A 143,193-nucleotide genomic window follows, 5' to 3' on the forward strand; every position below is an offset into this window, starting at 1 on the left:
AAGTGGGAACGATCTGGGAAGAGTTGGGGAGGGAAAACAGTAATCAAAATATGAAGAGAAAAAAAAAACTTGTTTTGTTTTGTTTTGGAGACAGGGTTTCTCTATGCAGCTCTAGCTGTCCTGGAACTCACTCTATAGATAAGGCTGGCCTCAGAGTACCCCACCACTTCCCATCTTGGAAAAAGTATTTCAATTAAAAAAAATAAAACCTCATATTTCAAATAATAATAAAAAGGAACTAGGAAAATGCCACTCCCTACAAACGCAGACAAAAGCAAAAGTGATCACGTGTGGCGCGAGTGTTCAATTCTTACAGATCAACCAGATTGCACGGGGGTCAGCAGCTCATCCCAGGTTGGTCTCCACCTCCTGTAGCATGTGACAAACTCAAACTGGTGAGTGGTGCAGAGATCTGTACCCCCCGCCACGCGGCTTCCGGCGCTTCAGCCCCTAGCAGGCTAGCTAAGTACCTCGTGAAAGAACCATCCGTGCTACACATCTCAAAGCTCCAAAAGGCCCGCGCCAAGACTGAATGCCAGACCTAAGCCTAAGGGCACACAGCAGAAATCCAATGCTGCAAGCCTTAGAACTAGAAAGCGAAAGGAGCGCCACTCTGAAAGGGGCGGGACTTATAGGCGTGCTTCCCCCCCCCCCCCCCCCCAGAAAGAAGGCGATTACAAGGGGAAGAGATTGTGGACGTGAGTTAATAAATTGCTAAAGAGAGGCGTGGAATAAAAGTAGGGTCTTGGAAAGAGGAGTGATTGGAAGGCGGAGCTTCAAAGAGGTGCGCAAGCCGAAGGCGGAGCTTCTAGGGTTAAGCGAGTGGAGGGGGAGGTAGGCGGGGGGGGGGGGGGGGGAGCGGGAATTAAAAGACCAGCTGGAGGTGGCCAGGCGGTGTTAACGCACGCCTTTAATCCTAGCACTCGGGAGGCATTGGCAGGAGGATTTAAACGTGGCCAGCCTGGTTTACAGAGCGACTTCTAGGACAGCCAGGGCTACTCAGAGAATCCTTGTCTAGAAAAACCAAAAAAAAAAAAAAAAAAAAGAAAGAAAGAAAAAAGAAATTAAATGAATGAAAAGGAAAGAAGAAAGAAAGAAAGAAAGAAAGAAAGAAAGAAAGAAAGAAAGAAAGAAAGAAAGAAAGAAAGAAAGAAAGAAAGAAAGAAAGAAAGAAAGAAAGAAAAGACCGGCACGAATAATTGGTGGAATTTAGTATCGGGGAGGCGGGGCTTTGTAGCTCATTTCCTACAAACGTGTCCCTCTGCTCTTGCCGTACCGAGAAACCGGAAGTTCCTATGAGGCGTGCTTCAGAGTTCCGGGACAGATCCAGAACCATGTGGGAGCTGCTCTGAGGAGTTTATTTGCTGTCGAATCCTGCCGATAATTGTGAGTTCAGGGTGAAGGGGAGCACGGCGCGGCTAGTTGAGGCGGTGGTTTGGGACGGGCGGCCAGGATGGGTTTTGAGGTCATGGTCTCGGCTTGGGGAAAGCTCTCGCTGCCGAAGTGTAGTTAATGCTGTTGCTGTAGTGATTGAGCTTTGGCGGGTGTGTGCCTGAACAGCGGGTTTCTCTGTCCTGAAAGTACTGAGCGCGGTGTTGCCATTCCGTGAAGCCTGTGCTGCTATCAGCTAAACCGCTTGAAGTTTCGCAAAAAATTTTCACGATGTTTGTTTTTAGCCGGTGTTTTCAGACACCCGCCCTTGAGCAAGATGACGTCCTTAGCCCAGCAACTCCAGCGACTCGCCCTCCCTCAAACTGATCCCAGCCTCCTATCTAAACATGAAGTTGCCTCTCTGTTGTTTGACCCCAAGGAAGCGGCCACCATTGACAGGGACACCGCCTTTGCCATCGGTGAGCCCCCGTTCACTTAGCAAAGCTCCTGGAACAGTGATATTGGGGGCCTTTTCTGTGTTTTCTTCTCTTTTGCACTGTTTGCTTTCCGAGAAGTGTCGAACTTGATTTATCTTGTTTAAGGGGGGAGAAAACCGTTCTGACTAAATGTTGTCTCTGTTTATAAACAATAGTGTCTGAACTTTCACAAACCAACTAATATGTAAAAAGGAAGAAAAGTAAAGCGACTGAGACAATGACTGGGGTGTGAGGAGTCTTCTAGAACTGGATGTAGTTATAGTAAGAATTAAAAAGAGAGGTTGGGGTAGAGAGTCCTTGGCGTGAAGTACTTTGTTTTCTCCTAGTAAGTGGGGTCAGATTTATCCTGTGTCTTAACAACTAAAGCCAGTGTTTGAGAGTGCATTACACATTAAAATTAAATTCGTGAACTTGGGTGGGGGCCGGCAGGCCGTGTTGAGGGAAACTAGAATATCTGTTGAGTTTTCTTTCAAAGAAGTTGTAAGTGACTCTTTTCTTAGGATGCACTGGCCTGGAGGAGCTTCTTGGAATTGACCCTGCCTTTGAACAGTTTGAAGCACCATTGTTCAGCCAGCTAGCAAAAACCTTGGAGCGGAGTGTTCAGACCAAAGCAGTGAACAAACAGCTGGATGAAAACATTTCACTCTTCCTCATTCACTTGTCTCCTTATTTCCTGCTTAAGCCAGCACAGAAGTGTCTGGAGTGGTTGATTCACAGGTAGCGAACTATGTTAATCCTTTCAAAACTTAAATAGTTAGAAACATTTGTTAAAGCTGTATTGTTAACTTTAGCTGACTTAGAAGGTAATATGATGTCTAGATTGTGAAGTAAACATATAGTAAACATGCTGATCTTGAGTAAAATGTTATTAGTTCCTATTTAGTGTGTTTAGGGTTTTTGGGGGGTTTTGTGATTTGTTTCTTTTTTGAGATTGAGTATCACTGTGTATCTCTGGCTGACCTCAAACTCCACAGAAATCTGCCCCTTTCTTCCTCAGTGTCACGGTTTAAAGGTGTTTGTCATCTTTCGTCCTTGGCTAGTTTTGCTCTGGGGATAGAGACCACTCGATGTTTTTTGGTTTTTGGGAGGGTGGGGTGGGCTTGTGACTCGGTTTCTCTGTATAGCCCTGGCTGCCCTGGAGCTCATTATGTAAATCAGGCTGGCCTCAAACCCGGAGATCTGCTTGCCTCTTCCTCCCACGTGCTGGTTTTAGAGGTGTATGCTGCCACTGCCTAGCTTAAAATGGTTTTTAACTTTTTTGGTTTTGGTTTTGAGAAAGTGTCTTTCTATGTAGATTGGATCAGACTGACCTCAAACTCACAAATCTGCCTGCTTTTGCCTCCTAAGTCCTGAGATTAAGGCTTTGAAACTCTTGCTCCTGCCTCAGTCTTATGATTATAAGAATGTGCTACCAGACCAGACTTAACTTCATTAGTTCTAAGGAGCTAATATGCTTGCCATTGTAGATTCATTCACATGGGGCAAAACTATTAAATGTCTTTCTTACCACACTAGATACTAAAAATATCCTTTAAAATATCAACCCAAATTAAGTAGTAATATGATGTGTATTAAGCATTTACATCCGAGGACTTGTACTAAGTGCTGTGGGTGCTAGTAACCAAACCATTGTCCTCTGCAAGAGTAACAAGTTCCCTAAATGGCTGAGCCATTTCTTGGCCCTTCCTCACGTAACTTTTATTCACAAACAGTAAGTGTGATAAAAATATCTGTAGGTAGTCCTTGATTGCTGACTTTAAATATCTTAGTAAAGGTTTACACAAGATTCAGAGAGGTAGCTATGCCAGGATTTGTTGAGGAAAACTTCATCCAAGTAGTATCTTAGTTAACACTAAAGCCTGTATAAAATTAATAAAAGACCAGGTCTGCTGTTACTGAACGTACACATGGGGCTAAAGAGATGGCTCAGTGGTAAAGAGTGACTACTGTTCTTGAAGAGGGCCTACTTGGGGTTCTCAGCTCTCACACTAGGGGCTGCTTACAGCTATTTGTAACTCCGGTTTCAGGGGATCCCGTGCCCTCTGACCTTTGTGGGCAAGTGTATGTATGTGGCACACAGGCTCATGTGGGCACTATGCATAGTACATCTTTTTTAAGTACATGTAAAAAAATAGGAGAGAGTCAGGAAAAGCACTTGAAAGAGCTAGATTATATAGATTGGGAAAAAAATTGACAGAAATAATAAATCCTTCTTAACATTCTTAGCATAAAACAGCTTTTGAAGTTCATATACAAATTATATATGGTTGTCATTTTCTTTCTTCTATCTAAAGAAATTAATGTGATTTTATTAATCTTTTGGTTTTCACTGGGTGGTTGGGGCCATATACCTTTAGTCCTAGCACTTGGGAAAATAATGTTTTGGTTTTAGAAATATAGTACTTAGGAAATCTGTAAAAGTGACTGGAGCACAAGTAAATCCAGCAATTGTTTTCTTGTTAGCCTGTTAGCTTTCTGTGCTTTAATTATTATGATCCCACAGTTTTGTTAAACTTGAAAGAAAATGAATAGAGTATAATTTTTGTTTCATTTTTTGAGACAGGGTTTCTCTGTGTACTAACTCCGGCTGCCCTTAACTCAATTTGTAGACCAGGCTGGCCTCAAACTCACAGAGATCCTCCTGCCTCTGCCTCCTGAGCACTGAGATTAAAGGTGTATGCCACCATGGCCTGCTATACTGTATATTCAAAATGTTATTGCTCAATATCTTCAATGCAAATAGATGGCTTATTATCTAAGTACTCTTTATCTTGCTGTGATTGATACTTATTATAGGTCTTTGTACTTCTTTGAGACAGGATTTGGACCTTTTAGAAACATGTACCTTCCAGGCATGTTGATGCATTCTTGGGAAGCTGAGGCAGGTGGATCTCTGTAAGTTTGAGGCCATCCTGGTCTTGTCTGTATAGCAAGTTCCATGCCAGGCAGGGCTACACAGTGAAACTATGTCAAAAGAAAAGAAAAAGAAGAGAGAACGCATAAAAAACAAGGACCTATGAATTTTGTATAGATTTTAATTGTTTTATATTCTCCCTAGGTTCCACATCCATCTTTACAATCCAGATAGCCTCATTGCTTGTGTTCTGCCATACCATGAAACACGGATATTTGTGCGAGTGATACAGCTTCTAAAAATTAGTAATCCAAAACACAAATGGTTTTGGCTGTCTCCTGTTAAGGTAAGATTGTTAAATGACATATTCATTGATGTATATAATTATAAATCATGAGTAAGGTATTATGTTTTGGTTTGGTTTGAAACAGGGTCTCACTGTGAAGCCGTGGCAGCTTCAATTCACAGAGATCTACCCCTTTCCTCCTTAGTTGCTTAACTAGCTTTGTTTTGGGGGTAGGGTCTCATTTTACAAAAGCTGCTTATGAGCTTTCTTTTTTTTGAGAAAGGGTCTCTGTGTAGCCCTGTCTGGCCTAAAACTCACAATGTAGACCAAGCTGACCTCAGACTTACAGATGTGCCTGCACCTGGAGCTAATGACAGGTGTTAATGAAGCTAGGCAACAGAGCAGGAAAGGAATGGGGAGTTTGGGATTCCGTTTAATTTAATTTGGGAAAAGTAAATCCCTTAATGATCCTGGGGATAGTCCAGTATTACCTATACCATTAATTTCCTAGCTTCCTGCTGAAACTTTTTATCAATGATGTCTAGCATTTAGTTAGTGCCCAGCATTCGTCTAGGTGTCTTTCATCGTACTTTCATGGAGTCTCATAAACTCTTTATACAGGTGAGGACAGATTCAGAATATTTAAGCTACTTGCTAAAGTTCCTGTAATTAAATGGGGACAGTTACTGTATGAACCTTATTCTTTGCACTGTATGTACTACTCTGCATTTGTAATTTTGGTACCAAAGGAATTTTTTAGAAGATGGAGAGAATGGAACTCTTAAAATATTTACACAAATTAAAGGGATGAGGATAACTTGAAGAGCATCAGGAAATTGTTACAATTATATAAGGTGTTTGGAAGGAAAGGATGGTTATCTGAGAAGGCCTAGTAAGATCTCTCTGTAACAGATTGGAAGAAAGTAGGTGTGTATCATAGGCGGGAGCTTGCTCATGGGGCTGAGGGAAAAGCTGAAGAGGATGAAAGGAGACTTAACCGACTAGGGGCTTGCATCAGGAGCTGATGTCAGGTGGTGTGAACTTAGCAGTTGGAAGGAACCAGACAAAGGAATCCCCAGTTTTGGATTCAAAAGAAAATTTAAGAGTCTGGATGTAAATCAGTTGGACTAACTGGAGTTCAAAACATGCAACCTGTGATAAGCTGCCTTTCTCAGCACTCACGCTGCTCAGAACATCAAGACCATTTCGCCTGCTCTTCCACAGACTTCGCCATTATCTAGAAATCACCTCAGTCTCCCACTAAAGGTTACTTGCAGTCTTCATTTAATTGTTTTGTTAATGTTTAGTTATAGATCATATGCAGCAGTAGTGGGACTGGCAGTATAGATTGGCCAGGGTCTGTTTCTCCTCTTAGGATTTGTGAAGCAGAGACAGAACAATGTCGTGTTTACTCAAAAACCAGAACTATTGAGAGCTACAGAATTGAGATTAAATATGTACATAAATGGCCCATGGTGAATGTTTTCTACTTAAGAGTTTCTGTGTTGATGAGCTGCCACAATATACAGATGGTACTAGATAGATACTTGAGGTCAAGGTCAGTTGGCGATTGTCTCTAATAGCTTTGTTTCTAATAGCTTGTTCTTTTTATCAATAATAGCAGTCTGGAGTGCCTTTAGCTAGAGGAACTTTGGTCACCCATTGCTACAAAGACCTTGGATTCATGGATTTTATTTGCAGTCTAGTGACCAGATCTGTGAAGGTGAGCCATGAGTGTGTGGATTCATAAAGTGATTGTTTGCTGTGAGAAAGGAATCATATTTGGTGGAACTGGAAAGAAGTCCCTATGTTGAATGGTCTGCTCTAGGGTGCATGAACAGATGGAGAGTCAGTCTTCACCAAAGATGTTTTCTACAAAAAATAAGTTAGTCTACTGCTTATCAAGTTCCAGCTACAGTGATTATTAAATAGAAAGCATGTTAGGTCAGGCATTCTTGCTCAGTGTTGCATATGATACTTAGGGAGCCAGAGACTTCAGGAGAGCCTACGTGTGCATTGTGTTCCCTGTTTTAGGCTTTCGCTGACTATCCGGGAAGTTCAGCACAGTTAAGAGTGCTCTTGGCCTTCTATGCTTCCACCATTGTGTCTGCTCTAATGGCTGCTGAGAACCTATCAGACAGCGTCGTCGCTAAACTGTTCCCATACATCCAAAAGGTTGGTCAAGTGAATCATTTTATGCATAAAGGAATTGGCTTGCTTTTGAAATTTTCATGGAGAAATAAGTGTTTTTAAATTGATAGTTTATTTTGAATGGTTGATAAAATTCAATCTTTAGTTTAACAAGTCTTCAGTTCTTTAATAGGTGTCTAGTGATAAACATTAGCTCTCACTGTGTCCTAGATGTAATTTCTTAGTCATATTTTTGTCTTACAGGAAAGGGAAGAGAGCAGACTGTCCTCTAAGCACAGGCTGTCTCTTAGCACTGGTGTCTTTCCAGACACCTGACAGAGCCTCTGCTTTCACTTCTAGGCCCTGAATACTTCTGTCTTTAATACAGTACAGTTTTTACTCTCCTGAGTCATGAGATGGCCATCTCCCTTCCAACGACATGAGCTCACAGCAGAGCTGTGCCCCTTGTTGGTGTGTCTGAGTTAGGCTTTTCTGAGGTCCCTCCCTTCTCATCCTATAGACTTGTCTCATCCCACTTCTGAAGTCATTGTACATTAGATTTTATTGACCTTTTAAACTTTACAGTGTATCTATTTGTTTGGTGTTTTTAAAATCATATTTTGCTTCAAGGGCTTAGCCATTTCATTTCTTTGTTTGTGCATGTGTATGCTGGTGTAGAAACCAGAGGACAACTCATGTGAACCTGTTCTATTCTCTTACCATGTGAGCCCTGAGGATGATACCAAGTACCCATACCCACTGAAACATCTTGCCAGCCTTAGTTTTTGTTTTTTGCTGTGTGAGCCACACTGGTTTTGAACTCATGTTTGTCCTGCCTCTGCTCACTGAATGCTGTGACAGCTGTCTTATAGTTTGTTTTTTTATCTTAACCATGGAAGCATAAGGATTGTACATAACCATGTGATACTTCAAAATGTGTTTTACTATGTTTAACATTTAAGTCAGGGCAAGCATTGACATTTCTAATCTGTTGTATTTAAAAAGAAAAACATAATTCTATATTTTGTCATTTTCCTTATATTTTAAAACTATTTAGGGGTTGAAATCATCTGTACCAGATTATAGAGCTGCCACATACATGATAATCTGTCAAATTTCTGTGAAAGTAATGATGGAAGATACCTTTGTGAACTCACTGGCATCCCAGCTCATCAGAACACTGACCAAGGTTCCTTCTCAGGTCAAGGATGGATTAGGTTGCCTGATAATTCTCTTACAGCGACAGAAGCCAGAGTCCCTTGGGAAAAAGTATGTATTATTGTATAGTTAGAGGCCAGTGAGTTGAAGTTTTGGTAAGATGTACTGCTTTTTAAACTGCTACTTGTCTAATTTATTGGTATTATGTATGCTTGCTTCTTTAAAGGCCGTTTCCTCACTTGTGTAGTGTTCCAGATCTCATAGCACTGCTTCACAGCATCTCTGAAAGCTATGATGTGAGTCCTCTTCTGCGCTACATGCTTCCCCATCTGGTTGCCTCTGTTGTGCAGCACATTGCAGGTCTGTGGCTTACATTTGAGTCTAAAAGCTTCCTAAGTTCCAGTGATCTTCAAGTAGGACTGGCACTTGGTGGACAGTTTAGAACTGTTTAAGAAGTTCTTATAATTCAGTTGTTTCTGTGTAACTTGTCTTCGAAGTGAAAAATCTTTAGGGTTGTTGGTGGGCTCACTGAAGGGAGAACCTGTCATTCTGAGAAATTTCTCAGGATTCTGTTATTTAAATAGGCTCTGCTGGAACAAAAGAGTTTGTCCAAATAAACTTTTGCTTCCCTTCTAGATAATTAATGATCTCTAGTGTTTCCTTCACAGTAAATATCCGCCTGCCAGGAAGTAAGCCAAAAAGATTTCATACATAAAAATCCAAATTATGAAAGAAAATGATAAATTTGTACTATTTCCCTTTACTTCGATAACCAGAAAAGAAAGTAAATAATTGGTCCTATTGCTGCTTAGAGAATACTAACAAAAACATCTCAAAATTATGTTAAATCTGATGAATACTAAAAAAAGCATCTCTAAAATTATGTTGAGTCGAATGTAAAAAAGATTTGCACAACCCAGTCTTAGCTTAAAGCTTTCATTTCAGTAAAACCTAGAAGATGGCAACCTTGATTTAGTCAGGAGGCATTGGAGGAAAGCTTAGCTTGTCTCAGAGATCTAGGTTATAGCCCAGCTTCACTAACTTTTAGTGTGATCTGGGGAAACAATATATAATTTTTGCACTTCTGTTTTGTTATTGAGACCTGTATCATGGCTATACTTATAAAAGTATGGAGAATTTCAGGCGAAAGGTAAATGAGAATAATGTATACAGAAGTGGTTTGTAAATTATTCGGTACACAAAATATACCTTTGAATATAAGAGGAGGGGCCTGGGGAGATGACTCAGTAGTCAAGAATGCTTACTGTCTTGTACAGACCCCAGGTAAAGTACCTAGTAGCACCGTATTGGGCAGTTCATAGCTGTCTATGACTCCAGGGGGTCTGGTGCCCTCTGGCCTCTGCAGGCACCTACATACATCTGGTGCACATGGGCTCAATGCAGGCACCCAGTCATATACATATATAAAAACACAACTTAAAAAGAAAGACAGGTAAAAAGCTGGAGATTAGTATATATGTTTTTAAGTAATTACTGGAAAAGTTTTCCACTGTAACTTTAATCGTGAGCATGACCAAAAGAATATCCCTAACTTAGTTTTCATGTGTTACATATTAAGGAGAAGACACTGAAGGGATTGATGGTCAGATCTACAAGAAGCATTTAGAAGCCATACTTACGCACCTACCACTGACGAGCAACCTGGACCACCTGCTGGCTAGGTAAGGTTGTTTTCCACATGCTTCTGCTCTTGCATGTGTATGGCTAAGTGTGCACTTCAGGATTCATGAGGAACTTTTTAGAATGCTTTTTAATGTATTTTGCACTGTCGATAGCATTTCACTAATTACGGTATAGGGTATAAAAACTGACAGCGTAAAATGTAAAAGTAAGTTTCCCTTAATTGTCTTTAATGTTTATATAAGAAAATGAAAAGGTAGGAGCCCAGCTAAATTTGAGTTGTAACTAAGTTTACAAGTGTTTAAATTCTATTAATAAATGGATAAATGGGCCATAGTACCTGAAGTAGCATATCAAAGCTGATACTCAGTAAATGTCACCTAGAATCTTACTATTAAGGTTGGGTATGCAGTGGAAATTATTTCCTCCTTTTCTCTGAAAGGCAGTTCTGTCTCCCCTTTTCATTTCCTGTTTAATGGACAGTTCAATGTGAAGAATACAATGTCCAGGTGCTGTAGTAAACCTGGGTTGGAAATCTGGTTAATAGCACTTCAGTTGAAGTAGTCGTTTTGGAAGCCAGTCCTCCTGAGTATGTTTTCGCTGTTACGTTAGGTGAAGGCAGGGAACTGCTTGTAGGTGTGCCTCATTTGTAATCTGGGAGGCTTGGTTTACAGTCCGGAATCAGAATGACCTTTAAAACGTAAAGCCCCTCTCTGTTCTTCCTGGCACAGGAAGGGTCACTACACATTTGACCTCTGTTGCTGTTTTATTTGACCTCAGGCAAATTTGAAGGCTTCCTATACCCTAGTTTTTTTCATCAATATAATGTCTTTCCTATGGAGGTGTGATTAGAGATCTGTAAAAGGATTCCATGATTGGTGTTCCGTTTTCTTTTGCAGCCTTCTTTTTGAAGAGTATATTTCATACAGTTCCCAGGAGGAGACCAATGCTAATGGAGTGGCTTTGCTCAATAAGCAGTTTCTTCCGCTCATCAGACTTTTAGAAAGCAAGTAAGTTGAGTGTGTGTGGGTGTCATCTTCAGTGTTGATCAGCTGTCTGGAGAGAAATAACTTGCAGGTTGTGTCTTAAAGCAATGGGTTGTAGATGCTTTTTCTTATATTTTCCTTTTCAGAAAGGAACAGTATATTTAGAATGAGATATCTTGAAAGAAAAAAGGAGGGTCTGGACAGTATAAATTTTTTTTAAACTAGAGACTTTTTTATTGTCTTCATAGTGACAGACTTGATCAATATTAGCATTTATGTATAGAATGTGTTAAATTACGTTTCACTCTGAGTAACTTTTAAAATGTCATGTGTGAAAAAAATAAAAATAAAAGAATAAAAAATAATTTAAAAATAATAATTAATTAATTAATTAAAATGTCGTGTGTGTTGTACATGTGGGTGAATGTGGTTAACAGCATTATCAAGAATACTAAATGAAGTGTAATTCCTTCTTAGATACCCAAGAGCATTGGATGTTGTATTGGAGGAACACCTGAAAGAAATTACAGGCCTAAAAAAGCAGGAGCTTTTCCACCAGTTTATTTCTCTTTCTACAAGTGGAGGAAAGTATCAGGTGGGTTTTTCTTCCCCAGCACAACTAAGACAAGAATTGATGGTGTGGCTATTTGAAGAGCTCCACACAGTAATTTCCTGCTTTTTTCTTTGAATGCACACCTTCAGAAAAGCTGAGAATTTATACACTTTGTGTAGTTACTAGAAGTAGACCTCTGGGGCACGAATTATAACAGGAGATTCAAGCCTAAATTCTAAAAATTTGATAGGTTGAGGCAAACGTTCTTATAATTAGCCTTGGAAACAAATAGTATGAAGAGAAATGCACTTTTTTCCCTGAAGCTAGGCTATTAGTTTTAGTGCTGTGGTCTGATTTCCATGTGTCAGCAAAGCTCTTGGCAGTTGCAGCATCTTTGTTATTTAGCTGGGCCGTGTTCTGTCTCAGTGAGGTACCCGTTCAGTACTTTGACTTGGAATTATCACCCATGACAGTGCTGAGTTACTTCATAATGCTTTCACTTAACCCACACATCCAAGCGCACAAGTACACAGAACACCACGCACAGCAAGCATGTTTCCTGACTGTAATTCATGCTGTCTTCTAGAGAAAAATGTCTGGGTCTATATGTAGATGGTTGCTGCACAATATATTGGGCAATGTAGAGTGTTTTGTTCTTGTTTTTTCGTTATATGTTACTCATTTAAGTAAATTACTCTGTTGGATCTGCAGTTTTTAGAAGATTCTGACACCTCTTTGATGCTCAGTTTGAATCATCCACTGGCTCCTGTGAGACTGCTGGCCATTGGTCACCTGAAGCGTATCATGAAAACATCACAGGTTTGTGTCAGACAGCTTTTACTTTTGATTTTCCCCCCTTACAATGACTAGTCTCATTCTAGAATAAGAAGTTGGAGTTTCCATCAAGATTTATAGTGTATAATTGCAAATAAGTCAAACTTTACTATCTTTTTTTAGTTTTTTCAAAATAATCTGCCTAGTTGACTTTTTTGGGGGGGTTGTTTTGTTTTTACATTTTAAGGGTTATAGTTAATATTTAAAGTTATATTTATTTATTTATTTTGTGCCTCTGCATGTAGACACAAGTACTTGTACAGAGGTCAGAGGAAACCTTGTGGGTAAGAAGGCCACAATGTCGGTATGGGAGTTTGAGCTCAAGTTGCCAGGCTTGGTAGCAAGGGCTTTCACCCACAGAGCTATCTCCTATCTCAAGGGCCCGTCATCTCTCTCTGGGCTATCTCTTAGCAAGGTCAATCAACCTTAGGCGGGGTGTGGTGGCACATGCCTTTAATCCCAGCGCTCAGGAGGCAGAGGCAGGTGGATCGCTGTGAGTTCGATGCCAGCCTGGTCTACAAAGCAAGTCCAGGACAGCCAAGACTACACAGAGAAACCCTGTCTCGAAAAACCAAAAAAAAAAAAAAAAAAAAAAAGGAGATGGTATTTAGATTGTATATACACAATGTATGTATGCTCAGCAAGACTGGGAGAGCATTGTAGCTGTTACCAATCCCAGAAGGCCTATTGGACCTGAGTCTGATTTGCTATGCTTGCAGAACTGGTCCTGGTCTCTGTGCTGGTATTCTGAGGTGTCACTTCCAGTGTGAAAGCCTATGAGCTTTGTTGCAGTTAATTTGCTTTTCTCTTGTTTAGGAGGGCATTGATGAGACTTTCATTAAAGAAGCTATTCTAACCCGATTAGGCGATGATAATCTGGACGTTGTTTTGTCGGCTCTCAGTGCTTTTGAGGTGAGGAAATGTGTTCTAGGGATGTGCACATTTTGTTTGTAAATACTCTTATTTTTCTCATGTGCTCATTGGCTCTGGACAGGAAACTGTTTGGAAGTTAGTTCACTGAGTGTAGACATAAGTCTGGTGATGAGTCTTGGAGGAGTAGCTAGACTGCACAGCTTGTTGGATAAAGAAGTACTACAAAAAAAGAACCTGCTTTGTGAGTGTTTATATTGTAAGAGCTTTGTGTCACAGCGGGTGTCCCAAGACATGGCAAATTGGGTCATGAATGCAACTTTTGAGAAATTGTTCTCGTAAGTGAAAAGAAAAGTTCTTATAGAAAAAGTTCTACTGAAATTCTATGGAGAAATGTTTATAATTAATCCCTTTATCCCATTTTTTCAATTTCATTTAGAAACACCTTACATATTTGGCAAATAAATATCTACTTCTGATTTTTTTTTCCCCTTTTAGATTTTTCAGCAACACTTCAGTGTAGAAGAGACGGTTTCAAATCTTCTGAATCTCTTTCAAAAAGCAGACCTTTCAAAGAATAAGGGGTGGTATGTGTTCTCATCTCCTGTGGCCAAGCTCTTGTTAATCAGTGACGCTCTCATCAAGTTCACACGGCTTCTCTCCCATTTTGACTAATGACTTTAAAAACCTAGTGATTCGCCTTTTACACATGATTGCAGAACAGCTTTTTAAAGTTTCTTATTATTTGTTAGTGTGTGTGTGTGTCTTTGTACATGTGTGTGCACATGCCACTGCGTACACTTGGAGGTCAGACGACAATTTTATAGAGTGAGTTCTCTGTTTTCACCTTCCCATGGGTCTGGGAATTGAATTCAGCTGTCAAGGCCTATGGAGCAAACTGCTTTGACTCCATGAGCTGTCTCCACAGTGCTGGTAGAACAGGTCTCAGTGGAGGACTCTCTTGAACTGTAAGGCATCTACTTGATTTTCTGGTATTTGAATGCTATTTTATGCTTGAATTTCTAAAAAATAAAATAGTATGTAACGTAGGATATAATATTAGAGCTGGGCATAGTGGTGTATGCCTTTAATTCCCACACTCAGGAGGCAGAGGCAGGCAGGCAGATCTCTTGACTTCAAGGCCATCCTGGTTTACAGATTGAGTTTCAAGACAGCCAGAGCTAAAATAGAGAAACACTGTCCCAGAAAAGAAAAAGAAAAAAAGAGATGATACTAAATTTTGAGACGTAGGATGGAGTTTCTAATTCTCTTAAGTAAGAGAATTAATTAATTAATATATTAGTTAAAAGGATTAATTGAATAAATGCAAATAAATAAGCTCAAAAGCTTGTAACACATTAAGTATATAATGAGCTGTGAGCATTTCATTTTAAGTTCCTACCATTTTTGTTTGCTTATCTTTTGTTTTGCAGGAAAAAGTGATAGGTTTGGAGAATATGAGAGGATTCTTGTGGAGTTTTCTGTTTGTCCTGTCAGTTGTTGATACATAGTAGCATTTAGATTTGATCATATAGGAGAGGTTGAGAATTTCATACATGGGTACAATGTATTTTGATCACATTTACCCCAACTCCTAAATCCACCTTTCTTCTCACCTCCCAATTTTGTGGTTTCACCTCCTTCCTTTATAACCCTCTAAGTCCAATTTGTGCTGCCCATATAAGTGAGGGTGTAGGACCATGCAATGGAGCATGGCTGATCTCCCAGGGGCCAAACCCTTAGTGACAACCGGCTCTCTCTTTCCCAGAAAGGAGCTGCTTCTTGCTTTATTTATGTGATATGATGTGTAGGGGCGTTTTGTCTGCATATATTTGTATGCACCTCATAAATGCTAGTGCCTGTGGAGGCCAGAAAAGACTCAGATTCTCCAGAAGTGGTGTTAACACTGGTTGTTAAATTGCCATGTGGGTGCTGGGAATCCAGATCCTCCAGGGGAGGAGCCAGTGTTCTTCCTGCGGAGCATCTCTTCAGCCCCGGGGTATCCTTTTTTTTCATGCATGAGTAAATCTTTACTGTCTAATGGAGCTGAGGTATCAAAGTATTCTTTGATACAGTTGGAGGATTTTTTTTTTTTTAAATATTTGACAGGACAAAATTATTGGGTAGATAACTCCTTTATTGGCACGGATCTGAGGTTGTGTCTTGGTGCTCTCTGAGCAGTATTTTTGTCTAGGAGACCAGGTAAGCTATTGCCAGTTGAGGTAGAACATTGCAATAATGAGTTCTGCTGACTTGTCTTTAACATGTCTCTGAACCAAATGTGCTTTCCTGTCTTCCAGGTACAGGGTGCTTGAGTTAGCAGCAAACATACTAATTAAAGAAGAGATACTGAGTAAAAATGACCAGTTGTCAAATCAGGTGGTTGTCCAGTTGCTGCCTTTTATGGTCATTATTACTGATAATATAGAGTCTCTTGACATGAAAATTGCTGTACATTTGTCAAAATCAGGAATTTGCTCTCTGCATCCTCTATTAAGAGGCTGGAAAGAAGGTGAGAAAGTTGGTTGTTAGGTAAAATATACATACCTCTTTTTTGTTTGGTGTGGGTTTTTTTGTTTTGTTTTTTGTTTTTTGTTTTTGAGAGTTTCTCTTGTGAGCCTTGGCTGTCCTAGACTCGCTTTGTAGACCAGCCTGGCCTCAAACTCACAGACATCTGCCTGCCTCTGCCTCCTGAGTCCTGGGATTAAAGGCCTGTGCCACCATGCCCGGCAACATCTCTATTTTATAAAGAAAACAAGTCAGATAAAATTTGGCTGTCTTTGCTGTTTTCAGTTGTATATGTCATTCCTCAACAAAAAAATTTTTTTTTACCAAGACATGCTTGATTCAGACAAATTCAGAACTATATTAAAAAGAAAAAGAAAAGGCAAGCCTTTGAAGAGAACTAGTAAAAATTTTATCTAAATGTGTCACTTTTACCTAATTCTTTATGTGGATGCCAGTAATACAGGGCTGCCTGTATTCAAATTTTTTTACAGCTCTTGAAAATGTTATGAAAAACAGAAAGTTGAAAGGAATAATTGGCGTAGGAAATCAGAAGATGGTTCAGTTGCTGGCCGGCAATTTGAGTGCAGGAGTCCACTCGTCTTTGTTGAAGCTGGTAGGTGTGCCGCCCGCCTCTCCTCTGAGCGCTCCTCTTGCTTACAGGCACCCACTTCTGCTCTACAGAACTTCTTCTCTGCCTTGTCGTTGTTTCATTCTTAAACACTGTTTTGCTTTAAACAAATACAAAGGTAGTTTTGTGTAGCCCAAGCTGACCTGGGATTCATGTTCTTCCTGCCTCAGTTTGTACAACCACCTGTGGCTAACTTAGCATATCCTACAGATTGTCTGAAGTCTTCACTATTTTATGTCAGTTTCTTGACTAATGAAAATACTTTGTTCTTTTTAATCTTCATATTACATTTTTCCTAATTTACTTTTAAAAGGTTCTTTTTGTTATTAACCTAGTAAGGTGAAATTAAAAGAAAATAGTAAACTAAAATGGTGTTAGGTGTCTGATTTACTGGATTTTGTTACAGTTTGTATTTTTTAGGTGTATGGTTTAAAAGCATTAACTTGTCAAATGTATTTATGTAGATTGTAATTTCTAGAAGTTTGTACAATTACTTGTAATAACTGTTTATTGCCTTTTAAAAGGATTTGTTTGTCTTCTTCCCTTCTGCGTGATGCATAGATAGGCCTGAGGTAGAAAAGCATGTCCTGTGAAGATCATGACTAACCAGTAACAGAATATGCTTATTTCTCAAGGTGGAAGACTTAATACATGCTGGGGAAAAGGAGGCCTACAATGTGAAGCAGAAAGTAGCGTTTCACGTGATTGTGTCTGTGCTCATCTCTTGCTGTTCATCCTTCAGAGAAACCTGCTTCCCGTTTGCTATAAGGGTGTTCAGCTTATTGCAGAAAAAAATAAAGAAGCTCAAAAGCATCATCACTGCTGTGGTAAGCGGTACAGTGTCTGCAGAAAGTTGAATGTTGAGTAAATAACAAAACGGCAACCCAAATGCTGAGCATCCAGCTGGGGAGTGAGGAGCAGTTGGTTTCACACAGAGCATCGCATGCTTTTGCAGGAAGTTACTCAAATTACAGGTCCCAAGGTTGGAATGTGTTATGTCATAACTGACTCTGCTCCTCACTGTTTCCGTCAGGTCGTCATCCAGGTTTCACTCATAACTACTCTGATAGAGACAAACTCACTTCCAGAGTTAGTGCTTGAACAGAACTTGTTCTAGTGTTGATTGAAAGAATATCCTGAATATTTAATATTTAGATATTTAAAATACTCCAATTGGTCTGGATGTCTCTGGCCCACTATTGTCTCAGACAGTGTTACTAAAGGTCAAATCTCCATTTAAAACTAGTGCCTCATTTTGCGATAATAAGATTATTTTAATACCTGCTGTTTGCTGCAATATTGTTCTTTTGTTTATTTTCTAAACTTCAAAGGGTTGGTCATTACAGAATTGGCTAAGTGAGTTATACTTTCTCATATATACATATACTCTCAGGACTTTTATAGATTCTGGTTGTAGCTAAAATAATGTGAACTTTATACTTTATTTATTTATTTATTTTTGTTTTTCGAGATGGGGTTTCTCTTGTGGCCCTGGCTGCCCTGTCCTGTGCTCATTTTGTAGATGAAGCTGGCCTCGAACTCACAGAGATTGGCCTACCTCTGCCTCCTGAGTGCTAGGATTAAAGGCATATGCCACCTCACCAGCTGAACTTTATTTAAAAAGTGGCGCAAAATGAACCCCTCTTAATGTCTGCCTGTCTTTTGTGAGATGCAGTAACTGGAGCTTTACTTGTCCTCAGTGCTAGCAGTATAGAGCAACTGTGTTTTAGTCAGTGTTGGCAGCAGGTTGTTTGACATTCCTCTGTTAATGCCCTTTCTGAGGGTTGTGTCTTTCCAGCTGTGGTAGCGTGACCGTTCACACACCCAACAGTCTGTGTGAAGTCGTTAGTTGATTCCTTACTGGAGTGTGCACTTCTGTGACAGTCTCCTGATAGAGCACATGTTTGGAGCGACTTTCGGGATGTACTAGTTTCTGTTTCCGTTGATGTTTCAGGAAATCCCCTCAGAGTGGCACCTGGAATTGATGTTGAACAGAGGATTGCCAGAGGAGCTGTGGGTGCACTATGTACAGCAGCTCCACAGTGCCCAGAGGGTTGCTATGGAGGACTCCGTTTTACTTGTGTTTTCCCTGAAATGTTTTATTTTTGCACTGAAGGCTCCAAAATCTTTTCCTACAGGTAAGGCATGGTCATGAATTTTTAAATGTAATGCAACACTGAGTTCTTAACTCCATAGTTCACCTTCACTTGAATGAAAAGCTGCCCAGCATGCTTCCGTAGGTGTACCCATTGCTTCTCTTTGTCACATGTCCCAACAGGTGCTACCTGGTGGAATCCTGAGCAGATGGATGGCGATAGCAGACACTACCTGCACTTGCTCATTGGCCTCTTTGAAATGCTGCTTGAGGTTTCTGATACCATGCATTTCAGGGTTCTGATGAGGCTTATAATAAAGGTACCTGGCTCGCTCCTCATAGGCACTTCTGCTGTAGGTAGTGTAGGTTACTTGACTACTGCAGTTCTATTAATACAGTATGTTTTGCAGCAATGAAGAGTGTGTACTGATAAACACAGCCTCTATAGCAGTGTAGTAATCATGGCCAGGCAGCATCCCTGCTGATGGGCTATTGTGTTTAAGAATCAAAACAGCCGGTGTGTGTTTGAAAAGTCATTTATAGATGAGAAAACTGGCTGAATGTTCAAAGATGATATTCAGGAAATAGAGTCTCTTGTGAAACCTCTCTGGGTTTTATTGCACTCGTGCTGCAAGCAATGTGCTCTTGTCCGTGTCTGACTTCTCTCTCCATGGCAGTCAGCATTGTTGCTATTGCTACTCCTCAAGGGCTCTCAGTGATGCACCCCAGTCCCACTCTTGCCTTGGTTTTTAGTTATGTCCCTCCCTGTCTTTCTTTGTTCATTATTTTCTTAAGTGCAGAATTATAGTAAGGCTTCTTGAATCTCATTCTTCAGTGACATCCTTCCTAAGTGGTTAAAGTTCCAAGTATTAAAAGAGTGATTCAATATGGCGTGTGTCCTTAACTCTCTCCTGTGTCATTAATGAAAAGATGTGGCACAACTTGTCTGAGAAAGTACTAGACTTCACTTTGTTTCGCTTTCTTTTGATTAGGTACATCTACAAGATGTTCTTCAGCTGTTCAAATTCTTTTGTGTTTTGTGGACCTATGGTTCTAGCCTTTCGAATTCACTAAACTGCACTGTGAAGTCCCAGCTGCAGACTCAAGCTCTTTACATAGGCGCTGTGATGCTTGCTTCTCAGAATACACAGGATAAACAAAAGCTGGCATCCACTGCATCTCCAGGTATGACAGGTCACATTTAATATCTTAAATAGTACATTAGAGACATCTTACTATATGAGGAAGTGTAACACATAATCTTGCATTGATTGTATAGAGAACATAACTTCAAGCACCATGATGACTTAAATTCAATCCTGGGCCCCTCGTAATGGGAAGAGAGAACTGGCTCCTGAAAGTGGTTCTGACTTCTGCACTCACCACATCACAGTAGGGACTGCACCTCCACCACATACACATACAGAAAAATATCTTCATTTTTATTTATTTCTAAAAATGTAATTTAAAAATTAGCAACAACAAAAAGCCAAGTGTGGTGGTGCATGCCCTTAATTCTAGCACTTGGGAGGCAGTGGCAGATGGATCTCTGAGTTGAAGGCCATCAAGGTCTATATGGTAAGTTCAAGGGTAGCCAGGGCTACCCAGAGAAGGCATTTATACTTTGTCTTGTTTCTTTTTTGGATTTTCGAGACAGGGTTTCTCTGTGTAGCCTTGGCTGTCTTGGACTCTCTTTGTAGACCAGGCTGGCCTCTGAACTCACAGCAATCCGCCTGCCTCTCCCAAGTGCTGGGATTAAAGGCGTGCGCCACCACGCCCGGCGTTATACTTTGTCTATAAATTAGTATTTCAGCTGTGCAGTTTGCCATTACCTTTCCATCCACAGAGGCAGTATATTGCAATGTAGGTCACTCTCCACAATCAGCAGGAGTAAGGAACTTCACTTTTCCCTGATGTTGCTATACAACAGGCATCCTGCTGCTCTCACTCACGTGTGATCAGTCTCTTCCCTGCATAAGTACTTCCGAACAAACGTCTGCTGTCTAGGCCTGTCCCAGAGCTTCATAGAGTTCTGGGGAAATGGACTTGTTTCATTTCAAAGCTTAATTACTGACAGTAGAGTCTTGGATCCTCAGGAAAAGGCTTCTTAGGAATGCACCAGTCCTCAAAGGTCCACACTGGGTCTGTGGTGTGCTGGTAGATGTGTCTGTCTATGACAAGTCCAGGGAAATGCTGGCAACTTTTTGTTTTATCCTTTGTTTGAAACAAGCTCTGTATCACTCGGGCTGTCATAGAACTCACCATGTGGCCCAGGCTTGTCTCATACCCACCCACAACAGTGTTCCCGTGTCTTGGCCTCCTAAGAGCAAAGATGATAGGTTGTGAGTGACCACAACCAGCCTGGTTTTAGCATAGTTATAAAAGTTTTCCCCAGCATGTAACATGAAAGAAATTAAGATAACTTTTTATCCCAAATACATGTTTGTTTATTGAAACAGAGTTCCACTGTATAGCCCTGGCTGGCCTGGCACTTGATGTGGTAGAGGAAGCTGGCCTTGAAACTCACTACAGTCTTCCTGCCTTCAGCATGAGAACGTTAGGATCAGGGGCTGAGCCAGTGCCTGACTGATGCATCTCTTGTAAACCCATTGTGGTTGGTCTCACAAAGAGATGCATCTAATAGACCTCTGAAGCCCTCCTGTCCATGCTGTTGAATAGGACAGGAGGTAAAGTGCGTAGTGTCCAGATTTGTTCTTGAAACCCAGCACAGCACCAGAAGTTTACAAAGCTTACATGTGGGGCAACAAAAGCATGAGCCCTCACAGTCTGAAGGATGCTCTGTAAGAACCCTGCATATAGGAGACGTCTGCCAGATAGCATTTATATTAAAATACAACATTGGCTTAATAAATAAAACTGTGTTGAATGAGAAATCTCATATAATGTCCAAAAATCCGAAAAAGTATTAGACAAAACCAAGACATGCTTCTTGTTCAAGAGGCAACAAAATGAAAGTAATGCAAAAACATTCCTCAAATCAAAGCTAGTAGTTTCGCTGCATAAATGAGGTGAGGGACCGCTCTTACTATATTCACTACTGTGAAATTGCTGGTAAATTGCAGATGTGTACAGAATGAGTGGATGGAGCCGATATCCTCCGGGTCTGGAGTGCTTTTGTGGGTGTTAAATAGGAGAGTAGGCTAACCATTAGAAAATCTAATCCTATTTTTATTCCTTGTACAAAAATTCCACCTAAAACGCAGGCATAACACAAAACTTAGCTGGTGTTAGAAGAAGACAGAATACATATGATCTCTCTATAAATACAGAGATTGACATTTTCTTTTTTGGGGGGGTATAAAATTGTTTATTGGCTGTTTTTTCCCTGATCCAAAATGTCTTGTTTCTAACATGGTTTTACTAATTCTTTTTTTTTTTTAATTAATTTATTCATATTACATCCCGATTGTTAGCCCTTCCCCTGTTTCCTCCCATTCTTCCCTCCCTCCCATTTCTCCCCTTCTCCCCTCCCCTATGTCTGTGACTGAGGGAGACCTCCTCCCCCTATATATGCTCTCAGAATATCAAGTCTCTTCTTGGTAACTAGCTATCCTTCCTCTGAGTGCCACCAGGTCTCCCCATCCGGGGGACATGGTCAGAAAAGGGACACCAGAGTTCGTATGAGAGTCAGATCTCACTCTCCACTCATCGGTGGAGAGTATCATGTTCGTTGGCTAGGTCTAAATGAGTTTTCAGGGTAGGCAGTATCTTACCCAACTGAAGATAGTAACCTGGGTTATTTTGCAACTTTATTTCAAAAAAAGGAAACAACAAAAACCCAAACCAACAACACTAGAAGAAAAAAAAAGAGATTATAAGATTTCTGCACTAAAAATAAAATCAAGTGTCAGTCAGGGAGCCAGGTTTGATTGGCTAATGCCTGTAATCCTGGCACCTATGAAGTAGAGACAGAAGGAATCAGGGCTAGCCCAGGCTACATGGTGAGATGGTCTCAAAACAATTCCACACCAGTGAGTGGTGAAACATGTGCAGAGCACCCATAGTGAATTCAGCAGATACCTTCCCAGTGCTCCTAGTGCAGGAATGGATCTGAGAACTGATGCAGCATTGATCTGATGTCACATAGCCTTCGCTAGCACAAGTTAGGATGCATGTGTACCTGCTGAAGAACATGCAGCTGAAGGTGGATGTCAGTTGACAGAGAGTAGATGTTCTGGGCTCATTTTGAGGAACCATGGCCCACATTTTTCAGGCGTGATTAAACAGTGAACAGTTTTCAGAAGAGGGAGTCTGCGAGGGAACACTTTGTGTGTGTGATGGGGGAGGTTAGTGCCTGGGTGTTGGTCAGGTCAGATGCATGCTCTGTGACTGAGCTGAGCTCCCAGCCCCAGAAGGAAGCCTGTCTCTGTGTACCTGTGACACTAACTTGGGCTCACTGATGTCGTTTCCCCTTTGGTTTCAGTGGTGATATCTCTGCTCATCAATCTGGGAAGCCCTATCAAGGAAGTCCGCAGAGCTGCTGTTCAGGGTCTGCAGGTCCTCAGCAGAGTGGCCTCCAAGTTTCAGCTGCTGATAGCCCACCTGGTCCCTAAGGCAGAGGAGATCACGTCAGATGCTACCTATGTGGTTCAGGTAGACTGCTGTCAAAGAAGGTTGAGATGGGAGAGCCTGTGGAGCAGGGGCAGTTTTCTCCCTTCCTATCCTTGTAGGGCTTGTGGTGAACCAGGTGTATTGTGTCGGCATCTGCCATTTTTTAAAGGTCATATTCCATGTTTCAATTCTGCATGAAAGAGTAATGTCCAACCTTCCATTGTGAGCTAACTGTTGGATACTGATAGTCTTTCCAGTTGAGACTTTATTTGAAGAGAAATTAAAAAGTGTAAGAAATGTCGTCATTTGGAAAAGAATCTTCCATAATTAGAACATTTAGTAATAAAAGTTCCTTTTCCCCTTCATAATACAATTTTCTTTCTTTCTGGTAATCTAGGATTTGGCCATGTTGTTTGAGGAACTACAGAGAGAAGAGAAACAGAAATCGCATCCGAAGCTGTCTGAAACCCTGAGAAGCCTTCTTCACTGCTTGTATGGCTGCCCATCTCACATTGCAAAAGACTTGATGAAAGTGCTTCAAGATGTGAACAGTGAGGTATGGCCGATGCCACAGAAGGTGGTGCACTCTGTCCCATATGACTTTCCTGAGGAGAAGCTTTCATGTGTGTGAAGGAGCAGCTGTGTGCTCTCAATTTGGAAGGAAAGAAGGAAACAGGATGCAAAAAGCACACATCACAAATGTCCATTCATTTTCTTTGTTTTCTTTGGTTTTTTTTTTTTTTTTTTAATCAGATCTAAAGTTTATTCAATTTTGTGAACTTATTTACAACCAGAAATGACACTCAAAATGGATGCTGTGCAGCTTCACATTCATTAAATATTACTTTTAGTGTCGAATATAAGTCCATTCATTTTCAAATTATGTTCTTTCCCGTTAACTGGATTTTACATAGGTTTGATTTGTGCCCATTTTTCTTTCGTTGTTGTTGTTTTGTTTTTTTTTTCTAGACAGGGCTTCTCTGTTGTAGCCCTGGCTGTCCTGGACTCACTTTGTAGACCAGGCTGGCCTCAAACTCACAGAGATCTGCCTGCCTTAGCCTCCTTGAGTGCTGGGATTACAGACATGCGCCACTGCACCTGGCTTTGTGTGCATTTTTCAAAGAGAAATCCTCTACATAGAAATATATTTGAAGTCTCTGGAATTGGATTTTTTTTTTTTCATTTATAAAATATTTGGGTTCATGTATTTTTCTGGAGTGAAGCCCATGATGCAGAGGAAATGTCTGCTCCAACTAGCAGTGTTTTCAGTCCCTTTCTCCCACTGCCTTGAATGCCCATGTTCCCCATTGCTCTTCACTTACTTCAGACTCAGAAAATTAAATGGGTAAAATGGAATAAAAATTAATTGATTATATTTTTTCAGTTATTATCCCTGAGTTATCATTGGTGTCATTTACAAGTTGACAAACTTCATATATAAAAGAGTAGATAGTGAATATGGTCCATATTGTGGTCCGTACTCCTGTCTGTGAAGTTCATGTCTTCTGGAAATGTTCGACAGAAAATTATGTCTCCAGTAAACAGGCAGGGTTTTTTTCCTGGTCCGTATTTCCTAAAAAAGTACAGCATTATTATAATAATTAACTGTTAAGAGGTGATTTTTGGAAAGCTGAGGCTAGATTATATGCACACATGCCATGTTATATGAGGGCTTGAGTATAGGCAATACTCTGCAAATACCAAGCAACAACTCTTGGGCTGCGTGGACCATCTGTCTTTGCAGCTGCTCACATCTGCCACCCTTAGGAAAGCAGCCTCAGAGGTTATGTAAAAAGATAATTACAATTGTCGTCAATGGACAAGTGAAAAATATAGGACATCACTAGATTTGTCAAATAAGCCATGATTTACTGACCTATGGCTCAATTACTAAAGCTTTCACATACCTCATTTGAATTAATATTAATTATCATACCAAATTTGAAACGGTGGTTGAGGAAAATGCAGTGGTTTAGCAAATGCTAAACTATTGCTATACTCACATCTTAGTTTGTATTTTCTGTTCTCAGAATATCTTCAGCTTCTGTAGAGAATTTAGGGCACTGTCAGGTGATGAGTGTCAGTTGCTGCCAGTAACCCTCTCTGTCTTCAGGCGGTGCTTGCCCAGCTGTTGCCTATGGTAGACCAACTCCTAGAGAAGGTGGAGAAGGAGCCCACAGCTGTCCTGAAAGATGAGGCCATTGTTCTGCATCTCACACTAGGAAAGTACAATGAGCATTCAGCTTCCCTCTTACAGAAAGACCCGAAGAGTCTAGACCTCTTTATAAAAGCCATGCACACAACAAAGGAGCTTCACCCAGGAATGCCAACCACTCAGATCACTGCTCTTGAAAAGGTCAGTGGCTTCCTGCAAAACCCAACCCTCATCAAGCCTGTAAAGTTGTACGTTATTAATGGGTGAATGTGCTTTTAAAGGACAGATACATTTTACCTGCTATACAAAAAGAATTGCATTTAAAAGTTGGTGAGATGGCTCCACAGGTAAAGGTGCTTGCCGCACAAACCTGACACTTTGAGTGTGATCCCACAACCCATAGTGAAAGTTGTTCTTTCCCTAAAGTTCTTCTCTAACCTGCATGTGTGTGCATACATGCATCCCACACACAATAAATAATAAGTACCCCTCCCTCCCCTTTTTTAAATGGGAAAAGTAAAGCAGAGTTGTCTCGTGGTGAGGGAAGGTGTGGGTGAAGCACATGTGCTGATCCTGGGCTTTTTGCTCCTAGATTACAAAGCCATTCTTTGCAGCTATATCAGATGGGAAGGTTCAGCAGAAGCTTCTGTGTGTGTTGTTCGACTTGTTGGTAAACTGCAAAAGCTCACATTGTGTTCAGACAGTGGGCAGTGTTTTTAAAGGGGTAAGTTGCAAACTTCGTAATTTGTAAATGTTCAGTCTTTTCCAGTTGACAAAGTAATAACTACCCTACATTTTACTCTGTTCCTTTGTGGTCAGATTTCACTATTAACAAGACTCAGAAAACTATGTACTAGAGAGGTACAAAAACCCCAATTGTATATCTTCAGCAATTTTTATTTTGCATTTTTGAATTAATTCTTTAATTTCATACATTATATACAATGCATCTTAATTATGTCTACCTACTTCTCTTGCCTCCACCCACCTCCTGCAAGTATATCTTCTTTCTAGCTTCAAGCTCTAATTTTAAAAAGAAACATTCCAGTAAGTCCAAATAGTGTTACCCATATGTAAATGAGTGTGGGTTCATACACTGAGGGGCATAGGCTGCCTTCCAGTTATACCCCTGGCTCACAAACCATCAGCTGTCAATAGCTCCTCAGCCAGGAATGGGACCTCAGGAGCCCCTTCCCCATGCTGAAATTTTTGGTTTTTTAAGGTAGGGTTTCTCTGTTTAACATAGCCCTACCTGCAGTCTGTAGACCAGGCTGGCCTCAGACTCGCAGCAATTTGCCTGCCTCTCTGCCACCCCACCCCAACCCCCAGTGCTGGGATTACAGGCGTGGACTACCACACCTGGCACATGCTGAAAGCATAGTGTGCAGACAACCGCAGCTGCTGTGAGTTCATGTGTGTAACAGCCTTGCCATGTCAAGAGGACAGCATTTCATAGCATTCTTCTCCATCTTTCTGGTCTTAGATTATTTCTGCCCACTCTACCACAATGTTCCCTGAGCCTTGTTTGGTATAGGGCAGGTCAGTTATAGATGTCCCATCTGTGGCTGGACATTCACAGTCACTTACTTATTCTTAGTATTTTGAATGGTTAGTAGTCCTACATAATGCCTAAGACATCGTTAGTGGTGTTTGTATTTGGGGATCGGCCAGGCTTCCAGTGGCATAATGACATGAAAGTGGGCTGAAATGTTTTCATTGACCTGTGTGACCCTGTTTACGGCAATAATGCTTTTATCTTATTTTAAAGTTGATAATTACATTACAGCCCTCTGAAATGTTTTCATTGACCTGTGTGACCCTGTTTACGGCAGTAATGCTTTTATCTTATTTTAAAGTTGATAATTACATTACAGCCATTGCTGTTATCAGTGAATTACATCACTAGCCATTCTCTCGATATTTCAGATTTCTGTCGATGCTGAACAAATCAGAATAGAACTGGAACCACGAGATAAAGCCAAGTCTTTGGGTACAGTTCAGCAAACAAGAAGGCAGAAAATGCAACAGAAGTAAGAGTTACGAACACACCATGGAGCCTGCTCTCATTCCTCAGGCTCTGACTGCTATGGTTGTAGTTTCTAGATACCCACCAGTTTTGCATAAGCAGGCATAATGGTGTTTGCATTTTCGTCTTTTTGTCCTCTCTGTTTTCCAGAAAATCACAAGATGTAGAATCTGTCCAAGAAGCTGAGGGCTCTTACTGGCAGAGAGTCACCCTCATCCTGGAGTTACTGCAGCACAAAAAGAAGCTCAGAGGCCCTCAGATCCTGATTCCAACTCTCTTCACCTTGCTGTCAAGGTAATGTCACTTGCATTTGGCCGGTGAGATAATAGGGGGTTAAAAAGTTGCCTGTGCTGATTTGAGGGTACCCCTCCTGTTCAGGTCATCTGTCCAATGAAGGAAGTACTGTAGTTGAAGTACTAAAGAATGGTTTCTGACTCCCACTGCCAGTGTCCTAAGCTGACTTCCTCCTGTCTTGTGTAGTAGCTGACCCCATTGCTCTGCTTTCCTACTTAACTTTCAGTGACATATCTGAGCCACCAGCATTGCACTTTAGGGGTGCTGTGTGACACCTGCTATATTTAGTAAATTATTAGAAAGCATAGCTGTAGAGTTTGCCATTGCATTGAGGAGTGTTCTGTCATTAGAAAAGTAAAGTAGTTTTCTACATTGTTAGAACATTTCAAGCAGGTTAGTGGAAAATCCATAGAGAGGAAAAAACTAGAGTTAGAAATCTCATAAACTATGTTTAACAATAGTATATTCTTTATTCCTTATTGAATAAGTTCCTGACAGTAGTTATCAATGTGAGTGGATTAACATAGACATTCCAATTCTCTTCTGGGTTCCTGAAGGTGTTTAGAACCTTTGTCATCGGAGCAGGGGAATATGGAATATACTAAGCAATTAATTCTGAGTTGTTTGCTCAACATCTGCCAAAAGCTCTCCCCAGATGGAGGCAGAATACCTAAAGGTACGTGCTTGGTGGAAAGAAAGGGCAGAAGATCTACAGCTTTGCACATGAGAATATCATCTACTTAGACTTTCCCCTTCCCCACTGTAGATGTTGTAGATGAAGAGAAGTTCAATGTAGAACTTATAGTGCAGTGTATCCGCCTCTCAGAGATGCCGCAGACTCACCACCATGCCCTTCTGCTTTTGGGTACTGTTGCTGGAATATTTCCGGTAAGTGAAAGACGTGAGTGGCTATTTCAGGTCTTTTTGTCTGTGGAAATGCATTAGTATGTACTAATCTAAATTCATTAGGCACTGGGTTGGGGCTCAGTGGTAGAGCCAGCCTAGCAGATGCAATACCCTGCAATTGATTCCAGTGTTGGGGGAGGAGGAGAAGCAGCTCAAGTTAGTAAAGTAAAGTAATGTAACTCTCTAAGTGAGACAATGTGTGGTTAGCCCTTCATACAGTATCTGGCGCCTGGCAACTATCCAGGAAGGTCAGCCTGCCAATCCCCAGAAGATCCTAAACACACAAGACCAAAAAGAAAAGAAATTGAGTGTAATTATCATTCATGGGAGTGGCATCCATCCCAGAGCTTCTAGCCACTGTAGTGGATACAGTCTTGTCATCTTGATGCCACAGCCTCCCAGTCACGGGTGGTGCTGCTTATCTCCTTGTGTTTTTCTGCCATTTGGCCATTTGTAGATTTGGAAACTTATCTGCCCATTGTTGTTTATTTTCACTTCTGGTGGTATAGGACCTTAACCTTAAGGCCTTGTGTGTTGTAAGCAGGGGCTCACTCCACTGTTTTGCTGTAGCCCTAGCCTGAGCCCCTTGCCTGTTCTTGAAGAATGAATATTGTTTTTTATTAGTAATTTTAAAATAAATCTTTAATATTTGAAATAGAAAAATTGGTGACAATTTTACTTTTTTTCAGGATAAAGTTCTTCACAATATCATGTCTATTTTTACATTCATGGGAGCCAATGTCATGCGCCTGGATGATGCTTACAGTTTTCAAGTTATTAGCAAGACAGTGAAGATGGTCATCCCAGCACTTACTCAGGTAAGCTATTCGGAGGCCACCATCATTGTCACTCCTTTTCATTTTTACAGTTTTCATGTAAATGCCAGTTTGGAAACACTCAGATTCTCCATTGTCCTGAATTTTACAGTTTTGAAGCCAGCAAATGGGTTTACAAATTAATTACATTTTCATATTGACTATCTGTTTCACAATTTGATAATGAACTTTTTAAATTAGGAATACAATAAAGAAAAATAAGAGAAAGGAACTTTTAAAGCTACAATGTCAGATTCACTAGCATGCAATTTAACACAAGTTTTCTGAGCATGGTATGTATCAATGGGAAACAAATATAGGAAGTGAAAAGTAGCTGCAAGCATAAAAGGCTGGTTACCTGTAATCCCCACTTGTGGATATTATTTGTCATGTTTTGTCTGTTCTGGGAAATATATTCACACTGTCTCCTTTTAATTCTGAGGGTTAAGTTGGTGTTTCCTGAGTTTAATAAATTAGTGGCTATAGGACGTTTGCCTAAAGTATGTTTCTGTTTGTGTGCATACATTATGTGCCAAAGGAATAAGTAAATACCAAAGAGATGAGGATAAGGAGACACTTACATGATCTAGCATAACCAGAAAAATTCCTAAGAAACAGGTTTGAGCCAATAAAAGGGAGGGCATGATTTGTACAGACATGTGACAAAGCCATCTGTAGCATGGGAAAGAACATGTGCACAGTGTGAGTGAAGAGGACGATGCAGGTCACCAGGATTAGAGAGCATTGGGAGCAAGTCTTTCGGTTCTTTAACCCATTCCAGAGTGTAATGAGCTGAGCTTTGCTCTAGAAGCAGCAGGGAGCTATTGGCTTTCTCTCTGCTGTTCTTGCTTAGATTCTGCCCAGATGAGGACATTTGTGCATCTGTTTGCCATTCCCTACCTCCTGTTGTTGTCCTTTATGTGTGCACCTTGTTTCTTATAGGCAGTAACTCCAGGAGACAAGGCTAGCACCTTAATGCTGTATTTGCCTGAGAGCCATGTAGCACCTTAGATAAAATAGATACTGAGTTTTCATTGAGAGGGCTAATCCCTCTGCAAGCTGGTATTGAAGATTATTTGTGCTTATTCGAGTTCCTGCTTGATCTTTTGCAGTCTGATAATGGAGACTCTGTAGAAGTCACTAGAAATGTTGAAGAGATTGTGGTGAAAATCATTGGTGTATTCGTGGATGCACTTCCACACGTGCCAGAGCATAGGCGCCTGCCCATCCTTGTTCAGCTTGTTGACACATTAGGTGCAGAAAAATTCCTATGGATCCTCCTCATCTTGCTTTTTGAACAGTATGTCACTAAAACAGTGGTGATGGCTGCCTATGGAGAAAAGGTCAGAATATCGGGTGGGCTGGTAAGAAGGAATGGAGTGATGCCATACGGGTTTTGAGATGCCTTTCAGCTTAAGCTCTGCTTAGTGTGCATTATCTGACAGTGCTTGCCCAGCAGCTTTTTCAAGGTTTTCTGGGGTTTTTTTGTTTTTGTTTTTTAAGCTTTCAGAATGTGTAGACCCAGAACATCTTTAAATAGCAACAAAACATCTTCTAAGGGCCCTTGACCTTTCCTAACCAAAAAAAAAAAAGAAAGAAAGAAAGAAAGAAATGAATCTGAAGCCCCACCAGTGGTTCTGGGTTAAGCCCAGCAGAGGTGGGCATTGAAACAGGGCCTCTAGGAACTGCCTGTGGAGACTGTACGAGGGAGGACTGGCCATTTGTTTGGATGGGCCAGAGCTTACCAACAAAAGCTGACAGGGCCTGGGAGCAGACAGATACCTCTTGTACCTCAGTCATGCAGTGAAGTTCCTCTGATGGCTTGCTACATGGTGTCCTAGGCCCCTGGCTCCATTCTTTGAATAGCTGTTTCACTGAAGAAATTCACAAATTTCATGTCTGGTGACAGCTGTAGAGAGAAGCATGTATTGCTGAAGGATGTGTTCTGGGTGTGCCCTTAGTTTATGCTTACTAATGTGCTTGCTGGGCAGTTTTGTCACCTTTCCCCTTCTTCCCAAACAGGATGCAATTTTAGAGGCAGATACTGAGTTCTGGATTTCAGTCTGCTGTGAATTCAGTGTCCAGCATCAGACCCAGAGCTTGATAAATATCCTCCAGTACCTGCAAAGGCTGCCAGAGGAAAAGGAAGGTAAGCCTAGGCTAGCTGAGAGTCACCATCCAGTCTGAAAGCCGAGGCGGAGCAGAAGTGGGCAAAGCAGTTCTCGGAGCTCTAGTGCATCCATAGAAGAGGAGCCATGGATTTTAGGTGTTCCCAGAGACCCCTGACCGCTGTACCTCTTAATACTCTGTTAGCTGTATCTGGGCTTCAGCCCGCAGGAACTCAGTCCAGAGCTAGGTTGTCTGATTGTCTCAACTTTCTCATTTTGTTGTATTTTCTGCTTTGACTGACCTACTCTTCTCAGGCCTGTGGGGCGTAGAAAGGTTTGGGTCCTAGCTGAGCACAGTTCTGAGATGCATCCTGCTCACATGCTCTTCCTGAAAATTCACTGTGCAAATCATTTGTTCAAGATGAATAAACTTGTCTGTTTTGTTACTGTTTTTCAGAAGCCATTCCCAAGACAGTGTCTAGTAAGAGTGAAGTTCAAGATGAAATTTTGGCAGTTTTTAAGGTGGACACTCACACAAGCAAGGAGCTTCGGCATTTTAAGTATTTGTCAGTGTCCTTCATGGCCCAACTCCTTGCTTCTAATCATTTCCTCAAAAAGGTGATGTGTTCTTTAAGTGTGTTTATGATAAAAGGGGATCTTGCTTTTGCTGAAAACAGTGTTTTAGACTCACAAAAAAATAGCTTGGCAAATGTCTTGTGAAAATGTCAGACATGCTTTGAAAGATAATGAAACCAGCAGTACAGTCCACCATGCGGACCTGCTGGGACACTATCCACCAGAGTGAGCCCCAGTAACCTCATTCTCAGGCATATAGACCCAGTGGAGGCACGTGCACATGCACACCACCAGTCATTTCCAGGCAAATGGAAGATAGCATTACTCATGCCAGCCCCAAAGGGCTAACAAACCAAGTGTCTGCCTGCCAAGTGGATAAATGACCTGGTTTGCAGGGAATATGATGAACAACACAGCCACCTGATGAATCTGTCATAGGAAACTGGCTTATGTCATGGATAAAGTGTTGGCACCTCTCCAAAAGAGAGAGCAGAGGGGCCTTCTGTCCCCACTTCTATGCAAGAAAAGAATGAAGAGTGAGAATCAGGGAAAAAAGAGGACCAGCAGTCTCAGAGCTATCATTTGCTCTGCAGCTCCCTGGTTATCTCAGTACACTAGCTGTCTTACTGTTATAAATGTTACTATTATTTTTCAATTGTGTGGAATTTTTTTATCAACAATACAACACAAATAAGGTACTGAAAGAGAATTTATGAGACAATTTTCAGGGCTTCTTTGTGTGCCCCTGACTCCCTTGGAACTTGCTTTGTAGACCAGGCTGGCCTTGAACTCAGAGATCACCTGCCTCTGCCTCCCGAGTACTAGGATTAAAGGTTTATACCACCACCACCCCACTAATTTCCAGGACCTTAAAAGGGGGACAGAAGAATACTTGAAAAACAAATACAGCGTTCATTCATGTGAAGACACACTGTTGGGTTGTTTTCATGATGCTTGGCTTTCATGCCCTGTAGGAGCTCACAGATCGGGCTTTCATAAAAGCAGGACTGCTCACCGCTCTCTCTCTCTGAGTCTTGCTGTGCTGTACTCGTACTGTAAACCCTGTTAAGTGGCTGCAGCCAGTGAGGGTGATCTCAGCCTAACTAAACTGTAATGTCAGAGAAGTTTCAGGAGCAGGATTGTGGGAATAGTCTTGTTTCTTTAACCCACATTAGATGACTCATCATCAGTGTCCATACTATTCTCATAGAGCTTCTTTAATTTGTAGGTAGTTGAAAGTGGTGGTCCTAAGGTCTTACACGGCCTTGAACAGAGGTATGTTTGTTCTTTTTTTTTACTTTTTGGGAATAATTCCAACTTTGAAAGGAGCTGGAAAAATGTAACATACACACAGTCTGGCTACATTCCCTGCTGCTTTGTCATTCTCACTGCAGACATTTTTATTTCAACTTGAAAATAAATCTGTCAAGTGTGTTTCTTTGCCCTGAGTACTTTGCTCCAGGCCAGATGAAGATTCTCTGGACTGGTTATCCAAGCAGAGGATAAGCAGCAATGCTCCCTCCTCTCCTTTCTCTCCTATAACTTCTGAAGTAACTCTGAAATAATTCACTAAGTTGACTTTTCTGAGTGTGTCTCTGTTTAAGGTTGCTTGAAACAGTTCTCGGCTACATTAACACAGTTGCACAGTCCATGGAAAAGAATGCAGACAAACTGACTGCGAAGTTTTGGCGAGCCCTGCTCAGCAAAGCTTACGACATGCTAGATAAGGTAGGCTTTCATTTTCACTTTAATTACCATGTTTGGTATTAGTTTTATGCCACTGTAAAATTGTTTCACTTTAACAATACACCTAGCAATTTTTTGTAATATGAGAAAGGTCAAGTTTGTCTTGTTCAATCAAGTCTCTTAATGTGTAGAAACAAACTTGTCGGGGGGGAAAGTGTTTGCTTACCAAAGATGAGAATGTGTGCCTCAGTAAATCTGGTGAGCCTACTAGTTGGCCGTGTCTATATAGTGTTCTGCTTCGTTGGAATGGATAGTATAAAGGCCGCTTAGATGTTGCAGACGCATGAGTGGCCTTGAAATGTGGCCTGAAATAGCTCCCTTCCTTCAGGGTTGGGGTTTTGCTTTTAATTGTGATTAGTAGCAACTACCTGAGAGCCTTTGTAAGAATTATGTGAGAGAGCATGTATGAAAAAGTCTGGTATCTCAGGGTTATAATAAACAGGAGTCTGAGCTTGCCATGGTAATTTGTGGTTCATACCTATAGTTGCAGCACTCAAATCTGAGTTCAAGGCCAACCTGGGCTACATAGCTATGCTTTCTGCCAAAATAATAAGTCTATCTTATGGAGTTGATTCTTTTCGTTTTTTCCCTTTTGTGTTAAATGCTCCCTTCTTTCGGGGCAGAGGCAGGCAGATCACTGTGAGTTCGAGGACAGCCAAGGCTATACAGAGAAACTTTTTCTGAAAAAAACAAAACGAAACAAAAAAAAAAAAAAAAACCAAACAACTGTTCATTTCTTTATATATAGGTCAATGCCTTGCTGCCCACAGAAACATTCATCTCTGTGATTAGAGGGCTGGTGGGCAACCCCCTGCCATCTGTCCGTAGGAAAGCTCTGGATCTTTTGAATAACAAGCTACAGCATAACACATTCTGGAAGAAGAAAATGGTAAGTGAGGACCCTCTTGCAAACCCATATGTCTCCCTTTGCTTGCTACAGAGCTGCTTTAGCTCCCCAGCAGTTCTCAGGTACACTGTCTCCAGCAGAGGGATTATTATCTGTGTTGGCGTGCTGTGGGTGTATGAGAGACAGGTGGTTGGTTCTTATGCTATAGATGTGTATAGAATTCACCTGAGGATAAATTCGGCCCAATGTACTGCTTGCTGTGGCCCATGCAGCCCTTAGCTAAAGGGTATTTGGTCTCTCCTCACTGGGATACTATGTGGATCAGAAGTTGATCATATGCATTTGCTTATGTAGAGAAGGTAGATGGGCTAGGTGTGGTGGCCCTTAGGAGACCACAACAAGAAGTTCTCAAGTACAAGCCATGTCCAGACTGCATAGTGAGCTGGAGGTCAGTCTGGACAGCTTAGTGAGACCCTATCTCAAAAGTCAAAATCATGGGCTGGGGCTACAGCTCCATGGTAGAACACTTGTTTAACATGATCAAGGCCCTACCCAACTTCTCTACACTAGGGACTAGGAAGAAACAGTTACTTGAAAGTAGTTGTGTGGCTTGAGACTCAGCCTGCATTTTCGATTAGATCAGACAGACCCAAGCAGAGGAGATGGGAATGGAGACTGACCCTCTTTATAGCTCTGATCATTGGTCATTTGGGCTGCCTTTTCTTCAGGTTCAGCGCTTTCTAAAACTGGTTCCAGTCCTTCTGGCCATTGTGCAACATAAGAAAAAGGAGGCAGAAAATGAGCAAGCCATTAACAGACAGACAGCGCTGTACACCCTAAAACTCCTATGCAAGAATTTTGGAGCACAGAACCGAGAGCCTTTCATACCAGTTCTGAGCACTGCAGTAAAGCTGATAGCACCAGAGAAAAAGGAGGAGAAAAACGTCCTGGGAAGCGCCCTACTATGCATAGCAGAGGTGACCTCCACTCTGGAAGCACTGGCCATTCCTCAGCTACCCAGGTACCTTGGAACAAGAGCCACTACAGCAAGAGAAGGAAACTGCCTTGGGGACTTTTGGCTTCTTGAATAGAAAGTAAATGAAAGAAGTGTGAAAGAATTGATCTTTTCCTTGTACTGGAAAATACACCATTGCTGTGACCTTCAGATATGGTATAATTGCCAATTGAGAAGCATGACCAGAGCAGCCTTCTGCCACCGCAGAGGGAAGGAGGCTGGGTGCTCCCGACTCTGATGTTGGCTTTGACCATAACCAAGTTGCTTACCTTAAAGCCCTGCCACCTGTAATCTGGGGATATACCCTACATCTCTTTTCACAGTTACCGTGTGTCAGCACTGTTCTACCAAGGACTTCTTGGTCCAAGTAATGTAAAGTGTGCAGACAGCATTCTTCACATTGTGGGTTACAGTGCTGTGGCAAGCACACCTCGCTGAGAGTTCTTCCTGCCCCTGCTCCTCCCTTCTTCAGTGTTTGTCTGAGGCTTGCAGCCATTCTTAACATACTTGTTCCCTCTTGCCAGCCTGATGCCATCACTGCTGTCAGCCATGAAGAGCACCAGTGAGTTGGTTCACAGTGAGGTCTGCCTGCTCAGTGCCCTAGCCGCCCTGCACAAAGTTGTTGAGACTCTTCCACACTTCATCAGTCCCTATCTGGAAGGACTTGTGACACAGGTGGGCTTTGGTCAACTATGACTTGCTACCCGGGGTGTGAAGGGAAACAGTTTTACCCATTCAATCCTCTTACTGGCTCTTGATTTATTATTGTTTCACAGACATGATTCTTGTTTCTGAACAGAGGTGTTTTTGTTTGTTAAACATGCTTTTTTTTTTTTTCTTTCGTTGTCCCTTCTGCTTCATTGTGGAACTAGCAGGCAAGGATTCCTTTTTTAGTAGTATGGCTCTGTTTTTCAGCTGTATAGCATTTACTGCTTTATTTTCTTTAGATTTGGGGGTGGGCAGGTAGAGTTGGCTATAGTTGCTTTGCTTTTGGAAACTAGTGTAGCTGTGGTTTTGATAGGAACACTTCCTTAACTGTGAGGTGTTGCATATAGAGGACTCCCTCACTTTCAGGCTGCCTGTCAGCACACTGTAGGCAAGTGGCATTTTGACCATGAATGTCAGCCCCTTGTTGACAAGGTTACTGCTATCTGGCATGTGAATGCTTGCCATTATTGGAGCTGAATCTTGACTGCCATGGTGCTGGTGACATCCCCTGACTGCAGCTAGCCAGCTAGGGGCTAGGCTGATAGAATCTTCAACTGTTTTTAGCTACGAAGCACCTGAGCTGTAGGAAAATCATCAGGCAGAGAGCCTTTTGTGTTTCTACACTCGTTCGCCCTCTTCATTGGCTTCCAGTTAGGAGAAGCATCTACCCAGTTTTATCTGCAGTTAGTCAATTTACTCTAAAGAGTTCTGTGCTCTGGCATTTGAGCTGACTGCATGCCTTCACCAAGCCTTCTATGCGTGTGGTTGTCAGCACAGTCGGCACCCTCAGTCACTGTTTTTCATGTACCTGCAGGTGATTCACCTAGAGAAAATTACTAGAGAAATGGGTTCTGCCTCACAAGCTAACATCCGCCTGATGTCTCTTAAAAAGACCCTGGCCACCGGGCTGTCACCTCGAGTCCTACTACCAGCCATAAGCAAGACTTTCAAGCAGATCCAAAAGAACTGGAAGGTGAGGTCATGTTGGCTGTGGACTTTGGAGAAGGAAGGTGGTACTGAAATGTGGAGTGAGAATAGCATCATTCACTTCCTGTGAGGATGCTTGAGCTCCAGAACAAAGCAAACTGATATTCTCTGCTTCATTCATGGTAGAATCACATGGGCCCATTTATGAGCATCTTGCAAGAGCACATCGGGGTGATAAAGAAGGAAGAGCTCTTGTCTCACCAATCTCAGCTGACAACCTTTTTCCTGGAAGCCCTGGACTTCCGGGCACAGCACTCAGAGGTGAGCTGGTCCCCACTCCCCATGCCCTAAAGCTGTCATCTCCCTTTCTTTGCAAGATCCAGATTTTAAAAATAGCTGTGTGGCATTTGTCCTTGCCTAAGCATTTAATCCATGCTGTCTAATTAGTTCCTTCATTTTCAGGATGATCTAGAGGAAGTTGGGAAAACAGAAAATCAGATCATTGACTGTCTAGTGGCCATGGTAGTAAAGCTCTCTGAGGTCACATTCAGACCTCTCTTCTTCAAGGTGAGGCTTCCTTCCTGCATCTGCTCACTGTAAGTGGCAGGATGAGTAGATGATGTCACTGTTCTCTTGTGATTGTAGCTGTTTGATTGGGCCAAGACAGAAGATGCTCCGAAGGACAGGCTGTTGACATTTTACAATCTAGCCAACTGCATTGCTGAGAAGTTGAAAGGCCTTTTTACTCTGTTTGCTGGCCACTTGGTGAAACCTTTTGCAGATACCTTGAACCAAGTAAACATCTCCAAAACAGGTTGGTAGCTCCTTTGGGCCAGTCCACTGACACAACAATTAGTATGGGGCCTAGAGCTCAGGAAAGACTTCCACGATCCTGGGCTTTTCTACTAAGGATGATGAATTTTTACTTCGCTATATCTTCTGTTAGAACAAGGAATAATCAGTTGACACAGGAGAAAGGATAGAGTGGGCATTGTTACCCATTAGTAGAGTGCTTCCCTGATATAGGAGAGGCAGTGGGTTCAATTCCCGGGTTTAGATTGGTCTATCCTCTGCTAGTAAGCAGCTGAAGTGACTGAATTTGCCTAACTAAGCACCACAGTCTTAGCTCTGAAGGCAAGCCACATCTCAGAGAAATCATTGTTCGGTGTTCCACTGCTTACAGTTTCCAGGTCAGACCCGCAGTCTCTTCTGGTGTAATTGTGGCAGTCTATACGCCCAGGACTTAGTGTTTGCCACTTGTACTCTTTCCCTGCATACAGATGAAGCATTTTTTGACTCCGAACATGATCCTGAAAAGTGCTGCTTGTTGTTGCAGTTTATCTTGAACTGCTTATACAAGATCTTCCTTTTTGACACCCAGAACTTCTTGAGTAGAGAAAGAGCAGAAGCCTTGATGATGCCCCTGGTGGATCAGGTAACCCACTGGATGGCCTTCTGCTTCTGAAGCCTCCTGGATCAGTCTTTGCATTTCTTATGTGTGCTGCATGGTAGCTTGCAAGGCTTTTGGATAAGTTGTTTTTTAGGGGAGGGGTCCTTCATTAAAAAGCTATTCAAAAATTGATTTTTTTTCCCCACGGGTATGACTTGCCTTCATTGTGGAGTTCATTGAGTTTTACTTGGGATTTATTCAAAAGGAAAGAGAATAGATCTTACTGTCAGTTTATCCATTGAAAAGAAAGAGTGTTAACTAACTATTGTCAACTAAGCCCAGTGGGCATGGTACCCCCACAGGAAAGTTCGTACACACACATACACACACACACACCAGGTCTTCTGGCAGGAAAGCTTGATTCTAAAAACTTTTGCAGCTACTTGAACTCCAGGGGGAAGAAATTGCCCTAGAGACAAGATTAGGGTGGGAAGACCCTACTTTTTGAGCCCGCTGATGTTATGAAAGATGATAAAACACACATTAGGGATGTGCTCAGGCACAAAGAAAATGTGCCTGTTGCTGACAGCCCATGTGCCTCTCTTCCTAGCTGGAAAATAGGCTTGGAGGAGAAGAGTGGTTTCAAGAACGGGTGATAAAGCACCTAGTGCCCTGCATCGCACAGTTCTCCGTGGCCATGGCAGATGACACCATGTGGAAACCCCTCAACTACCAGATTCTGCTAAAGACAAGAGACTCCTCCCCTAAGGTAAAGCTGCATTCCCCTTGGCTGTGGCCTGAATGCCTACCTATAGTCAGGATGTCAGCCCTGGGGCACTGATGGGAGAGCCTGGCCCTGGGTCTGCACTACTAGAGGTCTGGTCTACTGTATAATATAGAATTCTAGCCTTTCTAAAGAATTCCTGGGCTAGGGAGATGGCTCAGTCAATGAAGTGCTTGTGCAAGCACATGACCAAAGTTTGATCCCCAAAACCCACATAAAAAGCCAGCATGCTGGGCACTGGAGAGGTAGCTCAGCAGTTGGGAGCATTGGCTGCTCTTCCAGAGGACTGAGGATAGATTCCCAGCAGCGACGTAACGGCTCACAGCTGATTATGGCTCCAGTTGCAGTGGATCCAACAACCTTACCCAGACATACATGCAGGCAAAACACCACTGCACATAAATGTAAATAAATTATTTTAACCAGCATTCTGGGGTATATCTGTAAAAATAAAAGACTAGCTGAAAAATTTAAGGTGGTGGCACCCAAGGAACAACACTTGAAATTAGCCTTTGGCCTTCAGATACATATGCACACAAATCTACCACGCACAAATACAATAAAAGAATTCCTTATTTCTTCTGCAGGCTTTTATAAATAGTTCTATTTCCCAGTCCCATCAGTATGGTAGGCAAAAGCATTGAAATACTTTTCCTCTAAGTCTCAAATAGTAAAAACTCCAGATCACTCCTTGATTTTCAAGGTCATTGTGCCCTGGAGTGGTTCTGGTGTGCACAGAACACTGCTTTAGTTAGAGCAGAAATGAGTGCTGTGGTACCTTGAATGACATTAACATTCCTTACCTAGAACTTTGTAGCAGTTTTATTCATAAATCATTACCTCATATGAGAGCTGTCATATGAGAGCTTCACTGTCATATGAGAGCTTCACTGGGTAAACAGCCCAAAGCAGACTTCAGTAGGACCATTCAATTGATTATATTTATTAGTTGAAAGCAATAAAGCTGTCTGTCATAGGTTTTTGTTTTGTTTTACATTTATGTATTAGGTCGGGCATGTGCCTGCTGTGGTGCATGTGTGGAGGTTAGAGGACAACTCGGAAGAGTCACTTCTCTCCTTCCCCCAACATGTGCATCCTGAGGATTGAACTCAGGCCACTAGGCTTGGTGGCAGCACCTTTACTTATTGGCTCTTGCTTTGTTTGTTTGTTTGTTTGTCTTGTAAAGAAAATACCATAATTTTTCTCTTCACATTTTAAAGAGCTGCAGTGCTAGAACAGTTTGAAAATCACTGATTTGTAGACAATCCTTATTTAAATGGCTACAAAATGTGTTAATCTGTGGAGGACCTTGAGTGAACACAGCGAGGGTGTAAAATAGCACTCAGTGTGAAAAGAGCCATGTCCAGTCAGGTCAGGTCTTCAGACATGAACAGCATGAGGGACAATGAACCAGTTTAATTCTTGATGTCTGCTCCTTCCAGGTGCGATTTGCAGCCTTGGTTGCTGTCTTAGCACTGGCTGAGAAGCTGAGGGAGAATTACATTGTTCTTCTTCCAGAGTCCATTCCTTTTCTAGCAGAATTGATGGAAGGTAAGTCTGAAGCTAACACAGTGATGCAGAATCCCGTGGCCATGGGCTCTCTGAGACAGGTTTGCATATTGAGTCCTTTCTCTTCATGCTTAGTTCTAGTAGGCTGGGCACAAGTCAGGAAGCTGTCACCTCAGTCACCAAGAGCAGCCTGCAGTGTGTTGCTGGCATCTCCCCAGCAGTTGGACTGCTCATGGGCCACAGTATTGTTTATGTCAGATATCTACGTAAGTAGATATCTGTGGCCATTAAGAGCACTTAAGTAGAGTCTGTGGCCATTAAGAGCACATCAGTTGTCCACTTGCGTGACGAGCTATTCTCGTTGGTGCTGACACAATCTCACTCAGTACTCACAGTGGGCTCAACATACCTCTGTCAAAACACCTAAGAAACAAGAGGCTTGATAACAGCACTGAGCAGCAGGTGGGGCTGGCTTAAATGAGAACACAGCTCTTCATTGGCATGCCTTTACATTATACCACCCAACACCCTTCATATTAATTGGGGATGGTGAGGAAGGAGAGGTACTTTTGTATCTAACTGGCTGTGTGCATCTGGCCAGAAGCACATGGTCTCTTATGCCCAGTGTCTGGTAAGGACTGGGACAGCTCCTGGAGCAGAGGGTCCCTCTGGAGCTTGGATTTGAATGTATGATCCCTTTCTTATGGCTTGGTCCTCTTTAGCAGCCAAGAAAAGACTATGCCTGGGGGTGGAGGGGGGGCAGTGAGAGAACGCCTCAGGTCACAGCCTGCTAGGTGCTTCCTGTACCTGTCAGAGTGGTGGGAATTAAGCTGTCAGGTCCACTTGTGATTCTGGTTTTTGTTGTTAGACGAATGTGAAGAAGTGGAGCATCAGTGCCAGAAGACCATCCAGCAACTGGAGGCCCTGCTGGGGGAGCCACTGCAGAGCTACTTTTGAAGCAGAAAGCGAATCCACCCACTGCCTTATTCTCTGTTAAGAGTTCAGACTTATGTTTTAATTGGGGGTGTGGTGCCATGTTACTTTTGGTGCTTTCACATCCGCCGATATGTATGTTTTTATAAAATTCCTGCCTGTCTGGGCTGCCACAGAGGCCTCTGTCTCCTGCCTTTTGTACAGAGTTGCTCAGAAGTAAATAGATGGTGTTTTTATACAAATCGTCTGGTATTTGTCTTTGAGACAGGCAAGTTCAATTTCAGTACCTGAGGCCTAGTGGTTCCCTGAAACACAAGCTGTCACTGTTCCTTGTGTCTCCTCATGGTGTGGTGTGTGGAGGAAGTACTTCTACCCACAGGAGTGAGTGGTCTCAAGAAAATGGCACCATGTGACAGCAGTCAAGAAGGTTTTTGGCAACAGCCACTTGGGCTTTTGCTTTTTTTCTAGGGTAGACTGACAGTTCCTTGATGCACCTGGACTCAGGGCTGTGCTTGTCTCTGTTCCTCTTTCCTGTGTGAAGGGGGAGGGATATGCTGCTTGGGAAATAGCCCACACCAGACTGACAGACAGCAGGTAGGCAGGATAGCAATGCTAGTGATGGTTTTGAAGTTCTGTTACAGTGAGCTGAAAATGAAAACTCAAACAGAATCAAACCCGTTTGCCTTCAGTATCTACAACATGGAAAAACTATTACATAGAATATTCATTCTAATTTAATAAAAAGAAAAATTTAATGCACAATTAGGGCAAGCAAAAAGGCCATTTGCAGTTTAGAGATAAAACTTAGAAATAAACAATGAAATGTCTCACAACTTAATAAATCTTTTTTAAAAGACCAGAATCTAAGAAGTAAGACTGATTCTATTCAATACCACTCTTAACTGCTTTGTGTAAAATAGAAGTGAAAATAAGCTTTCATATGAATAGACTTTTATATTTTCCTGAATGCCTTTTAGCCTCCAACATCAGTTAGAAAAAAAGTAACTCTGGGGGATTCTCGAGCCTCCTAACCTCCCGGCAGGTTGCCCAGTTCCACCCACCAACCCCATATCTTGAGTTTTTGAAATTTGCAGGAACACAAAATGAAGGACTAGCCATTGCTGCATTCAATACTCCCTAAAAAGTAAGCTTGGTGGTTGTATTATTTCCCATGTATGAATACATGTATGGGCAACGTGGCTAAAAATACTTCTAAGCCCTGGCAGAATTCTGTCCTGTGGTTTAATATAATAAAATGACTTGATGAAATGAGCTATTCCCCCTCTCCACACCCAAACCTTTGGGATCTATAGCAAGATCAGAGCTGTGAAGAAAGACTCTCTACCTAGAGCTTCTCCTAGTTTTAGTCAAATAATAGACATTATAGGAGTACAGCAGCTGAACTTGCTGATGCAAGTTGACTTAGCAGACAGCAGCATCTGACCTTACTGCTGATGTAGACCCAAGGGGCAAGGGCTGGTTACACACCAGCTCAACTTTTTGACATGACCCTCCTATGTAGGTTTGCTTTGAATAGTGCCTGTTTAATATAGTCACTGTCTCATCTTAATGTTAGTTACCAAGTGGGTTTTACAAACTGCATTTATCCAATCTCTATCTCCCTTTGCCAGACACACACACAGACCTTGGACTTGAGTGCCAAAAAGCAAAAATTCTGCTTGGAACAGAATACTTGTTCTACTTAGATTTTTTTTTTTTTTTTTTTTTTTTTTTTTTTTTTTTTTGCCTCAATTTTTCTGCTGTGTTCAGCATCATACTAATTATTTTATAAAGCTGAAAGCGATGATAGCTAAGTAAATCCTATATTGTGAGACATGATAGAATGTTGATTATGAAAAGGATCACAAGGGAAGTAGTGTTTTCCATCCATTAGTCTATTTTTCTGACTTTAACTGCAGAAGCCCCCACTGGGGTTAATGCAGTGCCAGCAGGAAGACACAGCAGTAGGAGACTGTGGGCTTGAGAGTGCCCGAGAACAGGGACCGCACTAGTTCAGGTCACTGCTGTGTCTATACCCAGCTCAGAATATACACAGGAAATATATTAGAGTAGGCACTTAAATATTTGTTGAGTATGGTTTTACAAGAGGGGGCCCAGTGTGCAGAGCCTCGCTGGCCGTCAGCTGTGATTGCCCCAGATTTGTTCTTCTGAATGTAGACGTAGCCATGCTGCATGGCCAGGCTTGAGAACACCAGTAGGACTTGATGTTGTATGAGCTTAATTTAACAATATGAAGAGTGTGATAAAAGCAAAATGCATTTGACATGGCCAGTACCATATAAGCCATTTTGCTGTATTTCGGGATTTTTAGCAATCGTGGTAGCTACCAGCTCCTTACATCCAGCAAACGGATATCACCATCAACTGCTAGTGTGTCAATACTGCTGAGCTCTTTAAATCTGTGTTTGTACTCCACGCTGTGCACACCGTTTACCGCGACCTTGAATTCTAGGACATCACAGTAAATTATCATCTGAAAAGAAAGGAGATGTACCATTAGTTGACACCTTTGGTTTAAGTTTCATGCTGTTTCTATACTAACAGAGGGTCAAAAGGAAAACCATTTAGTTTGCTTTGAGCTTGGAGAAATGTCCCCAGCCTTCTACCATTGACTTCCTTCTGAGTAATTCCAAAGAAGACCCAAATCCCCAGTACATCATGGTGGCATCTTTGTTTGAGCCTCCGTGTGTCTTATCAGGTCCTTCCTTCAGTAGTTTCCTACCCCCATTCTGCTCCTGGTTCTCAGAAGACTGGCAAGTATCTCTCCTCATTCTTGAGAATTACAGAAAGCTGCTGGTCGCTGCCCCCTGCCCGTTGATTGAGAAGTTGAGCCTTGGACCCTGACTATCCTGCCTCAATGCCAGCGTCCTGGCCATGTCATCTGATGAGTTTCCAGCAGCTTGGGACACTTGGTAAAGAGAAAAGTTACTTAGTAATCTTAAACCCTGTCCTTGCTCGGAGCATATTGGCCTCTACCTTTTTGGAAAGAGCTTTTCAGGGCCAAGTCCCAGGCTCTGTACAGTAATTGGCATCCAGGCAGATTCATCACTATCGCCTATCCTTCAGAGCACTGGCCTAATAGAAAACCTGCTGGAACACCTAATCCTGCACCTTGCTGCACACTCAAGGCCAGCAGGGCCGTTGATTGTACCACTCATTAAAAAGGACAGTTTGATGGCCCTGCACAGGAAATCAGAATGGGGGTGGGGGTGGGGGGAAGGTTGTTGAGCATGTAATACAACTGACCACACAGGGAATCAGGAAAATATCTTTTACTTGAGCTGTCTCCCCAAGAATGGGGAAATTCCAAGTTCAACCAGCTAGAAGGGATCTTGGGTGAGGTATATTTAACAAATCCCAAATCATGATACACAGCCTCCTGTTGAAAGGCTCAGCAGGAAAAAGAAGGTTTAGAGGCAGGGCAAGAAGTCAGCTGTAATCCTGACAGGTTCCTGTTGTATCAAATAAATGCAAAAAGCAGCAAGTAAGAACCAAACACAGGCAAACCAAAAACAGGAAGCTGCATAACCCAGAGTCTAGGCACCTGCCTAGAAGGAGAAATGTCAAAAAGCAGAGACCCTCCTTAAGTGACAGCTGGAAAGACTGAAGTTTTGCTGGCTACATTTTGACAGCCCTGGACTTGTGCCTTCAGACTGGGGATAGCCACACTGTGTGGCCTAACAGCGTCCAGTAGAGTGAAGTTGATGGCTTTGTGAGCTCCACTTGATGCAGGGACAGTGAGATGTTTTGGCACAGCCAATGTAACTTAGTGGCTCAGTGTGCTTGCCTGTGAGGCCCTGGGCTCTGCCTGCATGACTGGTTTTAAGAGTGGAGCTGGAGAGATGGCTCAGTGGATAAGAGCACTTGCTGTAGAAGCAAATGTGAGAACCTGACTTTGGATCCTAACACCCAAGTGAAATGCTGGGCCGCCCAAGCACCTGTCACCTACAGCAGGAGCGGGTGTGCAGTCAAGATTGCTGGGGCTTGCTGGCTGCCAACATAAGCTCCAGGTTCAGTACGAAACCTTGCCTTAAAGAATAAAGCACTGAATCATAGTGCAGCCTGTGCACACACAGAATCAGGGTAAGGAAATTTGAAGTGCAAGCTCCTGTTTAATTGAAAGGAATAGCATCATGGAAAGATCTGCAGGAACCTCAGGACAACATACTGAAAAGTCACAAGTTTGAGGGTAATCACTGCTGGAGCTCGAGAGCTCGCAAGGGAAGCGAGTCCAAGTACTGTGGGAGCATGGATTTTTTATTTTTCAAGACAAGGTTTCTCCGTGTAGCCCTAGCTGTCCTGGACTTGCTCTGTAAACCAGGCTGGCCTCAAACTCATAGAGATCCGCATGCCCCTGACTCCCAAGTGCTGGAATTACAGGCGTGCACCACCATGCCTGGCTTTGGGGAGTATGGAGTTGAAGTGTCCCAACAGAAAAATGTCTGGAATGGTATCCACCTAATTATTTTAAATATTTGTGTTAGTTTTAATTATGTGTATGGGAGTATGTGCACATGAGTACAGATACCCACCCTAGCTGAGGAATCTGATCCCGTGGAGCTACAGTTAGAGGTAATTGTGAACCTCCCACTGTGAGTGCTGACTGGAAGCTGAATTTAGGTCCTCTGAAAGAGCGTATACACTCTTAACTACTGAGCCATCTCTAGCCTGGCTTCATCTAGTCTTAATAGCATATTCTAAATTATGAGTCAGATTGGAGGTAAATATTTTAATTTTCACTTTTCTGAAAATTATTACCTTTTTATTTCAGCATCATAGATTGAAACCAAGTTATATACTGGTTTCTTCTCCACCACAAGGACCAACTTCCTTCTAGAGGTACCCTGTCTCCCTCTTGTGCACGCCGGGTCATCCCATATACACTGTCCCTTGCCAACTACAAACCCTGAGCCATACTTCACACTTCTAGTGATTTGTTCAAACTGCTCTAAACCAGGCCCTTCCAGCTCTTGCTCAGCCTTCTGAATTCACAACTAATGCCTATACCTTCAAGGAACCTTCCATGTCAAGTCCGCATCCGCCCATTCTCCAAGCACTAGGGTACTTCCTTACCCTCGAACTTGGAAATAATGTACTGTCAAGTTGCCACCTTCTGGTCTCCTTGATTGTTTGTGCTTTAAAAATGAGTTTGATGAGTCCTTGAGAACTCATTAGTTTAGAGCACTGGTTCTCAACCGGTGGGGCATGACCTCACAAATGATCCATTCACAGGGTTGCCCAAGACCATTGGAAAAACACAGATATTTATGATTCCTAACCATAGCAAAATTACAGTTATGAAATAAGAACAAAAACAATTTTATGGTTGTGGGTCACCAAAAAAAAAACATGAGGACCCTGGATTACTGGGTCGCAGCATAGGAAGGTTGAGAACCACTGGTTTAAAGTGAGTTTAAAATGTAAAGCATGACCTAAACTAATGATTCTAAGAAACCAGGAGAGGTAGTCACCTAAGCCAGAAGTCTAGCCAGCTGCCCAGCATCCACATCCCAAGGAGACAGGAGTCTAGAAACTGCATGCCTTCTGGTGCCAAGGGTCTTGTATGCTAGCCCTTGACTACGTACCAACAGGACCAGCTCTCAGAAATCCTGCCCTCTGGAACTGTGGAGGCCATGGACAGTGCAAGCACACAAAAAATGGGGAGAGTCACAGACAGGAAGATGCCTAACAACAACCTCTGGCCTGGACATGTGCAGGACTGCGCACGCGGCAAAATAATAGTCTAACTGTAGTTCCAGCACTTGGGGCTACACAGCCATTAAAACTACAACAAATGTCAAGTATTCTGCTCTGCCCAGCGTACTGGCACTGTGTTCAAATTACAACCTCCATGGTCAGTGAACAACAGCATACAACCCCAACACAGGGGTTGGATTTGATTTAATAAGTTACTTTACTGTGTTCTCAGGATTCTTTTTCCTGTCCCATTTCAAACCAAACCATAAGCTTACCTCAAAGTACATCCCAGAACTAAATGGGAAGCAGGTGATATTTTTCTCCTCTTCTCCCCAGGCATCCTGAAGAAAGGAGTTTCTTACAAATGCTTTCATGTTGAGGCGTGGGTTCAAGTGTAGAGCAATATCCTTTGATTTTCCTGCCACTAGGTCAACATTAAAGCTTAAAGAGAAAGGGGAAAAAGCTAAGATTTGAACTACATGCACATGGGAACATGGGGAGGGGGGACTCTCATCTCCAAACCTGCATGCCACGGATCAGTGCTAAAGCTGAGACCCAGCTGAGCAACAATTGGTGGTTCAGAACAAGTGAATCCCGTGAGCACTTTGGGGTGCAGGACTCCAGGACCCCTCAATGCAGGCATTCTCCAATCAGCTCCACACACACCCGTTTTAAAAGCATGCTACTACCAAGGAAAAGCTTTCAAGAATATGGACTTCTTGGAAAAAGTGTGTGTGTGTGTGAGAGAGAGAGAGAGAGACATGGGGGTGGCTCTGCACACAGAAACCAGAAGTTGACATTGGATCATATCTTCCATTACCTTTCTAACTTAACTCATTTTTTAAAGATTCATTTGACTATTTTTAACTATGCATACATGCATAGCTATGCACAGGTGCCTGTGGAAGCCAGAAGAGGGTGCCAGATCCCCTGGAGCAGAAGTTACTGGAGACTGTGAACTCCTAGGCATTGGTGCAGCACACATTTTAAATCACTGAGCCAAATCTCTGGCCCCTCTACCTTATTTTTTGAGATAGGGTCTTCCCTGGGAACCTTCTGTCTCTGCCTCCTAGTGCTGGGGTTATAGCTATGTATCACTATACGCAGCTTTTTCACATGGGTACTGGTAACCCTGACTACCTCCTGAGCCATCCCCCAGCCCCACCCCTGGAATCATTTTGTGTGTGTGTGTCTCAAGAGTTGGCCTCACAGAGTCACCTGCCTCTGCCTCCCGCATGCTGGGATTAGATTACCATGCCTGACCCAGCAAAGATTCTTAAAGCACAATGTTCCACAACACAGAAAGGAAACCTAACCTGGAACAACTGGCCTGGCACAAATGAAGATATTGTAAAGAGAGACATGTGTGCCCCCTCTATCAGACTGTCGAAACAATGGACCCCAAGAAAAGGGGATTTCCCAGGATTCTCGAGCTAGAAGGAAACAACACCAATCAGAAAGAGAACTCGTTGCCTGCAAAATATTTGCAACTTGTCAGAGCACTTAACCAGATGAGACTGACATCTAGTGGGGCCACATCTTGGCTGGGACTGCTTAGATGCACAGACCCCTGGCCCTCTAAACTGTAGTCTTGCTACAGGATCCTGAAGATGGACTTGAGGGGATCACTGGATCTTTGTCTCTCTCTGTCTCTCTGTCTGTCTCTTGTCTCTGTCTCTCTCTGTCTCTTTCTGTCTCTCTGTCTCTCTGTGTCTGTCTGTCTCTCTCTGTCTCTCTGTCTCTCTCTCTGTCTCTCTGTCTCTCTCTCCCCCACCCCACCCCACCCCGGTGGCCACACTTGAGTAGATCCTTTTTCTGCTGTTCACTATTAATTTGGCTGTTTTCATTGGCTCCTTAAGGATGGATAGCTGAACCTGGCTTCTTGGGGTATGGCCCCCAAATTTGGTAACACTGAGGCTATCCTAAGCAAGAGGGGCCTCATGCACAAAAATGTCACCTACCTGGCCAGAAGAGGCCTCAGCCAGAACTTGCCCTCAATACCAACTTGGCCAACAGCTCCTTAGTGGGACCTTGTGCTGTCATGTTCTCTCCATTCAGGAAAGCAACACCAGCTCCACCAACACACCCCAAGCCCATAAGGCACTGATACAGCCATACTGACCTTTTGGCATTTGTATTCACTTCTCCTTTAATGACAACAGTTCGTCCAGGGCCCATGGGGGCATTCAACCTTGCTTCAAATGGCAGGCTCTGAAAAGGGGCCACAGTCAAAATGAGGCATCTTCAGAAAGGACCTTGTGGGAAAATTCTCAACAACTCGAAGGCAGGGTTAAGAGTCTGTGAACCCTAGGAGGGGGACGGACCTTTGCTTTCATCTCATCTGGGTCCCCCTGAAAAGCACAGCCTGGCTTGCAACAGACACTCGGTGATTGTTGTGCACTACAGAACAGGATGGTGACATGGGTGTCACCTGACCCTTTCTGCATGTGACATGCCAGTAGAGCTATCAGTGCATTAGGCCTAAGGTCATTCTGTCTAATGGGACCAGCAATCCACATGAGTGGTTTGGTTCAGGCACATGCTAAGGACATGTCTGTCCAGGGAAAGTACAATGAGAGGGGCTGCCTTGAGCTTCTACTAGGAGCAGAGGTGACATGTAGCAGCTAATTTAAAATGTCCATACAGAGTTAAACTGTTGGCTCTTCGAACTTTAGACAAAGATCTGGGAGATGGGATTTTGGCGTGAGTGAGTGACAGTTGGCCTATGTTCTTGGTGTCAAATGTTCTGTATACAATTTTAGAAATGTCTCCTTTATTACAAGGCTACAGGAAACAGCTCTACAGTAAAATGTGGAAGGAATGCAGCTGCCTTCAAGGTGCAGCTGTTCATGCTCTGGGTCATGTACAAAGCCCACGTGTAATACAAGCAAAAATACTCACCAGCTGGGACTTGCCAGAGTTTTGTATCTGGTGGAAGAGAAAGTAAAATGAGAAACCTCTCCAGAGCAGGCTGACAGGTTTGTAAAGGAGCAGTTTGCTGGGGCTTCATGTATCTGTGCCCTCTGCCTTGGTAAGGTGCTTGCTATGCACGTAGGTAGCAGCCAGGCATGGGAGTTGTACACAGGCGCTTCATGGCAGGCACCTTGGATTTATGAAGAGCAACATGGTCCAGCATCCTTCTTCATGTGAATACTTTACCATCCATAAATTAGTAGTCGTTCAAAGGTACACATGTGAACTCCAATCATATCTTACCTGTTCTCCCCAAGAACTGTCTAAACACTGATGTGCTCTCCTGCCTGCAGGCACGGATGTGCAGACCAGGGTAAGGCCTTGCTTTCTTAGGAACAGTAAAGTGTCAATTGTAAAACTGTTCTTGTTGCCTCAGGAAGCAGAGGGTTCATCTGCAGTCCGCCTGATGCTCAGTATTTACTGATGCTTTATTCCAGTACCTCTCAACAAGCCAGGGAGATGGGATGCTTTTCACATGGCACCAGAGTGGTGGTCATTTAAACCGATCGGCTACATGTCAACAAAAACAGTGCCCAACACCATAAAGCAGTATGCTTCTTGGTTCTTGACTGACTGTTCTATCCTGATGTCACATTAAAAGCTTAATTAGGAAGCTAGGGAGATAGCTCAGTTGGTAAGGTGCTTGCTATGCAGCCAAGTAAAAGCCAAGCATGAGAGCTGTGCATTTGTAACTCCAGCACTAAAGAGGTAGAAAAAGGAGGATCCTTAGGTCTAGCTGACCAGCCCGTCTAGCCAATAGGTGAGTCCCAGGCTCAGTGAGAGATCCTGTCTCAAAAAAAATAAGGTGGAAGAGTCGGGGAGATGATCCGGAGGCTAAGCACTTGCAGAGCAAGTGTGAGGACTCAAATCCCCAGCACCCACGTAAATGCTGAGCAGGCAAGCAGGCCCGCCTGTGGTCCTGGCATAGGCCACAGCTCTAGAGGGAGCTGGCTACTGACTAGCTGAGGTAGCATGCTCTGGGTTCAACCAAGAGCTTCTGCCTCAATAGATGGAGAACAATCAAGGGAGACATCCAATGTCTATTTGTGGCTTTCACACACATATGCCAACACACATGTGAATATGCATATATATATGCATATACTTCATATATATACATGCAAAAATAACATTAAGAAGTTGTACAGCAATTGATAAAGACCTCTAGAATTGCCTTCTGGCCTCTATATTCATGCATACACATGAATACAGAATGCATGCAGAAAACTCCATAATTAAAGAAAAAGAAGAGCCTTCCTTTTACTAAGAAAAAATTTAAACTGCTGGTTCATAAAATATTTACATTTTGTCTACTTATCTGTGTCACTCCCATAGTAGATGTTTCCATACTCTGTAAATCCTGCAAAAAGATCATGGACTAATTTTAACATACACCAGAAAACCTTTTCAAAATACTGGACACAATAAAAAAAATTATCAGTGATACCGAGCATGAAAAATTATTGAGAATATGTTTAAAAATGCAACCTAATCCTGGGAGTCCCCTAAACTGTCAAGAGCGGTGAGAACAAGATCTAATGTTCATAAGAACATGAGCAGCTGGGCACAGTTGTTGAGAGTACAAACTGTTCACATCGTTGGGAATAAGGTAGCAATGCCCAAAAAAGATAAGTTCAAATGCTTAGGAAACTGTCTTGGAGATACACACTACCCAGCTAAAAAGGTGTTCATTTGGTAGGCTCACTCTAGACTTGAGGTCCCAACAACAAGAGCCTGGCTAGTGAGCAGAACTAACTAGTCTGAGACACTTATATTACTTTTCATCTAAATGGAAGAGGTAAATTAAATTAAATTTCTGCCGTTTGGTCTGACTGAATATGAAAACACCGTCCCAGAGGACCCGCAGGCACATGTGGAAGGGCACTCACCGAGCTGAAGCTGAACCCGATGGAATGAATGTTCACTTTGCCATAGATGCCAAGTGTGTCTATCTTTTCTGGGCCAACCCTGTGGGCGTACAGCAGGGTGTGCTTTCCATTTACAGCCACCTGGAGAGACACCAAAGGCAGCACCCTCAGAGCCCTGGTAGAACAGTTGCTTACAGTGTGAAGCCCCAGGTGTTACCTCCAGCACCACAAAAATAAGTGAAGGAATTATATGTCTCCTCAGGCCTATTTTGCTCATGGGTCTCTGCTCACATTGTGGCTGAAAGTAGCTACCACAGTAGCAGAAATCCTGAACTTTTTGCATCCTGTGGATTAAGTGCCTGGGTCATCTCTCCAGGCACATTTGGAAATATGTGCCCAGGAGACAACCATGCTCAAGACCCCAAGAGCCATGCATAAGGTCTGGAAGCCTAGGATATAGGTTAGTTTTGCCTACTTGCTGCTCCAACCTCTTTCAGGGCTCTAACAGAACCACCTATATGAGAGGACAAGTATAAGCTGAGCTCACTAAGTGAAAGCATGCAGCAGCTGGTGGTGGCGCATGTCTTTACTCCCAGCATTTAAGAGGTAGTAGTAAGTAAATCCCTGACTTCTAGGGCAGGCTGGTCTACAATGTGAGTTCCAGACAACCAAGGCTACACAGATAAACTCTGTTTTAAAAAACAAAACAAAAAAAAACCCCAAAAAAAAAAAACCCAAAAGGCACACAGTGAGCTTTCTGACTTATCTGAGATTTCTTATCACTGCGTTGGAGCAACCTCAGTGGTCTACAGTTGTGATGCTAAAGTGCTCTATCTGTGAGTCCTCTGCACAGTGCCTCCAGATGCCAGGTGGTGTCAAGAGTCCAGGAGGGAGACATGAGCAGCCCACAGTAGGGCCTCTCATGGAGCTTTAAAAATCCTCACATACAACAAACCAGGGCAACATGACAGGTACAGCTATACTGACCAAGACTAAAGGGCAGAGAACCACAAACTGATGGGCAGGGAGGGCTCCAGAGAGCAATGCCCACAGGACCCAGACCAGAATGTGCACAGGCTCCTGCAGCCACAGGATCTCTGGTGTACAAGGTGGGTTTTTGTTTTGTTTTTTTGAGACAGGGTCTCTCTGTGTAACAAGAGCCCTGCCTGTCCTGGACAAACTATGAGGACGGCCTCGGACTCACAGAGTTTGAGTGCTAAGATTAAAGACATGTGCCACCACTGCCCAGCTTCAGGTGGGGTTTTATTTTATTTTAATATTTAGTTATTATCTATACAGTATTCTGTCTGCATGTGTGCCTGCATGCCAGAAGAGGACACCAGATCTCATTATAGGTTGTTATAAGCCACCATGTGGTTGCTGGGAATTGAACTCAGAACCTTTGGAAGAACACCTGGTGCTCTTAACCTCTGAGCCATCTCTCCAGCCCTGAGGTGGCTTTTTATTATGTACTCCCCTATCAGTGACATGATGCTGTGTTGATCCAGAACTTAGCCCTTCTAGAAGTAGTAAGACCTCAGAAGGTATATGTGTTCTGGATGTATGTTTCCATCTGGACAGAAAGTGACATATCTGATGCCTCCTGTAGCTTCAGAGATGCTGCTATGCTCGCCCACACACATTCTCTCAGCACCTACCTGGAATTTGTTCTTTAGCACCATGATCACGATCTCAAAGGACTTTTCTTTCCTGAAGGGCATATCATAGGTGATCTCCTCCCAGCCCCACTTCTCATTGGTCAGCGTGTTACAAACAATGCAGTTGGACCTCTTGAAGCGAGGGTTGAAGTGGAAGGCCACGTCAGCCCTAGGCTTCAGGCTGTTGCCCTGCTGCAGGTCTACCTGGAATCTAGGTGAGGGCAAAGCAGAAGCACGTGAGCCTGCAAAGGTGAGCACCCCACAGCACCCTGGACTCCCTTTGTAGACCAGGCTGGCCTTGAACTCACAGTGATCCGTCTGCCTCTGCCTTCTGAGTGCTAGGATTAAAAGTATGTGTCACCACGCCTGACAGAATCTACAGGGCAGCCTGCCCATCTTCCTTTCCTCCCTCCTCAGTAACAGAGCCCCACAGGTGGAACTGAGCCTGAGCCTGAGCCCAGGATGCTAGGCCTGTCTGTGTGAGTACAGATCTGCTGATGAACAAAAGGCAAGTGCCAGGGAGACTCTTGGTCTGGGATTCTGTTCAAAGTAAGTTGCACCTGATTGTCACCCACACCGCTCCACACCTCACCCCCTGCTGCACGCACTTCTCCAGACTTTCAAAGCATGAAAGTGAGACTGCTTTTCTAGCTGAGGGGCCTGATCATGAGCCTGCCCCACATATATGAGCCACATCTTGATGGGTAGAACTGACTACAAAGCTCAGCGGTCTGTCTCTGTGAGATCATTTCCACACCCTACCGATGTCCGCCACTCAAACCTGAGCCTGGATGGGACTGCGATGGCTGCTCTTCCTTGTCAACTAGACAGCATTTAGGATTACCTAGGAGACACACCCCTGGGTGTGTCTGTGAGAGCATTTTACAGAGAGATTTGACAGAAAAGGGAAGGTCTACCCTGAATGAGGACAATACCATCCAAAGGCTAGAGCCCCTGACTGAATGCAAAAGAGGAAAGGAGAGCTGGGCATGGTGGTGCATACCTTTAGTCCCAGCACTTAGGAGGCAGAGGCAGGCAGATCGCTTTAAGAGTCCAGCCTGATCTGCAAAGAAAGTCCAGGACAGCCAGAGCTACAAAGAAAAACCCTGTCTTGGAAAAAAAGAAGAAGGAGAGGGGTAGGGAGCAGAGGAAGAGGGGAAGGAGGAGGAGGAAGAAAGGAAGAGAAAGTAAGCTGCACCGCAGCCATTCATCTCTCTACTTTCTGGCTGGGGACATAATGAGATCAGCTGCCTCAAGACCCTGCCACCACAGTAGAGCTGCTCTTCCTGCCAAACAGTCCCCACTGGGATAGACTGCACCTTTAAATCACACAAGTAACAAGAAAAGTAGCCAACACGCCCTGAGTTTACACCCAAAGTAAGCACTCAGTGAAACCAAGACTTTCTTGAGAGACAGTGTGATGGTATTGAGACTGTACTGAGACATCTCATTAGCTAACAACCCCCTATTCTATCAGTGTGTCTGTTTTTGAAATCAGACTTACAGCAATGACATAAAAAAAATCCCAGTAATTCCATGGTAGCACATGCCTTTAATCCAATCACACAGAAGGCAGAGGCAGGCTCATCTCTATGAGTCTGAAGCCAGCCTGGTCTACAGAGTGAGTTCCAGGACAGCCAGGACTATGCAGCGAGACCCTGTCTCAGAACAGGACAGAACATTCCAGTAACCTTTGCCCCATTACTCATTCTCCTCACCCCTCAGCTGGGCTCCTAGGAAAGCAGAGCAGGCCCTCAGAGCATCAAAATGACCTCTCCAGTCACAGAGAGACAGCTGGTCTTCCACTCAACACAGCAATCTTACCTGTCCACATCATTAGGAATATGGCCACGGATTACAATCAGGGAGCCAGGCTTCAGCTGTTCAGCAATGGTGCCAACATAGGGGACTGTCTATGGGAAAGAAATTTTACAAATATATTTCCATAACTCTGACAAGGCAATTATTACCAATCTCAGTGACTAAGGGAGACTAATAAGAGATGACCTTGACCTGACTCTCCTGCCTTGCTGCTTCCCAAGTACTGATTACAGGCAGTCACCATGCCCAGCTCACAACTTGTACATAAGGTGGAACAGAAATGATGAGAAAGATACTCAAATAGAGTAAGCAGGTGGCACCCTTGAAAGACTTGTCCCTGCCTGAGGCCTACACTTGGGCTCCCAGGAAGGCACCTATTGCCCTAAGCAACAGCTGCCACTGCAGGTACCCTTCAGGTGTCTGGGGGACTCCTGTAGATGAGACATACAGTGCCTATATGACCAGCACCAGATAAAAACCCTGGCTCTTCAGTTTCCCCAGCAGACAACTCCATGAGTGTCACACTGTGCAGGATGTCAGAGGCCCAAAAGCACATGCATGCTGGATTCCTCGGGACTCTGCCTCAGGCAAGGTTACTCCTCTGGCTGCAATAACTCAACAGCTAGAAGCACAACCCTGAACTGGTGACTCCCAGCTAGGGCCTCGGGTTCCAGAAGGAGCTACTCCTCAGCTCCAGCAGGGGTGTGTATATGTGTGTATGTGTGTATGTGTGTATGTGTGTGTGAGAGAGAGAGAGAGAGACAGACAGACAGACAGACAGACAGACTCAAGACTCAAGTCCACTAACTTCTTGGCCAGCTAGAAATCAAGAGTGGCTTGAGCTCTCCACAAGTCAGGTGTGGCCGCCCAATTTGCACATGGGAAATGGAGGCAAAGAGACTGGTGTAAGTCGGAGGCTAGTCTGGGCTACAAAGTGAAGTTCCTGCTCTCTTCTCAAGGTGTTGTCAAGAAGAACAACACCCACAAAAATCTGTGGGGAGATAATAATGAAGTACCCACAGGTTCCACTTGACAGCTTCTGGTGTAGAAGGAAGGTGATGCCTTCCAAATGATTCATTCAGTTTTAATGGAGAAGAGTGACTGTGGCTTTAAATAGTTCAACTAACAAAAGAAATACACCACACAGAAAAAAAGACACCACCCGTTACAATATGTACTTTATCTATTCCAAGAAGAGTTAACACGGACGGTCTCCCACCAGTCTGAATCAAGAACACTAAAACACTCATAAGGTCAAAATGAAAGGGTAACAGTTCCTGTCTTTATTTCACCAAGTAAAACAAAATAAAACAAGTCACGTGCACATAAAATTACAAACACATCACATACACATACATGCACATGCACTCTCATAGACACACACACAAACACACACACACACAGAGTAAAAAAATGTAATAAAGAAGGAAAAACTAAGGGAGGCCAGAGAGATTGGTTAAGAGCAGTGGCTGCTCTTCCAGAGGGCCCAGGTTCAACATCCAGCACTCACATGGCAGGTCACAACTGTCTGTAACTCCAGTTCCACACTGGATCTCACACCCTCATACAGATACACATGCAGGCAAAACACCAATGCATACCAAAAAAATTAGATCCTCACATTCTTTAAAAAGAAAAAAAAAAACCCTATGTAGAATAAGAAATCCATTTTCCTTTAAAAGTTATGTTTTTAAGGTCGGAGGCACACCACACACCCCCATGACCCTCAGATTCTCTGTCCCACCATTCTTAGCACCTTTCTCCTTCCATCTGAGAACAAGAGCCCCACCTACTTCCATCCAGCACCCATGACAGAATCAGTCTCACAGTGGGAATGTCATATATGCTAACTGGATTGTGCTCATACCTGGCCCCAGTGTATTTGCCATCAATCCTACTAGAGGGAGGGAAAAAAAAAGAGCTGCTAAAAGTCTGTTACCGGGTTATAGATGATGTTTTGCAGGTTGCTTAAGGACAACATGTTTCTTTTCCAACTTATTATTGATACTTCTGATTGGAGTCTCTCTTCTGTATATAAGGCTTTACCCAGGTTTCATGGAGAGACTACTCAAATTGAAAACTTGCCCTATGTAAAAGTGAAATAGAAAAACAAGCATGAATAATTTCTCTTCACAATAAACTTTCATATGCAAATTACATTACTTTACTGATGGTTACCAAATGAACAGAATGTTAATATAACCAAAAACCTACTCTACTTTTCTTTTATTTTTGTTTTTGTTTTTTGTTTGTTTTGTTTTGTTTTGTTTGAGACAGGGTGTAACCTTGGCTGTCCTGGGCCTGCTTTGTAGACCAGGCTGCCTGTACCTGCCTCTACCTCCCAAGTGCTAGGATTACAGGCATGCACCACCATGCCTGGCTTACCCTAAATTCTTAATAACATATTTACACATGAAAATTTTTAATTATTAGTGCAGGAAGCATTTCAAAAACATATAAGCAGAAAATTACATGGACTTTACTGTTAAAGATACTAAAATTGCAAGTGTGGTGGCACACACCTGTAATCCCAGGCACTTGGGAGGCTGAGGCAGGAGGATTACAAATTGGATGCTAGCCTAGGTAATTTAGCAAGATCCTGTGTGCCAGTTTGAATAAGAATGGTTTCCATTCTCATTTTCACACCTTTAATCCCAACACTCAGAAGGCAGAGGCAGGCAGACCGCTGTGAGTCCAAGGCTAGCCTTGTCTACAAGGTGAGTCTTCAATTCACTCTGTCTTGAAAAACAAAACAAAATAAAACAAAATGGCTTCCATAGGCTCATATATTTGAATGCTTAGTCACCAACCAGTGGCACTATTTGAAAGGATTAGGAGGCATGGCCTTGTTGGGAAAAGTGTGTCACTCACTGGAGGTGGGCTTTTAGGTTTCAGAAGCCCATGTCAGGCCTAGAGTCTCTCCCTTCCTGCTGCCTATGGATCTGGATGAACAACTTTCAGGCACTTCTCCAGCACCATGTCTGCCTGAATATTTTGTGAAGCCAATGAACTTAAACCTCTGAAACCAGAAGCAAGCTCCAGTTAAATGCTTTCCTTTGTAAGTGTTACTGTGCTCGCGATGTCTCGTCACAGCAAGAGAACAGGGACTAAGACACCTTATCTCAATTTTTTTTGGTTGTCATTTTTATTTTTGTTTTTCTGAAACAGAGTTTCTCTGTGTGTGGCCTTGGCTATCCTGGACTCACTTTGTAAACCAGGCTGGCCTCAAACTCACAGAGATCCGCCTGCCTCTGCCTCTTAAGTGCTAAAATTAAAGTCCTGTGCCATCACCACCTGGCTTGCTCTACATAATTTGTAAGGGCTAAGGGCATAACTGAGTAGAGAGCGAGCCTACTGTGTGTGAGGCCCTGAGTTCTGTCCCAACATTGCTTGATTGGTTGGTTGGTTGGTTGGTTGGTTGGTTTTTTGACACAGGGTTTCTCTGTGTAGCTTTGGCTGTCCTGGACTTGCTTTGTAGACCAGGATGGCCTTGAACTCACAGCGATCTGCCTGCCTCTGCCTCCTAAGTGCTGGGATTAAAGGCGTGCACCACCACCGCCCAGCTCCATCCCATTATTGCAAAAGCAACTAAACCACAAGGATTTGAGGATGTGTTTCAGTAATAGAGTGCTTGCCTAACATGCTCAAGGTCCTAGGTTCAGTCCCTAACACAAAAATAAAACACAGAACCCTAAACTGAAACAATGGCAAATACCACTCAAACGGTGCTTTCAAACTATGAGAACATTGATTTTACTTTTCCTATTTGTACAAGTAGAAATCACATCATAGGATTATCCTGAGGATTACGCTAGGATAAATTGTGGAAAATAGCTCAGTATGTGTTAGCTATTATTGATAGAAACCATTGCTCTTCTTCAGACAGCCAAATTAAATAAGTGGGGGGGGTGTAATAGCCACTCCTCTGAAGACTAGATGCAATGTTAAGCATCAGCCTCGTTTTTTAGAGATAGAGTGACCTCCCCCCTCCCCCCTCGATCCGCCCCCCTACTCTGCACTGAGCCCTTCCCAGTGATATATTTACTTCCTCTAGTCCTGATGACTCAAACTGAAACCAAGCCAGAAAATGAAACTAGAGTTCCCTGCAGTTTACTTCCTACAAGTTCTGCTAGGCTGTACAACAATAGGCACTCGCCAACTCTGGTTACTTTTTAACTGGGAAAAGAAAATTGTATCTGTCTTCGTTACACCCCTAAAGACAAACATAGACCCTCTATCTGGCATTTGTCATTAGCTCTCATTTTATTCAAAATCTCTGAACCTTTAGTTATGTGCAATTCAGGATGCACTAACCAAAGCAAAAAGAAGACAAGAATTGCTATTACCACATCCATAATTGATATCTTGCCCAGAAAGAGGTCAAGAAGGCCTAGGCTGGCATTAAATAACTAGTCCCTGCAGTCTGCAGGCAGATCTCACCGGCTCAGCCAAAGAAAACCATGACTTAGGTTTTAGGGTGATCCCCCAAACCCAGAGAACTTGCGTCTCCCCACCTTCAACACTGGAGTCGAATGACACAGCATCCTAAAGTGCGTGTCTGAGATCACCGAGTGTGAGAGAGCTATCAATCAATTGTGTCAGGGCTTGCCATTCTTGGGAATCAAAGGGGCACTCGCCCCTTCCCCGGCTGGAGATGGAGACCTCGGCCGGGCGGAGAGGCTTCACCCGTGTGGCGCGGCGCAGAGCTGTCCCGACACTCCGGTCGGAGGACAAGCCTTAACCCACGACCGATTCCCGGTACCCTGTACGCACGTCGCATTGGCGTGTCCACAGTCGAACGAACAGTGACATCTTAAATACCCCTGAGCCCTGAGTCGCCGGGACTCACCCCAGCCCGGTGGCAGGCGCTGAACTCCGAAGTGTGTCCCTTACAGGACGCCGTCCCGGTTTCTCGCTCGCTACAGGCTGAGGGCGGGGTCAGTCCGCGGCCGTTTCCCAGCGAACGACCGCAGGGGCGGGGCGTCCAAGTGCTACCGGCTAGGGCCGTGGGCTCTTCCTGTCACCGGTCAGACCGCTGACTGGCTGTGGGAATGGGGCGTCTGAGTACTTTCAGGGTTGGGGTGTGGCTCGCCTATCCTGCCAGAAGGGCCCAGGTTGATTTCCACCCAGCTCCGCACAAGCTGACCCTGGGTATACGCCTGTAATCCCAGCCCTTGCGAGGTGGAAGCGGAAGTATCATAAATTCAAGGTCATTCTGAAGATCTTATTGGAGAACTTAAGGAGTTCTGGGTCACTCTGGGATAGACACCCTATCTAAAGGATGATAAGGGCGGATGTGGCTGGGACCAGGACCCTCCCGCTTTGTCTCCGTGGATCAGAGCTGAGCAATGCTATGAGCCAATCTTGTATGCTTCCTTTGCAGCCTTGGGTCAGAGCTAAGCAGTGCTGTGAGCCAATGGAATTTAGCCATCTTTTGCCAGCAACTCGCTTAGTTGTGGAGGAAATCGGTTCATTATTGTCCCAGAAGGAAACCCCATCCTGTGAGCGGTAACCAGGACACATCAACACTGGGTGACTCGCCAGTTATTCTGTGCTGGGGTTTGTTTCTTAGGAAACAGTTTAGGCAGTGTGGTGTTTGAGTCTGAGGAGAATGGATGGTCAATAAACGTAACTGCATGTCAGGGGTCTGCACTGCTCACATTGGCCTGTTTTGTACAAACAGAAATACAAGTAAGAATGCAGGGTACTGAGAACGGCTGGCCAAACTGCCTAATTTCAATGTACTAATGGGCCCAAGCCCATGTTTTGTTGTTGTTGTTGTTTGTTTGTTTGTTTGTTTTTGTTTGGGGGGTTTTCAAGACAGAGTTTCTCTGTGTAACCTTGGCTGTCCTGGACTCACTTTGTAGACCAGGCTGGCCTCGAACTCACAGTGATCCGCCTGCCTCTGCCTCCCGAGTGCTGGGATTAAAGGCCTGTGCCACCATGCCCGGCTCCATGTTTGTATTTGAAGGACATGTTTGGCATGGCCGTTGGCTTTTTCTCTGGTTTTGTGTTTCATTTTGTTTTGAACTTGAATTTTGCATGCCTCTTAGCACCACTTTATGTTCTGGTTCATTGTTGAGGTTTTCTCTTTCTTCCTCCTGTCCATTTTTCTAAATTTGATTCACTTGAATAGCTTCTATTCAAGATTCTACTTGAATAGCTGGATTTAACCCTTGATGTACGTGGCTTTAGCTTGGTTGCTATTAGGTGTAGTGGGTTTCTAACTACACCTAGGCTTCCTGAGTTGTTAAGTTGAGATAGGGAATTTGCCTTACACATTCTCAACACCCACTGTAATGGCTCTAAAGAAAGAAGTCCCTAAGGATTGAACTGAATGCTATGTTATCAGTAAAGCAAAGAACAGTTGAGTGTCTTCAGTTTTGCCTGAGTCTAGCACCTCTTTATGCAGTTAAAATAAGATAAATTCACCCTAGTGTTGGATGCATTCTGAGTTGTGGGAATAGTTAGTGCAAAGTCCTGGGGCTCTCGAGAGCAACTGCGTGTTCTGAAAACCAAAATCGTCAGCATGCTGAGGCTGGTGAATGGGAGGAAGGCAAGATGAAGTCATGGGAATGAGGTCCCCTAGCAGTGCAGATAGAAGGAGAAAACAGCCTTGGCCAGAGCCTTGGGGAGAAAAAGCCAGGAAGAGGGAGAGTAATGGCAGCTTTAGAGACCTGCTGGGAATGGCTACAGGTACCCAAAAAGAGAACGTCCAGGTTGCTGAATGTTCTGCAGGGTCAAAGAGAAGGCGCAGGGTCAACAGGCTGCAGCAGAGGTCCCTGGGGACTACGCTGAAGTAGTGAAGAAATGAGAGCCGTAGGAGTGGGGATCACGGTCGTAGCCCTTTAGCTGGGAAGAAGCGAGAAGCAAGGGAACGGAAGGGTAAAGAATGGTTCTCAGTGGGGTTGGAGAGATGCCCAAGCAGTTTAGAATGCACGGGGTGCTCTCAAAAGACCTGGGTCCGGTCGCCAACACCTACAAACTACAACACCTGCAGTTCACAACCACTTGCAATTCTAGGTTGTAAAAGTAACTTTTATTCACCCAATGTAATTGTTGTCTTGGAGGCTTACTAACCTAGGCCTGTTCCTAGAAGCTTCTGCCCTCCATACAATATAATCTAGAACTAGAATGTTTTAAGCCTCAGACTTACTGCTGAATAAGCTCACCCTTTCTAGCTCTTTCTGGCCTCTGGCTGGCTGGTTCAATTCAGCTGTTCTGGCTCAAACTCAGCTTCTCTTAGCTTCTAACTGAATTGCTCTGCTTGGCCTCACACTAACTCTAGCAATCTGTTCTAATCTTCTGGCACCTTCTTCATCTCTGGCCTCAACTGCCTCTGCTGACCTGCCCTGAACTCACAAATGAACTCCAACCTTGCTGCTTCCTTCTACAAACTAACTTTACCTTCATTGTTTGGGATTAAAGGTGTGTACTAAGGGTGTGTCTGTATTCTGGCCAGAGTAGCCATTTTGCTCCATTAAAATTCCTCTACACTAGGTCTTCTTGCCTCTACAGCCTCCTCTACAGACACACGCATCTTTTTTGTGGGATTTTTTTTTTTTTTTTAAGATTTTCATTTTTGAGGAGTATTTTGAGACACTGTGGTCCTATGTAGCCCAGACTGGCTTTGAATCCTTCAATCCTCCTGCTTCATTCTCCTAAGCACTAAGATTACATGTCTGCTTTGTTTTTAAAAAGGCAATACAACACTTTGTAACCATGACTTTTAGACTTTTTAACCAGAGCCACAATAAGAACTGTTTCCACTGTGACTTCTTATATTTCAATGAAGAAACAAGTTTTCACAAACTCACTCTTGGATTGATCTGTCCATTTAAAAAAAAAATGCTGTTCATAGGCTAGGTGGTGGTGACATATGTCTTTAATCCCAGCACTTGGGAGGCAGAGGCAGGTAGATCTCTGAGTTCAAGGCCAGCCTGCTCTACAAAGTGAGTTCTAGGACAGCCAACAAAACAAAAATAAAATAAAATAAAACCTCTATTCATGTACACATATGCTGTCAGAGCCAATTTGTGCTTTCCCACTTGTATTGATACCTGGGCCAGGATGAGACTCTTAAGAAAATAGGCAAGTACTCCCTCAGGAATTTTCTCTCTTGAAAGCCAGTTGTGAAACATCATGTGACTGACAACCAGATGCATGTAAAGGCCAGAGCTTACTTTGGGTGTCCTTCCTCTAGAGTCATCCACCTTGCTTTTTGAGACAGGAGTGTCTCACTGGGACCTGGAGTTTTGGATTTGGCTAGACTGGCTAGCCTGCAAGCTCCAGGGATCCTCCTGTCTCTGCCTCCCCAGTGTTGGGATTACAAGCACACACCGTCACACCTGGCTTTTTATATGGATGCTAAGAACATACACACCTGTCTCCCTGCCACTGAGTTCTTTCTCTTTGACCTATGATCTCCAAAACCTAACCAGCGTCACCTAGGAGCATTGAACCTCTTCTGCCCCCAGCCTCTGTTGAGCAGATTCGCAAAGCTTACCTCTTATGTTCTACAGGTTTCATGTCCCACATCTTAGTGTTTCAGCTAAGAGAAGCAAGCTTCTAGAACTGGTTATATCATAAAATAATAGAATCTTAGTAATGGGAGGGATCTTAGGAAAAGAGTAAATTAAAGCAGCGTATCTTGAAGAATGGCATATTTCCTGTTCCTTAAAATACATTCCCCTGAAGACTACAACATGCTAGTTCTAGAAACTATTAAAGTATTTTATATGTGAAAATGTAGTCAAAACTGTGTGAATTTAAAGGCCAAACAACAAGATACTATAAGCCAAGTGTGGTGGCACACACCTTTAATCCCAGCACTCGGGAGGCAGAGGCAGACAGATCGTTGTGAGTTCAAGACCATCCTGGTCTACAAAGCGAGTCCAGGATGGCCAAGATAACATAGAGAAACCCTGTCTGGAAAAACCAAACAACAACAACAACAACAACAACCAAAAAACCGAAAAACAAAAACAAGAGACTATAAAAGAACATAAAGATGTCATATATATATATTTGAATATATATAATCTTAGTATATATATAATTTCAGTATATATAAATCTTCATATAGAGAGATACTATATAGTATATACTATATACTTATATATAATGTATATACTTATAGATATTTAGATACTATGTATGGTATATCATGCATATAGAGAGAGAGGATAAGGACCCAAGATATGTACCCGCTAGAGTTAGAACAGTACAAAAAATTGACTTTTCCTAGAGCTTAAAGCCTTTCAGAGTAAGGCAGTCGTTGCACGGACATTCATTTGTTGCTGCCCAATCTCTCAGATTCACTAAAGGATTCCCTCTCCAGCTCAGTCTCAGGCCTTCTGGCTCAGCTAATCTACTTCCAGCTTGTGTTTATACAGCTCATTAAAGTGATGAGTGAGACACTAATAGTAAATTCAGTGGTAGGCTGAAATGGACCAGAACTCAAACCAGTTTTCAAACACAAAACTATTTTTCAATGTATATATATATATATATATATATATATATATGTATATGTATATGTATATGTATATGTATATATATATATATATGACAAATCTATTATGAAATTCTCTATGAGCTATTAATGATGTTAGATTTTTAAATAAGCAACTTCAGAAAATTCTAGCAACATAATTCTAAGTAATACTCAGGACAAAGAACATATATAAAAATCTCAGTTTTGTTTAAAAATACAATATATATATATGCATATATACCCATACATAGGTGGGAGGTAATAAAATCTAACAGCAGTGAATGTCTAGCATTTTCAGACAAAGGGGCATTGATGGATGGGTTTGATTTCAGGAAATTGGTTCCAGTATTTTTGATGTTTTCTGTAATAAAGCTGTAGTACTAGTGGAAATTGTTACTTTAAGATATAGGAAAATTAATACTTTAAAAATTACCTCCTTGCTTTCAAAGGAAACCAAGTCCACAATGTCAGGACTTGTTCATTTTCATCATCACTGTCAAAAGAAAGGAGGCTGCTATTTCTTATTTATTTCTGTGAGTTCTTTCTAACTTAATTCTTCTTTCCCGCCGCCCCTCGAGACAGGGTTTCTCTGTGTAGCCTTGGCTGTCCTGGACTCGCTTTGTAGGTGAATTCTGCTTCTTTACATCATCTTTATTAGTTTTCTTCTTTTTGGAGCTGGCTATTATTAACCCTGAACACTTTTCGTCAGAGGCACGCTTAACTGGTTTTGAATACAGGATTCTTCCATCAGCTGGAGGTGGCTCTTCATCTGCTTTGGCAGCCTTTATTTCTGCTTCAATTTTCATGACTTCTTTGGCTGTTAGGTCTCCCTTTATTAAAACTACTACTTGAGGCTGTTCGCCTTCCTTGTCGCTCTGATTGTCATCTTCATCTGGAAGCTGAGGCTGGATTTTCTTGGTCTCCACAGTGGGTCCCTTCCTGTAGCGGACTCGCTCCTTGATGCAAGACAGGAAGGTGGGCTCAGCAGGCCACACATACGACACCTGGTTCTGCTTGCTTGTGGTGGTTCCAACGACCAACAACTTTATTTTATATTTTTATTTCTGTGTGTGTGGGTATGTGCACATGGATGTGAGTGCCTTCTGTGGCCAGAAGAGGGCACCAAATCCCCTGAAGCTGAAATTACAGGTGTTTCTGAGCCCACTAATATGGATACTGGAAAACAAATTTTGGTCCTCTGTGAGAGCAACAGGTATTATTACCAGCTAAGCAATCTCTCCAGCTCCCCACCCCCAAGCACTCTTAAAAACTTGATAAATTGTTGTGCAGAGCATGATGATGAATGTTTGTACACTCACTGTTCAGCTGTGGGAACTGTTACTGTTATTTTAAGAGTAAGGTCTAAATATTAGTATACCTATACTTATTTTGGCACTATTATTTAACCTGTTGGCACAATCAATAAAGATACAAACACCTGATAGATTGTAGAATAGCCTTATTTCACCTGGGGCACGGCAGATGTTACCTCCTGAACTATGTTTACCTCCCAGGCCTCCATACCATGGCATCTGTTGTAATAATTTCTTTCTGGGCTACCTCCCATCCATAATCCCATAAATACTTGATTATGTTCTTTATCTTCCATCCACGCTGATCCGGCCATGTGCTCCTCTTCTCGCTAGCCCAACAGGTTAGCTCTGCTACCTTCCTGCTCTGGTACCTGTCTGCTTCCCCCATGATCCTTCTTTCCTAAAGCCCTGCCAGGAGTACACGTGCCATACTCACCAAATAAATAAATAACAAATTAATAAATGACTGGAGAGATTACTCAGCAGTTAAGAGCACTAACTGCTCTTCCAGAGATCCAGGGTTCAGTTCCCAGCACCTACATGGCAGCTCACAGCTGTCTGTAGCTCCAGTTACAGACGATCAGACATCCTCTTCTGCTCTATAGTATCCTTCATTCACATGGGGTACATAAGGACTGAACTTAGGTCTTGTGCATAGCAAGCAAGCACACTCTGACATAGACCTATATCCTTAGCAAACCCAGACTCGTTTTAATTTTTATGAATTATTCTGAGACACTCTCAATAAATTGCACTCAATCTTTGAACTCAATCTGAAGCCTAGGCTAGCCTTGAATTTGTAATCCCCCTGCCTCGGCTTCCTGAGTAGCTGTGATTATAGGTCCATGCCAGCAGAGCAGCTCTTTTGTTGTTGTTGTTGTTGTTTTTAAACCTGGCTGGTTACATGTGTTCCCGTGACGCAGGAATGCAGCTAGCTGAAAGACAACATGGCAGCCAGAAGCCAGTGTGTGCAGTGTGCACCTTACCCTCACTGCCTCCCTGTGCTGAGGTTGCACTGAGGTCCATCGTCCTAGAATCTGCACAGAGGTACGACTGCCCAGACCTGGCTGTGCTGAACAGGCAAGAATTATGCCCAAGCATCTTACTGCAAAGGATGTATCAGTTTGTTTTCACTGTCTTCAGTTGACACAAACACCTGTTTGATCCTGTGTTTTTCTTATAGTCTTCTTCAGACATATATTCTTATGATTACCTAGTTATTCCTTGGAGATGAACAGAGTGTGGACAACAGACGAAACTCTGCCAGCACTTTGACTAAGTGGGCATGCCAATCATGATAACAGACTGATTGTCAGATAGTAAGGGGTAAACTCACACAAAGGCATGCACTTCCTGGGAACAGAAAGGAACTCAAATCTCATGACCAGATAGGAAATTATATGTGCCCAGGAGTCCTGTGTGCCCCATGTGATCTGTGTAGTTTCACTTTTTTAATCTGTAGGACAAAATGAATCAGAAAGCTGGGACTAGGGTTGTGTAAAGCTGCTGGTGGCCCACGTCACACTGGGGTGGTCTGTTAGACATGGCTTTGTAAGACTTTGGAGGTGGGGCTCCTTGGAAAACACGCCTTCAATCCCAGCACTCAGAAGGCAGAGGCAGGCAGATTGCTGTGAGTTTGAGGCCAGCCTGGTCTACAAGGTGAGTCTAGGACAGACAGCCAGGGCTACACAGAGAAACCCTGTCTCAAAAAAACCAAAAACAAAACCACAAAACTGTTTCCTTTTTGTTTGTTTGACACAGAGTCTCTTTCTGTACTCAAGGCTAGTAAGTACCTAAGGCTCCTGAGTGCTGGAATTACAGCTGTGAGCTACTACACCCAGCTAAGAATGAATCTTGGAAAGAATAAAGAATCACCCAGATAATTTAGTCCAAGGTTCAGCAGTTTAAAAGATTTTTTATTTCTCTCTCTCTCTCTCTCTCTCTCTCTCTCTCTCTCTCTCTCTCTCTCTCTCTCTCTCTCTGTGTGTGTGTGTGTGTGTGTGTGTGTGTACCTGCCACAGAGCAGGTCAGAGGGAGGCTCTGTGGAGTTAGTTCTCTCTCCCCACCTTTCCTTGGGTTCCACTGATCAAACGCAGACTGTCAGGCTTATTTAGCACCTGCTGAGCCATTTTACTGGCCCTATTTATTATATATTCATTCTCTCTCTGTCTCTCCGTCTTGCACTTTGACCCTTCCCTCCCCTCCTCTCCCCCTCTCCCTCCCTCCCGATCTCTCACCCTTTCTCTCCCCCCCCAATCTGTCCCTCTCTCCTTCTCCTCCTCTCCTTACTCTTATCTTTTTATTGAAAACCAAGCCGACTTTTTCAACAACACATCTTTTTAGACTCTTGGAGTACAGGTATGTGCAGATGTTACCACCACCTAGAATCAGGTGCTTGCCCTATCAAACTCTGCCTGCCGTAGGGTAGCCCCAAGAGCTGTCCCTCCTGTAGGAATTCCCTGGCCACCAACTGGACCTTCCTGGCAGAAGCTCTACTGTTTCCGAAAACAGGGCCATTTGTTAGCGTAGGGTTTGGGATAAAGTACTAGCCCAAGCTGACTTTTAGCACCTCAGGCAGTTGGTGGTATGTGGTAATCTTAGAAGTTCCTCATCATGGCTGGATGATTCAAGATCACATGTACATGACAGCATCCACCAAGGGATCCAGACTCATCTCTCCTGTGAGTTCTTCCGGGATGAGGCCCCAAAGGTTTGAAAGATGGAATTACTGCTCACGGCTCCAGCATCTAGACAAGCTTGATTCATCGTCTAGGGAGATGGCTCATTCAGCAAAGTGCACATCACAGAAGCATGAGGGCCTGTGGCGCCCACAGGAGAACCAGGCTCAGTGCTATGCACCTGTGATCCCAAGGGAGATGGGAGACAAGTGGCCTTGATGCCCACTGGCCAGCCGGCCTAGCTTCCCATCATCCTTTGGGGAAGTCATCTCCCTGCCCAAGCTTCAAACATGTGTGCTCCAGGACCAGAGGGTGCAGGCATCTTAAATTGGAAGCACATTTGCTTAATTAAGATCATAGGTGAAAATTGTAAGTTTGCTGTGGCTTGAATATGACATGTCCCCCTACAGGATCATGTGTTAGGATTCTTGGTTTCTGACTGGTGGCACTCTTTGGGGAGATTGTGGAGCCTTTGGGAGGTAGGGCCTTTCTAGAGGAAGTGGGTTGCTGGGGGGAGGGGAGGGAGTCCTCAAGGGTCATTATCTTTACCCTGTGCACCTGCCTGCACTCACATGCACATACCACCCAGATGCTTGGAGGTACAGCTTTGAGGATTGTCTTTAAGAAGCGTCTGTCTTTTGTTAGTCTGTTTTTCAAGACAGAGTTTCTCTGTGTAACAGCTCTGGCTGTCTTGGGACTCGCTCTGTAGACCAGGCTGGCCTCCCAAGTGCTGAGATTAAAGGCATGCATCACCACTGCCCGTCATGACAATTTTAAAGATTCGGTTTAGAGTTAGTAATTTTTCTAATGACTTGGCTTATTTATTTTACATGTGCATCTCACAGGGCATGTGTGGAGGTCAGAGAACAACCCGAGGAGTTGGTTCTCTCCTCCCACCATGTGGGTCCTGGGGCCGAGGAGTTGGTTCTCTCTTCCCACCATGTGGATCCTGGGGCCGAGGAGTTGGTTCTTTCCTCCCACCATGTGGGTCCTGGGGATTGAACTCAGTTTGTCAGTCTTGGTGGCATCTTCACTCACTGAGCAGTCTCACTGCCCTAAGTTAGTACTTCTTAAAAATCTTCTTAGTGCAAACACATAGCATGCATTTTACAAAGTTACAATGAGTGAAACCTGACTGGGTAAACAAGCTGTAATCTATTACTTCTGGGGAGAGATCATAAGACCTGAGAGATCACAGGTCAGGCGGCCCAGGGCAGGATCTGCCTGGACTAGCTCCTTAGGATCAACACAGAGTTGGCTCTAGTTGACAGTTGCTTGAATGAAGGGTGAAGGAATCTGGCCCCATCTCCTCTGAAATCTTCCCAATCTGCTAGTTAGGTATTAACTCTCCATCTCCTTGGTGGCCCTGCCTGTTTCCAGTTCAGGAGGCTTGACAGGAACAGATAGAACAGTCTCCATTGTGTATTTTCTGTCAAGTGATATATAGCAGAACTGCCTGTTTTCATGAGTAGCACTCAAAGTGAATCTATCATGGGTCTGGACGACTTCTGGGGCAGATGCAGGTACCAATGGCATGTTTAATTCAGGCTCCATTTTTTTCTTAGTTGTTCTGAAATTGCATTTTACCTTGAGTTTTTGAACTGCATTTAGGCAACCATGATAATAAGACTTCATTGCTAATGATGTTTTCAAATGCTATAATATTTTCAAGACAGGCATACCTTAGGCCCATGGATAGAGTCACAAAGAGTCTTCCTCATTTAAACTGACAAAGATAGTCATGTTTGGATGTGATGAGATGAGGAGGAGAACAAAGAATTCAAGCAAGTAACAACTTGTTTGCTTTTGGTTCTGGGTCACTCTAGCAGTCACATGAAAGATGAGATGTGGAGCAGAGTGAGTTTAAAGAGGGGCAGTTCCCAACATGGAGTAGCTAGATATGCTGCATGGTAAGCTGTTGTAATCCCAGTGATTGCTAGGTGTGTGTGTGTGTGTGTGTGTGTGTGTGTGCGCGCGCGCGCGCGCGCGCATACCCACGCGCGCATGCCCACGCACATGCATCTTTGTGTTTCTGGGTCTATGTGGCTTGCTAGCCAGCCAGCTCAATCCAATACCTAAGATCCAAAACAAGTAGAAACCCCACCTCAAAACTATAAGGTAGACGGCATCAGAGGAATGATGCTGAAGAACTGGAGATTGACCTCTGGCCTCCACTACATGTATACCGATGGATGTGTGTGCACACACACAGACACAATCAGTGGCTCAGATGGATTACCTTTGAGACCAGCCATGACTACATAGGGAGACTCTGTCTCAAAACCAAACACAACCCAAAGGGAAACAGAGCAAGAAGAGGAGGAGAGTCCTAAAAATGCCCTAGTAGCTGGTAGGTGATTGACATGGAGAAGTCTGGTGGGATAGATACAAAACTTCAAGGATGAATCATGGAACAGGCAAGTCTGAAGTGTTGATAAGGCGCCAATCAGAGACAGTGTGCCCATAGATATCTAACAGTTTAGAGGATGGACTGGGTCAGGAGAGGCAGGCAGTAATAGCGAAATGACCCTTCACATATAGACACAGTACACTGGAGTTCCTCTTAGAAGGCTAACTGTTCATCTTCCATCCTTCTCAGTGCATCTTGGGCCTATTCCTGGACCACCTTTGCCTACATTCCTTTGGGTCCTTACCTGCAGTGACTCTGCCTGTCTACAGCTCCCAGAGTGCAGGGCTGTGCTGTTTATCTCAGCATCTCCAGCATCAGGGACTCATTTCAGAAAACCATCAAGTGCTCAAATACCATGATGGACTAAAAAGACATGTGAGCTGAGGACCACACAGGAATCTACACACAGTAGGTATTACGGGATGACTGGGTCAGAAAAGTGCTTTTTGTTCAAGCATGAGGCCCAGAGTTTGATACCCATAACTTATGAAGATACTGGGTGTGGTGGTATACACTTGCTATTCCTGCACTGTGGGGGCAGAGACAGGCTCACTGGCCATCTAACATGGCCTAATTCATGAGCTCCAGGACCTGTCCCAAAGAAAGTGAATGGTGTGTGTTTGTGAGGTTAACACACCCAAGGTTGTCCTCCAGCTACTACATGTAAAACACCCCGTTTTCAGAAGCACATACACATTTAAGAAATGATACATCCATTAGAACAGCAGTTGACATCAATCTTTAATTTTGTAGCACCCATTATTACAGTTACAAAAAAATTTTTTTATCATACAGAAAATGCAAATGTAGACAGACTCAAAAGTACAGCACCAAGGTATACAGATGGCATCCCAGGGAGGCGGGGATTCCAGAAGCTCTGCCTTCCCAGGCTGGAATATCTTGCACAAGCTCCCAAGGGGATGCTACAGAAGACAGAGGTCACTGGACTATCATACAAAATGGAAGAACACAGAGCACCTAGGAAGTATCAAGGTGCTTCCTCTTTACACCTCCAAGAGCTGGGCGGCTTCATCATTTCATTTCGAGTTGCATCATTGTCGACCCCTTCAGTCCCTTCATTACACCTGATCACCCAGGGATCCCCTGCCAGACACAACTCCCAGAGTCATACCCCTCCATAGCCTTGGGAAGGAAGAAAGCAGGCCCTGCCCCACGAAGGCTCTTCAAGTCTATGTCTTAATACCCATGGGTGCTCCATCCACCACTCCTGAGAGAGACTTCAGTAGCCCCAGCACTTGGCCGAGCATGTTGGCTTTGATTCTCTCTAAGTACAATAAAGGCAAGACTCAGGAATCTACTCAGGAATCCTAGGGTGAGTCTGAGTCCCAGGCAGGCAATGAGACAGCAAACATTTCTCAGTCACTGCCTGGGCAAACTTAAGTGTGTGCCCTTCAGTTATAAGGGTTGACATCGGTCTTTAGTTTTGTAGCACCCAGAGTAAGAGTGATTTGACATTGCTAGGCCCATGGCATTGCTGTTTCGGTATGTACATGTGAGAACATGGAGCAGATGTTTGCTGCCAGCTCAGAGGGAGGACTACTGTTGGCCAGTGGAAAAGGGTGATTTGAGATATGCATACATGACCAGCTCCAGACAAGTGGCATAGACAGCAACATCATGGCTTTAAATGGGAGGAAAATTATAAGACAGGGACAATAGGATTGAGGAAGAAGAAGAAGAAGAAGAAGAAGAAGAAGAAGAAGAAGAAGAAGAAAGAGAAAGGAAGACGAAGAAGAAAGAAGAAGAGAAGAAGAAGAATGAAATGACAAGAAGACATGAAGTTAAGAAGAAGAAGAAGAAGAAGAAGAAGAAGAAAGAAGAAGAAGAAGAAGAAGAAGAAGAAGAAGAAGAAGAAGAAGAAGAAGAAGAAAATGACAATGACAATGACGACATGGAGGAAAGTCTTCACTCCAAACCAAATGAGATCTGCTTAACTACCTAAAAAGGAGAGGACAAAAGAGAAAGATCTGTTTGGCCTCTGTTATTAATCCTGTCTTTAAAAGCACATCATTTCATAATGTCGATGGTTGAAGACTGGTGTGGGTAAGACTACTGCATCATGACATTCTTGGGTGCTAATCTGGGAGAGGGAGAGACACAACAGACACACCAGTGCCCTCAGTCCCTGAGGAGATGAATCCATCCACAGTGCTGAAAGATGAGGGCCAGGCCTTGGGACTCATCTGCACTGGGCACATCCTGGAGCCTGGAGGCTTCATCCCAGCCACCTTTATAGTGTCTGTGTCTGCCAAGGGACAGAGAAATCATACCCCTTTTCTGTCTTAGTGTGGCTTCTTTGGAAGGCATCTAACCAAGCCACTCTGAAAGGAAACCGATTCAGAGCGTATGGTCCAACAGGGGGCAGCACTGCGTAAAGTGACTGTTGTGGATGAACCACAGAGTCTTCCATCTAGGGCCCAACTTTCTGTATTACTGAGAAATACTCAGAGCTACAGAAGTAGGTGGCTTCTTTGTACACAGTCGTTTAGAGGCACAGGTTGGACATCTTAGCACAGCTTCAAGCCCTAGCTAGTTAAAACCTCACCATGCTAATATTCCATGCCATGTTTTTGTGTGGCCCTCTGGCATTGGGTCCCCAGGAGTGTGTAATCTGTCCCTGTGTGTCCATATGGGGCTTTCCAGTGTGGTTTGGAGTCTTTCCCTTTCATTTGACTCTTCACTATTGCAACCAAATAAAATATATACTATATATATGGCCTCATCACAGAGCATTACAGATGAAAATTTTGTTTAAAGAAAAATACTTTTGAAAATATAGCTAAGGAGATTTCAACATTGTAATAGGAAAACAACCTCATCCCAAGCAGCTTATATTGTGCTCACCAGTTCCCAGGGTGGAAAAGCTCTTTAAGGGCTAATGATGATGGCGAGGAGAGATGGTTCATCAGTTAAGAGCTAATACTATTCCTATAGAGGGCATGAGTTCAGTTCCCAGCCCCCATGTCTGACAACTCACAACCACCAGCCCCAGGGGACCTGACACCACCGGCCCGCATGGAAACCTATGCATGTGCACATACTCACACACAGACATATAATTAAAAATGATAAAATAAAAAAACCCAGATACTGGGCACAAAGTGACCTCCTTCCTCCCAGCTCGCACCTTTGTGAAATACCAGGGTATTTATGCCTCTGTAGAACTTATTGGACATAAGTTAACTTTCAATAAGCTGATTCATACTGCAGCCAAGTACTCCTTGGCTTTTTTTATGCAACAGAGATCAGTCATCTTACAGTCAGAATGAACTCAAAGAAATCTTTCAGTCCATTTCTCTCTGCTGATACCATGCTCCTAATAGTTAAAAATTCTCACAAGATAAAAGCTGGGTGACCGTCACGCCCCAGCACACATGGTTTGCGTGACATTTTTTTGTTTGTTTGTTTTTGTTTTGTTTTTGAAGCACGGTCTCATATATTGAAGGCTGGCCTCAAACTGACTTGGTAGCTGAGGATGACATCTCATTCTCTGCTTTTGCCCCCCAAGGGCTGGAATTGCAGGCTTGTTCCACCACACTGGTTTATGCAGTTCTGGAGATCAAACCCAGTGCTTTAGCATGCTAGGCAAGCGCTCTACCAACTGAGCTACATACACAGCCCTAGGTTGGCATTGTCTCTTGGTGATTTACTTCTAGTGTGTGTGTGTGTGTGTGTGTAAGTGTATTTCATGTGTGTATGGGTATTGTTGGAGGCTAGAAGAGAGTGTCAGATCCCCAGGAGCTGGTGTTACAGGCAGTTGCAAGCCAACCCCTGTGGGTGCTGGGAACTTAACTCGGGTTCTCTGGAAGAGCAGCAAATGCTCTCAAAATGCCAAGTCTTCTCTCCAAGCTCTGCTTGGCAGTTTTGATCCAATGCTAGAAAGGCAAGTTCAGTGGACATGTACAACCTCAGCTGTGTTCTAAAGATGCATCATGACATTCAGCTTGGAGGCTGAAGTGCTGGAAACACTTCCTCTGAAAGTGATGGTGACCTGACCTGGCCAGGGATGAAAAGTATTCACTCTGGGAGATTGTAGTGTGTGGGACTCAAGTGTGGCTGCACATGGAAACACATCCCTGCAACCCCAGGACTCAGGAGGTGAATTCAGAAGGATCATAAGTTCAAGACCAGCCTCAGCTACATAGCAAGTTTCAGGGGAATCTGGGCTATGTGAAACTCTATTAGTTTACCTTAATCACCATGAATCAGTTGTAGGAGTTTCTATGGGAAAGGGGAATCATCTTAATTCCTGGTTTAAAAATCAGGACCATAAAAAATTTCAGTACCATTAGGTATATTTTAGTTTTAATCGTGTTTGTTTGTGCCACTGTGGCTCACAGGAGAGAGTTGGAAGCCATAATTTCAGCTGCTTTGTGTTCCAAACCATCAAGTCTGGCCTGAGCCTTTAAGTAGAGCAGGGCTTCTTCTGAGCTGAGGACATAGGTAGAGAGCCAGGAGCTCGCTCACACCCTTGCTCCCTGAGCACCTCTGCCCTTGGTCCGTGCAGGAGAAGGAGGGTTTAGGAACAGGATACCTTTCTATCTTCTCACCAGGGATAAAGGGTTAAAGTTTCTCTCTTCCCTTCTTTTCTCTGAGTGGAGAGAAGGCAGGGAGATGGGAGGGGTAGGAGGAGGCTGATGAAAGGGAAGAGATGGGGGGGGGGGTATCTCCCTACTCCAGTGCCTCTGGAGTGGTCACAAATTGGGCTCAAGTGACAAATCTGCTTGGGTAGAGATGGGTGGAAAGAGGCTTTCTGGAAACATCTGGATGGATATGTCTTATATGTCAGTCTGGAAGATACTCCTTTCATCCCCTGGGGGGTTATAGGATACACTGGGACACTAGGGCTGGCATCTCTTAATGTTCCATCATCCGCCCCCCCCCCAACCTCTGAGTCCCTTCCTGCAGAGTGATTTCCAAAGCCCTCTCATTTCCCTACAGTTGCTTCGGCTCTAAGAAGTGAGGGTGAAACCAGACATGGTAGCCCAGCACTCGGAAGGCAGAGGCAGGCAATCAGAAGTGTGAGGTCATCCTCTGTTACACAGCGAGTGTGAGAGCACCTTGGACTGGGAGACCCTGTGAGAACAGCCAGAGCATGGCATGAACAGCTTAATGAGAAAGCCAGGCAATCAATCACATCTGTGAAATGTTAGAAGCCTACTGCCCCCATCCTCCCCTCCTAGATCAGGCCCATGATGCATGTAATCTCTATTTTCTTGAGAAGCTATTTATAAAAATATCTGCATTTAGGGACTGGGAAGATGGGCTCTGCTGTTAAAGAGAACTGGCTGCTCTTGTAGATGTTGAGTTCCCAGAACCCATGTGAAGGCTGATAAACATCTGTAGCTCCAGTTCTAGGGTGTCTGGCACCTTCTTCTTACCTTGGCAGGCACCATGCATGTTTGTGGTACACAGACATACATGCAGGCAAGACATTCATACAAATAAATCTACACTTGGTTGATTAGAGTTCACACTGGGTGAGAAGCTGGGTTTTTTTTAAGATTTATTTACTTTATGTATATGAGTATCCTGTCTTCATACACACCAGAAGAGAGCACCTGATCATATTACAGATGGTTGTGAGCCACCATGTGGTTGCTGGGAATTGAGCTCAGGACCTCTGGAAGAGCAGCCAGTGTTCTTCACTGCTGAGCCATCTCTCCAGCCTGAGAAGCTGATTTTGTTTATACCAACAACCTAAGGAAAAACCTAATTTTTATGATAGAGAAAAAGGGTGGCTTAGAAAATCACCTTCTTTTGAGTTCATCTTAATATCTCTGTCCTGTGTTGTCAGTTATTTTTCCTTTCTGTTTATTTTAATTTAACTACTGTATATGCATATGGGTCTGTGAGCTTGTGTGTACATGTGCATGTGGAAGCCAGAGGACAATCTCTGATGTTGCTCCTCAGGACACTGTCCACCTTAGTTTTTGAGACAGGATCTCTCACCAGCTAGTCGCTCACCACGCAGGGATTAAAAGTGTACACCATCACACTCAGGTTTGTTTGTAGGCTTTCATAAAAATAAAAATTATGAATGACAGAGGTGCAGGTGTAGCCTAGTGGTAGAACCCTGGCTGAGCAAGTTCAAAGTCCTCAACTCCATCCCTAGGCAAAAAAGGAGCTGTGTGTGTGTGTGTGTGTGCATGTGCTCATATAAACTCCCAAAGTTGATGTTGACAATTTTCCTCAATTGCTGTCTATATTTTTCACTGAGAAAGAGTCTCAGTTGAGCCCAGAGGTCACCCATGCGATTCATCTAGCTAGCCAGCTTGCTTTGGGGATCCCCACCTCTGATGTTCAAATGCTGGGATTACAGAAGGGCTGCTACGTCATCCCCTCATTTATGTGGCTTCAGGGAAGCTGAACTCTGGTCCTTGTGCTTGTATGGTGAGCACTTTACCCACTGAGCCATCTCCCCAGACCCCCAAAGGGCATATTGAGTACAATTGTCAATGCCATTCCCATGACACTAACCCACTCTGTACTTCTACGAACCATACATTTTCTATTTCTCTTAAAAATACTAAATCCAAGGACAGTCTTGATAACTCACAGATTATAAAAGTATTTGAATAAAAAAGATGGCCCTTGTATCCAGGCCACATCATACAGTGTCCTCTTGATCTCCTAAGCCTTTTACAACAGAAACAGTAGCAGTGAACAGGCCAGGGTGACTTCTCCACGCCATCCTCTGTGAGGCTGGGAATGCGGAGGTTCTACATGGTATGACAAGGCCATGTCCAGAGACATTGGTAGTTTGGGATCCCGCTGCAATCTTTGACAGTATTTAAGGAGAGGGTTGTTTTCTTTCCATGTTGGCATGATTCTATCCCAACCATAGGCTTTGGCCCTATGTGACTTACAAAATATTCTTCCCCAATTCCAGGTTCAAATATTAAGTTAGAACAGATGTGCAAAAAGGAACAAATACCTGCCACCAAAACAGAACCCATCCTTCCAAAAGCCATTAGCTTCAGGGACAACCACTGCCCCATTCCTCATCCTCTTCTGAAAATCTTAAGAGCAGGTATATAGTCCCTGTGACCCACACTGGTCCAGCAAGCAGAAAGGCCAGTGCTAGAAGGGGATTCTAGAAGTGCATGGAACTGTCCGAGTGTCCCCGGTGGGGCCACTCCTCATCCACCCACCTGCGCAGGACCTTCTCCACATCAGCCCTGTGGTAAAGTCGGCAGAGCTCCATCAGTTGGCCCACAGTCCTCTGGCTGTTTCGGAATAAGAACTCCAGCGTAGGGCTCTGGGGCCTCTGTTCCAGGAAGCACAGTTCATCATAGGGCATGCCCCATTTGCTGGCAAAATTCCTCCAGTTCTTCACGGTCGGGTGACATGGATCTAGCTTTATCCTGATCACATCTAGCAAGTCCTGATCATTGAGCAAGTCGCTGATGGTGGGGACCCTGGGAGAGCAGGAGGAGCAAGAGCAGCCTTCCTTACAATCCTGGTTTCTGCTGACACCTGCAGGATGACAGAGAGGCTACAGGTTAGCCAGGAGGCCTGCACACACACACACACACACACACACACACACACACACACACACACACACACTGGTGACATCATCTCAGTGTCACACAGCCTTCCTTGGAATCGTCCAGAGCAGTCATTCCTCATTGTGCACACAATATTATTCTTCTGTGTGTATGTAAGTGTGCGCACATGTGTTGTGTTTATGTGTGGAGGCCAGAGAGCAACTTTGGGTGTCAATTCCTGGGTGCTCTCCCCTCCTTTCTTTGAATGCAGGGTCTCTCACTGGCCTGGAGTCAACTGGTGAGGCTGGTCAGGAAGCCTGAGGTATGCACCTGAATCTGGATCCCACTGCTCAGGTTACTGATATGCAATGCCTCCGAGGCACTCGGCTCCTACTTTATGTAGGTATACAGCAAGGACTTTACCCATGAGCTTATTTGTCTTCTTTTTCTTTTATTTTTTTAAAGACAGTATCTCTCACTGGCTGGCCAGAAATCCCCAGGGATCTCTTCCTCCTTAGTGCTGGGGCCACAGACCCATGACTGAAGGCAATAGAGCTCAAGTCCTCATTCAGCAAGGCAAGCATTTGCCTAACTGCTGCTTCTCTCCACAGGGTTACCCCTTACAGCAGCAGTTCTCAACCTTCCTAATGCTGCAACCCTTTAATATAGTTCCTTATGTTGTAATAACCCCAGCCATAAAATTCTTTTCATTGCTATGTCATCACTGCAATTTTGTTACTGCTATTATAGCGTAAATATCTGATATGCAGGACCCCTGCGAAAGGGTCACTTGGGGTCTCGACCCACAGGTTGAAAACCACTGCTTTATAGGCCAAGAAAGGCTGTTCAACTGATAGCAGTTGTTGCTAGAGCTGATGACTCCATCTTCCCTTCTCACCCATGCATATGTAGTGAGTGCCATTGGCCAGATTGTGGGTTCCAGGACCAACTTATGTTTGTGCTCACATCAACAGTTGTTTTTTATTTTTTTTAATTGCTGTTGCAGGATATTTGATCCCAGAGACTGTGAACTGTAAAAACCTGTCTTTGATCCCACTGTGATCCCTGAGATTATTAACTGTCTCTTGTTTGGTGTGGCTGAGTCCTAACACACACCTTTAATCCAAGAGCTATCTGTACACAGCATTTAATAAAGTTAACCCTAAATCAAGAAGTGGAGCAAGAAACCAGCTGACAGGGATTAAACAGTAGGAGGGACTGAGTTGGCCAGTACCTAAGACAGTCTATAGAAGAAGAAGAAGGGCTTTTAGCTCTTGGGATTTTAGCTCTTTGACTCTTAGATCTCTAACTCTTGTGCCTCAGCTCCTTGGCCTTTGGCTTTTTGGGCCTTGAGCTAAGAAGCCTTTGGCCTTGGGTTTTTTGGCCTTTTCCTCCTGGGCTGTCAGCTGACTTAATAAGCATTTTGGGCCTTCTCCACTGGGATGTGAGCTGAGTAGGAAGGTCAGCTGGGTGCTTTCTCTGCCTCTCTGAGCTAGCAGCTTTTTCACCACAACATCTGGCTACTGAGTCTTTATTGATAAAATAGAACAATCTGGGATTTTCAATTAAAACAACAAATTACATTTATTAGTAGTGGTGGTGGTGGTTGGGGTGTGTGTGAGTGTGTGTGTGTGTGTGTGTGTGTGTGTGTGCATGCATGTGTGTGTGTGTTTGTGTGTGGTGTATGTGTGCAGGAATGGGTGTGCTGCATTCTGTGAAGCTTACAGAACAAATTGCAGGGATCAATTCTCTCTTCCACCATGTGAGAGCACCTTTCCCATTTCACTGACCTCCCTCACAGATTTTGCCACCAACCTTAGTATGTGAAGATGTCATTGTGATTGCACAACCCCTCAAAAGTTCTCGAAAAGAAAGAAAACTGGTCTGTCTGTTCCATGTGCATATTTGAAAACAAGTGTTATGGGTAGTGGCAGAGAGTGCACATTCAGAATTTATAGCTTTCTTATCACTCCAATGCTTTGTCTGTTTTTTTTCTTCACAGAGGCTCCGTCTGAAGTGAGGCCAGCAGCCTGAGGGTGTGCAGGGAGCTGGAGGTAGGCTGAGGAGCACACTAGGCTGTAGCTTGGGCCTCACCCAAAATCTGGTTCCCACCCCAGAAGGGCACCCCTTCCCACATCAGTCCTGTCATCACTGCTTATAACCAGAAGGTAAAAACATGAGTGGGAGGTGAGATTAGCGGGGAAGAGGTCCAAGGAAGTCACTTGCTAACATCCTTGGTGCCATGCTGCAGCCACGGCCTCTGAGCAATGTCAGCTATACAACACTGTCTAAAGATCACAGGGTTGGAAAGTTGTGGGGATGTGACCGTTACTATAAGATGACAGGTAGCTATGAATGATGTCTCTGAGTGGTGGCTGTAAGAGGGTAAGGAATGTGAACAGAGGCCGGCTGGGGAGATGGTTCAGTGGTTAAAACACCTGCCAAGCAAGTATGAGGGCTCAAGTTCAGACCCCCAGACCTCCTGCAAATGCTGTGTGAGTGTGAGAGCCCAACTCCAGCCCCAGCCTCAAAAGATAGAGAAAGAACCCACAGAGCAAGCCAGCTGGACAGACCAGGGTTTGATTGAAAGACCTGCCTCAGTGAAAGAGGTGGGAAAGCAATACTAGAATCCATATGAATTGCTCCATGGGAAGATTTTGAACTGCCTGTTAAAATCACCAGCTACGTCAATGTGGTAGTGCACACCTTTAATCCCAGCACGTGGAGGCAGAGGCACACGCATCGCTGTGAGTCCCAGGTGACTCTGGTCTACATAGCTAGTTCCAAGCCAGCCAGGACTACATAGAAAGGCCCTGTCTAAGAAAGTGAAAAGAAAATAATAACCTTTTAATTATCAGGGTTATTTTCTATGAAATATATTTATTCCCCTTCCATACCTTAAATACTTCTCATGTAATATTTACCTGAAAGGATAAACTTTGAGATGTCTTGAGATTTGAGAACAAAGAAATCAGACATGGAGAAAATTAGATCATGACCCAATACCTCTGAAGTGATAAGCCTTGAGTATACAGTAGGCATTGGATAAATGATGATGATGACAAGGAACTAGCCCTTCTCTCTGGAAATTAAAAATGTAGGGGCTGGTGAGGTAGATGGTTCAGCAGTTAAGAGTATTTATAATCGCCTGTAACTCTAGCTCCAGAGGATCTCGTGCCCGCCTCTGTTTCCTTAGGCACTTGCATTCACATGCACATAGCCCCGCCCACATGTACATCATTAAAAATAAATAATATTGAGCCGGGCAGTGGTGGTACATGCCTTTCATCCTAGCACTTGAGAGACAGAAGCAGGTGGATCTCTATGAGCTTGAGGCCAGGCTGGTCTACAAAGTGAGTTCAGGACAGCAAGGGCTACACAGAGAAACCCTGTTTTGAAAAACAAAACCACGAACAACCCAAACAAAATAAATAAATCATATTTTAAAAAAGAAATAAAAGATGATTTGTAAAGTAGGTGAATACATGAGGACTCTGCCTCTCCAGGGAAGGAGGTACAAGCATGTGTGTCACTTCTTCAGAACTGGCAGGAAGAAATAACAGTGAGAGAATAGGAAGATGGCTGCCATCCCCAGGAAGTACATGTTGCTGGCAAACAGTATAGGCTTGTTCTCCAAATACAAAATTGTGGGTCAGTTCTAGATTTGGGAAGAGAGGAGATGCTTGAGAAGTAGTCAGGCCTCTATAAAATTTCACTTAGGTGCCTTAATAACTCCTGTCCCATTGGTCACTTCTAAGCAAGGGGATATAGAGATAGTCCAATGGGTAGAGAATAAGGAGGATCAGAAATCCAAGGGGCATTCTCAGCTACATCACTACTTCCAGTCAGGCTTGGACCACATAAGACACAGCACAAAAGAAAGATGAGAAAGCCTTGTTATGCCTCCTTCTACCACACAGCTAGCACAGCCCAGTGGACAGCCGTGGGTGTGGGGTAATGGCAAGTCTTCCTCACCTTCACCAGCAATCCCCTCCAACTCCTGGGGAGGCCTCCCCACAGCTGGCCAGCTACCAAGGTCTATTTTAATTGGTGTGGAGTGGCATCAAGGCATGGGAGTTTGTCACAGCTCCCTTGAGGGCTTCAATGCACAGCTGAGAGGGGAATAACTCCAGGGCAGTGGCAGTCAGAACAAGAAGTGAGCAGAGTCCCAAGGGTGGCCCAAATACCAAACTTTCCAATCTACCCTTCACAGACAAAGGAGGACCAGATCAGAAAAAAGCTTCTCCAGACATTTTCAGGACTGGGGATGCAGTCCTTGGTGTGGGTGGGAGAACCCTTGCCTAACATGTGAAGGTCCTGGGTTCTCTCCCCAGTTCTGCACTGGCGCGGTGCTTGGGAGAACACTTGGATGAAGTCACACCTTGCTGTGCAATGGTCCTGCCAAGTTAGGATGGAAAGCCACTCTATTCTGCATGCAGGTTATAAACGATTCTGATAGGCTTTCCCATCTCACAATCCCTTGCCCTCTTTGGTGTAACTTGGACCTTTCAGAAAGGATTATATGGAAGTGACTGAGAATTCACCATCAAAACACATTCAATAATTGAACTCCTCGGGCACTCAAAGAGATTGAGACATGTTCAAAAAGACAGGGTTCCAAATGTGTGTACTGACACCAAACTCTGCAGAGGTGTTTGGGTCACAGGAATAAGCAACATCTTCTACTGTATCCAGAAAACATGACAAGAGTGAATAGGCACTGGGCAAGCTCTATGCTTTGGTTACCTAAGCACATGCTATTGTTTACAAAACAATTACAGTTCAGTGGAGAGACATCTCATTCCGTAAAGTGCTTGGCTGTGTAAGCACAAGCATCCAAGCTTGGGCCCCAGAGCCTACATAACAAAGCCAGTGATGGTAATATGCACCTGGAAAGGCAGAGGGGAGAGCCCTGGCCAGCTAGCTTAGCCTCATCAGAAACCTTTAGGTCCTGGTGAGAGTTTGTCTAAAAAATTAGGACATACATACACACACACACACACACACACACACACACACACACACACACACTCACACGCTCATCAACATAGATTAAAGCTAACTGCTGATTGTCAAATAGCCACAAAGCCACACACATAACACATTCACTGAATAATATTAACGAATCTGCCTGGCTGGTGCCGCTGCCTGGTAACTCCAGCCAATACTTTTTACCTGAAAAGGGATCTCCAGTGCTGTCTGGAAAGTCCTTTTCTTCTCCCTAAAAAAACAAAAAACATCCTGCATTAAAATCATGCCCACAAGTAAATGGCAATATCAATTTCCTCATTAGTTAAGTATCTACTCACTAAGTGCGTGGATCTGACTGATGCTCAAGGCTGGTTCTTCAGTAGGGCTGAGGTGTGAGACTCAACCTAGAATGTGGGCCGTGCTTAGAATGCAGCTGCTCCAGCAGACACTGGACAATGGCGAAACAGACAAGGGTCCTACTTCAAACACCTGAGGGCATGCAACCATGGCTCCTGTCCTATTTTATCCTTATTATAAACTGTTTTCTTTGTTTTGTTTCCACTGTGCCTTGGACTAGACTTGCCAGTCTAGGTTAAAATGTGTGTGTATGTGTGTGTGTGTGTGTGAGACGTGTTTGTACACGCATATGGCAAATAGAGGTTGATGATGGATGTTTCCCACTTATCCCCCTATATCTTTCTTATCTTTTTATCATTTTTAAATTTTATTATAATTTATTCATATTACATCCTGATTGTTATCCCCTCACTTGTATCTTCCCGTTCCCATCCTCCCTCCTTCTTCAGTCCTATTCTCCTCCCCTAGACCTCTGACAGGAGGGAGAGGGCTCTCCTCCTCTGTTGTCTGACCACAGCCTATCAGGTCTCATCAGGATAGCCTGCATCCCCTTTCTCTGTTGCCCACAGGACCTCCCTGGCAAGGGGAAGTAATCAAATTTTAGGCACCAGAGTTCATGTCAGAGGCAGTCCCCGATTTCCCACCCCATGCCCCAGTCGTGGAGAATGAGCTGTCCATCAGCTATATCTGAACAGGGAGTCTAGCTTCCTTGGTTGGTGCATGAGTTTGTGCAGCTCCCTACTGGGTCCATGTCCACAGCCCTTGATGATCTCCCTGTTTTCTTATCTTTTGAGGCAATGTCTCTTATGACTAGCTAGACAGGCTGGTCAGCAAACTCCAGGAGTCTGCTGTCTCTATACCCCTGCCCCCAGCCAGTGTCAGGGATACAGATGTATCAACCACACCCAGTTGTTAGGGTGCTAGGGATCTGAACTCAGGTTCTGGTGCTTGTTGGCAGGCACTTGAGCCAAGGACTCATCTCTACAGCACCCATTTCAGGCCACAATACTTTGCCTTGCCTATAGATTTCTGTCTTCTTTTCAATTCATTGTTTATTTTATGTATATTTTGTGTGCATGTATGTCTGTGTACCAGATGCATATCTGGTGCCTGCAGAAGTCAGAAGAGGACATTGAATCCCATGTAAATGGGGTGACTGATGGTTATAAGCCACCCTATGGGTGCTGGGAATTGAACCCCAGTTCTCTGCAAGTACAGCCAGTGCCCTTAAATGCTGAGCCGTCTCTCTAGCATCCCCGTGTACTCCTTTTAAGTTTTATTGCAAAGCAGCTAAAAGCAACTGTGAAAAAGTAGTGGCAAGCCCTGGATGACTGGACAGTGCTCGGCTCCTCTGACTGGGGTTCTGTTTCTACTACCAAGGCAATGCTGTCTTAGGATGACAGTGGCCTTCTCTCAGAGGGACACAAAGCTGCCCATAAAGCAGTCAGGGAGGGCCAATCCCAGCATGCTTTGCCTTTGGGAACTGCATCTTTGTCCAATCGCAATCATATCACCCAGTGTTGCCCCTCCATCCATCACTGGAGTGGAATCTGCAGTTAGAATTTTGTCACTCCAGGCAGACACCACCTACACTGGCCTCCCATGTACATGAAGGCTCTCTTGGATTTGCTGTAGGGCTTTTAATTACCAGGTGTCTGAATTTTGTTTCTAAAGAAGCATTAACTTCTTTAGAAGCCAGGCACAGTGGCACACACCTGCAATACCAGTTCTCAGGAGTCAGAGGTAGGAGGATTACAAGTTCAAGACTAAGGTGGGCTTTTCAACAACACACTGCCTTAGGAACAACAGCAGAACATGCTGACTCTCCGGCATCACTGTGTTTAGTATATTAAGTAGTTGCTATTTTTCTCTAAATCTTCTAAGAAGCCCTTTTTCCTTACACACACTCACCAATCCCAGCTCTCTGCAGTGTGTATACATCTATTAATCCTAAAACTTTATGCCCACCACAGGAGCATTCCTGTTCTTACCAGCCAGGCCTCCCCTAAGGAATTGAGGGATTTCTGCTTTCCCGCCTGACCCTGACTCTCCAGGACAGCCACAAAGCCATCTGGGACTTCTGTCCTGCTTTCTTTTGCCTTTCTCTCTCTCTCTCTCTCTCTCTCTCTCTCTCTCTCTCTCTCTCTCTCTCTCTCTCTCTCTCTCTCTCTCTGTGTCTGTGTGTGTGTGTGTGTGTGTGTGTGTGTGTGTAAGAACTGAAGGAGGCCCCTAAAGGGGCCTGAATGCCTCTGCACAGCCTCACATAGTTAGAGTCAAGTCCCAGAAGCCCATCCCCAAAAAGCTTACATTAACCACCTCGAAGGCCCTGTGTAGACCTGCCCTTTCCTATCTGCAGAGTTTCCACAGGCCTCAGCAGGCCTGCTCACTCTTAGATCAACACAGTCAATTCTCCTCGCTGAATTGGGAGTGTGGGCCACAAGGACAGAACTGAAATTCCAAGTCATAGTGAGAGACGGGAACGTTAGAGGTTTATAGATCTCATGGTATAGAGGACCCTGTTAAGACACAATGTTTCCCAGAAATCAAAACTGTGTTGCCTGGGTCATTCTATTTGATTTCTCATCATCTAGAGAATAAGAGACTAATGCAGTTGGTCAGATTCACCCCCAAGATGCTCTCAGGGAGAATGATTCAAAATTACTGTGAAATGGTTGAAGACAGAACAGCATCAAGGATGTCCAGGTAGAGTGGCCCATGCCTGTGGCCCTACCACTGAGGACTGCCAAGAGAATTCCAGGCTAGCCTGGCCTACACAGCAAGACTATGTAGCCTCAAAAAATAAAATGAAACAAAAAATAAGCCGGGACCTTTGTTTCCAGGCCTGCTAATTGTGCCACTTTAATGTGAATTTCCCAACAGTGAAATCAGAAAATACTTATTTTGTGCTTTATTTATCTGATCTTGTTGAAACAATGCTCCTGCCTCTACTCCACATTTGTTCATTGCGCTGTTGATGCACAGAAGCTGCATGTAAGGAACTTGTGTCCACAGGTCAAGGATCTGACCTTGACCTGAGGTTCAGGGGGAGAAGAATCCCAGGTATAAACAGGCCAGGCCAAAGATTATGAGCACTCAGGAGATGCTGATGGAGTCCCCACAGACTGAGAGTACCAGAGAGGGCTGGAGGTGTAGCTCAGGGCTGGGGTGTCTGCCTAGTTATGTGTGGGCCCTAGGCTCAGTCCCCAGCACCACAGAAAATTAAACACAACCCTAGACTGGGTGTGGGGGTTGACAGCTGGCTGTAATCTCTGCACTTGAGAAGCTGAAACAAGCAGATTTGCTGATTGTAGACATCAGTCTGGGCTACAGCGAGAACTTATCTCAACACACACACAGACACAAATGGGGTGTGGTGGTGCATACTTCTGTAACCCAGCACTTGGGAGGTATCAGGAGTTCAAAGCCAGCCTAGGCTACATGACACCTTATCAGTGGGAGTTGGAGAAGGGGGAACAAGGTGAGAAGGAGAGGGCGGGGAATATCCTTCCGTTGGTAGATCTCTTGACTAGGGTGTGTAAAACTCTGGGTTCAGTCCCCAGCACCACAAAAATCCAGGAGCATTGGCACACACTTGTAATCCTAGCACTTGAGAGCTGAATGCTAGAGGAGCAGAAGTTCAAGGCCAGCCTGGGCTACGTGATACAGCCTGGGCTACATGATAACCGATAACCTGTCTCTGAAAAACACAAACCGAAGACCAAAACCACAAATAACAATACCACAAAAAAAAAAACTATAAATAAGATTAAAAAAAAAAAGTCAGATGTCATTTCCCAGACACAGACAAAGATAGTTGAGACTGGTCCTGCTAAGGGTCTGGAAAGTGGACCCTTGCAGCACAGGGCATTTTCTCAGAGCCTATGACAGCTGACAAAGACATAGACAAGCAAGAAATCCCTCAGCGTCACTGAATCTGAGACAGAAGTGAGAAGCAAGACAGCAAGTAGGTGCTGGACTTTATCTGTAAACAGTGGGCTCACCATTGGCTCTCACTGGAAGCAGAAGTGCCCAGAATGGTTTAAGATTAGCCAGGTAAATACCTGAGTGGTTGCAGGGACAGGACACATGGCAGGCAGGGTCTGGCTGAGTCTTGCATACACTCTCTGCATCTGGGAGAGGAGGGAGAAGCAAGCAAGAAGACTAGCGGTGAATAAGTCACTAGGAGATGAGCGAAAGAGGTGAGAAGGCAGAGCAGGCTCTGAAGTAGATAAAGAAAGAGGCAGGTCCACACACAATAGCCCCGAGAAGCTGAGAGCAGCTTCTAGAAGAGACCACAGCAAGGGGTGGGACTAGGGATGCTGAGCAGTTTCTGGAAGGGGAGATGTGTAGTAGAGGGCACTCTTGGAAGTTCCATCCTCCAGCGCCACCCAAATATCTATATAATACTGACTATGGGAGGAAAGCAAAAACAGCATCCACAAGAAGGGAGGTGGTGCCGGACATAGTGGCGCACGCCTTTAATCCCAGCACTCAGGAGGCAGAGGCAGACAGATCACTGTGAGTTCAAGGCCAGCCTGGTCTACAAAGTGAGTCCAGGACAGCCAATGCTACACAGAGAAACCTTGTCTCAAAAAACAAAAAGACAAACACACACACATAAGAAGGAGAAGAAGAAGAAGAAGAAGAAGAAGAAGAAGAAGAAGAAGAAGAAGAAGAAGAAGAAGAAGAAGAAGAAGAAGAAGAAGCAAGGTAGCCTTCTTCATGAGTTGTAGGAAACCCACCAGCTCTGAGGGCCAAGTGAAGACAAGCTAAGCAGTAGAAGTGAAAGCCTCTCTGTGGGTGGTGCTGCCACACTCATCAGGCCTCAGCTGACACATCACTTCCTCTTACGGGATTTCTCTAAATACCCCATGTGGATTATGTGACCTGGGTCCTCCCACAGCATCCTGTAGTGTCGCCCACAGGGCCCACTCTGTCTTCAGCACTAGACTTTATGCTGCATGGCAAGGACATTGTGTGTGTGTGTGTGTGTGTGTGCGCGTGTGCGTGCGTGCGTGTGTGTGTGTGTGTGTGTGTGTGTGTGTGTGTGTTGGGTGGGCGGGGCACTGTCACTGGGATCTGGAACATCAAATGCTTGTGCATACAGGGAAAGAAGGAAGCAAGGAACTGTGGACATAGAATGCAGCTCATGTTTTCCAGATCATTTCCCACGTTGCCCTTCAATAGGAGTGTCCTTACCCCTCCATTTCTGCCTGCTCTGTGGCCTCCACCCTATAAGCCTTCTTGGATCTCACCTTCGTTCCTATCCACTTAGTCATTACAAAGCACCTGGCTGTTATGCTTTCCCTTGAGGGAGGGGAGTTCTGTCTGCTGCTGTTGTCTTGAGAAAGGGTCTCACTAGAGAGCCCATGGGGGCCTCAAACATGAGACCTTCTTATCTCAGTTTCCCTAGGCCAAGATTACAGGTGAGTCCCGACCTTTTAAGGCTGTCTTGAGAGCATAACAGCCATTACCACCTTTGTGACAGTGACTGTGACTACTTGTAAGTGACCCTCAAGGTCAGACCTATTGATCTTTCCCTTAGAGGGAAGCTGTGGGAGGCTCACCTAAGGTTTGGCTGCTCCATGCACACCCCTGACAGCTGTATGTAATTCTGCTCCAGGACATGCCAGATCATATGGAATGTGGATGCTTAACTGAGGGAGACTCCATCTATGTAGCTATGAGGACGCTGTCATTCATGTTAGGGTAAGATTTTTTTAGTGATCAGAAGCTTTGGGGTCACCCACACTCTGCAGGCAACTCCTCCATCCATGCTCCAAAAGGTAAATCCAGCTGCCTCACTTCACCAAGGTACTCGTGGACAGAATCATGGCTCCAGTGCCTTATCTGGAGCATGCAGATGTCTGTTTATGTCTCCCCAGGACAAGCCCACACAACAGCTATCTTTCCTGATTGTGCAAGGATTGGGTCTGATAACCATGGGCCCCTGCCAACCCACCGAGTTTCCTAAACTCCAATTGATCTCATTCTAAACTGCTATGCTTTGCTAGATAAAAGAAAGCTACCTCACACATTCATGTTATCTGATCTCACTGTTCCTGCTCATCCTAGGGTCCTCCTCTGTGATGGCTAATTCTGTCAACCTGACAGTATTTAGATTACCCATGAGGCAAGCCTCTGGGCACGCCTGTAAGGGATTTTCTTGATTAGATTATTTGAAATGGGAAGACTCACCCTAAACATGGACAAGACCTTCCACCTGTGGTCCAGATAGAAGGAAGATTAGGGGACCCACTTTTTCTTTTTGCCTGCTGGTTTCATGTCTTAATAGCAAGTTCATCTACTGTATTGTTGCTGCAACTGTGCATGCTACCTCTGTTGTCACCTTCCCTGACTTCAGTAAACAACTTCTTTCAACATGAAGCCCTGAGCCTCTCCAGGAATCCTTCAGACCTTCAGTGCCAGATTGGGGCTGCTGAGGCCTCCCACCATTGCTGGACTACTGAGACCATATCCTGTAAGCCAATCTACTTAACCCACCTTTGCTAGGTATCCATTCTCCCAGTTGTGTTCCTCCAGAGAACCCTACCTAATACACCTGTTGACTAGCCTGAGTTTTATCAGGTCCTGATGCAGACGCTCCACTCAGGTGAGTCCCTGTTCCCCTTTATCCCCTTACTTCTAAGGCACAGGCTGAGCCAGTAGATTCCTCCCATCCTCAGGGGTCTCTGCGTTGCCTTAAGTCATTGTCTTCTTCACTAGTATCACTGTAGAGATAGCATCTCTATCTCCAATCCCTTCCCTTGCTCCTTGGGTTATGAGTTTTGTGCACACCTCTGTTCTAACTCTACCACGAAGGACAACAATTATGTTTTTACTCAGCACTTACTTAGCACAAAGACTGTGTTCCAAGTTGGTTTAACTCAGTGCTGAGGGTGTAATGCAGTTGGTAGAGCTCTTGCCCAGGGTTTGGTTGCCAATCGCTGAGTAAAATGGGCATTAGTAACACGTGTCTGTAAGCCAGAGCTCAGGAAGGGGAAGAAGGAGAGTCAGATGTTTGAGGACTACATGGTGGATTCCAGGCAAGACATATTCTGCCTCAAAATAAAATAAAACAAAAAATAAAAAGGTTAGCTAACTAGGAGTAGAGGCATTGGGAGGTGAGAGGCACACCGGTGGAAGAGGTCCCCAGCAGAGTGGAAAGCTTTAGTGTGAAATACCACCCAATGGAACATGAAAGAGAATGGATAAGAACCCAAGACAGGAGCCAACTGGGTTCGGACTAGGAAGACAGAGATAATGAGGTCAATAAAAGTATCAATCAAATGTATTTTAAAATTAAATAATATGGCCAGGAATGATGGAGCACACTTTTAATCCTAGCACTCGGGACGCAGAGGCAGATGGATCTCCGTGAGTTCGAGGCCAGCCTGGTCTACAAAGTGAGTCCAGGACAGCCAAGGCTACACAGAGAGACCCTGTCTTGAACAAAACAAAACAAAACAAAACAAAACAAAAAAACCAAAAAACCAAAACAAAACAAAAACCAAAAAAGAAAATTTAAATAAATAAATGAATGAAATGAAAATAGTAATAAATAAATAAATAATATGTATTTATTTTCATTCTTCTGCTGGTGGAGGTTCAGTTTTACCAACGCCATTCATTAAATAGGCTATCTTCCGCCCCCTTCCCGTGTATATTTTCCTCCCTTGTCAAGAATTAGGTGGACATAGCTTAGTTGGTTTATTTCCGGGCCCTCTATTCTGTTTCACTGGCCTGTGTGCTTTGGGCCAGTCCCAGGCTGACATTATCACTCTAGCTCTATAGTGTAACTTGAAATTGGTTGTTGTGATGCTTCCCGCGGAGTTCTTACTCCTTGGGATCACTTTGGACGTTCATATTCTTTTGTGGTTCCAAGTGAATTCTTTTTTTTTTTTTTTTTTTAATTTTGGTTTTTTGGAGACAGGGTTTCTTTGTGTAGCCTTGGCTGTCTTGGACTCGCTTTGTAGACCAGGCTGGCCTCGAACTCAGTGATCCATCTGCCTCTGCCTCCCGAGTGCTAGGCACCACCACCCAGCCAATGAGAATTCTTGTACTATGTTTTCCCCTCGATCTGTGAAATGTGACATCAGAAATTTGATAGGCTTGCACTAAATATGTAAATGAATTTTGGTAATATAGTCATTTTCACAATATTAATTCTGCCAACCCATGAACATGGAAGATTTTCCCACCATCTAGCATCTTTTTTGCTTTACTTTTTCAGTATCTACAAATTTTGATTGAAGAGGTCTTCTTTTTTTTTTTTTTTTAGCTAGGTGTGTTGCTAGGTACTTTTTTAAAAAGCAACTTTTAATGGGATATTTTTCCTAATTCTTTTCTCTGGGGTATATTGTTGGTATATATACGGCTACTGCTTTTATTTTTATGTTGACTTTGTATCTTGCAACTTTCTTATGTTTATTAGACATAGGAGCTTTATCTAGTAGATTTTATATGGTCACCAAAGTAATGCCGTGTCGTCTGTAAATAGCGATGATTTGACGTCTTTGCTTCCCATTTTTATGCCCCTCATGCCTTTCTCTTGTGTAACTGCTATAGCTAAGACTTTGATGCTATATTTAATATAAAAGGAGAGAGTAGATGTCTCAGTTCTAATTTTAAAGGAAATGATCTCAGTTTGTCTCCACTTAATATAATCCTGGCTGTACTTATAAACACCAACATCTCAGGACTCATGTGTGAAAAGCCAAGATACAACAAACAAAGCACAATGGTTGGCAGGGATCAAGTGAGGCTGGGCGTAGGGATACCTTCACTGTGGATGAAAAACTAAATACAGAAGGACAAAAATGTGAAAGAAATGCCACTGTCACTGCTCTGTTGAGAACAAATCCACAGGTTTGTCTACATTTAGCTCTTTCTTCTCCTCAGTGCATTTTCTATGCGATGACATAGGCCTGTCACAGCTCAAGTTGAAGTGTGGGTCAAAACCTTAGCTGTTGCTGGAACTGGGAGGCCGAGATGCTGAGTGTAATGCCAAACTCAACGCTACAGGTGCACAGATGAAAGATCAGTTTTCCCTTTGTGTATGGAGTGGAGTTGGTTATTGTTCAGAAATATTACAGAACAGTTCACAGGCGATTATAATTTGTACATGCAAACACAGGTAGACCACAGGACATGGATATTACAGAGGGGTGGGCATGTCTATTTAGATCCCTTTTGTTCACAAACACCAGGTTTGTAATACCGGTGATGATGGAAACAGAGGCTTGTCAGCCATGTAATAAGGTGTATAACATCACACATTGGTTGCTCTGTGATTTGTCTGAGCTGCATAATAGTGTGTGAACCCAGGAAAGAGTACTTCATTTCACATGTTAATATGTTAAAAAGTTTACATTTGTATGACTAGTCCAATGTATTTTAAATATTTTAAGTATTATTTAAAATAGTTCTTATATTAAAAAATTATCCTTTAAAATACTTTTGGATTTATTTTTATTTTCACTTATGTGTATGTATCTTGAGTGCAGTGCTCTTGGAGGCCAGAGGCATCAGGTCCCCCAGAGCTTGAGTTATCGGCAGTTATGAGGCACCCAAAATGTGTACTGGAAATTGAACTTATTTGTAACTCCTCAATTTCTAGTGCCACCATGTGTATCTTGCACTCTGCCTTCTCTGGGGCCCTGACCTTAAAGTAAGATTGCTCAGTCAATTAACAATAGGTACAGCTAGACAAATTTCTATAAAGTTATATCTGTTTCCACTGTCCACAATCTATGAGGGCAGTTTTCTTAGACTCCTAGGCTAACTGAATCCCACAAGAAATTCTAACTCACTCATGAAACCCAAATGTCTTGTCACAGTCAAGAGAGCTCTGAAGTGACAAGAAGAGAAGCCTTGGCATCAATCAATTAAAAACTGTCCAATTTCATTTTTGATTAAGGAAACACTTTTAGACTACCATAGAAAAACAACTAAGTTCTAGACACCTTTGGCTTCTCCATGCCTTTCCACAAGTATATATATATATATGTGTATATATATATGTATATGTATATATGTGTGTGTGTATGTGTGTGTGTGTGTTGTGTATTTATGTGTATATGCAGGTGTATATGTATACATATATATGCATATATATGTATATGTGTGTTTGTATATATGTACAATGCATATATGTATATATACACACATGTGTTTATATACATGTGTAAATATACACACATATATAATGAGGTGGTTTGAATAAATGGCCCCCATAGGTCCATAGGGAGTGGCACTATTAGGAGGTGTGGCCTTGTTGGAAGAAGTGCGTCACCAGTGCGGTGGGTTTTTGAGGTCCTGGAAGCTCAATCTAGGCCCAGTGGCTCACTTTTCATTCCTGCTGCCCGTGGCTACAGATGGAGAGCTCTCAGCTCCTCTTCTAGCGCCATGTCTGCCTGCATGCTGCCATGCTTCCCACCATGATGATCACAGACTATCCCTCTGCACTGTGAGCCAGCCCCAGTTAAATGTTTTCCTTTATAAAAGTTGCAGCGATTGTGATGTCTCTTCCTGGCAATAGAAACCACCATATATATGTATTGCACATATATGTATATGCGTATGCATATATGCATATTTATTTATAATGCAAAGGATTGAACCTCTGGCCTCACACATGCTAGGTATGTGCTCTGCAATTGAGAAATATCCTTGGTCCCATTTTTTTTTTTCATTTTTAAAATTTGAGACAGGGTCTCACCAAGATGGCTAGGCTGGCTTTGAACTCATTTGGTAGCCCAGACCAACCACTAACCTTTGATCCTCCTGCACCAGGCTTCCAATTAGCTAGGATTACAGGCCCTAACAAGGCCTGGCTCAACTACAAATATTTTATCTTGACTTCGTCCAAAAAATTGTAATACGTCAAAGCCTTTAGCCTTAATAAGCCATATCAAGTCAGAATACTAGAGTTTTCTTTTAGGTGTTTATTTCTGGGGACCTTTATTATAGAAAAAAGTCCTCCTGGCTTTGAAACAGTGAGTGGTATTGGGGAGCGTGGGTTTATTGTGGCACCAATGGGAATCAAAATTGGCATTCCATTATTCCCAGTCATCAAAAAGAGGAACAGTAAGCCTCAGAATTGACGAGGCAGAGCCCATAAATGTATCAGTGATATTATCACCAAAATGCACATTAACATGGATTAACGCCACTGGAGGACTGTGGGGTCTGGGAAAGACGGAAACACCTTTCTACAGCCATGGGCAGGTCCAGAAGGGCAAGCAAGGGAGGTGTGGGGAAGTGCCAGAAGAGCAATGGGGCCTGCAGAGAGAGGAGAAGCTGGGAAAGACCATCCTGTGGGCAGTGCACAGAAGAGGCAGGGTCTGGACTACACAACTATAGTCTAGGAAAACTAAGCTGATCTTCTCTAAGGAAGTTAAACACCAGCGGGAGTCTGTCCATGTGTACGCAAACGTCATAGTATGAGTGTGGACGTCATGGGACATGTCTGGGTTCTCTCCTTCTACCCTGTGGCTGCACGTGCTTTGGTTACTGAGCCATCCTGCCATCCAGCTTAAGTATTTTTAACATCAAGGATCTATCCAAAGGCAGCATCTTCAGTCAGCCATGAACAGCTGAGGCAGGGAGACGGCAAGACCAAGTGCATAGTGCTGAGCTGGTGGTTTCCAAACCCTTGACATTATTTCTCTCTTCCAAGATGCCCAGACAACTGTAGTCAAGAGGCTTTTTTTTAACCTAGCTTAAGGAAAAGTGTCATCTATTTGGACAGGCAGGTGACAGGACACCTCCCTTATTAGAATTAAAAATACCATGTATCTAGTATAAGGAAATCTGCAGTCTTGCCTGATAGTGCTTGTTTCTTGTTCTATAAACTTTGCACTATGGGTAAAGTAAGAAATTACCAAATAAACCAGAGCTATCTGAACTTCCCTCAGAGGGGGGCGAGAGCGGGGGTCGGGGGCGGGAGGGAACGCTCGAAGACCTGCCAATCTATGAAACAGATCTTGCTGGAGCTTGAAAGGATTGTTGCAGGTCCAGAATTGCAGGCAGAGGCCTGCCAGGCTGAGTAATGGCAGCTAGCATCTGCAGCTGGGATGGTCCCCTGCCATGCCCTGTTATTACCCTGCATTTAATGGCTTCAGATCTGCGTATCCTCTAGTAAGCTTGGCTCTGCCAAGGCAGCAAGGCTGCTAGTTAGAGCTCTATCCAGTGCCTCACAATCCAGTGCAAAGAAAGGAGCACCCCTGTGTAAGGGTTTGAGTCTGAGACATTGCCTCCAGGCTCACATGTTTGAACAGGTGGTTCCCAGAAGCTGGCCCTGTTTGGAACCTCTGGGATGTGAGGCCTAGCTTGGAGGACTTAGGTCACCAGGAACAGGCTTTTGTATGTTGTCCCGCACCTCTGCTGCTAGTTCTTTGCTTTCTGATCTGCCATATGAGGAGCTGTCACCGTACGCTCCCACCACCAGGAAGTCCACCACACCTTCCCTACCATGGTGGACTGTGTCTCTGAAACTGTGAGCCAAAACAAAGTATTCTTCTCCTAAGATGTTTCTGTTGGGTTTTGAGTCACATCAAGAAAGGAAACTCATACATGGTACATTTACCAGGTGAATTCCAGTAGCACCCACACAGGCTGTTCTTTCAGCCTAGTGCCCTCCAGAAAAGGGAGAAAAGCCTACAATCTCTCTAGGTTTACCTGGACTGGTACACCAACTGCTACCAACAGAATGTCAGGCTACCAGGGGGCAGTGTGGGAATGGCAAAGGCAAGCAGGAAGGGCTGTCTAAAGAGGTCAGGACAACCACAGGGTATTACTAACTTTTTGGGTCAACAGATGATGATGATGGTGAAGAAGAAGAAGGAGGAGGAGTAGGAGGAGAAGGAAGAAGAAGAAGAAGGTATGTGTGTGTGTGTATATATATACAAAACAGTTGAAACAAAACTAAATTCTCATCTATTAGAAATTATTTACTATATAGGTATCAATGGACTAATTTCATAGATAGTCCATTTTTCTATTTGTTATACTGTATTTTTGTTATTAGTAGACTATCTGGTAAAGATTTAATAAATCCATATGGCCTTTAAACCCAGGTCATCATATGGAGTTTGTAAAACACACTAAACTATATAGCCAGGACTGTAAGAAATCAGGCCATACACAGGGTATAGAAGTGATGTCTAAAGAGGCTCCTTCAGTGCAGGGTGCCTGCCATTTGTAAAAAAAAAAAAAATCAGAAACAGTAATGACTGATACAGGCTGTCACTTCTCCTCAGGGTGACCTACAGAATCACCTCAATCTGACTCAACATCCCCACAAGCTACTTTTGAATGTTGACAAGTTGATTCTAAAATTGATAAAGAAAGTAAATGTCCTCCGGTGATTATAATCAACTGGAGGAGAGCAGTGGGATGTAATTGCCTAACTTTAAAACACACCACGAAGCCACAGTTATCAAGGCAATGTGGCATCACTAGGAATCTAGTCAGAGATCACCAGGCTTCAAAGCTGGAGTCAGTAACTTACAAAAGTGGGAACGGAAACTGCAGGACTCTGATTATTGGCCAGAAGAAGAGGATTTGAATACTATCTCTGGACCTGGGTAGAGACTTGGTGTTCTAAGCAGTCAAGAGAGTTATAGGATATATCCCCCTACCTGCCGAAGGAGACAGGGTCTCATGTAGTTCAGGTTGTCCTTAAACTCATGTTGCAGCTGAAAGCAGCTTCCTGAACCTCCTGCCTCCATCTCCCAGGGGCAGAGGTTACAGGTGTATGCCACCATGTTGAGTTCCATGTGGCTCTGGGATGGTACCCACGGATTTCTACATGGCAATGGAGCTCCAGGCCCAGCCCAAGATCATTGTCTTGCTGAAGGCTTTCAGGTAAAGAACAAAGAGTTACCACTGTCCTCTCCCTTAAGGAAGAGAGGGCCAATATACCACATATGACGTGAAAGCAGAAGAAAGGAAGATCGGGGTGGGGAGGTACAAGCAGGGATGGGGAAGAAGGAAGGCAGATAGACAAAAACAAATCAGTTTCAAAATGCCTTCCTTACCCTATCATTTTTGTGTGTTAATTTAAAAAAAAAAATCAACGTAATATTGATCCAAATGGCCTGCCAAACACCTAGATAGGTCAACCCCCTCCAGGAAAGCTGCATGTTCTGGAGGCTTTAAATAGAGCATAAAGTCTATCTCAATACGTAGATTGGCACAGCGATCTCCCTGACCATGTCCACGGTCATGCTGTAAGAGCGTTTTCCTGCTCTGTGGTCCCTGCTGCCATTGCTCCCCTTTCCCCATTAGCATAGCCCACTGTGTTCTGTGATAAACTCCATCTGTCCTCTGCACTATGTTCTGTGGGTCTCTACTAAATTCTTTCTATGGAAATCACAAGGAACAGGGAGCAGAAAGGAGGGCAAAAGGAGATCTCAGTGACAGCAGTGACAAGATACTCAAACAAGGGTGGGAGAGAGATGGGGACTCCAGAAATAGGTGTCTGTAAACACAGTCAACTGATGTGCACCAACAAGGCAAAACATGGACCTTATATCTCTTTCACAAGCTTGGAATAGATTACAGACCACAAGGTAAGACACCAAACTGTAAAACTCTTAGAAGAAAATTTGCATGATCAAGGTGTGCTGATGGCTTTGTTCGTGCAACTCATAGAATAAAGAGCTAACAGACTAGTCTTCATTAAACATACTGCCTGTTTAATGTCTGTAAAAGACCCTCTCAAAAAAGGAAGATGATTCACACACAAGGAGAGAATATTTGCAAAAGATACTTTAAATAATGAACTATCTAAAATATGTTTTAAAAACCCCAAAAACCCAAACCCTTAAAACCCAGCAATAAGGACATAACCAATATAAAAACAGACAAAATAGGGCTAAAGAAATAACTTACTGGCTCAGAACTATAACTCTACTTCTAGGAAATCCTATGCTATTTTTTGGCTTCTGTAGAATATGTGGAATACTTACATGCTTGTGGTATATGTACACACATGTAGGCAAAACACACATAAAATAAAAATAAATACATCACTACAGCTTTAAATTATAAACAAAATCCCCAAACACTCCATAGAAATGAAATATGCAGATAGAAACAGCATAGTAAGAGACACCCATACCCACACAGACACGCAAATGCTGGAGAGAATGTAGGGCAACTGGATGGCTTCTGGTGAAAACTCAGAATGGCACTGTCACTCAGGGAACCACACTGTGGCTTCTTAAGAAACTCAATGGCCTCACCCTGTGAACCGGCAGGCACACTCCTGGATACTTACTCATGCCCAAACCTGCACACGGGCGCTTAGAGCTGCTTTTTCCTAAGTGCCAAACCTTTGAGGCAACCATTGTGAGGCACAAGACCCTCAACTCTATAATGACTAAAGACAGAGAAGTAGTTACTGACACTAGCCTGGAGAAAACGGCAAAAATGGCTAGCACCACTGAGTTAGGGCAGAACAATAGTTTTTAAAGTCCCTGATCTTCAAGAAGTCCTGCCTCCTTTGTCCCATAGTCTGATACTCCAGAGGGCAGCATGATTCCATGGTTCTTTAGCACAGCAGTCCCCACCCCCAATTTTCCATTCTATTGGTTCAGGATGCGAAGCATTGTCTAGTGTATATCTGGTGAGTTGAAATTCCTTCCTCCCTTTAAAAAAAATATTTATTTATTATGTATACAGTGTTCTGCCTGCATGTACACATGCAGGTCAGAAGAGAGCACCAGATCTCATTATAGATGGCTGTGAACCACCATGTGGTTTCTGGGAATTGAACTCAGGACCAACATGTGGACAAGCTGGCACCAGTGGCCAGCTGAAGGGAACAAGGACCTAGAACCTCCTACTTATCTCTTATTCTTTGACAAGCTCTAAACATACCTCATACTGAAAATGGAACAAAATTATTTACTTCTTACAACCATGATGTCTATTAGTAAGCAAATAGATAATCAGTCATATACCCAGGTAGTGGAATATTACACAGCACAAAAAAAGCAGTGGAATACCATCAAGAGACATGGAAGCTTAAAATGCATATTACTGAGTGCAAGAAGCCCTGCGGTGTGATCTCAAGTCTGTGACATCATGGAAAAGACAAACTACAGAAACAATGAAAAGATCAGAGATTGCCAAGGGTTAGGGGAGGGAGGGATGAGCAGCTGAGTGCAAAAGATCTTTAGCTCAGCGAAGCTACCCTGGGTGATCCTGTCATGGCAGGGGCATGGTAGTAGCTATTTGGCCAAAGCCACAGAATGAGCTTAATGAGCACACTGGTCTGCGGTTGATGATGTGTTCGTGTGGGTACACAGACAGTGACAACTGTGCCACCATGCTAGAGGATGTTGGCAACGTGGGAGGCTGTATGTGTGGGGAAGGTGATAGATGGGAAATCTGTGTACTTCCAAATCCATTCTCCTGTGAACCCGAAACTGCTCTGGTAAATAAATGATTCAATTCTAGAAGAAGAATTGATGTGGGTTATTTCCGGGGGATGGAAAAAAGCCAGAGTTAGCTAATCCACCAATTAGACCCTCTGTTCTCAGAGCGTAGGAGGTCTTGAAGTGTTCAATTCCCGTTAACACTTCCCTTTCCCACATGCAGGGGAAGCCACTTTCCTGTTCAACAGTGGCCCCACCTGCACTTCAGCCACCTCAACCAAACCTTTAGTCCTTTGCCTGACAAGGCCTTTTCCATCCCTTCCTCAAAACGTGGTGTTATTTTTAAACCATCGCCAAACAAAACTTGCTAGGAACCAATGTGGTGTGCAAAGGCACAGGCACGAACGAGCCTGTTTTAAAGGTTTGCTTTCTGAGATACTTAATGTTCTAACTGTAGCTTAGGAGATTCGCGGTAAGCGAGTTAGTTTGCTAGTGAACATTGCAAAAATAGGACCAGGCACTCCCCAGGTTATTTTCTTAGGCAGGGCCTCTCACTGACCCTGGGCTTACCGACCCACACACCTCCCAGAACTGGGATTGTGGGTACACACGTTTGTGCTTGCCTTCTTACATGAGTGTTGGGATCTGTACTCAGGTCCTCACGCTGCACGGCAAGCACTCAACTGACCAAGTCATTTCCCTGGCGCCTTTTTTTTTTTTCAATGATGAAAGGCTTAATATTTTAAAGCTTAGATTGTATGAGCAAAACAAGGAAAACAAGAAAACAGCTGGGAACTACCGCAAATCCACTGTCCACCTCCGAGCATGCGCCTTTATGGGGCTTCACAGAGTGCGTGTGGATGCCAGAGCTTGGCGTTCACTGTCTCCCGCCATCACCGTCCCTCCTACAGAGCAAACGCCTCTCACTTGCTCTCACAACTTTACAATTCCACTAGTTCCGGGACCCCTCGCTTCTGCCCTCCTATCATTGGGGTGGCAGGCAGGCCACCACATCCGCCTGCATTTGGGTCCAGCTCCAGGATCTGAACCCAGGTTCTAGTGCTTGCACAGCAAGTATTTTACTCACAGGGTCATTTCCCCAGTCTGATCTTCAAGCCATGATCCCTGCATCTCTGCCCTCCGAATGCATGGATTACAGGCATGCACTCCTACAGCCACCCCCATTTTTATTTTTAAAGCTCTTTCAGACCATTTTTTTAAGAAAAGTTCCACATATTTACAGTTTAACAAATCGTTGATTCTTACCTGATGTTGATCATCAGAATTTGGTGGACAGTTGGAAGTGACGGCGTCACACTCCTTGGCTGGAGGGGGTGTGAGGGGTGGGGGGCAAAAAGAACAATATACAGCTTGGTAAAGAAAGCACACACTCCGGTCTAAGACCTAAAAGTAAAACTCAGTGGTAAGAGCTGTCTTGACATGGGTGAAACTGGGATGGATTTGAACAAGCACAAGTTCAGGTCCCAACTCTTCTCTCCCCAGCTACACAATGCTCCTCTTGAGAGGGATGAGCATGATTCTGTTGGCTTTGGAGAACCAGGGTTCCATTCACTACCAGCACACAGAATTATCCAAACAAACAACAGCCTTCTCAGGGGAACCAGAGACACCCCGACCCTGAAGATTCCACAGAATGTGCCTCTCGCAGCCCATATTTCGTGTCCCATGTCCCTAAGTTCAAGCTGGTATCGCTCTGTACACTGTGACATGTCCTTGTTCCCCAGGCTGCAGATGTGCGCGATTCCTTACCACACCCCTTTTCATCTGTCTAGCCATGCACCACGTGTTCAGCCATCCCTATCACCTTAGGGTAGTGTCCAGCCTTCACTAGCAGAGTACAGGGGAGGCAATCAAAACTACTACTTGACCAATACAGTGGCTAGGCCATGGTCAGGGATGTTTGGCTAACTAACTTCACTGGTGACGGCTGCCTGGGGTGGATTTGAACTTAGCCTGTGGGGTGCAATAAGGCCCTCTCTTGTCCCAGGGCGGAAACTATTGTTGAGTGGCTAGAGAGAAGGGCTGGCAGGCTAGTCAGAGCGTAGGACCCTGGCTGACTGCTGCTTGGCTTCCACCAGCCAGAGGGATGCTCTCGTGCTTCATGAGTCTGGTGGCCACATGATCTGTGAGTGTACAGCAGCAGCACAGATGAGGTGCAGCTCTTATGAGGCTCGCAGTAGGGAAGGCATTCTTCACACAGGAGAACCCCATTTGGCACATTGGTCGATGTGGTTCAGTCAAGGGTAGTGAGCTGCCTGCCCCTTCACTACTGTTTCCCTCATCACTGTCAACCTTTCCCTTGACCTCTAAGGGCATTGAAATGGGCAGGCAAGGCAAGCTGAGGACCCTGTGCTGATCAAAAAGGAAAAGAGGCAGAGCACTGGGCACCACTGTTCTCCCAGACAGCACTTTGCTCAGCATTGCTGCTTCCCATACCCAAAGAGCAAATCTTGTCACTGGGGAGTTGGATGGCCCCTCCCAGGCTACAAACAAGAGCACCCAACTGAATGGAGACCCATGACTAGTCCCTGGAGGAAGGACCGGCAAGAGTTTGTTTAATTTGAGCATTCCTTACAGCAGGTGCATGCAGGCGATGCTGAAGTCGTAAAATGAACATTCCAGAGGCCTAGGAGGAAGCAGCTTGGCAGCAAAGTGTTTGCCTAGCACACATAAGGGTCTGAGTTGATCTCCAGAACCACAATTAGAAAAAAAATTAAATGAAGTGTGTATGCTGGGAGCTTTAGCAAAGTTCAAATTCCTTGGGCTAGGGGCTGGTGTATCTCAGCATTAAACTGCATCCCTAACATGCATATACGCTCAGATTTGTTTTTTAAAAAAAGATTAATAGAATCAATCCACATAATTTTTCTTTGGATTTAAATTTTTTTTAAGGTTTTATTTCTTTTTATTTATTTATTTGTGTGTGTGTGTGTGTGTGTGTGTGTGTGTGTGTGTGTGTGTGTGAGACAGACAGACTGTATATATGTGGTTATGCTCAGAGGCCGGAAGAGGGCGCCAGATCCCCTGGAGCTGGAGTTACAAGCAGTTGTTAGCTACCTGTCGTGGGTGCTGAGAACCAAACTGAGATCCTTTGGAAGAGCAGCATTCTTTGTTTTTGTTTTTTTGTTTTGTTTTGTTTTGTTTTTGCTTTTGTTTTTTGAGACACAGTTTCTCTGTGTAGCCTTGGCTATCCTGGAGTAAATTTATAGATCAGGCTGGCCTTGAACTCACAGTGATCCACCTGCCTCTGCCTCCCAAGTGCCGGGATTAAAGATGTGCACCACACACCCCAGCGACAAAGCAGGCATTCTTAACCACTGAGCCATCAGCCCCTGCATCTTAAATTTACTGTGACTTTTTAAAAAAACAATAAGAGAGAGGCACTCCAAAGAAAACAATCAGGTTTTTGTTTGTGCGATTTATTTTTCAGGACTGGGGATTGAACTCAGTAAGGTCCTCACACATACTCAACAAATGCTCTACCACTGAGCTTGTCTCTAGGCTCCTTTGTTGCTCTGTTTTGGGATAGTGTCTTCCTATGTTGCCCAGAATAGCCTTGGTCTCTCTCAGTAACCTAGGAGGCCCTGAACTCCCCATTCTCCTACCACAACCTTCCAAGTAACTTGAATGCAGGCTGGCACCACCAGAGCAGCCAAAGATGAACAATTTCCTTGATCTACAGGAGGCCTGTCATGTGCAGTTGTCTTTTTCTACGAATACTTGCTCAAAAACCAGAACTATTCTTCCCAAACACATTTGCAAATGTGACAGGAAGACACACTCTCTTCCAGATGCTTGCGTTAGCAGGCTCTGGGAGAAGTCAGGAGATTCCTGATGAAAAGGTAATAAGTCCCTGTAATGAAACCCAACAGCCTCATTGTCAACTTGATCGAACTGTGATCACCATGGAAACACTCCTGTAAGTGTGCTTATGTGAGTTTGTCTAGAGAGACCTGAGGCAGGAAGAACAACTCTGAAAGTCAGCAGCCCCCCACTCCACCCCACCCCCACACAAACCATGGGCTGGAAACAAAAGTCGAAAGTGGGCTAAGTGCCAGTGTTGTCCTCTCTCTGCCCCCTGATGCAGATGCAGTGTGACCAGCCCTGTTATGCCTTCCCCACTACGAACAACTGGACCCAGAAACGTTAAGCAAAATAAAGCCTTCCTGAAGTCATTCCTGTCAGGGATTTGGTCTCTGCAACAAGAAAAGTAACTAATCCATTTCCCATCTCAGGGAAGCTGAGCTCCTGTGGGTCACAGAAGAACTGCTGGGGAAGAGGTCCCCCAGAAGACACCCCAGAAACCCCTGAACCTAGACATGGAGACGGACTCTGCAGGACGCTATTGATCGATGCCTTTGTCCCTGATGAGAAAGTAGGTGTAATAAATCATATGCTGATCGCTGAAATTACCCTAGATTTCCACATGCCTTACAGCAAAACCACATCACTCAGAAGCACTCTAGCTCGGCCTGCATTAAAGAACAGCTCTAAGCCGCTTGCGAGTAATGTAGGGCTCCGGTGACAGGATAACAGATGCTAGGAAGCTTGCCTACCCTACTTAAGAAAATGAGTCTTGAAGCCTTTTTCAACCGTAGGGAAACCGTAGCTAATTACCAATGACTCCTGTATTAAGTAAACTAGACACCCCCAATTCACTGGAATGTCAGAATCCTAGCTGATATTTAATATAATTAGGTTGCAGTTTAGAATTTTTTAGGTCCACAAATTAGCCTCTTAAATTATTTTATATGGATTTTATACCCCTAAAAAAAACTCTTTCTTTCTATCTATCAATCTATCTATCTACCATCTACCTATCTACCTATCTATCACCTATCTATCTATCTATCTAGCTATCACCTATCTATGGAAGCCCAAGGTCATTGTGAGGTATCTTCTTTCCACCTTGTTGCCTTTGCGGCAGAGTCTCTCTCTGAACTCAGTGTTCAGTGAGGTTGGCCGGCCATTGAGCTCTGGAGATCCTCTGCACTCTACTCACTAATAATAGGTTTGCAAACTCAGATCCCTACACCGTCTTTTATCTGTGCTGGGATCTGAACTGTGGTCCCCATGCTTAAGCAGCAGGCACTCTGTGGCCTGAGCCATCTCCCCAGCCCCTTTGTTAACTCTTTTAGTTAGCATGAAGGGAACAGGCTTGACTGTGGCACATTTTCACACATAAGCATCATTTACTTCATCCTCATTCCACCCCGGGCTGTCCTCCTCCACTCCCCTCTCTTAAAAAAACAAATTCCATGAGAAAACTATTAGAAATCTCTAAGGATGTATTGTCCTCTTTCAGGAAGATAAAGGAAAACACTAACAGACATTTAATTGCCTTATTATTGAATTCAGAATTTAAAGCCTCTAACCAAGATTCATTTAACTACAAAACAGTGCATGTATTTGGAGACTTTAAAAGTATCCACTTTATATTATCTGCTAGGACACGGGACAAAGGGAAGGTCTGTTGTCTAGTTTGAAAGTCATGCTTCTTCTACAGGCATAAGGACATGGAGTGAAAGTTGCACAAAGCTCAGATTCTAGAAACACGAGCATATTTCAAGAGCAGTATCGGGTTGCTAAGCAGCGACCTTTTCCTTTCAAAACAGGAAATCACATTCAAGGGCAAAGAAGAAAAGATCTTTATAACATGTATCCAAACACCATTCCCCCTCTCCCCATTGGCCACTCTACTTAGAAGCTTCTGACAGTGCCTAAACTGATTTCCGGGGGTGGGGGGTGGGGTTGGTGAGCTTTCTCTCCATCCTCATGAGCATGGGGCTCGTGTTCATTAGAACACACTCTAGAGCCTGGATCTTGTTTGTTGGATGTTGAATTCTCTTTTTAACAATGTGTGTGTGTGTGTGTGTGTGTGTGTGTGTGTGTGTGAGGGGGGGAGGGAAAGAGAGAGAGAAGGTTAATAGAATACTTGTGATTTTAAATTGGGAGGGACTAGGGACTATCTGGGGGAAGAAAGACAAATAGCCTGAGGCAGCAGGGCGTGAGACAATGAGGGAGGGGAAAGGTTAGGATTGAGTATAGTGACACATATGTAAGGCAATGACTTGAGGAGACTCGCTACTTTGTATACTGACTTTAAAAATTAATTAAATAATCTAGAAAATGGGAGCTCCAGAAGAGGGACAGGTTACCTGTGGAGAGGGTGCAGAGGAAGAAAGCTTGCTGGAAACCTAACGAGCACTGCCATGGCTGGTACTTGAGTAAGGCTTTGGCCTTCCCCCTGATCCCACAGTCACTCCAAGAACATGCACAGTGTAGAAGAGGACTGGCACACTAATGGTGTCACTCCAAGGGACAGGAGAGTCTGGGGCCAGGGAAAGGAGAGAACAATGCCTTGACTGACACCTGAACTTCCCACCAATGGCCCTGGTGGGAAGTTCTCCTCCGTTTCCCATTGTCTGGGAGACATGTCAGGGACCTCCTGGGCAGGGGTGCCACAGGCCACCTCTGCACAGAGACCAAGCAGCCAGGTCTGGAGCTGGGATGATGTGACTGTCTCTGTTCTCTCATCCCTGGGTTGTCCACAGGGAAGAAGGTCAATGCTCTGATGTAACAAACAGCAGGATGGCTTCGCAAACACCTGGTGGGGCCACAAAAGGTTCCAATCTGACCACTTTCTGATGCTTACAATGTTTGAATTTGAGGCTGTGGAGTATGAAAGACATCTCTGGGGGTGTCCTTTGAAGCTGGTGAAACATCCCCTTGGTGTCTGGCCACTGCACATTGCTAGGGTTTCGGTGAAATATACTCCAAGCCTTCCCCAGTTGCAGGTCAGGGCTCATTCATATTCCCCATCTTTTCTTTCCTTCCTTTCATCCTTTCTTTCTTTTTCTTAAAAGATTTTATTTATTTATTTTATGCATGAGTGCTCCATTTGTATGTACACCTGCAGGCCAGAAGAGGGCACTAGATCACAGATAGATGGTTGTGAGCCACCATGTGGTTGCTGGGAATTGAACTCAGGACCCCTGGAAGAGCAGCCAGTGCTCTTAACCTCTGAGCCATCTCTCCAATTTTGAGACAAGTTTTCTCTGTGTAGCGCTGGCTGTCCTGGAACTCACTCTGTAGACCAGGCTGACCTCGAACTCACAGAGATCCACCTGCCTCCGCCTGGGTGCTGGGATTAAAGGCGGGCGCCACCCCTGTCCTGCTTCACCATCTTCTTGATGACAACCATTGATTCAGGGATGGGCATGTGACCCACACTGCCTGTATCACAGTTCTGGGGAGGCTCCCTGTCCGCCACCATCTTGAACAGCATGGTGGGGTGCTGGCATTGCTGAGACCCTCTTTCCTTCCTCAGCAAGAAGTCCTGCCAAGAGCAAGGGAGGGCCGCACTGAGGAAAGCAGAGCCACAAGGCCAGGGGCTGAGCCAAGAGTGCCCTAAATGTGTGGGTTCAGAAGCCCTTGGGACCTCTGAATTAACAGGTCTTTTGTTCTTCTTCTTCTTCTTCTTCTTCTTCTTCTTCTTCTTCTTCTTCTTCTTCTTCTTCTTCCTTCTCCCTCCCCCCTCTCATTTTCTGTTTTGGATTTTTGAAGTAGAGTCTCACTCTATAGCTCAGGCAGGCCTAGAACTTATGTAGCCCAGTCTGGCCCCAAACTCCTAGCAGTCTTCTTGCCTCAGGCTTCCAAACTCTAGGATTACAGGAACAAGCCACTTCACCCATCACTTCCCCTCCTCCTTCTTAAACTAATTTGAGTCAGTTCTGTTATTTGAACAGACCTGGCTAGCTTTGCGTCATGCCTGCTGAAAACACCATGTGGAATTCAAATGTATAATCTGGTAGAAAATGATTGACACATTTTAATAAGAAAATGTATTTCTGAATTCAATTGTGTAGCCAGTCTCAAGCTGAGCTATTGGTCCCTTTCTGTTTCACCATCTTCAATAAGAGAAACTGTACTTTGAGTAGTGTTTTGTTCAAGATGCTCAATTAGTCACAAGTTGAAGTCCTGGCATTAACTGTTCTTACCTTTAGGGAGTCCTGTGTCTTGAATAGGATACTTGTCTGACTGCAGAAACGGACAAAAGCAGAGAGTCAGTCTTAAGTGTCAGTTTTTAGATCAAAGTGAAAAGAGAGCTTTGTGTTAGGTTTCAGTTTAAAACCTTGGAGGCAAGCAGGGGTAAAGCTAGCTCATCAGCAGAGTGCTTGCCTAGTATGCACAGACCCCAGGTTCCATCCCCAGGATTGCAGTATAAAGCAACATTAAACCTTCTAGGTCTTTAGCCTCAGGCTTATCAGCAGGCCTGACTCACTGTTTTTCTTCTGAGCTGATAGGAATGAAATCAGAGTCGAAGGGTTAATGTCAGAACATGAAACAGAATAATCCCCCTCTTAGCTTCCTTGGCTCTGACCGCTAAACCACACTTCCTCCCTTCTCTGCTGGGCTTTTCTTCCTCTTAGCTTCCTGCAGCTTTATGCTCAGATTTTGTCTTTTCATATTCTAGGAGTGCACATTTCTTCTTGCCATTTCTGTGACAGTCATGTCACATACATGTGTTCAGGGCAATATTCACTGCTGTAGGACTCTGGACTCCATTCTGGGTTTGAATCCTGGGACAGGACTCCATGTTAAATATTCTGAATGTTGAAAGGAGGTTAACCAAAAACAGACAGTATTAAAAGTTGACACCAGACAAAGACCTAGGAACATCTAAGGTCACTTCTGGTATGCATGAAGCAAGAAAAGGATCCAACACCACTTTGTTGCTGTCTCAGAGATGGTTTCATGTAGCCTGGGCTGGCTTCCAGCCTGCTATAGAACTGAAGATGAATTTAAACATTTGACCCTCCTGCCTCCACCTATAGAGTGCTAGGACTGCAAATGTTCAACACCTTGCTGAGTTTATGTAATACTGGGATCAAACCCATGGCTTCATGCATGCTGGGCAGGCACTCCACACACTGAGCCATATCCCAGCACAAGATCTAACACTGGTTTTTGGCCTGGAGATGGTGGTGCCACAGAGGATACCATATGAAAGAAGTGTATCTTTGGAAACCCTTACTTTGGGGTTTCTGACCTTTCCTGGAAATACTTGGTGACTACGATGTGATAAAACCAAGTAAACCCAAGGCACAAAGAGTCAAAAATCTGCCACCTACCATGGCAAAGGATAAAGTGCTGGGGTCTGTATCCTCCACTGGCTCCTTTGCCATGTGATCTGGGAAGATACAAAGGGACAGAATTGTCTTTGAGACAAACACACAAATGAGGCCTTCCCGGTCATTTTTCACATCTGAATGAGCTACCTTTTCCAGGCAATATAAATGCACTGTTGATCATCTGTGTAGTCAAAAGAGACCTAATTGTGTTACTTCTTGGAAGAGAGAAAGAAAAAGAAACATAAAAACAAAACCACAATGCTCAGGACTTCTAATCAACCACAAGTTATTTATAAATATTCTCAAATCCTGGGAGTTACAACCAATCACCAATCACACAAACACGATACCAGTTGCCAAGTGTGTGCATATGTGTTTAGGCCAAGGACAACCTGGCCACATGTTGTTTGCAGCAGTCATCTACCTTCTTATTTTATGAGGGGTTTTCTCAGTAGCCTGGGACTCAGCAAATAGGCTAGCCTGGCTGGACAGCAAGTCCCAGGGACCTACCTGTCTTCATGCCCCTAGTGCTGAGATTGCAAGTAGACACTACCACAGCTGCCTTTTGTACACTGGGTCCTTGGCACTTGCAAGGCAAGCATTTACTGACCGAACTGTCTCCCCAGGTACCAACAACTCTGCCTGTTCGATTGCATGTAACTTTACTTAAGGATTTTATTCTGAATCCTGTATATTTATTTGTTTCCTAGTCTCTGTGACTTGTTTGTTTGTTTGTTTGTTTATCTTTGTAGGAGGCCTAGGTCCAGTCCATTGCTTGCTTGTCTTTAAAGAAAAAGTCCTTTTAGGAGGCTAGAGTGGTGGCTCATTAGTTAGGGGCACTTGAGGTTCTAGGGGTTTGGTTCCCAGCACTCCCTTAGAAGCCCACAACCATTTATAACTCCAGTTCGAGGGGATCTAATACCCTCTTCTGGCTTCTGTAGGTACCAGGCACACATATGGTAAATATATACATACATACTTTATAAAAGCATTCATACACATAAAATAAACAAATCTTAAAAATTAAATAATGTAAAATATTAATATTCTTGGACTGGGGAGGGGGCTCGTTTGTCATACAAGCATGAGGACCAAAGTTTGAATCCCCAGAACCCACAGAGAAGCCAATCAGGTGCAGCTGCTGCCTGTAATTCCCACCCTGGGGAGGCGGAGACAGAGGAGGCCAGAGCAAGCTGACCATCTAGACTGACTGGAACTGACAAGCTGAAGGGAGTATGAGACAGAATCTCCACAGTGACTCAAGTGGCAACCCTCCCTCAGTGAACACTGTGGAAGAACAACTGAGGATGCATCTCAACATCAACCTTAGGCCTCTACATGCATACATGTGCACATGTGAAAAAACAAACATGTATACACACAAACATACCACATACACATGGAGGAAAAATGTCTTGCTTCTGGGACAGACTGAAATGGTCTAGAACAGTGGTTCTTAACCTTCCTAATGCTACAACCCTTTAATATAGTTCCTCAGGTGGTGTTGACTGCAACCATAAAATTACTTTTGTTGCTATTTCATAACTTAATTTTGCTACTGTTATGAATTAGAATGTAAACATCCATGTTTTCCAATGGTCTTAGACAACCCTGTGATCATTGACTCTCCTCCCCAAATGGATGGAGACCCACAGGTTGGGAACTGCTTGTCTAGAAGACGAGCGTGCATGCCTGTCTGTGTGTGTGTCTGTGTGTCTGTGTATGTCTGTGTCTCTGTGTGTGCACGCCTAGGATTCCAGCACTTGGGAACAGAGGCAGGAGGATGTGAGTTTGAGGCCAGTCTGGGATACATAGTGTGAAAAGCATATGAGAAAAGGAAGACGTAAGAGGGGGCAATGCCCCACAGCATCGGTAAGGAGCAAGCAGGGTCAGTATGGCAGAGGCCTGGGGCCTCATCTACACTCCTGTTGAACTTGGGTATGCCTTGGGGTGTGGCTTTAGGGGAGTTTCTAAGTGGCCTCAGGGAAGCCCTGAGGTGTGATGTTGACATTAGGTGGGCTTTAAGCTGCCTGCGCCTTGGACTCTTTCTCTAGAACATGAGAACAAATTCAGGTCCTCAAGTCCCTGGACACCATAAGGCCGGTGATCATCATTCGGGATAGACATGGAGGTCACCGGCAGCTGCCCTTCTTCTGCTCCTGAGAACCTCACTGATGTCTGCGGTATGAGAAGACGGGTCTGGGAGAGCTTGAGGCCAGCAGAGGGTTTGCTGGTTTACTTTCTGAAGGCATAAAAAGATCCCAGGAAACATGGGAAAGGTATGCTGTGAGCTGGTACAAGAGATATGTTCAGGGCTTCTGTAGCTATTACTTTTGTTTTGTTTTAGAAGACAGGCCCTCACAGGGTTCAAGCTGGCCTTGAATTTTCGAAGTAGAGGAGAATGACCTTGAGCTTCTGATCCTCCTGTCTCTACCTCCCCAGTGCTGGGATGGCATGTGTTTGTCATTTCTCCTGATTTTTGAGGTGCTGGGGATGCAACTCGGGGCTTTTGAGCTCAGCACACACTCTCACAGTTGAGCTACACCGTCAGCCTCTGCTTGTCTTTTCTTATTTTCACTCCAAACGCTCTGACTGCCTTGGCCTTTGTTGTACTAGGCTGTAGATTAGGTTCTTATTCTTATGTCTGTCAGATGTGCTCACAGACCTGGGTCCATGTGTGATGTCCCACAAGCTGCCTCTGCTCAGGGCCTTCGCCCAGCTGCTTTTGTCCTCACAGGCCCAGAGCTATGTGTGCCAAGGAGGTTGTGTGGGGGAGGGCTGCTCCTTGTTATTTGAGACAGATCTAGAAGTAGAAAGTTTTCTAAAAGCCTTACCTGGAGGCCTTGAAGTTGAATGTTTACAATACGATTAAGTATAAAATCAAATCGTTTATCTAAAGCTTGAAAATGTTTGTTTTTACAAGCCCCAGGAATCAGCAGGTTGAGCCCACAGGCAAAGTTCCAGTGCCAGCTGGGACGTGGGGCACCAAGGGGCCTGGAACAGGACCAGGAGGGAGGGTTGTGTGAGCCCCAAAGAAAGTATAGGTAGCAGTTCTTCTCTGGGGTGATAGAGACATTCCCCTACCCCCAGCTGTCACCCACTCTCCCAGAGCTGCCTCAACCACTGCAAACAAGCTCAGATGACCCATGTCAGCTGGCAGCAGACCTTCTAGAGAGTTCTAGCTGGTAAGCTCACGCACAGGGGCCTCTGGCAGTGTACCTCAGCACCCTGATTCCAATCAGAATGAGCAGGCTACACCATCATGCAGAATCTCTGGACCTTATGTCCATGCCTTGTAATAGTAGGTGTTAAAGACTCAGGTGTGATGGCACATATCTATAATCCCAGCATTCAAGAAATGGAGGTGGGAGGCTCATGTGTTCAAAGCCAACTTGGACTACACAGTGAGGTATAGGCCACCCTGAGCTATATATAAAAAAAGATCCTATCTCAACAGTGATAACAACAACAAACACCTATGTCCCCTTCCCATGTCAGTCTGTGACAGTGACTATGGAAGCCCCACAGGGAAAGGCATCTTCAAGCTAAAAGTCCCCAGCCCTGCAACCTGAAGAAATAGCTAGAAGTCCTGCTTCCCTCAGGCCCACTCTGCACTGCACCATTTGTACCATCTCTGTGATCATGACAAACATATGTTGCTTTCTCCCCTAGATCCTGCTTGACAGTTCCTTCCAAATGCAGGTCACCCAAACTCCAACTTTCCCTGCTTCTGTCATCAAACACTCTCTGAGCTAGCTCATCTGATCTTGTGTTTGAGAATGGGTCCCTTTCTGGGGAGAGGATGGGGATGTCCGGTAAGATGTGAGCTGAAGCCTTACTAGACCCTCTCAGGTTATCAACGTTAGAATAGCCTCTTTGTCAGGCCTTATTTTCAACACACAGGGTCAGTCAAGCTTCAATTAAGCTCCTGAAGTGAAACCTCCATATAAATTCAAAAGAAGGGTTTGGGCAGATGGCTCAGTTGGTAGAGCACTTGCCTAGCATCCACAAAGCCCTGGATTGGAGTTCTAGCACTATTTAAACCCAGTAGAGTGGCACTTGCCTGTAATCACAGCACTCTTGAGGTGGAAACAGGAAGATCAAGAGTTCAAGGTCATACAACATAGCTAGCTCGGAGACAACCTGTGCTACATGAGATATTATCTCAAATTTTTAAAAAAGGGCCATATTCAGGGAACTCTGGTCAGCTAAGCATATGGACACCTGGGTGCTGGCACCCAGGAAGGTCTGGGCAGCTTCATGCCCCTTCCTTCCCCATACTTCACCCTGAGCAGCCATCTCTCTGCACCCTTTGTAGAATCCTTCAAGAGCTGAGGGGGATGGATAGCTCTGTGATAGAGCCATGGGTACCACCCTCAGCACCACAAAACAAACAAGTAAAGGTTAGTAAATGTTTTTCTGAGCCGATGGATACAATTGTCAGAAGCACACGCTCACCAATATGAGGCATGGAGTCTTAGGGGAGGTGGCAGTCTTGGGGACAAGCCCTCAACCTGTGAGATCTTCTACTACCTCTGTGAAGTATCAGAATTAAGGTGGATGAGAGGAAACCCTGCTGGTGCCCACTGAATTCCTGCTTACTGAGGAAGGGACCCTATACCTTCCATGGTCACATAAGTGACTTGAGTGACAGAACCTCAGCTAAGCTTTGCAACCATTCTGAGAAAGGCATGGGATTGCTCCTCTGCACAGTGTGTGCTCAAGCTCAGGGATACGCACGGAAGAGGCAGCCTTTGAGTCTGAGACCTCAAGGTTGGCTGGTTTTCTAGAAGTGGCTCCGGCCTATTTCACCAGACGGACTCAGCTGTGGATGTTATCATGCCCAGACTTGTCTTACCTATTTTCAATAAGGATTTTCACCTTTAAAATTTCATTTGCTGTGTGTGTGCACGTGTGTGCACATGTGTCACAGCACACATGTGAAAGTCAAAGGACAACTTTGTGGAGTTGGTGCTGTCCTTCCATCTTTATGTGGGTTTAGGGGCTCAAACTCAGGTCACCAGGCTTGTGCAGCAAGCCCCTCTACCCCCTGAGCCAACTCACTGGCTTCATATCTCCTTTTTATAAAGACATCTTCATATTGGAGAACAATCCACTCTTATGACCTCCATGCAACTGGATTGCCTTCGTAAAAACTCTTTTCAAAAAAGGCTACATTCTGAGTACCCGATGTTGATGTCAGAGTATCATTTTCTGAGGTGACAGGGTTAGAACTTCAACACCTTTTCAAGGACCATACTCCACACTCTATTCCCATCCCATTCCTTCCCACTCCAGAATACTCAATCTGCCCAAAGCCTCAGTCATTGTCACGTCAACTCGAAATCCAAAATCTCATCTATGCATCCTCAACTCAGAGACCCAACCTCCTCACCTCTGGAGTCATCTTGAAGGCAGCCTCAGCACCCAGAAGCCTCTGCAGGAGGAACCAGCTGCAGTGTCCCAAACAAGACCACGGTGACATCTCCCATTACCCAGAACATTCTGGTCCTAAGAAGCAGTTTGTCCCAGGAAGTTTAAATAACCCAAAAGATGTCTGTTTGGAGATAATAAGAGGCAATCCTTTTCGGTTCCCAGTTCCCCAGGCAAGGAGGTGGGGGGTGTTGGGGGGGAACCCCGCATCCTAGTGTAAAATTGAAGGCGGCCCTTTGAACTTTTCAGAGGTAAGGTGGGGTTTTTTTCTTCTTTCTTTCTTTTTATCCCCCCTCCCCCAACAAAGCTTTCTCCCACCCACAGCTGTTTTCATTCCTGCTTGTGAAGATTTAGGATCAGACACTCTCAAAGCCGCAGGAACGGCCTGACAGCTTCTTTCTCTCCTGTCAAGTGCCTGAAGTAGTTGGGGAAGGGGCTTGTGTCAAACAAGTGTGTTCCTATGGGGTCTTGGAGAGTGGCCTTACCTACTGACCCAGTGACAAGAATGAAAGGATGTGAGAGAAGGTTCAGAAGTGAGAGAGTATTTAAAAAAAAAAAAAAAAAAACCATAGGAAGCATCACAAGTAACAGAAGCAGGCCTAGTAGCACAGGCTTGTCATTCTGGATCCTTGCAAGGCTGAAGCAAGAGAGTGGAAAGTTCAAGGCCCACCTGAGCTACAGAGTAAATTCAAGGTCAGTGTGCAACTTAGTGAGACCCCTGCCTCAGAACAAAAAGTAAACAGAGGACTGGGGATGTCGCTTGGTGATAAAGCATTTGCCCAACATGTGCAAAGCCCCAAATTCCGCCTCTAGTACCCCCAGAACCATAACAACAGAAAAATAAAATGAAGGACACATTAAGAAACTCCACAGAGTGGGAGATGGGAAAACCACAGATGCCCAATGATACAAACTTGCTCCTTATGGTGGCCTGGGAGAAACAGCAGGCTGACCCAGCTTTGTACACATGGCTGGCTCCGGAAGTGGTTTGCCCTGGGTTTGGCCAGGACTCATGTATAACTATAGGAAGGTGAGGGAGGGCTGAGGACAGGTGAGACACCTTCAAAAGGACAGTCCTAGGCTAATGGCCAGGACCAGGACAGAGCATCCAGCTTAGGCAGGGAAAATGGAACATTGAACAAAGGGAAAGCCACAGACTCCTCTGCCACTGTGGTGCTTAGGTAACAAGGGATCCCACCTCCTCACAGCTGTCCTTGTCCTGCCTTAACCTCCACGTAAACATGAAGAGCTAGATTTTCATCACATTTGACAGACAATGGCAGATGAGCGATGGAGGTTGAGAATGACAGATCTACCGTCACCGTCATTGCCACCACCTTTCCCTGGGACCTCAAGCATCTTGTGAAGCTCCTTAGTATGCACGTTCTTTCTTAAAAATTAACTTCATAGGGACTGAAGAGATGGTTCAGTGGTTAAGAGCACCACCTCCTCTTCCAAAGGACCTGGGTTCAATTCCCAGCACTCACATGGCTGCTCACAACCATTTTTAACTCCAGTTCCATAGGATCCCATGGCCTCTTCTGGCTTCTGAGTGTACCAAGCACACAAGTGGTACACATAAATGGGGGGGGGGGGAACACCCATCCACATACATAAAATAAAATAATTTTACAAATTATCTTCATGGCCTGGGGAGACGGCTCGGGGGTTAAGAGTACTCGTTGCTTTTGCAGAGGACCCAGGTTCAGTTCCCAGCATCCACATAGTGGCTCACAATTATCCATAACTCCGGTTCTAAGGGATCTGGCACTTTCTTCTGATCTCCACAGGTACGAGGCACATACATACATACATTCAGGAAAAATATTCATTCACCTGGGGGGAAAATCAATACATCTAAAAAATATATAGTTAACTTCACAATAACTCTCTCTCTCTCTCTCTCTCTCTCTCTCTCTCTCTCTCTCTCTCTCTCTCTCTCTCTTTCCCTCTGTGTGTGGGGGGGGGGGGAGAGAGAGAGAGAGAGAGAGATGAACCTAGAGCCACATGCACAGCAAGCAAGCGCACCCTAGCACTGAGTTATACCTCTCATTTCTATGTGTGAGAGAACAGGTCTTTTTTTCTCTTTTCACTTTGCAAGGTAAACTTGTTGACAAGTTTCACTTTGTGAATAGGTTCCTCAGGAACAAATATGGAAAGAAGGTCCCCTGACACCCACACAGTTTGAGGCAATTTTATTAAATTCTGTATCACCATTCATCCGTTCATTTCTCCACTCACTGGAGTGAACCATGTTTACAAAGGGCTTTGTGTGTACTGAGCACTGCGGTGGGAGTTAGGGAAGAGCAGCAGGCATGACAGATTTGGGTTCTTGCTGTAGCTCGCTTTCCAGTGGAGAGAGCGATGATGGCAAAATCGAACCTCGGAACAATGAAAGAAAGGTTCCAGGAGAGTTGCGAGGGAGATCTCAGGGCTGATACTGAGTCACTTTGAAATCTGGAGAAATAGGAGGTATTGGGCAGGGAAGGGTGAAGGGAACTTTCCAGACAGTGGAAGCAATCTTCCCAGGGACCAGAGAAGTCAGGAGGCATAAGGGAAGCTCTCAAGGGAAAAAGAAAGCAGTGTGTCTGTCATGCCAAAAGCCAGTGACTGAAAGTGCTGTATCAGGGTGGGTGGTCCTTCTGGGGCCCGAGAATTTGTCCAGAAGTGAGTTTAAGCAGGAGGGTGACAGAATACGACTCATCACAAATTCATTTTGACCACCTTTTGGAGGCCATTGGCAGGAAGCAGGCAACACTGTGGAAACCCCAGTTGGGAGGTAGGTATAAAAAGCCATGAGAAAGAGCAGTGTGTAGTGGACAGGTGAAACTTTCAGTCAAGCAGTTGTTCGTGTTGGCACCACCTGCATATACACTTCAAAAATGGAAAGCCCATGTGGAACATCTAGATGGAGGCGTAAACGTGTCAAGACATGTATTACATGGAAGGACCTCTGACAGATTTTCAGAATGGCAAAGGATATTCTTAGCATCTCCCAGGCCTGAATATGTTCTTCACCATTCCCTGATGAAGGGATCCCTGAAGGAGGCCCCTCCCTCTTTGTGGAGAGCCCCAGTCCATCTCACCTTGATGAGATCACCCCATAAAGTAAGACACGGACTGTCTACAGGACACCCTCAACCCGCACCCTTCCACACACACACAGATTTGATTTGGTGGTCCCTCTAAGGCAAGTTGTGGGCATCTGTTCTAGATGGGCCAAGCTAATTAAGACTGTAGCTGCGATTCTAATTCTATAATGCTGCAAAACTGCCTCCCAAGATCATGTATCTACTCCCACATACACATGACTTTGTGTGCGTAGGTACATGTTCATGCATGTATGTGTGTACAGACTAGAAGTCAACTTTGGGTGCGTGCTTCATTCACCGTGTGTGTGTGTGTGTGTGTGTGTGTGTGTGTGTGTGTGTGTGTGTGTGTGTGTCATATACACGTTTTACACAGACATATGCATCTGTGTGTGCATGGAGTCCAGAGGAGGATGTCAAATATCCTGCTTTCTCATTCTCTACCTGCTTGAGACAGGGACCCTCACTGAACCTGGAGGCCAGCACAACTCAGGTATCCTCCTGCCTCCTCCCTGCCATCCACAGCCCTAGGGTTACAGGCATGGGTGCCACGGCTAGGTTTTCATGGGTGCTGAGAACTTAAACTCACATTAGAGCTCAGGTCCCCATGCTTGAACAGTGAGCTCTCTTCACCCACGGAGCCTTTTCCTTACCCTCGCCCCACATTTTCCTTTGAGGCAAAGGCTCTCACCGAACCTGGAGCACATCCATTTGCCTTGGCTGGGTGGCCAGTGAGCTCCAGGGATCTGTCTGCCTCAAACCACCCACCCTCCCAGCACCGGGGTTCCAGACCGGTGCCGCCATGCCTGTCTTTTAATATGGGTGTCGGGGATCAGAATGCAAGCCCTCACGCTTGTTTGCTTGCTTGGCAGATGCTTCACTAACTGAGCCAGCACTTCAGCCATCCTTGATATGCTGATGTCACTGCTGAGCTGGTTTACACACACACACACACACACACACACACACACACACACTTTCTCTGATGCCAGTGATGTTGGGGGAGCAGCTCAGGTAAATGTTACCTCATCTACTGAATTCCCTCTCTCCATCTTTTAAATCCCCCCCCACCAGTAACATTTAATAAGTTTGGGACAATTATGACTAAAATTAGCCCCAAACACTTCTTAGCATCTTACTAGTAGGGTTCTCAGCACAAGGGGAGCAGTGTTAGGAGCAGAACAGAGGTGGGGGATGAGAGAATTTTCCCTTTCTGTTCTTGCAAACAATGGGAGGGATGGTCAATTTATTTCCACTGATAGCCTGTGGACCATGCTGCATTTGAATAATTTAGTTCTTTCTTTGATGTCACTGGTGAACAGCCCCCTCCCCAAACCAGCACTTCAAATTGCCAACGTGGCCACTGGGCTTAATCTTCTGGCACTGCCAGACATACGGTATTTCCCCCATCAGGTCGGAGCTAAACAGTTGAACTCTGTCCCTGCTCCAGCTCAAGAAATGAAATCTGAAACACAAGCAATCACATTTATCCCAGCAGTCCGGTCCGATTCTGTGTGGCTCTCACCGGAGCTTCCAACCTCACCAACACTAGAGACCTAATCTACTCCGAGGGACACACCGTCCATTCATCCATTCATCACCTGTGTCCCACAAACACCAAGGAAGTTTGGAGCTAGGTTACTGAGGGAATCCCTGGAAGAGGGAATTTAAAGAGATTTTACTTAAATGCAGCGAGAAGGCATAGAAAAATCTAGACGCTGGCCTGAGGTATTAAAGCACAGCGTTTTAAATGTACTGCCGGGACTAGAGGCCTCCGCAGGTGGGGGTTGCACAGGTGGCCTCAGCCTCTAGGCTCTGTGTTCGGTATAATAGTTTATAAAACAGCTCAGAGCCCTTAAGACTTACACAGACGCAAAACCATCTCAGCAAAGGGAAGAAGGGAAACAAGGTGTGTGAGTGAAGGAGCAAGGGAAAGGCTGTGATGGGGCGCAGAATCCTCCCTCCTGTGCTCTTTTCTGTCAAAGGTTTGCTGACTTGTTTCAACCTGGCACCCGCGTGGCCCAGAACAAAAGCGCTCCGGCCGGCCTCCGCGTGGGGAGAGGCACCACACACACCCTTAAGTGTGCAGGAGGCAAGCAGTCAGCCTTGCTCACAGAGAGGGAAGTACAGGGACAGGATTTGGGGGGTGGGGGAGGACGTGTGCCGCAGCTGTCCCCATTGAGCCTCGCACACATCTGGTGCGAGCACTGTTGTCCTAAAGCGCTCTCAGGGGTGACTGAGGTTCAAGCTCATGAACCTCAGCTGGTGGTCACACTCCAAGTGTGGGCGCAGCACCGTGCCACTTTACCTGAGCGCAGAGGGTCATCCGCAGAAGCCATGAAGACCAGGAGAGGACAGATGAGTGTCCACGCAGGGGTAGGCAGCCTCTGGGACACCAGAGAACAGCAGGATCTCCCAGACCCAACCTCCTGCTGCAGCGATGCGCGACTCTAAGGCTCTGCGCTCTGCCTTGCTGCCCCACCTCCTCCTCTTGATCTCTGCCACTTCTTCCTCGTGCTCACTTCCTGCAATTAGCAAAGCCCCTTCCCGGCGAAAGCGTCTCTCCTGAACTTTGGAGAGGACCCGTCGGAGCCCCCGGAGCACGTGTCCTACCGGTACCTAGACCTAGTACGCAGGTCCCACCACCGGGGCCTCACGCGCTCGCAGCAGGGAGGGCCTTTCAGCCAGCCTTGCATCAGCTGCCTGCCGCACGCCCGGTTGGCTTTCCTGGTTCTTAATCTCTCTCCCTTCAGCTGGGACACCAATGCGCTCCCAGCGTGCTCCTTGCACAGGCCCGGGCTGAGACGCCTGCCGGCGATCTGATGTTTGAACAGTTTCCTAATCTTCAGGCAGCTTGAACGGCTGCATGACCGCACTTGCTAGCACTTTCTATTTTGATGTTTCTTTGGCATTAGTTACTGCCTGACCTCCTGGCTGAGCACTACACAAAGGAGCGAGAAGAAAACCCAGTTGTAAGGTTTCTTCTTCATTCCTCTGGAGGAAAAAACAAAAACAAAAAAACAAAACCAGAAATGCAGAGCCCACTGGCCCTTAAACAAACTAAGGTTTACTTTAAATGGAATTTTATGCTAATTAAGTGAGCAGAGAATCCGATAACTTAAAATGGCTATATTTTACTTTATTAAAAATTTAATTAAAAAGTTATTTCTATTATTTTTAAATCATGTGGAGTGGTCCTTTGCAAAAGCAACAGCACCCCTCAGTGCTAAGCCACTTCCCCAGCTCTAGTGGTCTACGTACCTCCGTGGTGACTCCCAGGTTGCTTTGTGGTTCTGAGGCTCATGATGCTCTTGAGGTTTATTTTTATTCTTCATAAGATGCCATGGAAAACCCAGGTCTTCAGAGAGGAGGACACAATGGTTCACACAGGAAGGGAAATGATTTTAGAAAGGGTATTTTCTCAGGGAGTCTATTTTGAGGTTTGGTCTGTGGTTCTTTCTGTACTTCACATGGAGATGGAATTCATTTCTGAGGTTTGGCTGTCAGAAACCACATGTCAAGTCGGGCTGTCTTGTTAGCACAGGTTCAAGTGGTTTGTTTTTCAAAAGGAAAATGTAAATAGGTCTTCTTATCACACCCGTCCTTCACGGGACAGAAGATGGTTCTAGAAATCTGCATTGCCTTTCTCTCTCTCTCTCTCTCTCTCTCTCTCTCTCTCTCTCTCTCTCTCTCTCTCTCTCTCTCTCTCTCTCTCTCTCTCTCTCTCTCTCTCTCTCTCTCTCTCTCTCTCTCTCTCTCTCTCTCTTTCTCTCTGTGTGTACGTGGATGAGCATATGCTATGGAAGCAAATGGAGAGGTTAGAGGATACTGTGCCCAAATCAGTTCTCCCCTTCTGTGGGTCATGGGACCAAGCTCGGGCTGTCAGGCTGAGAGGCAAGCACCTTCCTTTACCTGCTGAGCCTAGCCTCCTCCTCCTCCTTCTTTTCTCTCTCTCTCTCTCTCTCTCTCTCTCTCTCTTTCTCTCCTCCTCCTCCTCTTCCCTCCTTCCTTCTCTTCTTCTTGTTCTTGTTGTTATTATTATTTCTCCTCCTCCTTCTTCTTTGAGACAGTCTCACTTGCTAAACTAGACTAGCCTCAAATCCTCCCAAATGTTTCAGCTTCATGAGTGCTGGGAGTAAACATCTGGCTAAGGTTTTTCTTTTCTTTTCTTTTTAGCCTTTATGTTTTTGTGTGTGGGGATGTGTTTGCCTGCTTGCGTGTCTGTGCACAACATGTGTGTAGTACCTTCAGAGACCAGAAAAGAGTATCTGATTCCTCTGGTATTTGAGTTATGGTCCTGAGCTAGTATGTTGGTGTTAAGAATCAAACCCCATCTTCCAGAAAAGCAGCCAGTGCTCTTAACTGCTGAGACATCTCTCCGGCCCAAGGTTAAGTTTTTGTTTGTTTTGTTTTTTGAGATGGGTTTTCTCCATGTAGTTCTGGCTATTCTGAAACTTGTTCTGTTAGACCAGGCTGGCCTTGGTTTCAGAGATCTGCCTATCTCTGCCTCCCTAGTGCTGGGATTTAAACTGTGTGTCATCACCACCCAGCTCAAGTTTGTTGTTGTTGTTTGTTGTTGTCGTTGTTGTTTTCAAGACAGGGTTTCTCTGCGTAGACTTGGCTGTCCTGGACTCAAACTCACAGTGATCTGCCTGCCTCTGCTTCCCAGAGTACTGAGATTATAAGCATGTACCACCAGCCTGGCTCCAAACTTGGTTTTTTGTTTTTGTTTTTGTTGTTGTTGTTTTTTGTTTTTTGTTTTTTTAAAGACAGATCCAGTATTTTGGTGTGATTCTTCAGCTTCTTTTCTTATAGATTGTAGCCACTGTCACCATCCTCTATTCTTCGTTACATGTTTTGTGATCACTAAAGTATAACAGAAATTAGGATCTGCTATTTTCGTGTACAAAATAGTAATTAACAGCATTTCTCATGCTCTGAAGGTCCTACTTCCTGTCAGATTACTTCTCAGTGTCTGCTTCTGTGGCTCCGAGAGAGTGTCATACTTGGCAGTGGTGGTTATATGGCCCTTTCAAAAGTATTTTTTTTATTATTTTTATTTGTAAAGTATGTGTATATGTTCATATGTATGTGAGTACAGGTGCCCACAAATGCCAAAAGAGGGGTCTGATTCCTTTTTATTTTTTATCTTTAAGACAGGGTTTCTCTGTGTATCCCTGGCTGTCCTGGGACTCAATTTGTAGACCTGGCTAGCCTCATACTCAGAGATCTGCTTGCCTCTGCCTCCCAAGTGCCAGGATTAAAGGTGTGCATCACCACCACCCAGCAAAAATATGTGTCTGTGTGTGAGTACGTGTATGTGTGTGCAGATGCCCACAAATGTTAAAAGAGGGTGTCTAATTCCTTAGAACTAGAGTTATAGGATTGTGAGCCACCCAGCATGGGTGCCTAGGAACCAAATTCAGGTTCTCTGTAAAAGTAACAAGTGCCAGCTGAGTGTGGTGGTGCATGCCTTTAGTCCCAGCACTCAGGAGGTAGAGGCAGAGGCAGGCAGATCACTGTGAGTTCAAGGCTAGCCTGGTGTACAGAGTGAGTCCAGGACAGCCAAGGATACACAAAGAAACCCTGTCTCCAGGCGGGGAAAGTAACAAGTGCTCTTAACTGCTAAACCATCTTTGGAGCACCTAAAATAATATTTTGTTACATTTATTGGTTTATTGCCTGTGAGAGGGAGCTTGCCTGTATTGGGCACTTGTAGAGGCCAGAGGACAAATTTTAGGAGTCAGTTATCTTAGTTCTCTACTTCTCCTTGTGGATCCTAGTGATAGAGCTCTTTCTGAGCCACCCTGTTGGCCTCACATTTGTAAAATTGGACATTGTTGACATTTTCATATAAGTCCCCAAACCTTATCAATCTTGAAGTTCTTTGTAGCTGATCTTTGTTTTGTGGATTCTTTTTTTTCCCATGATTCACCCCTCCCCCCATCACTGGGTAGGAGCGAAAGAAAGAGGAGAGAGAGAGAGAGAGAGAGAGAGAGAGAGAGAGAGAGAGAGAGATCTTTGAATCTAATTTCTTTCTTCTCTGAGCATAACTACTAACAAACTGCAACCACCAACCCTGCCTCTCAGAGTCCTAGCATTTATATACCCTCTGAAAAGTTCCCAGAATTCCAGACATCACACCATCTCAGAAACTATCTGCAGCTGCCAAAACCATGCCTCTCCTAGAGCATGAGGCAAATCATAGTCAGCTGCTGCAGACAGTCCAAGACAGCCCCACATCTCTATACCTGGGATTGAAACAAACACATAGTCTTATAATACTTCTGTGTTTTTTAAGGAAACCAAAATTCTAGTATAGTCACTACAGTCCTTTGTTAAAGTTTGTTATTTCCTTTGCTTTAATGCTTTTTTGTTTGGCTTTTGGTTTTGTGTATGTGTGGTTTGTTTATTTGTGGAGTGGGCATTGTATGTGTCTGTTATGTGCTTAGACACAAGAGGCCAGAGAAAGACGTCAGGTTTCTTCCTCTATTGCTCTCTCTTTCCCCTCCCTCCTTCCCCCCCCCCCTTTTCTTTCTTTCCTGAGACAAAGTGTTTTCTCTGGAACTGAAACTAATCATTCTGGTTAGGCTAGCTGGTCAGCAAGCTCCAGACTCTCCCTGTCTGCACTGACCCTTGTGGCCATGTCCAGCTTCTACAGCAGTGCTACAGGTTTGAACTCAGGTCATTTTGTTTTCATAGCAACTACTCTTACCCACTGAACCATCTCTCCAGCTCCGTTTTTGTTGTTGTTGTTGTGTTGTTTTGTTTTGTTTTGTTTTTGTCTCATCTAGCCCAGGCTGGCCTTGAATTCTCCATGTAGTCGAGGGTGACCTTGAGTTTCTAATCCTCCTGCCTCTGCCTCCAAGATTACAGGCTTGTGCCACTATGCCCAATGTTGTTGCTTTGGGGCTTTTTTTTTTTTTTCAAGACAGGGTTTCTCTGTGTAACAGCTCTAGCTGTCCTGGAATTCTCTCTGTAGACCAGGCTGACCTTGAACTCACAGAGATACTCCTGCTTCTGCCGCCCAAGTGCTGGGATTAAAGGTGTGCACCACCACCGCCCAGCTGCTTTGGGGCTTTTAAATTGACCTCCACTTAGCCCGTTCTGACTTGGTCATCTCAGAATCAAAGCAGCTGACTTTGACACTTGGATATGGAACCACAGGAAAGGAAAGAAAAAGGTAGAGAGAGAGAAGATGAAGGGAGAATGAGAGAAGGGAAAACAAGAGAATAAAAAAGATAGAGGAGGAAGAGGAATAAGCCAGTGACTGTCACACAAGCAGATGGCTGTCGTGCAGTACATTTTCCTTACAATTTAGGCTACAGAGAGAACGCTTTTCCCCTCGTTTTTTAAAACATAAAATATATTTACATCATTAGCCCTATAACCTCTCCCCTTCCCATGTCCCCACCTTGCTCCCTTCCAAATTCATACCTCCAACTATTATTGTCACATATAAATATATAAATACCACCTGATGAGTCCTTTTAGTGTTGCTTGAATAAGTGAGATTTCTGGGCTCTTCCCTTGGGAACACTATTTCCCCCCAATATCAGCATTCTTTACTGTGTTTAGTTTTTTATCTAGCGATGGGACCCTGTGAGATTTTTTTCCCCTTCCACGATAGCAGGTCTGTTGGTACTGCCATTGTTCAGTTCTTAGTTAGGCCACCTATTTTTGAGGTATCATGGGTGTAGCTTCTTGTCATTTCTAGGAGACACATCTCACAGGAAACTCAAGCTTTTATTGTCCTTTTCCAATAAATGTTTCCGTATATTGTGTTTTTATATGACAAGGACCAGGGATAGATAATAGCATCTACTAATGATTTGGAAAGGGATTGAACCTAGGGCCTTATACTGAACTAAACATCCAGGCCTCAGTTTAGCTTTTATTTTGAGTCAGGGTTCTGCTAAGCTGCCCAGGCTGACCTTGAACTAATACTGTAGCCCAGGCAGCAGTCCTGGACTTGCCATTCTCCTACTTCAGCCCTCAGAGGTGCCAGGATGATGGTCCCACACCACCAGGACCTAAGAAGATTTTCTAAAACTTGATTCCATGCACTAAACCAAACGCTAAGCCCTTAGGCTAAAGAGGTAGCTCATAATATAACAACGTTTGGTTTGGTTCCCAGAACCCATGTCACGTACACACTTGCCTGTAGTTCCAGCTCCATGAGAACCCGATGTCTCTGGCCTCAAGGCCCCATGAACTAACTAGCTAACTAAGTAACTTTCTCTGTCTCTGTCTCTGCCTCTGTCTCTGTCTCTCTGTCTGTCTCTCTCTGTCTGTCTGTCTCTCTCTCTCTCTCTCTCTCTCTCTCTCTCTCTCTCTCTCTCTGTCTCTGTCTCTCTGTCTCTGTCTCTCTCTCTCTCTCTCTCTCTCTCTCTCTCTCTCTCTCTCTCTCTCTCTCTCTCTCTCTCTCTCTCTCACACACACACACACACACACACACACACACACATTCAAAATGCTAAGCTCTGGAACAAGAAAAACAAGAAGACTGTGCTTTACAGTCAAGAGAGACTTGTAAATGTCACTTGACCATACAGTTGAGAAATGAGAGTTCAAACTAGAATGTAAGTGTAGAAAGAAGGCATCAAAGATCTGTCAAAACAAATGTCTTGGTGGTAACCAGGGCCTTGGCCTGGCAGTTAACCAGCAATAGTTGAGGGCAGATTCTGAGACCTTATATTGTGGCAATGCCTGTTACATGAAGTACAGAAAAAAATGTTTGGTCTTGTCTTTTTCACAGGTAGGTATAGGCAGAAATTATAAAAAAAGTTATTTTTAAATGGGGGAAATAACTACTTAAATATGCTTTAGATAGGCCTATTGGCCCACACCACTAACCCCAGAACTCAGAGTCAGGAAAATGACACATTTAGTCCAGCCTAGCTACACAGCAAATTCTGCCTCAAAAACAAACAAACAAAACAAAACTCCAAACAACCAAACAAACATGTCTAGGGGATGACTGAGTGAGTAAAACGCTTGTTGAATCAGCATAAAGATCTGAGTTCAGAGCCTTAGGACCCACCTAACCTGGCTACTTAACAACAAAACAGCAGCAGGAGAGCTTGCCTTAAAAAAGATGGAAGGTGAGGACTTACACTCGGGGCTGTCTTCTGACTTCCATGTGTGTATTGTGCCATGCATGTACCTGAAGTCACACACACACACACACACACACACACACACACAGAGAGAGAGAGAGAGAGAGAGAGAGAGAGAGAGACAGAGACAGAGACACAGAGACAGACAGAGAGACAGATAGACAGACAGACAGACACAGAGACAGAGACAGAGATTAAAAACAATCTAACAAACAAACAACAAAAACAAATAAAAAGCCAGGGGTAGTGCTTTGTGGCAAAGGCTTGCGTGGCATATGCAAGATTTGGGGTTCAATTCTCAGTACTGTCAAATAAATATGTTTTATTATTTTAAATTCTAATTCATTATAAGATAGATTGGTGTTGTTTATGTTATACTATTTGAAGGGATACAGTTAAATTTTTGTGGTATAAGGTTTAAGTCATCACAGAGTAACATTTTTCTCCTTACTTCAAAGGGTATAAGACCTTGTGTATCAATCAATGAGCCGAGTGAACTGGGCTTTCGCTACTGTAGAGGTTTGAATGAGATGCCCCTTCCCCCCATGTTCTCCAGCATTGAACATTTGGCCTCCAGTTGTGGACACCATTTGGAGAGGCTTAGGGAGTGTGACTTTGTTGGGGGAAGAATCACAAAAGGTGAGCTTCAAGAAGAGTTCAATGACTATTGTCTGTTGGAATTTGTTCTCTGCTTTCTGCTTGTACTCCAAGAGCCCCCAGCTTCCTGCTTGTAGGGTGAAAGGGCTTGGGAAAGAACACCCCAACTCTGACTTAACTCTGAGATCAGGGCCAAAGGAAAAACACTATGATCCAGATGTGACCCCAAGCACAAGACCAGGACCAAGAAAAAGAGTCCCACCAATCTCTGAGCTTGGCACAGAATCCCACCACAGAATCCTACCAATCCCTAAATTTGCTGGGAGATCAGGCCACAAAAATTCCACCAATCCCAGGCCACCCTGAAAAGCCTCACCCCCAAAAAAGCCTATATAAAGCCTGCCTTCTGCCTGCGTCTCCAGCTGTTTCTTGCTGAAGTAGAGGTGGCTGCCCTCCTTGGTTTTCCCCTCCCAATAAAACTCTTGTGTGATGTTTGTTGTGCTGTGTGACTGTGTAACTGCTTGGCTCCTGACTGTCATGAATCCTTTCCCATTGGGCTGTGATGCTTACAGTAGTTCTCCAAGTTTTCTTTTGGAGAATCGCTGTCCGGTTCAGTCCATGCAGTTGGTAGTACAAACAGTTAGTTGTCAACTTTCCATAACTTTGACTCACCTGGGAAAAGAGTCTCAAGGGGGAGTTATCTAGATCAGGTTGGCCTGTGGCATGACCGTGAGGGCACTTCTTAGCAGGTTTAATTAATGTGGGAGGATCCTAACCACTGTGGGTGGCACCATTTCCTAGGCAGGTAGTCTTGGACTGTATAAAAAGGATGAAAGCTAGCCGAACAGTAGCATGTAAGTATGCAAGCATTCATATCTCTCTGCCAGCTCAGGGTGGATTATAACCTGGAACAATTTAGCTGAAATAAATCCTTTCTTTCCTAAGTTGTGAAGTTTGTTGTTGTTGTTGTTTTGTCTTATTTTGTTCAGGGTACTTTGATCACAGCAACAGAAATTAAACTAGGACAGTGCTGGACAGTATCACACCTGACCCTGACCCTGACCCCAGGAGGTAGGTGACAGTTGACTTTGTCACAGCTTCTCAGAACATGACCTACAATAAGACAGTATGCCAACAAGATACAGAAAACGTCTGTGGGGAATTGGGAGTGGCTTTTTAGATAGTTAGTGCAGGACACACAGCTGGTGGTGGAGGGCATAAAGCAGAGGGGAACATTTGGAGGAGCTGTGCTGTGGAAGATGCTAACACATGGAGGGTCTTGAGCACCAGGCAGAAGCGTGTAGGACTAGTTTTTAGACAACAGGAAGTCAGGGAGCTGGGTTTTGCAGTGGCAGAAGAAAATTGGTGTTTTGGAGAGATTAGTTTGGCAGCTGTGTGTAAGAGGTGGGGGAAATAGAACAAAAAGAGAAGATAGGCAGGAGACACATCTTTGAGGACACTGTAATTTTGAAAAATCACGTGTGATATCTGTGTGTGCACTGTAAATGTTGCAGCTCTAAAGGGAAAGGCTTCTCCTACAGAAGTATCACAGTGCTGCTCTGGCTGCTGCAGGGGTAGGTTTCCACAACGCACATGGAACAGTCCTGCTCTGGCAGGGGATGGTTTCCCCAACCAAAACAACAACAACAACAAAACCCATTACAGCTCTGCTAAAGCAGGGGAGGGGTTCCCTGGGCAAAGCTCTGCCCCCTAATGTACCCTGGCAGTCAGGAGCCAAGGCATACCACAAAGTCACAAAGCCCAGCAGGGAACTTAGCAGAAGGCGGGGCTTATACGCAAGCCCTTGGGTGAGGGGAGCTTTCTAGGGTAGCCTAGACTTGCTGGTATCATATGGGGTAGATGGCTGTGGCAAATTCAGGCATTGGTGGGATTCTGTTTCCTGTGCCTGGTCATGAGCTTGGGATCAAGTCTGAGTCAGGGTGTTCTTTCTTTGGTCTGTTCATCCTGCATACATGGTGGGTGCAGAGGCCAGAGAAGGACTCTGCCATACACATTTGAGACAGAGTCTCAGAGTGAATTTGGAGCCAGGTCGGTAACCAGCAAGCTTCAGTGGTCCTCTGGCTCCACCCAACATAGTCCTGGCATTACAGGTCAGTACATAGTCATATATGGGCACACTTGACTTTTTTAATTTAAATTTTTATTTGTTTATTTAGTTAGTTGTTTTATAGGGGTGCTGCGATCTCAGGTCCTCATGCTTATTCCACACATTCTCTTACATACTGCCCTCAGGCTCTCAGGACACTGTAGTTTCTTAAACACATTATATTTTATCTGAATAGGGCTGTTCTGATGTGAGTGTGAAGCGTCACTCACAGGCTCATGTTTTTGTCACTTGCATGCTATTTAGAGAGGCTGTGGAGCCTTTGGGCCATGGTGCCTGCCTGGCTGGCTGGTCTTTGAGGGTTACAACCCAACCCACTTCCACTGCACCTTCCTGCTTCTTGGTCTGCCTGGCTGTGAACAGCCATGACAAAAGCTCCTGCCTTCATAGATAGAGCTACTGTATCCATCATGCCTTCCCTTGACCAAGTGGATATATATACCCAAGAGCCAAGGCTAGCCCGTCCTCTCTTAGGTTGTTTCTCCAAGGAGTTCCGGCACAACAGTAAGAAAAGGTGTGGGTGGGAAGTCGTCAGAAAACCCTCCCTGGGGCTGGAGAGATGGCTCAGTTAAGAGCACTGACTGTTCTTCCAGAGGTCATGAGTTCAATTCCCAGCAACTACATGGTGGCTCACAGCCATCTATAATGTAATTCGATACCCTCCTCTGGCCTGCAAATGTGCATGCAGGCAGAGCTCTGTGTACATAGTAATAAATAATAAATCTTAAAAAAAAAAGAAAAGAAAAGAAAACCCCTCACTGTCCTATGTTTCTGTAAGCAGTCACAGCTGCATACCAGTCAGGTGCCAAGTAGGTTTGCATATATTTGTAAAGTGATGTGGAAAATTCATATTCCCAACATGTTAACAGAAGGATAAAAAACTTCAAAATATGTTTCACTGGTTTTATTTCTGACTGTGAGAAGCACACTATCATTTAACCATAAATAATTATCTTACTGATTTTCTTACTTTTCTTAGCATACAAAATAATTGGCTTCATTATGACATTTTCATGCATGCCTGTCGTTGTGCTTTGCCCACTTGTACTCCCCATTATCCTCTCTTGTTGCCCCCCAACAGGTCCCACTCCCCCCATAGTTACTCCTTCTGTATTCATGTCATACATGTGTGTATGTATGCCACGTATGAGAGGAAACAGGTAATATTTGACTCCTTTTCTTTCTCTTCATTATCTTCTCGTTTACCCCTTCCCTTTAGATTCTTTCTTTTCTGATTTAAATTTTTTTAATTTGTGTGTGTGTGTGTGTGTGTGTGTGTGTGTGTGTGTGTGTGTATACCACATGTATACAGTTCCCCCAGAAGCCAGAGAGAGTGAAGGATCCCCTGGAACTGAAATTACAGGTAGTTGTGAGCTGTTTTCTGTGGGTAGCAGGAACCGAACTCAGGTCCTCTGTAAATGCAGCAAGTACTTTTTTTTTTTTTTTTTTTGAAACAGGGTTTCTCTGTGTAGCCTTGGCTGCCATGGACTGGCTTTGTAGACCAGGCTGGCCTTGAACTCACAGTGATCCTCCTGCTTCTGCCTCCCGATGCCTGATGCAGCTAGTACTCTTAATGAATCAGCCAGCCCCAGACCTCCTTCTTCCCACATGTGTGTATGCTTTTTTCTTTGTATGTGTGTGTGCATGCATATGTACATTCATGTGATGTGAGCACAGATGTGTATGCACCACATATACATGAAAGCTCAGATAATAACCTCAGGTGTGGGTCCACACCTTCCACCTTCTTTGAGACAGGGCCTCTCGTTGGCCACCATGTACTTTAAAGCCAACTGGTCCACAAGCTTCCAGGGATTCTCCTGTCTCTCCCTCCTGTCCCAGTGTAGGAGTACAGTGATTCCAGATGAGCAGCAGGCTTTATGTGGCTTCTTAGGATCTGAATGCAGGCTTTCATGTTTATGCAAAACACTTTACCCACCAAACTGTCTTCCGAGGCCAGAGGTGTAAATAATTTTTAAGCATTTCCTTTTTGGTTATAGCACTCCCTTCTAAGCGTGTGAAATGAACTCTGTCTTGCAGCTCATGGTTTATTCTGCATTGTTTATGTATTAGAGGCACGAGCTGTATTTGGTGTTCTACAAAAAGAGTGTCAGAAGAGGCTGAGTGGTTAGAAGCATTTGTTGCTCTCGTACACGACCTGGGTTTGGTTCTCAGCACCCACACGGTAGCTCACAACCATCCACAGATCCAGTTCCAGAGACTCGGTACTTTCTTCTGACCTCAAAAGTCACCAGGTACAAATGTGGGACACATGCATACATGCAGGCTAATCGCATATGTAAAACAAATCTAAAAATGAAAAAGAGACAAATAACAGTGCCATCTAGGAGGTGGAGGCACAGGCCTTTCATCTAAGCACATAGGAGGCAGAGGCAGGTGAATCTCTTTGAGTTCGAAGCCAGGCTGGCCTACAGAGGAAGTTCCAGGACAGCCAGGGATTACACAGATAAACCCTGTCTCAAAAAAGCAAGCAAACAAACAAAATAAATGATTTATTATGTGTATGGATCCAAGCTTATGTGTGTGCACCACGTGCATACATGTGTTCCTGGAGGCCAGAAGAGGGTACTGAAGCCTATGAAACCGAATTTACACACAGTTCTAAGCTGCCATGTTGGTGCTGGGTACTGAACCCTGAGTCCTCTGCCAGAGCAGCCACGTTCTTATCCAAGGAGCCACTTCTCCAGGCCCCAAAGAATTCTCTGATCGTGGGTTTCTCCATCGTTAGGGTTGTGTCTTAGGTAGGGTTTCTATTACTGCAATGAAACACCATGATGAAAATCTAGTTGTGCACAAAAGGGTTTATTTCAGCTTACAGCTTGTAGACCATCATCCAGTCTGCAACATCCTTAGCAAATGGTTGTGTGGGATTGCACTGTGCTGAGAAGATCGGCATAGATCTAAGTGAGTCAACGGAGAAACTGCTACAATTATTGAATAGCTATGTGTCCAAAGGAAGATGTTCTGTAACCAAATGGAACCATAAAGTAACTAGAAACAAATTCAATAAAAATGTGTAAGAATATCATTAGAAAACTAGAAAGCATTATTAAAACATTTCTGAACTATCTGACAAAATAGAAGGAGGGCATAGTGCTGAACACCTGTGACCTCAGTACTCCAGAGGCTGAGGCAGGGGCATCATTGTGACTTTGAGACCAGCCTGGGATACCATTGTGAGTACCAGGTAGGCCAAGATTAAACAGCAAGACTCAGCTCAAACAAAACAAGTCTGACAACATTGTTATGACATGTTAATAGATAAGATGTAATAGATTCACAATTCCCTAGTTAAACTATAAATTCAGTGAAAACCAATTAAACCAATAAGATTTTCTTGAAACTTGAAACTGATTGAAAACTAAATTCACAATAATTTTGGGAAGAAATAACAAAGAAGGAAATTTGCAAAATATTGTAAATCAATAGTAAAATTGGGCTGGATTGATGTCTCAACAGTTAAGAACACTTGCTGCTCTTGTAGAAGACCCAAGTTTAGTTCCCAGCACCCACATTGGGCAGCTCACTACTGCCTGCCACAGCTCACTGTTGCCCTCCCCTAGAGCCTCCTTGGGCACTGCACTCATGTGCAGATGCGCACATACACAAAAATAAGATAAAATAAAATCTTAAAAATAGAATTATATCCAACTTCTCCTTAGAAACTGTACACTCAAGAAAAGCACGGAGCAAAAGCTTGTAAGCATCGTTAGAAGAGAAGCTCCCCTCCCAGGACTCTACACCTAGTAAATTCAACCTCCAAACGCAAAGGAGAAGGGGGAGGGATGAGGACTGTTCTGTTCCCAGGGTGTCTATGTTACCAGTAGTGATGTACACTACCGGAAAGCGTGCTTGCATTTGTTGTGAATGTGTATGCCAACCTCTAGGACAAACACTCAAAAATGTTTTTTAATCTTATCTCTCTGATATGTTAAGAAATTGGAATCATATTATTCAATTTAAACTACAACAAGTAGAAAAATGGTAGAACACAGCCTACTTCCTAGTCATGCTGGGGAACTAAGACTCAAGAGTTAGGAAAAGATAAAAAAAAGAAAATAAATAAAAGATTCCGTGATTTCCATAGCACAACTCTTAGAAGCAAGTACAGCATCACATTAGACTTCAAAATCAAGAAGATAATAATACCCCTTTTTACCTTATCCACAGGGCCTTTTGCAAATCAGTAGAAAAATGTACATAATAGTTTTTAGAAAACGTACACTGCTATACAACTGTCATCAATGTGACATAATTAATTATAAATACTGTATAGAACTCTCCATAAACTATGTGTCTTAAGTGCCTAGGATTCTACCATTTACTGCATGCTTTTAATTTCATTCTGTATTAAAATGTCTTAAACCTGACAAAAAAAAAGAAAGAAAGAAAAATGGTAGAAGACAAAAATAGAAACAAAGCAGCCAGGCATGGTGACACACACCTTTAATCCCAGCACTTGGGAGGGGAGGCAGAGGCAGGCAGATTGCTGTGAGTTCAAGGCCAGCCTGGTCTACAAAGCGAGTTTAGGACTGCCAAGACTACACAGAGAATCCCTGTCTTGAGAAACCAAAACCAAACATACAAACAAACCAAACCCAAACAAACAATGACAAGCTGGGCATGGTGGTTCCCATCCTTAATCCCAGCACGCCAGAAGCAGAAGCAGAGATCTCTGCAAATCCAAGGCCATCCTGATCTACAAAGGGAATTCCAGGACAACCAGAACTACATAGTAAGACTCTCTCAAAACAGAAAAAAGTCAACAAAGTCAAAATTTTAAAATAGTCTTACTTAAAAAATAAAAAGACAGTGTTAGAATGGATTATTAAGCAAGATGCAAGGATATGGCAAGATGGTTTGTTGGGTGAAGGCACTTGCTGCCAAGCTTGATGATGATTCCCAGAATCCATACACTGGAAGAAGACAGCACAATCCCTGATGATTGTCCTCTGACCTTCAAGTGTGACTCCACATGCATGCACATACCGGCACAGATGCACACAAGATAAATAAAAATACAATTTAGAAACCAAGATTCAACTATGTCTTGTCTATGAGAGCTCCACTCTAAATGCAAAAGCATATGTATTAGATGTGAAGGGAGGGAGAGAGATAAATTGTCCTAGCACTAATCAAAAAATGGTGGAAATAGCTATAGTAAGTTCCGAAAGTGCAGGCTTCAAAGAAAGGAAAGGTATCAGAGCTAAAAGGGGGGCATTACAGAGTGGGGATATGGCTCCTTTCGAAAGTTTGCCCTGCAAATGGGAGTGCCTGAATTTAATCCCCAGAATCCATCTAAGAAATCTGGGCTTGCTGTCGTGCACTTGTAATCCCAGGGTTGGTAGAATGGAGACAAGCAAATCCTTGTTTTCATTGGCCATCTAGATTAAGCCTACTTAATGAGTTGCATATCCAAAAGGGGAACTTGTCTCAAAAAAGGTAAACAACACCTGAGGGACAATAATATGGGAGGTGTCCTCTGACCTGCTGTACATGCACACATGCACACATGCACACATGCACAGGGACAGATGCTCAGATACACACACAATTACATAATACAAAAGCAACTAATTCTTTAAAAAAAAATATCAGCCACCAAACTCATAGCCTTTAGTTTGATACATGGAACATTGCACTTCAGTTGCAAAAAAAAAACAACTGAATGGAGACAGGGTCATACGTGGTTGCAGTTGAGGACTTTAGCGCCCTCTAGTGTACAGGTGTAGCATGCACAAACGAGTTAGAGGAGAGTAGAATGGGAAAACATTAATTACTAAAAAAAAATGTCTAGTCAAAAAAGTAAGCATTTGCGGGGCTCAAGAGTTGCTCAGTGGGTAAAGTACTTGCATGCAAACATGAGGCCCTGAGTTTGAAACCTCATCACCCAGATAAAAATCTGGGGCATGGTAGCCCTCTCTAATCCTGAGGGCAGAGACAAACAGATCCTGTGAACTTGATGGCAGTTAGTCTCAGCGAATCAGTAAACTCAAGGGTCAAAGACACTGCCGCAGAAAATAATGTGGAGAGTGACAAAGACACCTCATGCTAACTCGTTAACTCTCTCTTTCTGTCTGTCTCTCTCTGTCTCTCTCTGTCTCTCTCTCTCTCTCTCTCTCTCTCTCTCTCTCTGTCTCTCTGTCTCTCTCTCTGTCTCTGTCTGTCTGTCTGTCTCTCTCTCTCTCTCTCCCCCCTACCTTTCCCCCGCCCCACCTCCTTTTGAAATACAGCCTTTACTAGGAAAAGCTTTTCTTTTCTTTCTTTCTTTTTTTTTTTTTTTTTTTTTACTGTGTGTGTGTGGGGGGGGGAGCAAGTGCATGGCACTGGGCACGTGCAGTGGTTAAAGGGCAACCTGTGGGAGTCAGTTCTCTCCTTCCACTTATGTAGGTTTGAGGCTTGACAGCAAAAGGCTTTACCCACTGAGCAATCCCACTGTTCTGAAACATGCACTTCTGAAAGAGTGAGCTAACTTCAAAGCAAGCTTTCTATCCTGAAAGCACTATACTGTGGGGAAAAAATCACCAATCAGCTGGATACAATTGACATCTCTTGGCTACTTTATGTAACAGCAGAATACACATTCTTCTCAGGAACTCTTTGAATATTTATCATGATAAGCAATACTATGGGTCATAAAACATGCCATAATGGGGCTGGAGAGATGGCTCAGCAGTTAAGAGCACTGGCTGCTCTTCCAAAGGACCCAGGTTCAATTCTTAGAACCCACATGGCAGCTCACACCTGTCTGTAGCATCAATTCTAGGGGATCAGACACCCTCATACAGAAATACATGCAGGCAAAAAACCAATGTAATAAAAATTAATTATTAAAAACAAAATTCCATAACCACAAACTGGGATATAGCTCAATGACAGTGCCCTTGCATAAGATGCACAACAAACTGGCTTTAATCCTCAGTGTGGCAACAGAAACCTACAGTCCCATACCAAATTAAAAAGTATATAGTAGGGGGCTGGAGAGATAGCTCAGCAGTTAAAAGTAGTTGTTGCTCTTCCAGAGGGCCTAAGTTCAATTCCTGGCATCCACATGCAGCTTACAACCACCCACTGAGTAAGTTCCAGAGAATCCAGTGTCCTCTTCTGGCTTCTGTAGGGACCAATCACATATGCAGTATACATTACATGCATAAGGCAACACACACATACATAATACATACATACACACATACATACACACATACATAAAAGAATATAGTATCCACTCCCAGATATGGAAGAGAGGAAGAACAGGACTAATGGGAAAGGTGAAATAGAGAGGGTAGTGAGGAGTGCAAAATAGCACATAATTTCTCTCATTTAATATATATTAAATGTTTGCCAACCTAAAATTATATATATATGTACATATAAAATATGTGTGTATCTATATATACACTTTTTAAAGAGTAACCTGCATTCTGAGACCACAGGCCCAAACAAAAGTTATTCTTTAGTTTGCTCCAGGATTTTTCACAGTAGCCTTATGAAAACCAGGCCTTTGTCACTTCGTTACTTAATGTTAGAGTTGAGCCTGAATTGAAGCAGTCTCATCCCCTTGATGATCACCTTTATGGTTCTCTGTCTCTATCTGTCTGTCTGTCTGTCTGTCTGTCTCTCTCTCTCTCTCTCTCTCTCTCTCTCTCTGTGTCTGTCTGTGTCTGTCTGTCTGTCTCTCTGTCTGTCTGTCTCTCTCTAATATAAATATACAAACAACTTGAAGGAATTGAGAGTCAGAGAGTCACCATGGAAACATACACAGATATCTATGAAATGAAAGTAGAATGAGACTCTTTAGAGGAAAGAAAGGGGCCAGTGGGGGAGGGGATGGAGAGTTCATGGAACGGAATAAGAACAAGTCACATTGATTATATCTATGGAAATGCCATAAAGAAGTTATTCTTTTGCATGCTAAAACATTATTTTAAATCAAGAAAAAAAATCCCTGGGTTTTCCTGCCACTTTAATGTGAGTTGTTTGCACATAAGCCAGTGTTTGCATCCTGGGTAGGTGTGGCAATACCTCCTTGCCATTTGAGCAGAGCACATTAACAGAATAAAATGTGCCGTGTCTAGGCTTTTAAGCATCTAAATGACTTGGAGTTAGTCTTCAAAGGAGGAAAATAACAGCCTTATAAAACAGGATTACAAAGGCAAAACTTAGTGTCTTAGACACTCTAAGCCCAGCAACCCAGGGAGTTGAGGAAAAAATGTCAGAAGCTCTAAGGAGAGCAATGAGCCTCTCACGTTCCTAAGCAACACCCGGAGCTGATTGTCTGGAACTGCTGGAGGAAACAGAGGAAAAGCTGAGAGATAAAAAGACGCATTGTCTTTGAACAAGAACTCAAGTAGAGCACAGTCAAGTGACTTTACCAAGAATAGTGCCCATTCAAAACACTGGCCCTTGGTTCTAGATTTTTGTCTATTTCCTTGTGCCAGTGTGATGGGCGATCTCGACTGTCTACCTGCCAGGACTTAGGATCTCCATACAAAGAGGCTTCTTAGCATGTCTGCAAGGAAGCTTCTAGATTGAGTGAATCGAGGTGGGAAGACTCACCTTTAAATGTGGGTGGCATCATGGGCTAAGGTCCTAGGCTGAAAAAAAGGGAGTAATCGAGCCAAGCACCTGCATTTTATCCTCTTATCTATGCACCTATGTATCTATGTATCTATCCTCTATCTACCTACATATATATATATATATCCTCTACCTACCTACACACATATATATACACATATATATATACATCTACCTACATATATATATATATATCCTCTACCTACCTACACACATATATATACACATATATATATACATCTACCTACATATATATATACCTACCTATATACCTATATATATATATCCTCTATCTACCTACCTACACACATATATATACATCTACCTACATATATATATACCTACCTAAATACCTATATATATATATATCCTCTATCTACCTACCTACATATATATATATATATACTCTATCTACCTACCTATATATATATATCACATATGTTGTCTATAATATATATCATATATAAATGTGTATATATCACATGTATATGGGATCTGAAACTTGGATCCTCTGGAAGAACAAAAAATGCTCTTAACAGCTGAGCCACCTGACTAGCTCCTCTCTCGGCTTCCTGACTGATGCAGTGTAACCCACCACTGCCTCATGAGCTGCCAGCTGTGTCTTCCCTGTCATAGCAGACCTTATCCTCAAGATGTGAGACAAACAAAACATTCCTTAAGTTGCTTTTGTCACCACAAGGAGAAAGGTCACAGTGCGGTCAGCATTCTGAGAGAGGCAAGATGGAATCTCAAAGTGGTTTTAATTTGCATTTCTCTGATGGCTAAGGATGTTAACACTTAATAGCTAATTGTATCTGAGACCTATATGTTCAGTTCTGTAGACTTTGAACTTTTTCAAACTTACTTTATTTGGGGTTCTTTAATGCCTATACCTCCCTCCCAACAGGAGAAGTAGACCTTTTTAGACTTGGTTCCTTGGAATGATTCCACTTTTCGTCGTCAGGATTCCAATAGACCTATTAAACAGCAAAGCAGCAATTCTGCAAAGGTGACTGCAACTGCAGCAGCCGGAATCTGGAGCAGCAGCTAGAACCCAGAACCTTGGAGTGTTCTCTGGAGCATTTCTCTCTAGAAACATCTGGAAGCAGAGTGATGAACAGCCAAATAATGGAAAGGAATACCAAAACCAAAAAACCAAAATTTCTTAAGTCATTTTCTTATCATACTTACATTTATTCACGTAAAAACATGTTTTTAGATCTTAAACAATTAAGCTTAGTTGTAGTACGATTACAGCTGTCTAGTCTTCAATCCCATTAGAGACTTAAGAAAGAAATATTATCTAGTATGTAGGAAGTGCAGGCAAGCATCTTCCAAAAGTATAGACATGACAAAACAGTCATTAAAGGTTTTTCTGTATCATTGGGGCATCCAATCTTTAGCCTACCAGCCCAGGATATCTGACAGACTTTTCTGTGAAGTAGGAATTTTGAAAGACTGGCCCATCTAGTCTCTGCAAAACTGGATAGTCAATTTCCCAGTGTCATGCTTGTTCACAGTTTGGGCAGTCTGTCTGCTATCAGCAGTAGAAATAAGAACAGTATTTTCGTACAGTGGTTATTTTGTTACATTTGTTTCTTTGATGCTCATCATCTTCATTGAAGTAGATTGGAGGTGCTGCCAGGAGCAGATGTGTCTCTTGTCAGAAAAGCCCTTTCTTATTAAATGCCATATTCTGTAGATCTCTGAAGTGTTTGAAGACCATCTATCTATTTACTATAGTGTATAATTATATTTATCTATTTATTGGTTGGTTGATATATTTATTTATCTTAATATATTTAAATAGATAAATATTGTTTGTTTCTAGCTTTGTAGTATTTGTTTAACCTTGAAAAGATATATGAGACTAAATAAAGCTTATTTCCTTAATTAACTAAACTATTATCTAATAAGACTACAAGTAAGATTTATAGGTGATTAATTATTAATTTGCATGTCCAGCCATCCTGAAGAGTTTGCAATAGTTAGTTTTCATAAGACTAGAACTTTACATCACATTTTAAATGAGTCACATATGTACAATATATTAAGCAAAAGTTGAACAAAATAATCTTATACTTCTATCAATGTATAATGCCAATGTAAAATATTTGAGGCTAGTACATTCAATCATATACCTTTTATCCTATAATTTTTGTGTCCTCCTTTTTATCATTCCCTTTTCCTCCCCTAACACTAGATGGGATAGAAAAATAAGAGGGAAAGAAGGATAGAGAGGAGAAAGAAATAAATGCCTAAATCTAACCTTTACTAACTTATAATCAACCCCTCTAGACAATAACAAATATTGGTAATCTATCAAAAACATCCATTCCATCTATTGGAAATTGTGGCATTGTGTTCTTCAAATTATTTTTTGATTTTGGGGGGTAAAACATCTTTTGGGTACCCTTACAAAATTAGGATATTGGCCAAGTGCTGGAAAGGCTAGCTGTATCTTTTTCTGTTTAGTGTCTGTGGGCTAACCTTTTTGAAGTTGAGGAAGCAGTAGCTAAGGTAGTCTTCCAGGCTGAATCTTTTTTTTTTTTTTTGAGACAGGGTTTCTCTATGTAGCCTTGGCTGTCCTTGACTTACTTTGTAGACCAGGCTGGCCTCGAACTCACAAAGATTCACCTGCCTCTGCCTCCTGAGTGCTGGGATTAAAGGTGTGTGCCACCACACCTGGCAATGCCTGTATCTTAAAGTGTTCTCCCAGTGTTTCCTTGTAGCAGTTTCAGGTCTTAGAACCGGTTTGAATTGATTTTTGTGCAGGGAGAGAGATACATATCTAGTTTTATTCTTCTCCGTGAATATTGTGAAAATGGCAATCATGTTAAAACCAATCTGCCGATTCAACTCGACCCCCATTGGGCCAGGCGTGGTGGCATGCACATCTTTAATCCCAGCACTCAGTAGGCAGAGGTAGGTGGACCATTGCGAATTTGAGGCCAGCCTCAAAGTGAGGCTAGCCTCTACAAAGTGAGTCCAGGCTGGAGAGATGGCTCAGAGGTCAACTCGACCCCCATCAAAATCCCAGTATGTTCTTCTCAGAATTGGAAAAAATAATCTTAATACTCACATGGAAAGAACACATACCCTAAATAGTTCTTAGCAGGAAGAGCAATGCTGGGGGTATCATAATACTCAATCTCAAATTATATTACAGAGCCATAGTAACAAAACCAACATGTTCCTGGCACAAAAACAAACATATAGACCCACGAATAGAACAGAGGGCCCAGAAATAAACTCACATAGGTATGGCCACCTAACTTTTGACAAAGGTGTTGAAAAGCACACTTTGGGGGTAAAGACAGACTCTTAACAAATGCTGGTGTCTTTGAGCATTTTTCAGCCATACCAGTTCTATGACAGTGTGTGAACAGCAGTTGTCCTCGCAGGCATAGGGCCGGGTTCTGAGTAGCTATCAGAGCTGCTGGGTACTGTACTAGCTAGTAGGGGAATTCTAATTCCATGAGCACAACTACTTTTCCCTTTCAGCCTGCCAGCTCTTTTATTAACTGGGAGCTGACATGGCAAAAGCTGCTGGGTCCTATTTGGACACCAGCCCAAATCAGAAGAAAGCTACAGGCAGCTCTATGGCAGGTTTGGGTCTGCGTGTCTGCATCTGCGCAGCAGGCCCGGTACTCAATTTCTGAAATCAAGTTCAACTTAAGCCTAGATCACAAGGGCCTGTATGTCTGAACAGGGAAAGTCCCGTTTTTTGGAAGCCTAAGCCTCGGTTTGGCGAGCTAGGGTGCAGCATTTAGAGATTCCAACGTTAGACGTTGGGAAAAAGACCAGGACGGTGCGGTGCGAGGTGGCCACAGAGGGCGGCGGAGGAGGCACTTGCTGTCACACTCCACCCTTGTTTTGGAGCCCACGTGGTTTATAGTCATTGGTAGTGGTGGAGCCATGGGCGGGACATAGGAGAGGTCCGCTCAGCTTGAAGGGAGTGGCCGGCAGAATGGGCAAGACCCTTATGCAAATAAGCTTTCTGGCTGCCCTGCGTGGATGAGAGGCTCCTTTGACTCCAGAGCCACTTACCATGCCGGAACTCCAACCTAGAAGGCGATTAGTAGCTTGCTTTCACATGTGGAATGAGCAGGCACAAAGTTGTGAGCTGGTGACTTTGGAGCTGATGGGAAGAGCAAACCCACTGTAGGGAAAAGTTCAACCGATAAGCA

At 44.0% G+C, this 143,193-nt stretch overlaps 3 protein-coding genes and 1 pseudogene across 5 annotated transcripts; 1 reads left to right on the top strand and 3 right to left on the bottom strand.

Annotated features, from left to right (window-relative positions):
• The first annotated feature begins 1,187 nt into the window (after window positions 1–1,187).
• Heatr1 (HEAT repeat containing 1) lies at window positions 1,188–41,964 on the top strand. The gene is made up of 45 exons (XM_051167721.1): window positions 1,188–1,386; window positions 1,677–1,850; window positions 2,369–2,585; window positions 4,927–5,068; window positions 6,630–6,731; window positions 7,043–7,183; window positions 8,196–8,407; window positions 8,523–8,656; window positions 9,876–9,978; window positions 10,837–10,947; window positions 11,401–11,518; window positions 12,188–12,295; window positions 13,127–13,222; window positions 13,679–13,767; window positions 15,481–15,692; window positions 16,180–16,301; window positions 16,952–17,143; window positions 18,271–18,454; window positions 18,595–18,731; window positions 19,404–19,596; window positions 22,856–23,025; window positions 23,381–23,539; window positions 25,097–25,339; window positions 25,731–25,862; window positions 27,065–27,168; window positions 27,315–27,458; window positions 28,016–28,134; window positions 28,225–28,346; window positions 29,054–29,182; window positions 30,292–30,522; window positions 31,202–31,328; window positions 31,745–31,905; window positions 33,092–33,138; window positions 33,468–33,591; window positions 34,358–34,498; window positions 35,185–35,477; window positions 35,996–36,146; window positions 36,994–37,152; window positions 37,293–37,427; window positions 37,569–37,673; window positions 37,752–37,920; window positions 38,387–38,541; window positions 39,107–39,265; window positions 40,723–40,831; window positions 41,658–41,964. The coding sequence occupies exons 2-45, from the start codon at window positions 1,709–1,711 to the stop codon at window positions 41,744–41,746; spliced, it is 6,432 nt and encodes a 2,143-aa protein (XP_051023678.1). The 5' UTR covers window positions 1,188–1,386; window positions 1,677–1,708; the 3' UTR covers window positions 41,747–41,964.
• Window positions 41,965–43,687: 1,723 nt separating this feature from the next.
• Lgals8 (galectin 8) lies at window positions 43,688–60,768 on the bottom strand. 3 transcript variants are annotated; one of them, XM_051167749.1, is made up of 10 exons: window positions 60,610–60,768; window positions 57,700–57,846; window positions 55,764–55,852; window positions 53,940–54,150; window positions 52,303–52,422; window positions 51,732–51,773; window positions 50,342–50,371; window positions 49,563–49,651; window positions 47,716–47,881; window positions 43,688–44,216 (listed from the first exon to the last, which is right to left on the bottom strand). In XM_051167749.1, exons 2-10 carry the CDS (start codon window positions 57,739–57,741, stop codon window positions 44,067–44,069), a joined length of 939 nt encoding a protein of 312 aa, XP_051023706.1. In that variant the 5' UTR covers window positions 57,742–57,846; window positions 60,610–60,768; the 3' UTR covers window positions 43,688–44,066. The 3 variants fall into 3 exon arrangements, with proteins under 3 accessions (XP_051023706.1, XP_051023689.1, XP_051023698.1); XM_051167732.1 differs by having other exon boundaries at window positions 50,342–50,368; window positions 51,717–51,773; window positions 60,610–60,767; XM_051167741.1 differs by lacking the exon at window positions 60,610–60,768 and adding an exon at window positions 60,534–60,588 and having other exon boundaries at window positions 50,342–50,368; window positions 51,717–51,773.
• On the bottom strand, window positions 60,443–66,957 carry LOC127186895 (uncharacterized protein KIAA1143 homolog; annotated as a pseudogene).
• A 10,893-nt stretch (window positions 66,958–77,850) lies between these two features.
• Edaradd (EDAR associated via death domain) lies at window positions 77,851–121,047 on the bottom strand. Its single transcript, XM_051167762.1, has 6 exons — window positions 120,873–121,047; window positions 110,043–110,101; window positions 108,909–108,948; window positions 102,154–102,212; window positions 84,347–84,392; window positions 77,851–79,157 (listed from the first exon to the last, which is right to left on the bottom strand). The coding sequence occupies exons 1-6, from the start codon at window positions 120,901–120,903 to the stop codon at window positions 78,775–78,777; spliced, it is 618 nt and encodes a 205-aa protein (XP_051023719.1). The 5' UTR covers window positions 120,904–121,047; the 3' UTR covers window positions 77,851–78,774.
• Between the last annotated feature and the right edge of the window lie 22,146 nt (window positions 121,048–143,193).

The sequence above is a fragment of the Acomys russatus genome, chromosome 3, assembly GCF_903995435.1.
Source record: "Acomys russatus chromosome 3, mAcoRus1.1, whole genome shotgun sequence".
Classification (NCBI taxonomy): domain Eukaryota; kingdom Metazoa; phylum Chordata; class Mammalia; order Rodentia; family Muridae; genus Acomys; species Acomys russatus.

What these genes read in the sequence shown, in the direction of transcription:
- Heatr1 (XM_051167721.1), top strand. Translation starts at nt 1,709, where the DNA reads ATGACGTCCTTAGCCCAGCAACTCCAGCGACTCGCCCTCCCTCAAACT. An exon ending in CCAGAGTCCCTTGGGAAAAA is followed by an intron (nt 8,408 to 8,522) that starts GTATGTATTATT and finishes GCTTCTTTAAAG; the next exon opens with GCCGTTTCCTCACTTGTGTA. An exon ending in CGGCTCTCAGTGCTTTTGAG is followed by an intron (nt 13,223 to 13,678) that starts GTGAGGAAATGT and finishes TTCCCCTTTTAG; the next exon opens with ATTTTTCAGCAACACTTCAG.
- Lgals8 (XM_051167732.1), bottom strand. Translation starts at nt 57,741, where the DNA reads ATGTTGTCCTTAAGCAACCTGCAAAACATCATCTATAACCCG. An exon ending in TGCTAAAGAACAAATTCCAG is followed by an intron (nt 52,423 to 53,939) that starts GTAGGTGCTGAG and finishes GTGTCTCTCCAG; the next exon opens with GTGGCTGTAAATGGAAAGCA. An exon ending in GTGAATACAAATGCCAAAAG is followed by an intron (nt 47,882 to 49,562) that starts GTCAGTATGGCT and finishes TTTCTCTTTAAG; the next exon opens with CTTTAATGTTGACCTAGTGG.
- Edaradd (XM_051167762.1), bottom strand. Translation starts at nt 120,903, where the DNA reads ATGGCTTCTGCGGATGACCCTCTGCGCTCAG. An exon ending in GCACTTTATCCTTTGCCATG is followed by an intron (nt 108,949 to 110,042) that starts GTAGGTGGCAGA and finishes CCGTTTCTGCAG; the next exon opens with TCAGACAAGTATCCTATTCA. An exon ending in CACTGGAGATCCCTTTTCAG is followed by an intron (nt 79,158 to 84,346) that starts GTAAAAAGTATT and finishes GTCATCCTGCAG; the next exon opens with GTGTCAGCAGAAACCAGGAT.